Consider the following 144,179-nt stretch of genomic DNA (forward strand, 5'->3'; position numbering starts at 1 on the left):
GAGAGGACCAGGTAGGGGGTCTTGCCCTATCAGACACCAAAGTATATTAAAAAGGTAGAGTAAGACAGTATGGCACTGCCATAGGAAAGGCAAAGATATCAGTGGAACAGAGAAGGAGTTATGAGACAAATACTTAGGATCTGAGGGAAAGTAAATCTTGGAGATTAGAGGGGGAAGAATGAGCAATGAAGTAAGTGGATCTGGATTAATTGGTTATTACTGTGAGGAAAGAAAATTAACCATAATTGGTATCACATCTTGCTCCTAAACAAAAATCAAGGTTTCTTAAGGAACTGTGTGTGAAAAGCAAATTCTGAAAGTTTTCAAAAGAAATATAGAATAATTTTCTATGACTCTAAGGTGTGAAAACATTTCTTAAGATGCAAAAAGCACAAATAAACTGATAAATCTGACATTAAAACTAAGAACATTTTTTACTGACAATCCATAAATAACAGGAAATTTACAGTTTATATAAGCAACATAATAGACAATGGATACTAGAAGAAATGTTTAAGCTCATTATTATTAGGGAAAGGCATATGGAAAATGTGACATACAATTTCATATTCATCACATCAATAATCATCCACATATCTAATATTACTAAGTGCTGGCAAAGATATGACTGGATAACATTTCTAACACCAATGTATGAATATAAATGAATGCAAATTCTGTGACAAAGACATTGGAGACTTCTTAAAAATTGAACTATATTTGTACATTTCATCCAGCAGTGATTCTCCCAGGATTACATCCTAGAGAAAACCTCCTATGTGCATAAAAGCAGGTATGCACAAAAATGCTCCTTCCAAGATCACTCATGATTGTAAATTAGAAAACAATTTAAATACTCATGAACAAAAGACTTAATACATTATAGTATATTCATATACTGTATAATTATGAGTACTTCCAAATATTTTTCACAACATGGCACACATAAATATTAACATTTGTACAGTATTGCATTCTGGTATAATCTACAAGGATTTAGGGTCACTTGTGTATAGTACGACCATACATACTGGGTTGCCCAAGACAATATTGGTTTGTCTAGGATTCTGGTAATTTCAACCTATTGTGCCAGTGTGATTATTAACAGTGTGCTTTGCACAAAATATTCTAGTTGGAGCAACACAAAAATTATATGGTCAACTTTTTATCTGTGGAACACAGTGAAACCAACTGTTATATTTTAATTTTTTCTTACAAATATGGTAAGGATATAATATAAATAGTATGACTGCTTTTTAATTTTGAATACAGACAAAATAGTTTTTAAACTTTAATGAAAAACTGCAACTCATTTCCATTATTAAAAGCATTTTTTAAAATGTAAAATTGTTACTCATATACAATTCTAAAATGTAGATAAGTCAAAGATTATATCTAATTCATTAATGAGTGAACCAATAAGAAGTTAAGACAAGTAAAAGGAGAATCCATAGACTTATACAGATGGTGAAGGCTGAGTGAATTTACTAATAGATGCAAAATGGTCAATAACCAAAGGACAATAAAATGTAACACTTGGAATCATTTCTCCCACAAGGGAAAAATTCAGTTGTATACCTGTAGAACAAAGCTCATTTGCATCTCTCTGAACAGGACTGCTTACGTTATCATCAACCAAGAAGAACTTCATCGCCATCAGCCCTCTACAAGGCAACTTTCATCCTTACAGAGCTACAAAATAGGTCAAAGGCAATGAAAAGTACAGATACTGCAGTCAACCCAAGAGTCTGCCAGTCAACATTCAGCATTCTCGGAAGGACACCTTTCTACCAAATTTGTTTAACACAGAACTAGCATAGTATGAAATGTAGTATACTAATTTGTCAGATCGTCGATTTAATAGCATTGCTGTTTTACTCATAGAAACAGTCAGTGAATAACCATTGGTTCTCACTTTCTGAAGTATTTGGAAACAAAGCCTTTGTGTCTGTCTTTTCAGCTATACAATAAACACAAAATATGCACAATATTTATTCAATACCTTGTTTCCAAGTATTTATGTATTTATTTATTTATGTATTGCTTTCATTATTTAATACTCAGTGGTTTATTTTGGCATGCCTTTGCAGAACTAATAATGTTCTATAAAGCATTTCTCTTGAGGAACTCTAATTAGTGCTATTAACTGAGCACTTTTAATAATGTCTGCAGATTCATCCATCTGCAATAAACCCATTTTGCTTTTATAATTTTCTGGGTTAGTGTTGTCCCAAGTTATACAGTATCCTGACAATGCACCTACTAACAGTAATTTAATAGTGGCACTTTCCTCTGCTTTGTTTGTCCAAAACACAGCACTGATAATTTCCATTCAGGCTAGTAAAGACAGGAACATAAATTGTCCAGCATTTTGTGATCTTTAGCCATGAATTAATCTTGCAACTAGTTTCTCTGAATGGCCTTTTTCTGATTTGGGGGCATGAAAACACTTGGAAAAGTCTACTTACTCAGTTTATTCCAGAGGAATGTTTTCTAGTTCAATTTAATTACTTTCCTATTCTCTATGTTAGTAAGACATATAAGGCTGAGGAACAAAACAATTAGTGAAATACAGGATTCCAAATTTGAGAGTTTCACTTATATTAATTATTTTAAAAGTAGGCTTGTCTTTGTGAATCTGAGCCTTACAGCTTCTGTAAGAAATCCATCCTGCTCTTCTCTTCCCCTCTGAGGTGGCAGCTGGCCTTGCCTCCTCATCAGCTCCATTTTACCTCTCCTCTGGTGTTCCCTTTTCCCTCCGGTAGGAGAATGGCCTGAGCATCTTCCCGCCTCCCTTAGGGTGACAGCGGAGACCCGGCGCTTTCTCCTCTTTCGGATCTTCAGTCCTCGCCCTACCCAGTCATGAATGAGGAATACGAAGTGATTGTGCTGGGCACCCGCCTGACGGAATGTCTCCTGTCAGGTATAATGTCAGTGAATGGGAAGAAAGTTCTTCACATGGATCAAAATCCATATTATGGAGGAGAAAGTGCATCTATAACACCACTGGAAGATTTATACAAAAGATTTAAATTACCAGGAGTACCTCCAGCATCAATGGGAAGAGGAAGAGACTGGAATGTTGACTTAATTCCCAAGTTCCTGGTGGCTAATGGTCAGCTAGTTAAGATGCTGCTGTATACAGAAGTTACTCGATACATGGATTTCAAAGTGATCGAAGGGAGTTTTGTCTATAAGGGAGGAAAAATCTACAAAGTTCCTTCTACTGAAGCAGAAACCCTGGCATCTAGCTTAATGGGACTCTTTGAAAATGTCACTTCAGAAAGTTCCTAGTGTATGTTGCCGACTTTGATGAAAAAGACCCTAGAACTTTGGAGGGCGTTGATCCTAAGAAGACCACAGTGCGAGATCTGTATGAGAAATTTGACCTGGGCCAAGATGTTATAGATTTTACTGGTCATTCTCTTGCATTATACCGAACTGATGACTACTTAGATCAGCCATGTTGTGAGACCATTGATAGAATTACACTTTACAGCGAGTCTTTTGAAAAATATGGCAAAAGCCCATACCTTTGTCCATGTTATGGCCTTGGAGAACTGCCACAAGGATTTGCAAGGCTAAGTGCTATTCATGGTGGTACATAAATACCTACATGCTGAATAAACCAATTGAAGAAATAATTGTGCAGAATGGAAAAGTGCTTGGTGTAAAATCTGAAGGAGAGATTGCTTGCTGTAAGCAGCTCATCTGTGACCCAAGTTATGTAAAAGATCGGGTAGAAAAAGTGGGCCAGGTAATTAGAGTTATATGCATCCTCAGCCACCCCATCAAGAATACCAATGATGTCAATTCCTGTCAGATAATTATTCCACAGAACCAAGTCAATCGAAAATCAGATATCTATGTTTGCATGATCTCCTCTGCACACAACGTGGCAGCACAAGGGAAGTACATTGCTATTGTTAGTACAACTGTGGAAACCAAGGAACCTGAGAAAGAAGTCAGACCAGCTTTGGAGCTCTTGGAACCAATTGAAGAGAAATTTGTTAGCATCAGTGACCTCCTTGTACCAAAGGACTTGGGAACAGACAGCCAGATCTTTATTTCCCGTGCATATGATGCTACAATTTACTTTAAGACAACCTGTGATGACATTAAAGACATCTATAAAAGGATGACAGGATCTGAGTTTGACTTTGAGGAAATGAAGCTCAAGAAAAATGACATCTATGGAGAAGACTAACATCAGTACTTGTTAATATCTAATTGGGACAAATTAAAAATTTGGCAAATAATACATATTGTATGAAATCAATATTGTAAGGCCTGCTTTTGCAATCACAATGGAGATTGAAGAGTGCTGTACCAGTGAATATTCCCCTTCATCTTTCTAATCTTATGTATTAACTTTTCATGGATTGGCTATTCAGATTGATGGGTTACTGTTGCAATTTAACTGAGCTGGCTTTTTTCTAGTGAAGGAACAGTTTTAAAAAGGTTGTGATACCAATTCAGAGCACTTGATACAGTGTTTGTATCTTTTAATCAGTGTAGACTTTGCAGTTTTGTGTTTCTGCTGCTCAAGAGCTGGGTCCATACAATGTGTGCCATCTTGACATTAGTGAGATTCTAAATTGAATATTCCTTACTTTAGGACAGCATCCTTAAGTTTTCCCTGTATGTATTTTGTGTTATAATCAAATAATTATGGGCAGGGCCCAAATAGTATAGCCACAAGTTTGGTTCATGTGGACATGTATTTCTAACCAACTCTATACTAAGGGAGTGTTTGGAGAAAGCCAGTATGTGTTGTTTTAACCTAGGAAAATTGAGAGAAGGGGAAAGGAACTTATGTACAAGGCAGGTAAAATGTAGAAGCATCTTTTGTATCCCAGGTGTAGCTTCTTCAATGGACCAAGCTGCAATGCAGTATTGATTTGACAGAGCCTCTGCTTTAATGATGTCTGTCTCAAAATGCCTCCAAATGATTTCTGTACTGCAAAATAAAGCCAAATTCTGTAAACTAAAAAAGAAAAAGAAAAAGAAAAAGAAAAAGAAAAAGAAAAAGGAATTCATCCATCATGGAAAAAAATCTATTTGAAGATTTATTACTTGAAGGAAACCTAGGCTTTTTAAAACTTCAGGAAATTACATTTAAAAATATTTATTTGATATCATCTGTATTCCTAAGGATATTTTAAGAAATCTTATGAGGATATTTTAGAAAAAAGATGTGGTATCTAGAACAAAAGGAAGCATTTGCAGATGATTAAAATTTCTTTGAAATTGAGTTCTGAATCTGTGTGTGCTCATAATTATCTTTATTGTGTCAGTGAAAATGTCTTCTATTACTATTAATTTTTAGAAATAAGCATTATATTTTCAAGCTAAATTTCAAAATTATTATCAGTTTCTACCAGAAATCAGACTTTAACTCACTGGTAATATGAAAAGTTAAAAATAAATAAAGGACTATAAAATTCTCCATACTTTCATTATCATTTTCTAGAAGGCTGATGAGACCTTTTCAAATAAATCCCCTGAGCTTACTAATTTTCTAATTTTGTTTTCTTAATTATACTTTTCATTTCTAGAAGCTTGTTCTTATGTTTGTTTGATCTTTCTATACTCTTTTGCTCCTTAACATATTTGCAGTCTCCATTATTTTAATACATGAGACATATTCACTTTATGCTCTGCATCTGATAATTCCATTGTCTTACTTTTGTGTGTCTATCTGCCTCTGATGTCTTTTTCTTTCTGATTCTTTTTTATGACATCTTGCTTTATGTGTGTATTTGCTTTAGTTTTTGTTTCTTTTTATTTTTTACTTTGTGCCTATCATAGTCTGTTTTGTGCTGCTATAACAGAATAACTGAGACTGGGTAATTTATAAAAAGCAAAGACATTTTTCTTCATTCTGGAAGTGTCCAAGATCAAGACAATGGCACTTGGTAAGGGTCTTTTGCCACATCCTCATATTGGAAAAAATGGAAGGGCAAAAAGGGCCAACACTGCATCTTCATATGGCAGAAGAGAGGAAGACCCCTCCTACAAGCTCTTTCTCTAGGGGTAACAATCCTGCCAGGAGTCCCTCTGTCCTAATGACCTAAACCTCTCCTTTTAGGTCCCACCTCCAAGTACTATTATATTGGGGATTAAATTTCCAATACATGAATTTTGGAGTAGACAAAAACATTCAAACGGTAGCAGTGCCTGAATTTCTGGACCCTTTAAAAATGTAACTTCTTTGAGGTCTCTATTGAAGTAATTTCCTCCAAAATGATTTGTATTATTTTGCCAGGTATCCTGGTACTCTTGCTAGCCTGGAATCACTTTATACTACATTCTTAGCTTGTGGATTTCATTTAGATCATCCACGCATTATGAATTCAGGTTTCAAACTCCCACGAGGGCTGACTGTTTACACATTTTCAAGGCAGATAATTTTTCCCTTTGATTCTAAGTGCTAAGGTTTGAGGGAAATTCCCTGACAGTTCCTCTGGTGTGGAGGTCAGTTTATTTCTGATTTATATTGACACCGAGAATATAGATTTTTGGACCTCTGGATTTGTTTATGGGTCAGGGACCTCCTAGTAGACTCCTCATTTTGGGTAAGCCCTGCACTTTGTCTACTTTCTCCTGGGTCCAGAGGGACTATATAAACATAGCTTGATTTGGTGTCCTTCAACAAATGCCCTAAAACGATAAATGTATATGGTGTGTTACTTACCCTCCTGGGTTCTTGCTCTCATTTGGTATATGAGTCAGGATTCTCTGTAATTAAGAGGATATATGGATATATAAAAGATAGATAGATAGATAGATAAATAGATAGATAGATAGATAGACAGATAGATAGATAGATAGATAGACAGACAGAGATTTGTGGCAATTCTCACTGTTACGGTGGAGGCTTGCCAGATCCAAAATCTGCAGAGCAGTGTGGCAGGCTAGAGACCCAGGGAGGAAATACAGTTCAAGTTTAGAAGTGATCTGCGGGTAGATGTGCCTCTTCTTCCAGGGAAGTCAGTCTTTATCTATCAAGGCCTTTAACCTAATGAAGCCCACCCACATTATGAAAGATAATCTGATTTACTTGAAGTCTGTTGATTTAAAGGTTAATCTCATCCAAAAAAAAAAAAAAAAGAAAACCTTCATAGAAACTTGTGAAAAATGTTTCTTTAAATATTTGAGTATCATACCCTAGCTGAGTTGACACATAAAATTAAACTTCACACTTGATTTTCAGGTTTGTTTGTTTGGATATCTATAATTTGCTTTCCAGTTTTGCACTGTATTAAGAAAATATTTTTAAATAAGTCTTGAAGCATTCTTCTGTTTGGGTATAATTTACTATAATAAAAGTGCACAGAATTAAAAGGCACTGTTTAGGTTTGACAAATGTATAACTTCACAAAAACAAGATGCGTAACATTTACAAATATATAATATTCCTAAATGTACAGAAAATTGTCATTTGCCTTTTTCCAGTCAAACTCCATCCACCACCAAGAGGAAAATATTTCTGATTACTATCACCATAGACTAATATTAGCTGTTGTTGGATTGAAAGCAAATAAAATCAGAATGTTGTTTGTCTTTTGCTTTTGAGATTGAGTCATATTGTTTAGTATATTAGTAGTTCATTGCTTTCTTTGGTTAGAAGGATTCCATTGTATAGCTAAATCATAAATTATTTATCCATTTCAATTGATAGATATTTAGGTTATTTTCAGATTTTGACTATTATGGAATAATCAGCTATAAATCATCTTTTCAAGTATTTCTTATGAACATGTATTTCATTCTTATTGGATAATACCAAAGAGTGGAATTGATGTTTTGTAGGGCAAAAATATGTTCAACTTTAAAAGAAACTGTCAATTTTTCCATATCAGTTATATTATTGTACACAATCATAAGCAATATACCAAAATTCCAGTTGACCTACATTCTTAGCATATATGAAAACTAATTCAATCACTTTGTATTAGCCAAAAATGGAAAATAAAATTAAATAATAAAAATGATAACAATACCATTTGGGATAGCATAAAATATCAATTACCTAGGAATAAATCGAATGAAGGATTTGTAAACAACTACAGTGAAAATGACAAAGTATTTCTACAGAAGTTACAGACTTAACTAAATTAACAATATTGTATTCATGGATTAGAAGTAATGCTGATATACAGGTGGTTCAGATGGGCTCATGAGATCTAATTGAACATCTATCTCTATCCTGACTTCACATTCAATGACACCAAATTCATAGCTTGATATCAACAACAGTGAGCATACCTAAGCTTCAAAATTATCAAATACCATAAACAGTACCTTCCTCCTTCCCAGTTACCTCTTTGTTAATTTTTTATCAGTGGATCACTGATTGAAAGATTTGGTATTCAATATAAGTAACCTCCACAAATTGACCTAAAGGTGGGTTACAATCATAATCAAAGTCATCAGAATGTTTCAATTAAGAAATTGATAGGCTAACTCTAACATTTATATAAAAATTCAAGGGATCTATATCAACACGTTTTTGTAAAGAATAAGATTGAATAACATATTCCTTGACTTCAACAATTACTATTAATAGTATTTTCATAACCTGTTTTTTTTTTATATTGGTAGTAATGCCCTTTGTTTCTTTTGTTTGTTTGTTTGTTCTAGTGATTTGAGTCTTCACTTTTTTCCCCTTGGTCAATCTAGCTAAAGAGTTGTACATTTTGTTAATCACATTAAAGGCCCAGATATCAATTTCAATGATTTCCTTTATTTTTCTGTGATCTATTTCAATTTTTAAATCCATCAGAGAATTTAGGTCACAGTAAAAATAGATTGTCCAAAAGTCTGAGAAATAGAGAAATACAGAGACTCACAGTCCATTGCAGCAGAAGCCTGCTCCTGAAGCCAATGTGATATATTAGATATTTGACTAAAAATTGCAAGCATACTAATCCATAAAAACAGTGACAATAATAATAACAACAGAAATAAAAGCACCATAGCTTAAAGAAACAGAGTAACCATTAGAAACAGACTTAGACATGCAAGACATTGTGGCATTATCAGAACACGAATTTAAGATAAATCTGACTAATATGCTAAGAGGTTTCATTAACAAGTGAACGACATGCAAGAATTGATGAGTATCATGAGTATACAAAAAGAAATACTAAGGAAGGATCAAAAGAAATTTTAGATGTCAAAAATATTGTAATAGAAATGAAGAATGCCTTTAATGTGCTCATGAGTAGACTGAACACAGGACAAGAATGAATCAGTGAGGTTGAAGATGCCAATAAGCACTTCTAACACCCAAATGCAAAGAGAAAAATGAAAAAGATAACAGAAAATATTCAAAAATGTAATGATTATTGCAAACAATGTAATATCTGTATAATGGGATACCATAAGGAAAGAAGAAAAAAGGAACAGAAGAAAAAATATTTAAAGTAATAATGACTGATAGTTTTGACAGACACCAAACCATATATTCCAAAAGTTCAGTCCATACTAAATAAGATAAATGCCAAAAATTCTTCACCAAGGTATGTAATCAAATTACAAAAACACTTTTTGTTTTCAATCTGGAAAAAAATCAAATTCAAAATAAAATCTTGAAGGAAGTCAGAGTGCAAAACAAAAAGAACACCTTATCTATAAAGGATCAAAGACAAGAATTACTAGACTTCTCTTTAAAAATAATACAACCAAGTGAAAAACTAAAAGTGTAAATAAGAATCAAAATGTATAACTGATATTATGAAATAGGAAGAAAATGTCTAAAGCAATAGGGAAAGTGGGAGGGGATTGGGAAAGGAAAGTGGGAAAAGAAAAAATGTGAGAAAAGGAAAAACATGGAAACAAAGTCTTTGTAAACAGGGAAGGGTAGAGGGGGTGAAGGGAGGGCAGGGGAATGGGGAAAAACTAAGAACCAAGATACATCATATAAAGGTACAGGATCCCAATGATGAATGTAACTATTGTATACCTAAAATGTACCAATAAACTAAATGGGGAAAAAATACAACCAAGAAGAACAGGAAGTAAAATATTTAAACTGTAGAAAAAAATGTATCTTGAATTCATCACTCAAAGAAATTGTATTTAAAGCTGAAAGAGAAATAATGACTTTCGCAGATAAATATTGAGGAAACCTCAATAACAGTAAGCTTTCAGCACAAACAATGGAGACCAGGAAGAAGTGGCATGACATATTCAAATCTCAAAGAAAAAGTGTCAACAAAAAAATTCTGTATTCAGCAAAGACACTTTTCAAAAATGAAGCAAAATAAAAACTTTTCTAGGTACATAGAAACCAACAGAATTTATTGCTAGCAAATCTACCTTACAAGAAACACGAAAGTAAGTTTTTTCGGCTGAGTGCAAATGATCCCAGATAGCAATTTTAGACCAATAAAAGTAATTGTGTGATTATAAAAAAGTACAAATTAATATTTTTTCTTGATCTGTATATTTATTAGTACAAAAAGGTACTGAGGCAGGTATTTCTCCTTTTACAAGGGAAAGTTTATTTTTCTCACAATTTGGAAACCGGGATTTCATATACTAATAGCAGAGTCTTTGTAATGCACCCCTAGACTCTATCGCATCACAGAGGTAGCGCACCTGTATCTTTTATCTATGTTGTCTTTCTTCCTCTTCTTATGAAGCTTCTAGGATTCAACCACAGGGTTTACATTGTATTTTTAAAATAAATTTTATTTTATTTTATCTCATTTCTCCCCTCAAGCCTCCTCCCCTCCCTATGTACAGAAGCTTTGTTTCCACTGTTTTCCTTCTATTTTCACTTTTTCCTTGTCCCTTCCTTCCTTTCTTCCTCTCTCCTCCCTTGTTCTTCTTCCCATTTGAACACTTTCTTCCCATTTCCCAACATCCATTACACTCTAATGACCTCATCTAATCACTTCACAAAAGATGCTACTTTGTATCTACTAGCGTGGCTAAAATAAAACAGTCAAATAATAGCTAGTGTTGGCAAGACGTGGAGACATAGGAACTCATACATTATAGATGGGAAGGTGAAATATTATGACTCCTACGGAAAGCAGTGAGACAGTTTCTTAAATGACTAAACATGCAGTTACCATATGACCCAGAATTACTATTCAAGGGTATAGTCTCAAAAGAAATTAAAACATGTAAAAAAAACTTGTTCATTAATTTTTATGGCAAAAGTATTCTTACTATTCAAAAGGTACAAACAATCCAAATGTCCATCTAAAGCTAAATGAATAAAAATTGGTATATCTATACCATGAAATAGTTTGAGGCTTCAAATGGAATGAAGTATTGATCAAACTTACAAATATGCATGAATCCTAAAAATATGAAATGAAAGAAGCCAGTCATAAAATACTATATATTTTATATGTTATATATAAAATACCACAATAGGAAAATCTGTAATCTGAAACGAAAAGTAAAGTAGTGGTTGCTTAGGTCTTGGTTGAGAGCTAATGGAGCGATAGTCAATGAATACAGGACTCTTTTTTGAGTTAACAAAAAATTTTCTAAAATTGACCATGATGATGGCTATATCCATCTGTGAATAGATGAATGGTATATCTATGAATAGTATATCCAGGAATATACTAAAAACCTTAAGATCGCATCCTTCAAATGGCTGGACTTAATAGTATGTGTTGCATATTTCAATAAAACTTTTTAAAAATATAAAAAAATTCAAAAAGTATTAAAGGATACTCCTTTTTCTCTTTTTGTTGGAAGTATTTCCCTCATTCTTTCTTCCTCCTTTTTAATCCATTCTGCCTTTTAATGTAAATAAGTTTATTTCTATTTTATATTGTCCTGTTTCTTTAGAGATTTTTTTTCCTTTTCGAGTTCTGAAGTGAGGTTTTTCCTTGTTTTCTTCCTCTCACAAAGAAGAATGATATACTCCCTTTTCAAATTTAGTATGCCTAATTAACTTTAAAAAACTAAAGTAAAATCCATACCATATCCCCTTCTCTAACAATGAACAGGTCTTAGAATATTTATGCCCAGTCATGACCTCATGAAATTATTTTGTATTTAAATTCTGCCTTCTACCTGATATTTCACCCTCACACGTCCACCTCTATCATTTTGTGTGTGTGTGACATTCAATGCTTACAGTCCCAAGCATGTCTTCATATACTCACAGGGCCATCTGTATCTCTTATTTGCTCTCTGCTTTCATTTTGTCTCTTTGTGAAATATGACCTTTAAAAGTTCCTTGAGTAGAGATGTTTGGGGGATCAATTCTCTGGTCTTTATCTGAAAATGTCTCTCATGCTTGTTCTTAAAAGTTTTTCTGAATATACAGTTCAGTAACTATCATTTCTCCTCACTTTGAAAATACGGATCTACTCTACTGGTCACCAGTATTACCTGTGTTTCAGTCACCTGTGTTTCAGTTTAACTGTTGTACTTTTAAAAACTATTTTTAAAAGTCTAGCTGCTGAAATCCACACTGAAGATATTGTCTCTTTGTCTTTAATAGTCAATATTTGTACTGTCATCCATATATAGATAGCATTTATTTCTATTTGTCCTGATTGAAATTCATTGAGTTTCCTGAAATTCAGAATTTATCTTTAAATAATTTTTGAAAATCATCAGCCATTATATTTTTGAATATTGTCTTTCCCTGCCATTCTCTTGACATCTCTTTTTCTTTGGCATCCTCATTAGGAGGCTGCTGGACTTTTCTATCCATCAGGTCCCTTTAACTCTTTCATACCTTTGACCTTCTCCATTCTCTGCTGCACTTTGGACAATTTTTTCATGTACATAATACAACTATGTACAATCTGCTATTAAACCCTTCCTTTCTAATTTTTTAATGATTAAATTTTAATTTAATAGTTTCTTGGTATCCCTATCAATTTTAAAACCATCTATCCTATAGTGACTATTGTCACTACTAATACTCATCCAGTCACTTTTCCTCTAGCAGCAACACTCACAACTCACTTATCACAACCCCACAGAGCTTGCTTCTCAGTCTCTCTGGCTTTTCTTGGTTGTGCTGCCTGCAGAAAGTTGTCTCTGGAAACATTCATACTTTAACAAAGAGAGGCATAGGCACTTAGACAAAGTTAAGCCAGACAAAACTGTGGAACTTCTAGAGTCCCATGGGAAAGTCTGTAGACTTTAACAGATGCATGAGTAGACACAAAGAGGAACTTCTTTTTTCAGTCTGCATTGGGCTGAGGGATCTTTGCATAGCCCTTGTGGGAAGTGAGGGCAGCAGAAACACAGCTGGGTATCTAATAGGATCCCTCAGACCAAACCCTCATGCGGCCTGGTATGTTAAGTTATCTGGGAGCCAGGATCTCAGAGGTTCAATAGAATAAATTCTGTCATTCATATGCATTCTTCCTATAAATATCTTGCTGAGTATTTTTGAGAGCATTTCAGAATACCTATTCCATTGATTTTTCAAATATCACAATCCTAAACACATTTTCCACCATGATGTAGACACTAATTCACTATGTTCTCCAAGCCACAGTGATCAAAGTCTACTTCAAGTGAGAAGGAAGCATGTCCCATTTATTCCCCCAGGAAGGGAGGGAGAGGAAAATATTACTACCATTCAACAACTTTTTCAAGAGAAATTCTCTTTGTTCTTTCAGTTCAACCTTTTGATAACCTTGGCCCTAAAGACTGGATAGCCAGTTTGAAATTCTGCTCACAAGAATATGAAAGCACTTGTCTTTATTGTTTTCTTATTTGGGTTTTGGCTTCATTGTTTGTATCTCTGGAAATATTCACCCAAACTGAAGCAGAAAGAGTCTCATATTAAAAGATCCATGACAGGAGGCATGTGGACTCCTCCTCTGGGACCCTGCAAGGGTGTTTCCCTGCATCCCTGAGGATGACTCCCTGCATCCACCAAGGTGCCAGATGGATCTGGATCAGTGCAGCAGAGGCACCTGGGGCCAGAGTGCCATTGTTATGAGCTGGAGAAGATGGCGCAGTGGTGAGCAGCAGAGAGAGGCTTCTTGATTTAAGAATTAAAAGAATCATACCACAGCGATATATGTGCACTCATGTTTATAGCGGAATAGTTTGTAATAGCTAAAGCTTGGGAACAGCCCAAGTACCCATCAACTGGAAACTGGATAAAGAAGGAGTGGTTTGTTTTTTTTAATAAAATGGAGTATTACTCAGCCATAAAGAACTAGAGACATTTACAGCTAAAAGGATGCATATTGAGGCCACACTTTAAGTGAAATAAATAGGACACATATGTGTAAATACTGAATAGTTTCCCTAGTGTGAGAAACTGAAAGTGTAAATAATGATTTAAAATAAATAATTGATAATTTGAAATAGGAAAAGGTCCAATGGTGTAGGGGTGGTGGGAATGGAAGGGGAAAAGGAAGAAGGGAAAGGAAAAATTATGAGAAAAAAAAATGGAAACGAAATGTATGTAAATAGGGAAGGGTGGAGGGGGTGAAAGGCACACAGGTAATGGGGAAAAAAATAAGAACTAAGATACATCATGTACAGGTACAAGCACCCAACGATAAATGTAAACCTATTGTATACCTAAAATGTACCAATAAAAGAATAAAAATAAAAAACAGTGGAGACTACAGCATTTGGCAAGTTTCTGGGACCAGCACCTTCTCCTGAACCTGGACCTGCTGCGAAGGAAGGGTGGCTCCAATCTGCAGTAGAACATTGTAGAGTTCTAACCCGCAGGAGGTCAGGGAGCTCTGGCCTCGCAGCCAGAAATCAGCCTGAATCTCGGTGGACTACAGCTGGTTATCTGAGATTAATCTATTTGGCTCCGCGCACTGCTGCCAGAAATAGCTGTATACCAGAAATAGCAGTCACGCCTCAAAGGGGACCTTTTCTTTGTTTGTTTCTTTCTCTCTTTCTTTTTTTCTTCCCTCTTACTTCTCTTTTCTTCTTCATTTCTCGCCTTTCTTGTTACTGTTTTTGTCTTATTCTGTTATTTTCTTGATTGTTCTTATTGTTAAAATAGTGTGAATACAGTTCTAGTTTTTCTGTTGCTGTTAGTTTGTTCTCTTCTTGTTTCTGTTCCTTCCTTCTCTCTTTTCCTCCTGTCTTCACTGGTTTCCCAAAGTTTGCATGATCCTCCTGTATTCTCTAGCCCTCCTTCTAACCTCTTCTATCTCTCTACACCCACCCCCCATCTCCTAAGTCTTCTTCCTGGAGGGTAAAGCCACTATATTGAAGGGCTTACTCACTGTAAATATATTTCTGGTTGGTCTTTGATTTTGATATATAACTACAAGTCTAGTTTATGCAGTTAAAGGTGTCAGAATAATAGCTACTGCAGTTTGTCATTTTCTAAGCTGTGGTTTTTTGTGGGGTATTTTTGGTACCAGGGATAGAACTCGGGTCCTTGCGCTTGCGCAGCAGGTGGTGAAACCACTGAGCTAAATCCCCAGCCCCCTAAGCTGTGTTTGATGCTATTGTTTTTGCTGATTGTATTACTTTGGTCAAGGTGATATGATTGCTTTAGTCAGTTGTCTTTCCTGGTATACTAAGACTGAAATCACTTAAAGGCTGATACAGACTCAAAACCCAAAGGCCAACTATACTAGAAAGATAATCCAAGAAGTAGACATTTCTAAGGGCTCTAAATACTAGCAATAAAGATACTTGCAATAAGCAACTTACAAGTACCAAATTAAATCAAAAACTTCAACAATAACAAAAAATGGAAATGAGAAGAAATATAAACAAAATCCAAATCCAGACTTTTAAATCACCCAAGGGAAATCCCAGGGGTGAAATGGAACAATCCAAAACTCAACCACCTGGACTCCCTGAAATGGCTACAAAAGAGGATATGAAAAAAATGAAATCACAAATAATTTCTCAGATAACAACAGAGTTGGTGATCATAGTGAAAGACATTATTAATAACTTGAGCAGACACAGATTAAAAAAACAGAAAAGCTGAGGAACATGATGGAATCCCAGCATAGGAAAGAAATGGAATCCGTAAAACAGATTCAAACAGATATCCATGAAATTAAAAATTCCACTGAAAATTTATGCAGCAGAATGAGCTGATGTGAGGACAGAATATCAGATATAAAAAGACAGGATTGTGGTTCAAGACCAGGAAAGGAAAGATTCCTTAGAAATAGCAAGGGACCATGCGAAATCAATCCACCAGATGCTAGACAATGCAAAGAAGATTACCATAACACTGATCGAGTCAATAAAGAAACAGGAGATAGTGCAAATAACATAAAAAAAAATAAACTCTTCACAGAAGTAATGGCAGAAACCTTCCAAAGCAGAGGAAAAGAATTTGACATACAGATAAGTGAGGTGTGTAGGACTCCAAGTAGCCATGATTGAAAAAAATCTAGACCTAGGCATACAATAGTCAAGATTCCAGAAACCCAACAGAAGAACAAAATATTACGAGCAGTTAGAGAAAAGAAACAAATCACATACAAAGGAAAACCCAATAGAATCACAGCAGATTTCTCAACACAAACTCTGAAGTCAAGAAAAGGCTGTAGGGAACTATTTGAAGCCCTAAAAGAAAATAATCTCCAACCCAGATTGATGTACTCTGCAAAACTATCTTTCAAAATCAATGGAGAAATAAGATACTTACAACAAACAACACCTGAGGAACTTCATGAAAAACAAACCAGTACCCCAAAAACTTTTAAACAATATCATAGGAAAAGAGAGTGAGAGTCAACTCCATGAAGCCCATGAAGCCAAACAGAATGAATCCATCAGGCAAGACAAGAAATCAAATGCAAAGGGAGAAGTCAACAATAGGCAAAGATCATGACAAGGCTAAGTCAATACATATCAGTTATAACCATCACTGTTAATAGTCTCAATTCACCAATCAAAAGAAATAGACTGGTACAATGAATCAAGAAGCAAGATCCACCAATATGTTGCATAAAAGAAACATAACTAATTAAAAAAGAAATTTATAGACTGAAAGTTAAAAGGTGGAAAACAATATTCCATGAGACAGGAACCTGAAAAAGCCAGGAGTAACTATCCTATTTGCAGACAAAATTCATTTCAAACCAAGACTAATTAAGAGAGACAAAGAAGGCCATTACATCCTTGTAAAGGGAACAATCCAAGAGGAAGAAATGACAATCACAAATATATATATATATGCACCAAACATTAGTGTGCATAACTATATAAAACAAATATTAACGAACATGAAAAATCAAATAGGCACTAATACAATAGTAGTGGTGGAGCTCAATACCCCACTGTCAAAAATAGACAGATCAACTAGACAAAAAAATCAACAAAGAAATACTGGAACTAAACCAAACTCTTGAACAAATGGACTCAACAGATGTTTACAGAATGTTCCACCCCACAAAATCAGAATACACATTCTTTTCAGCTTCACATGGATCATTCTCCAAAATAGACCACATACTTGCTCATAGAACAGATTTAAGTAAATTCAAAGGAATTAAAGTTATCCCCGTATATTATCAGATCATAGTGCAATGAAATTGAAGATCAATAGCAAGAGAAACCACAAGAACTTCAAAAACACATGTAAATTGAAAAACACCCTCCTGAACAACCAATGGGTCACAGAGGTAATTAGACAGTTTGTACAATTAAATGACAATGTCAATACAACATATCTGAATTTATGGGACACAATGAAAGCAGTCTTATGAGGGAAATTCATAGTAGTGAATAACCATATGAGGAAAACAGAGAGAGCTCAAGTAACAAACCCAATGTGGAACCTCAAGCTTCTAGAAAAAGAGCAAGACAAAACAAAATCTCATACAAGGGATGAAATTATAAATATCAGAGCAGAAATCAATGCAATGGAGACTAAGAGAATGATACAAAAAATCAATGAAGCAAAGTGCTGGCTCTTTGAAAGAATCAACAAGATAGACAAACCCTTAGCAAAATTCATCATAAAAAGGAAAAAAAAAAGACCCAAATCCATACAATTAGGAATGAAAAGGGTGAAATTACAGCGGACCTGGCAGAAATTCTGAGGATCATCAATACCTACTTCAAGAACCTATACACCAATAAGATGGAAAATACATAAGAAATAGACAGATTCCTAGATACATAAGAACTACCAAAGTTGAATGAAGAAGACCTAAAAATTCTAAACAACCCAATATCAATCAATGAAATTAAAAATGTAATTAAAATCTTACCAACTAAGAAAAGCCCAGGTACTGATGGCTTCACTGCTTCATACTACAGGACATTTAGAAAATAACTACTGTGACTACTGTTTAAGCTCTTCAATGAAATTGAAAGGGAAGCAGTACTCCCAAATTCATTCCTGGAAGCAAGCATCATCTTTGATCCCAAAAGCAGAGAAAGACTAAATTGAGAAAGAGAACTATAGGCCAATCTCACTAATGAACATAGATGCAAAAATCCTCAGTAAGATACTGGCAAAGAGAATGCAGAAGATCATCAAGATCATACACCCTCACCAAGTGGGATTCATCCCAGGGACGCAGGGATGGTTCAACATATGCAAATCAATAAATGTAATACACTATATTAAGAGAACAAAGGACAAAAATCACATGATCATCTCAATCGATGCAACAAAAGCATTTGACAAAATCCAACATGCATTTATGATAAAAACCCTACAGAAAATTGGAATAGATGATCTATCTCAACCTGATAAAAGTCATCTGTAAAAAACCAACATCCAACATCATATTAATGGTCAAACACTGAAATCCTTCACATTAAAATCAGGAACAAGAAAAGAATTTCAACTATCACCACTCCTGTTCAGTATAGTTCTGGAAACATTAACCACAGCAATTAGACAAGAGAAAGAAATAAAAGGAATAAAGATAAAAAACATAGAAGTTAAATTGTCATTATTTGCAGATGACATGATACTCTATGTAGAAGACCCCAAGAACTCCATCAAAAGTCTTCTAGACTTAACCAAATTCACCAGAGTAGCTGGATACAAGGTCTACACACAAAAATCAATGGCCTTCCTATACACGAATAACAGACTCACTGAGAGAAGGACTGGAGAAACAACTCCTTTCACAATAACACCCCCAAAAAAGAAACACCTAGAAATCAACCTAAAGAAAGAAATTGAAGACCTCTACTCTGAAAACTACAGTACTCTGAAAAAAGATATAGAAGAAGATATCAGAAAATGGAAAGACATCCCTTGCTCCTGAATAGGAAGAACCAATATAGTGAAAATGGCCTTACTTCTAAAACTGCTATACAGAATCAACGCAATCCTGATTGAAATCCCAACAGTATATTTTATGGAACTAGAGAAAACAATCCAGAAATTCATTTGGAACCAGAAGAGATCTAGAATAGCAGAAGCAATTCTAGGCAACAAAGACATGACAGGGGGTATCACAATCCCCAACTTGAAACTATACTATAAAGCTACTGTGATAACAGCAGCATGGTACTGGCAAAGAAACAGAACAGAGGATCAGTGGAACAGATTAGAAGCCTCAGAAACAACTCCAGACATACTCAGACACCTCATCTTTGAAAAAGGAGCCAAACACTTTCAGTGGAGGAAGATAGCCTCTTTAATAAATGGTGCTGGAAAAATTTGGTTTCAACTTGCCAAAGATTAAAACTAGACCTATATCTCTCACCATGCACTAAAATAACATTGAAATGGATCAAAGATGTAAGTATTAAAACACAAACACTAAACTTGCTGGAAGGTAGATTAGGTAGATCTCTTGAAAACATTGGCATAGGAAAAGACTTCATGAGCAAAACCTCAATTGCATGTGAACTAGCAGAAAGAATCAACAACTGAGATCTCATCTTATTAAAAAGCTTCTGCATGGCAAGAGAAAACACCACAGAGCTGAGAACGCACAATGTTGAAAAAAAAATTTTCAAGCTGTTCCTCAGACAATGGTCTACTATATAGAATATATGAAGAACTTAAAAAAAACCAGACCTCCTAGATTTAAAGATCCAATCCAAAAATGAGTATCTGAAATGAACAGACATTTCTCAGACAAAGAAGTAGAAACAGCAAATAAACATATGAAAAATGTTCAACATCATTGGTCATCTGAGAGATGCAAAAGAAAACAAGGCTGAAATACCGCCTCACCCCAGAAAGAATGGCTGCTATAAAGAAATCAACCAATAACAAATGCTGGCGGGGATGTAGGGAAAAAGCAACCCTTCTGCACTACTTGCAGGAGTGTAGACTGGTGCAACCACTGTGGAAATCGGTATGGAAAGACCTCAAAAATGGATGCACATTGAGGTGATACTCTTAAGCGAAATAAATAGGATACGGGTGTAAATACCAAATAGTTTTTCTAGTGTGAGAAACTGGAAGTGTAAATAAGGACTAAAAGGTATAATAGATAATGTGAAATAGGAAGAAAGGTGCAAAGAGGAAGGGGAAATGGGAGGGGTAGGGGAAAAGAAAGAAGGGAATAGAATTAATATGAGAAAAAGAAAAAAAGGAAACAAAGTCTTTGTAGATAGAGAGGGGTGGAGGGGTTGAAGGGAGGGCAGGGGAATGGGAAAAAAATAAGAACCAAGATGGATTCTATAAAGCTGCAAATTTCCAGTGATGAATGTCATTATATTGTGTACCTTTAATGTACCAATATAATTAATAAGAGAGAAAAAAACTAGTATTAGCAGTCCCATTTGACCTAGCTATTCCCCTGCTGGGTATCTTCCCAAAAGAATTAAAAGAATGGTATCATAGAGCACAGAGGAGGTAAGCCACTTCCAGCGCACAAGAGGAGGCTTCCAGGATGCCTCCCCCAAACCCGCCAGCACAGAGGAGGTGAGCTGAGTGGACAACAGCAGCACCCCTCCCACTGAAATGAGAAGACACATAAACAAGTATCAAAACCAGACTTTCAGATCACCTAAAACAACCCCAAAGGGAAATGAGATGGAACACTGTGATACCCAACCACCTGGACTCCCTGAACTGGCAACAAAAGAGGATCTGGAAAAAATGAAATCAGCAATAATTTCTCAGATAACAACACAGACTGTGCCCAAAGTGCAAGACATGATTAATAAATCTAGAGAGGGCACAGATTAAAAAAATAGAGGATCTGAGGAACATGATGGAATCCCAACATAGCAAACAAGTGGAATCCATAAAGCAGATGCAAACAGTTTTCCAGGAGATTAAAAACTCCACTGAAAGTCTATGCAGCAGAATGAACCCAATGTGAGGATAGAATTTAGATACAGAAGATAAGATTGCAATTAGTGACCAGGAAAAGAAAAATCGTTTTAAAATTGCAAGGAACCATGAGAAATCAATCCAGCAGCTGCTAGATGATGCAAAGAAGAGTAACATAAGATTTATTGGAGTCAATGAAGAAACAGGAGAGAGTGCACATGGCATAAAAAAACTTCACAGAAGTGATGACAGAAAACTTTCCAAGCAGGGGAAAAGAACTTGACATACAGATAAATGAGGCATATAGGACTCTAAGTAGCTGTGATCAAAAAAAAAATCTACACATAGGCATATAATACTTAAGATTCCAGAAACACAAAAGAAGAACAAAATTCTATAAGCAGTTAGAGAAAAGAAAGAAATGATATACAAAGGCAAGCCCATGAGAATCACAGCAGACTTCTCAACGCAAACCCTCAAGGCAAGAAGAGCTTGGAGTGCGGTATTTCAAGCCCTAAAAGAAAACAGCCTCCAACCCAGATTGATGTACCCTGCAAAACTATCTTTCAAATTTGATGGAGAAATAAGATACTTTCATGACAAAGAGCACCTTAGGAACTTCATGAATACCAAACCAGCACTCCAAAAAATTGTAGACAATATCTTAGGAAAAGACAATGAGGATAACAACCCCAGGAAGCCCAGCAGAATGAATCCATCAGGCGCAACAAGAAATTAAACGCAAAGGGGGAGAATCCAACAAACAGAAAAAGTGATGACAATGATAAGTCAATATGTATGAGTTATAACCATCAATGTTCATGGTCTCAGTTCACCAATCAAGACAAATAGACTGGCAGAATGGGTCAAGAAGCAATATCCAACAATATGCTACATACAAGAAACACATTTCATTCAAAAAGAAACTCATAGTCTGAAAGATAAGAGGTGGAAAACAATACTCCATGTGACAGGAACCCAAAAACAAAAAACAAAAAACAGGAGTAGCTATCCTTTTTGCAGATCAAGTGGATTTCAAACGAAAATCTGAAACACTCTGCTGCCAAGAATTTCAAATAAGGGATAGTCAACTTGTATGTACAAATCTATTGTGAACATGTGTTTTTATTCCTCTCGAGTAAAAACATAACAGGACTGTTGGTTCTTAACAGTAATACAAGAAATTTCTATATTGTTTTCCAAAATGGTTTTATCATTTTACATTCACATTAGCAGTATTAGAAAGTTCTGCCTGGTTCACACCTAAGCTGACATTTGTTCTTTTAAAACTTTTAAGTTCATCTCCCTAATGAGTGTGTAATTCAATCTTGTTATTGTACTTATTAGTATTTTTCTGATTCTAGTGTTGCACACCTTTCCTTGTGCTGTACTGGCTATTGATCATCTTCTTGTGTCTACTTTTTCATTGGGCTGTCTATTAATCAGCTGTAAGATTTCTTTATATTTTCTGGTCATAGGTTTATATGCATTATAAATATGGTCTGTTTGTTTTTTTATTTTTATTTATTTTTTTTTGCTCAGAATTGTTTTGGAAATGGAATAGAACTGAGCCTAATGCTAATTTTATTTACTTGAATAAAAAGTTAATAATGACAATAATTTGTTAATAGATATCAAGTATGAGAAGTTATATTTAAAAGTAAAAAAAAATGAACATCATGCTAATTTCAATATTTAAAAGTAATTATATCAATGTCCTTTAATTCAATAATCTATACAATGAACCCTAATGAACTAATCACCAAAACAGGGTTTATATTTATGAATATCTCTTATACCATTATTCCTAGCAGAAAATCTGAGATGGCCTAAATGTTGAATGGAAAACTGCTTAAGTAAGTTCAAAGTGATGGAATATATAGCCATTATAATAGTTTTAAAATATTTAATAAGATATGGACAATTACTATTAGGACAACTTTGAACTTGAAAGACAAAATCACGTTGCATGTCAGTGTCCTTACTTAACACACACACATTTGTACAGAAATAAAAGGACCAATATGGTCTGTTTAAGGACTACTTTTCATTTTCTGAACGATGTCATTTCAAGTTCTAAATTTCGATGGAATCTCATTTATCAATTTTTTTCTTTTATACATCATGTTTTTTATATCCTAGGAAATTCTCGCCTACCCTAAATTCATTAACATTTTCCCTTACAATTTCTTTTTAAAGTTTTATACTTTCAGGCTTTCATATTTAGGTTCATAGATCCCTTCAAGTTATTTTTATGTATGGAAATAAGGGATTGAGGTTAATTTTTTATATATGGATACCAGGTGTTCTAGTGCCATTGGCTGAAAACACTATCTTTTCCTCTGCTCTTGAATTGAGTTTATGTTAAATAACCTTTCAAAAATCAGTGGACCATATATGTGTGGTTCTATTTCTAGATTCTCTGTTTTATTCCAATGATCTATATGTCTTTCCTTACATCAACACTGCCTTGATTACTATAGCTTTAGAGGAAGTTTTAAAATTGTGTAATAAATGTCTTCCAAAACTGCTTTTTTTTCCTTTTCTTTTTACTTTTCTAGGTCCTTTGTACTCCTACATAACTTTTAAATTTCAATATACAATTCTATTTATAGCAAGTATACATAGACCTGAATTTTTACATATACCTTGTGTTTTCTAATCCTGCTAAATTCAAATGCAAGTTCTAGGGGCTCCTAGAGATTTCTTAGTATTTTCTCTGTAGATGATCATTTCATCTACAGATAAAGATTTTGCTTCTACCTTGCCAGTCCTATCCTAATTGTGTCATTTTATTGCCAGACTATTTTGGTTTGGGCCTAGGTTTCAAAGTTTAATGGACAGATGAAGAGTACTCATATCTACCATTGTTCCCCACCTTAAGGAGAAAGCATTGTAACTTCTCCATTTGTATAAGGGGTTTTGGCTGGAAGTATGGAGTACATGTCTTTAATCTGTTGAGAAGGTTCTGTTCTACTTCTAGTCTCCTGACAGCTTTTCCATGAACACCTGTAGAATTTACCCAATACTTTTTCTCCAACTAGTGACAGGATTATATGGCTTTTTCCTTTCCTCTGTTAAAATGATGACTTTTGGAGGTGGGTCTTCCAGTGCTGAGCCAACCCTGCCATCCCTATACTAAAACCACTTTCTACATCCTGCCAGATCTGACTTCTAGTAGTTTGTTTTGTGAAACAAAAATTTCTATCTATGTTCATACTTTTTTCTTCTATTATCTTTATCCAGTTTTAGGATTAACACAATGTTGATTTCCTAAAATGAGGGGATAAGTGTTCCTTGTTTTTTCTGCTTTAAATGTTTGATATAATTTATCAGTTAAAATGTATACGAGCCTGTTGTTGTCGTCATATAGGTAGGTTTTCAAGCTAGGAATATACTTTCTTTAATAGGTGCTATTCAAATTTTATATTTCCTCCAGAGTTAGTTACATTAATTTGTTTTCCAAGGTACTTCTTAGACGTTGTCAAATTTATTTCAAAAAAGATTTTTGAAATATGCTTTCTATATCCTTTTAAATTCTGTAAAATCTGTGGTAATGTCTCCTAGATCTTGATATAGTAATTTTAAAAATGTATAATTGATATTGTGTTATAGGAAGTAAAGGTCTAAAGGAGCAGAGGGAAGTGGGGGTATGGTAAAGGAAAGAAGGGAAAAGAAAAAATATGAGATAAGGAAAAAAATGGAAACAAAGTCTCTGTAAATAGGGAAGGGTGGAGGGGGTGAAGGGAGGGCAGGGGAAGGGGAAAAAATAAAAACCAAATACATCATGTAAAGGTACAAGATCCTAATGATGAATGTAACTGTATTTTATACCTAAAATGTACCAATAAACTTAATTGGAAAAAAAAGAATCATACCACAGTGACATATGCACACCCATGCTTATAGTGTCAGAGTTTGTAATAGCTAAAGCTTGGAAACAGCCCAAATGCCCATTAACTGGTGACTGGATAAAGAAGATGTGTTTTTTTATAAAGTGGAGTACTACTCAGCCATAAAGGACAAGAAACTAGAGACATTTATAGCTAAATGGATGCATATTGAGGCCATACTCTTAAGTGAAATAAATAGGACACACGTGTAAATATTGAATAGTTTCTCAGGTGTGAGAAACTGAAAATGTAAATGAGTACCAAAATAGATAATAGATAATGTGAAATTGGAAGAAAAAGTCCAAGGGGAAGGGGAAGAGGATGAGGAGTGGGGCAGTAAGGGAAAGGAAAGAAAGCAAAGGAAAAAAAATGAGAAATGGAAACAAAGTCTTTGTAAATAGGGAGGGGTGGAGGGGGTGAAGGGAGGGCAGGGGAATGGGGAAAAAATAAGAACCAAGATACATCATGTAGAGGTACAAATTCCCAATGATGAATGTCATCATATTGTATACCTAAAATGTACCAATAAACTTAATTAATAAAAATCTATGACATGTGATTAAATTCCTATTATAGATCTGTAATTCTTAATATATTCCCTATATTAAATAACTTTATTTTGTTACATTCTAGACATCATATGCATACAAAATATGCAGTTTAAAAATAATATATAAAAGTACATATAAACAAGAAATTTCATTTTCCTTCCTATGCCAGTTTATTATTTTACAATTCTTCCTATGTTGGAGACCAGAGCTCCAAAACTAATAAGGATTTGACTTTATTTATATATTTCCAAAGCTACATGGAATTTGAAAGAACTTCAAAATGCCAGGAGCTTTTAAAATCTATAATTTGTAACAGGCATTAAGGCATCTTCATTGAAACTCTAAGGAATGGTTTACAGAAAAATTCCAGTAGCTATGCAGAAACAAGTAAATTTGGAGGATCACATAGGTTCCCTGTCTGGTTACTGCTCTTCCATAAATTTTCAAAGGAATTGTTAAATGTGCTTGTATTTCATGATTTGAGATTTTCAAAAAATGTGTCACAGCCTTGGGTGGTGGACCCCAACTTTGTACAGTGTTTGCCGCTGGCATATTTTTGAACTATGTGTTGTATATCAGAAGTTACATCAACTCTACTCAATGATTATATATGCGAACTACCAGCCATCATGTCTACCTAAAGTCTTCAAACAGCTCTTCTGGGGAAAGGATTTTAGCCCATAGAGAAATTTAATATAGATGGTGCAGTAGTTTTTATTTAAACATGTTATGTGGTTAGAGATATTATTAGAGTTGCTAATCTACAGAGCAGGAGAGATGATCTGTAATTGATCTACTTTCAAATGTCCTACTTCAAGTAAGTACCTCTTTTTTGGGAAAGCAGATTTTATTTTGTCTTAAAAACTCTAAAAAAGCATAAATTTCATAGGCTCTTCTTTTCATTTTCACATTCTCTTTTTGGAAGAGTAGCAGAGTAAAATATGTACAAATAACTGGTGAATACCTCAACAGCCAACATACTTCTGTTTCCTGATATTTTTAAATCACTTAAATTTTATGCATAAAACCCATTTCTGGAAATCAGTGAAACTCCCTCATTGGCCTCTAACTTGATCCAAAGTTTCTATTGTGTATCAGATTTTCATTTAGTCTTTTTTTTTGCTTAAATTCTTTTGTTGGTACATTTTAGGTATACAGTACGTTTACATTTATCATTGGGTGCTTGTACCTGTACATGATGTATCTTGATTTTTATTTTTTCCCCATTCCCTGTATTCCCTTCACCCCCTCCACCTTTCCCTATTTACAAAGACTTTGTTTCCATTTTTTCCTTTTCTCATAATTTTTCCTTTCCCTGTTCTTTCTCCTTCCCCTCCCATTTCTCCTACCCCTTCAGACCTTTTATTCCTATTTCAAATTATCAATTGTTCATTTTAGTCATTTTAATCCTTATTTACACTTTCAGTTTCTCTCACTAGAGAAACTACTGGATATTTATACATGTGTGCCCTATTTATTTCACTTAAGAGTATGGCCTCAATATGCATGCATTCAGCTATAAATGTCTCTAGTTTCTTGTTCTTTATGGCTGAGTAGTACTCCATTTTATAAAAAAAACACAACTCCTTCATCCAGTTTCCAGTTGATGGGCAATTGGGTTGTTTCTAAGTTTTAGCTATTCCAAACTATGCTGCTATGAACATGGGTGCACATATATCATTGTGGTATGATTCTTTAAATTCTTTTGGGAAGATACCCAGCAGGGGAATAGCTGGGTCAAATGGAACATCTAGTCCTAGTTCTTTGAGGTATCTCCATACATATTTCTACAGTGGTTGCACTGTAGATCTCTTGAAGACATTGGCATAGGAAAGGATTTTATGAACAAAACATAAGTAGCACAGGAACTAGCACAAAGAATCAACAACTGGGATCTCATCTGATTAAAAAGCATCTGCAGGGCAAGGGAAACCACCACCAGAGCTAAGGGGCAAACTACAATGTGGGAAAAATTTTTTAGCAGCTGTACCTTAGACAAAGGACTACTATCTAGAATATATAAAGAACTGAAAAATATCAGACCCCCAAAATTCAAAGACCCAATTCAAAAATGGGCATCTGAAATGAATAGACATTTCTCACACAAAGAAGTAGACATGGCAAATAAATATATGAAAAAATGTTCAACATCACTGGTAGTTGGAGAGATGTAGATGGAAACAACACTGAGATTCCACCTCAACTCAGAAAGAATGGCTGCTATCAAGGAATCAATCAATAACAAATGCTGGCAGGAGTGTGGGGAGAAAGGAACCCTTCATTTAGTCTTAAGGGAATTATTTTTACCATCTCTAGCAGGAATTAGGTGCTTTAAGTTACCCATTTTCTCTGTAGACATTAAATAATATTTTGTTAAATGCCTGTAGATTTTAGCAGTATATGCCAATGGATTTAAGCAATTCTGAACATATTCTACTGTTAAATAATAATGACTTTTTTGCCAAGAAGTGCTTCACTAATACTAGTTAAGACTAGATGGATCATCTACCAGCTTCTGGGAAAGATCATTATCCCCATGTTATTAAATGACAAAATCAAGGGAAAAAATTTAAGGAATTTGATGAAAACAGCATTATCAGTCAGGTAGAAATGGAATCTCAACATTTTCCAGTCCCTGATATTGAGACATTTTTACAGTTCTGTATATTGTTTCCTACCTCTCCTTTTCTTTGTAAGGAGAAAGAAATGTTTTTAAGGGACTATACTCATTAATATTCTTAAAATTGTCAGACATTTTGCATACATGGGTTATCTAGTTACTGAGAGTTAAAAGCTTTGGCATTTACCGAATTATTCTTGAAAAAGACTATAGTTGTCATTCAACCCAGATAGAGACAGTGGACATTGGACTTTAAAGCCATTCGCCTTTGCATTTACTTCTACATTTCTCCCTTTAGGGTAATTTGTGCAAAAAGGCAAAGAAAGTCATCATTATCATTACATTGTTTATGCCCTAATTCCTTTAGAGAAAACTTTCCTCATTGCCACCTACTTCCCCATGGGTCATTTGAGGCATTTCCAAATTGAAGGAATTGCACGCATTTTTCTGTAATGGATAATTTGGCTGAGCCCACCCAATGTTGCTCACTTTCTTTTTGCCTCCACTGAGTTCTGGGTGGGCATGTGCACCTCTCTGAGCATAAGGTGTTTCTTTATTGGTTTGAAGGAATGTGGTACAGTTCTGGTCAAAGCTCTGGAAGATAATGCTCATGGTTGCAGATTCAGGAGGTCAAAAAAGAGATCAAGAACAAAGACTGGATTAGAAAAATTGGGGGAAGGAAAGAATTTAAATTGAAACTGAAAAATAAATCTTATTATAGGGAATTAAGCAGAAATTTATTCCCTAGATCTTTTATCATCATCACAAATAGATATTTTTCACCTTATTTTTGTATGCTACTAAAGAATCTGGCCAAGTGAAAGCTTTTTTTATTATTATTATTATAAGGTACTGATTTTTAGGGAAAATGCAAAAAATAGAGCACAGAGATAGTGAATGTTTTCAATATCTATATGTTTGACACACTTCTATATGTAACTCTGAGTTAGATGTTTTGGGTGATATATAGAATTAATTATAGCCCAAGATTTCTGTTCTGAAACAATTGGAGGAGTAAAGTAGGAAACTATACAACAATTAAAGTCTTTGAATTATTATAATATAATCTAAAAGCCTTTTGAAAAATTTGATACTTGAAAGTTCATTTCAGAAGTGTTGTTATAACTATTGTCATTAGTCATACATATCAGTTTGTAAATTAATTCCAAATTAACTTCAAGTTCTTTACATTGCTAATAATAATAGTAGGAGCAAGATGAAATTGAATCAGCTATATTTTGCAAGCAACATGGTAATATTTTTTTAAAATACACTTAAGACAGACATCAGCCCCAGTAGCTAATCAGTTCTTTTTGACCTTCTCTCCTTGTTGCCTCTGAAGAGGTAATGAAAGATTCATCCATTCTTCACTAGTACTAGTCAAGCATTTCATAGTGCTCAAAAAAGTCCTTGTTATTTGATAATAAACCAGAACTAGCACATGTAACCCGGGGAAGCAAGGTCCTGCATTTCCAGTGAGAAGACCATCAATATGGGGAGCTAATGGAGGCAAAGAAGCTGGGTTCCCTTCAGTGGTTTTGACCAAGTAAAAAGGAAAGAAATGAAGAGAGAGGGGCAAATTCTCACAGGAAAAACTGCCAAGGATGGAAACTTGTAGGACAGAGCCTTGATAACAAAGAAACCCCATAGCAGAGAAAGAAAGTCTCAGGGGACTGTGCAACTGGCACAAGGACCGTAGTTCATCCTTTGGTGCCTTCTTGCAATAGGCACTTTCGTATGCTGCAGTGCAATCTGCCCCTTGGCTCATCATCATGCTCTCACCCCATCAGCCTCATATAGGCTGGGATGGCTTCATATCAGAATAGGACAGTTTGATACAAGATGCTACAGAAATGTAGTGCAAGTCAAGCAAGTCTCAAGAATTAAAACATAGAATGTTCCCAGGACACTGAAAAAGGAGGAAACTTTTTGCAGTAATAAGCAGGACTGTGTATATACCATTAGCACATGCCTATAGGCCTCTAGTCTTCCCTTTGAACATCAGGCTGGGCTTATCAGTTGGTTCTTATATCTCTCTCTGCTATAAGCCTTAGAATCTAACTATTATTCATATAGTCTTTTTATGTGCATTTTTGCTTCCTGTTTTAAAAATCATGTTTCCAAATCAGCTTATTGTTTCAGATCATATCCTGAATAAATTATGTGAACCAGTATAACATTTATAATACTGCTTTCTAAATCACAAGAAACCATTATTGAATATATACACCATGTAACATTCTATCAGAGGGCCAGGTCAAATTTGTTACTATATATTGGCCTTATTTCTTTCTTTGATCAATAGCATATCATTGAGCCACAACTCATGTGTAACTCAAATTTGGGCTAAGTCTACAAAGAAACAAAATGATATGTGAACTCTTCCTTCTATTGCAGCTTCAGGGCAGGAAATGAACTGCATCATGTACAGTTGTCTCCAGTGAGCCAAGGGGGAGGAAGGTTGGAGCCCTTTCCTTTTTTTCTCCCTACACCTCTTACCATTTATACTCACCTATCCCCGTTTTGAAAGATGAGTGTGCCTCTGTCTTAGTCAGCTCAACCTACCATATCAAATTACCATGAACTGGTGCTTACAGAGAAAAAAAATTTATTTCTTCTGGTTATAGAGGCTAGGAGGTCAAAGATTAAGGCATAAGCAAAGTAAATCTCTTTTCTTGGCTTACAGATGGCCACCGTGAATGTGTGCTCAGAGAGCCTCATCTTTGTGCTATCTGATATCTCTTCTTATAAGTCCACTAATTCCATTGGATCAGGGCCCCACTCACATGACTTGATCTAACTCTAGTGACCTGTCAAAGGCTCTGTACCCAAACATCATGTGGGAAGTTCCACTATCAACTTAGGAATTTAGGGGGACCCAAACATTCAGAGCATTAACAAGCACCCAAGAGAAGAACCACTGAACATTTGCTTCTCAATAGTTCAGGGATTTATTTTCTGAGTTTATGTCATTTAGTTCAATGCATCAAAATGACAAGTCCAGTGTTGTTTATTTATTTCTAGTAACCTAAGTTAAATGGATATCTAGTAGCTTCTCTATACTGACCTCATGGTCCATCACAAGTAGAACAGGAGTTAGTGTGTAGAAGACAGGGATAAAGCTATCAGACTCAGTAGGAGAATAATAAAGAAGTTAAAAGCATGTACATGTTCTAATATCAGAGAATAAGTAATGCTATTTTTGTGTCCCATTTTGTGCCATAAGGAGTTGGTATCAGGTACTTTTGTGTCTACAAGTTACAAAGTATTTCACAGTATGAAAAAGATGTCACAATGAGTTAATGGTATTCTTAGAATAGTCAAATTTTCCACATAGGATAGGAAATTCCCAAAATTATTTATTGCAGTTTTTTATACATGTAGTCTGAGTAGTTATAGAAATATTTGAAAACATAAATAAAACCAAAAACCAACCTACAAAAGATAACTACTGTGATTATATATGTATATATATATATATCTGTGTATATATTTATGATAAATATAATAATACTCTATGTACAATGCTGTAATTTGCTACCCTCACCAATATATCAAAAATAATTTTCCAAATTAAGAAATAATATTTGCATTATTATATAACTTACTATGAGCCATTTAAATTGTTTTAAAGTTTAACTCTACTTTAAACAAAATTGTGTTGAACATACTTCATGTATATTTGCACATTTGAGCCATTATATCCTTAGAATACCTATAAATTAACTTGATGGGTTAGAAGAAGTAAACATAAACTAGCTCAATAAATATTATAAAATTCCCTCTGAAAAAAGTCAAGGTCTGTTTGTCTAGTAATCAATACAAATGTGTATTTTCTACATGTGTAGTAGTACATCATTATGTAAAATTTATTTTGTCTTTGTCAATCAAGAGAAAAATTTTTTTAATTCACATGATTTTTATGACCAGGAGTCTTAATAATTTTGTATACTAAATGCCTATTATATTTTTTGTTTTATGGAATATCTTTTTATTTTTCTGATCACTATTTCTGTTAGGATAGTTGGGTTTATTCATTTCTGTCAAATATTTGTATAGCATTTATTTACTTCCTTTTTCATTTTAAAATTTATTTCATGGTAGAAATTTTCCAGCATGTACAAAATTGTAAGAAATAATGAGAAATGACATATTTGCAGAATTTTTTCTTTTCAATTTGTTAATTTGTAGAGTTCTTTTTAAATTAAATGTATTTAGTGTTTTTGTGATGGAAGTCCTATATTCTTTCTATATTTTATTTTCCTATGTTGTTTTGCAAGTTGATGTATTATCAGTGTGGAGAATTTTAGAATGTACATTTAGTTTTAAAAGGAAATCTGTTGATCAGTTTTTCACTAACAAATAATGGAAAAGACGTTTACCCACCTGAATTCTCTACTCTCACTTCACTCATTTCAGCATTTCTCAAAGCTATGAAGTTTCTTTCTTTCTTTCTTTCTTTCTTTCTTTTTTTTTTTTTTTTTTTTTGGTGCTGGGGATTGAACTTGGGACCTTGTGCTTGCACGGCAGGCACTGGAACCACTGAGCTAAACCCCCAGCCCCTTCTTTTTTTCTTTCTTTTTGGAAAATGTTTATTTCTCCAAGTATCAGTGCCCAATCACTATCTTTGGGTCTGATACATAAGAAGTAGTTAGAATTATACAACTCTATTTAGGGCATTCTAAAATATGCTGAGAAAAGAGATCTTTGTTATCAAAAGATATAAAAACAGTATCTAAGCAAAGTGAGGCTAATAGCTTCTCAGCCTTTTGGCTAAGATCAAGTGTAAGCAAAGTGAGGCTTACCCCAGATAGCTCAGCAGGCAATTAAAGAAACTGATGGCTAGAAAGAAATGCCTTAAATTGCATGTTTAAAAGACCAGGGAATCCTAACGTATACTTCCTGCCTTTCTCCCATCATAATGCTTTAACTGACCAGAGTTTTATAAAAAAGCTGATAAATACATGAACAGATGTGTTTGCTGAAATGTTTGAGGATATAGCTCTTATGGCTCTGGCACTGAGTTCTCCCCTTCACGCATTAATTCCCTTTTTCTAAATACATGAATTACTAGATTTTTTAAAGCATGGTTTGTTTTCTTTTTAGAAATGCCATTTCTGATTTATATTGATGCTAATGGGAGCTTAATTATAAAACTGTATTTGTTACAGTTTTGATTGACATACAGATTAGATTTTGCAAGTTGGCTTTTGCCATTTGTAGTCTTTTTATAAAAAATAGAGAATCAAGAACATTATGTTATGTAATAAAAGAAAAGTTATCAAATAAGAACAGTTTCCCCAAACTTTATTTACAAATCATTTCCAGAATTTTTTAGTTCCTCGCATTCTCCCCTAAAATACAAGAGAAAGGGAGGTGGATAAAATAGCTTTAATGACTCAGACTTTGTCCTTTATATGGCTTTTCCACCTAGCTAAATGGTGGGTAGACAGCTGGCAGGAACTGGTTCAATAAAAATGCATAAAACTCAGAGTTACAACCTGAAATGTTAAACCACTGGAAAGACCACAAATGCATCCACTATTCTACAAATGCATCCATTATTCTTCGTAATTTCACTTAGCAGAGTAATACATGTTCTCAGGTTTTCAACTTCCCCTTTTACAGAATAAGTGGGTCAGCTTTTCCAAGGCTCTGAGGCAGTCAAGTTGATCTGCAGAATCTGTCCGATTAGGTCAACCTGAAACTGCAAGAAGCAGATGAGATGATTTGGAAGCAAATATCATTTCAGTTCTGTATCACATTGACATCTGTTACAACACATTATCAAACATAAAACCCCACATGGTGGTTGAAATAATTCAAGGAAAGAAAAATGCTGCAAATTGCAAACCTTTTGGATTTTGTCACAAATGAATAATATTTTAAATCAACTAGCTGATGTCATATTTGTGGATAAAGAAAATAAATTTATCAGAATGTGATAATTTGACTAATAGTTTAATTGGATGGGTTTCTTCAATGGCTATTTTTAAACATAATTGGCAGGTGTGTTGACCTGTCTTCAACACGAAAAGTGCCCTGTACTGGGCTGTCTCCTCTATGAAATGATGCAATCGAAATAGATATATGAATACAAAATACATACAGTGGGAAAACATGACATTATTGGCAAAGAATATTTAATCACTAGAAAACTGATTTTATTCTCAGATCCTTTACTTTTCTTTCTCTTCCTTTTAGTTGCTTTTTAGCAATTTCACTGCTCAGTAATGATGGAAATAAGAAATCAAGACAGTATTTATTGGAATTTGCCGATGGGTTTTTATATTCCATCTTGCTACTCTACTTTCTTTAGAGTTGATTTACATGAATTTTGTTTGCATGGAAACTCAAGTCTAATACAGAATTAGAGGTGAGATAAAGACCAGACCCATCAGACAGATAACAGGAGTATCCATTGATAAGGAATGCTATATATGAAAATGTAACGGGGAGAGGCGGGATATATGTAGCTTAAATCTTCCCAAGGATGACTGGTTGGAAGAAGGACATTGTTAAGCCACTGATCATTGAGCAAGACTTCCCTACTGGTAGGCTGTGTGCCAGTAGTTGCATTTAAAGCAAAGGATGTAGTTAGATTAATTCCAAAAACATATAAAATTTAAATTTGTATTTTTTGCTGAGTAGGGTTTATAAGTTTAACCTAAGATCCAAGAAAACATTGTTGAGGTTTTTTCTCTTTAGTTTTCCCAAAGAGTTTTTTCTTCAAAAAACTGTTCAAAACCAACTAAAGAATATCACTTAGGAGTACTAAATTAATTGCTTGCCTACTATTCTTATGTGGCTCCTACTGGCCCTGGCTACAGAGATATGTGGGGTTTTTAAGTTCATTTTTATGCAAAATGTTAAATAAAATGCCACTGGAAAATATAAGTAAAATGTCAAGTAGGGAAGCTCAGAGCATTTTCTGGCCATGATATTTAAACAACATTGCATGTAGCAGACAGTTGAGTGCATGGTAAAAATAGGACAGAGTCTCTCTGTATGGATCCTCTTCATAGGGCAGCACTTTGACTAACATGAGAGTTGGAAATTAGGCATGAGTATAAAATGCTGTTTGCTTGCACTTTCCATAAGCATAGATAATTGAAGCAACATCCATGGTTCTATAATGTGCAAAAATAAACTCATTCCTTGTTTTAAATTAGAGAAACTCAGTTTGACCTGGCAAAAAGTCTGAGAAAAAGCATTTAGAAAAAGTCAGCTTTATTAACTACACAGTGGGAAAAGGGAGACAATTGTTTGTACAATTTGAGCTGAATACAAAGACTATGTTTACAATACTTTTTATTAAAAATAATGGAGGTTTCCACATGGTATATCACTTACTATTATAAGACAGTCTATTTTTCCAGCTTTATTGTAACATAACTACAATTTACCCTCTTTAGGTATACATTCAATGCTTTTTGGTAAATGTTAAAGTTGTGTACTATCACCATAATCCAATGTCGTAGCATTTTCATTGCCACCAGAAGATCCTATACTTTTACTCTCCATTCCCATCTAAAGCAACAAGGAACTACTTTCTGACTAGTAGTCACCTTTTCTGGATGTTATGCTAAAAGACTTCGCTTTCCTGTTCTTTCTGGGATCCTACTGAACTCTTTGGTTAGGGCATGCTTTCTATCTAGGATTACTGTGTGGAAAGCTTAGCGCTCCAAAAGACCTTTCCAAATCTCCTTAGGAAAACAGTATGGTAGAAGTCTTAGCTTTGGACTGAGGCATAGATAGGCTTAATTTCTAACTCTGAAATTTTCTAGATGAGTAACTACGGAAGAGTAATTTAATCTCTATAAGCATACTTTTCCTCATATGTAAAAATACGGTTACTGGCATATGGTGTGAGGTAATGTCAGTTCCAGACACCTAGTATACACTCACTATAAACTTTACTCGTGACCATACCTAAATTTTCTCATCAAGAAAAGTTACCCTAATTTTTGAACCTGTGTTTGATTTAGAATTTTTTCTGCAATCCACTGCAGCAGTCTTATTATCTATTTTCTTTGCATTTAATCTAGGTCTCCTGGGCTGCTCACTAAAGAATGGCTACAAGTCATCATCTATTTAAGATCACATTATTTTCTGAAAATATTTTGATTTCAGTAACAACACATATTTGAGTGCTTTAGATTGTTTTGTGGGTGATACAAAGAAGGCTTTGCCAGGGAACTGAGAAGTCTTTCGGAAACAATTCACTGAAAATTTAAAAAATGAATTAAATATGTATCTAGAGACTCAACCAGTAATGCCTTTTTTGAACCAGCTATTTTGCCTGAATATCCATTGGAAGAAATGAATCTTAAATGCAGAAAAGATTTTTGGACAGAGAGACTTGGCCAAATATGTTATTTATAGAAATAGCAGGAGGCAGAAATTAACCTATTTCTTGAAGGATGAATGGAATTTCAAGAGGCAGAAAATGGCAAAAAAAAAAAAAAGAGAGAGAGAGAGTGAGGACATTTAAGGTGAAATCAACTTCATCCATTCATTTAGCCTGTATTCATCCTATATGTAAATGGCTGCTTATATCAATTAGTGTTCCCTAGATTTTTCTGAAGTAACAAGTAATACCAAATTTTAGAGGTTATAAAATTAATCTCTTATTCATAATATTGTTTTCATTCTTTAGTTTTGCTTCTTTTGTTTTCCTGCAGTTTTGTACCTTGCTTGCTCTTCACTCAGAATCCATGATGACTGAGAACTCAGCAGCCTCATGCAGTGGGAAGCTGAAACCATGCAATGTCTATATATTCTCTCTCACATCACTTCTCACATCCCATTGGCCAAAGAAAGTTTTGTGGTCAGATATACTGTTCAGCAATGAGCTTAGTAGAAGAGGCAAATTGAATTTCTGAACAAAGAATGTAATCTATCTTACACATACATTTAGCCTACATTTTAAGCAGTGAGCTTGAGATAAAATCACTACTTTCAAGGAATGTACATTTCATAAAAGTGTGTAATTATAGAAGTACCTACTAAAGGCAGAAAAATGGTTAAGAATCTTGTTAAAGAAGGTATAGGAAGACAAAACTGAAAAGAACAGATCAAGAAAGGCCTTGCATGACATATTGTAAAGATTGGATTTATTTCTAAATTCAATGGAAGTAACTAAGCTGTCTGAGGTACAGGGTGATGGCATATTAGGTTTCACTGGAGGAAAAGAATCATTATAAAATGTATGTACAGATGATTTACTAGGTAGCTTACAGAATCAGAAGGGCAAAGAGTTCCAGTGGTCATCTGTGGAATCAGAGGTGGAAGAATCCACAGTGGTTGTCTGTATTGGAGTACTGGAGGATCCAGTACCACTAAAACATCAAGTCTGGAAGCTCACTGCAGAGTTATCACAGTGAATCTTTGTCGGAAAGCTGAAGAGTCTGCATTGGAAGGGTGAAGAGTCTATGCTTAAATCAAGTTGACATATCACAATTAATGATCACAGACAGTTAGCTTTATATGTCAAATTGGATAGGCTGTAGTATTTGGTTATTTTTTTTTTGAAAAGGAATAAACAAAACTTTATTTGTAGACAACTTGATCATCTAAGTAGAAAATCGTAACAAATTACAAAACAAAAATCTTCTAGAACTAATAAATGAGTTTAGTAAGCCATGAGCTGAAGCTCAATTAAAAATATTTCTATAGTATTAGCAATAAACAACAGGGATTAAAAATTAAAACCAAACAGGACTATTAATAATAGCAGCAAAAGAGAAGTATTTATTAGGTATAAATATAAGTTTACAGTATACCAAAAACTAGAAAACTTTGGTTTAAGAAATCAAAGAAGACCCAAATAAACAGAAAGATATAATGTTGTTGAGACAATTCTAATTGACAAACAGCTCAACACAATCTTGAATTTCAGCATAGCCACAAAGATCAATGGAATAGAACAGAGTACAGAAACAGAGCCATGGGAACATTGTCTATAACTGATTTTTTTTTTTTTTACAAAAATGTAAAATACAGAAAGGATATCCTTTGTCAACAAACAATGCTGGAACTGTATATTCAGACAAAACAATACATTTTGAGCAGTTCTTTATTCCTAATAAAAAATTAAGTCAAATAGATCACTAACCTTTATAAAATTCTAAAATTTCTACAAGAAAACATTAGAGCAAATCTTTGTGACTGAGGCAGAAATTTTTTAATTTTTTTTTTAAAGAAACATGCCAAATTAATATTTGTAAAGTGAACACTACAGGCAGCCAGCGTTTAGTCACTTCGCGAAGGGGCTCACGGGTCTCAGTCACCTCCTTAGTGGCCCCGCCTTGGGCTTCGGCAGGCTGGGGGAGAAAGTGGGGAGGGAAATCACAAACCGAACTCACAGCTGGCGGCATTCCGCGTGGGCGGTGCTCCCCTTTGACTCCTTGCTCCGTGCTACACATTCGGACCTCTGTTACTAGGGAGGGGAAGATGGAGGCAACGACTGTGGCCGTCCCCACTGAGTGGAAAAAGAACTGAAATCAGGGAGCGGTAAATTTTTGCATTTATGCCGGCTTCTCAGTGAAAATAAAAGCCATGATAGTGCAACTTACAGAGATTTACAGCAAGTTTTGTATGAATTGTCATATCATGTCATTAACGGAAATTTAAAGCATGAACAGGCATCAAATGTTCTTTTTTTTTGTATTAAATTCTTTTATTGGTACATTGTGGGTATACAACACAATTACATTTCTCATGGGGAATTGTACCTTTACATAATGCATCTTGGTTCTTATTTTTTCCCCATTCCTAGCCCTCCCTTCACGCCCTCCACCCCTCCCCATCTACAAAGACTCTACTTCCATTTTTTTCATTTCTCATCATTTTTCCTTTCCCTTCTTTCCTTTCCCCTGCCCCTCCCACTACCCCTACCCCTTTGGACCTTTTCTTCCTATTTTGCATTATTGATTATTCATTCGAATCATTGGTACATTTTAGGTATACAATATGATGACATTCATCATTGGAAATTTGCACCTTTACATAGTCTCTCTTGGTTCTTATTTTTCACCCTTGCCCAGCCCTCCCTTCAACCCCTCCAGTCCTCCCTATTTACAAAGATTTTGTTCCTATTTTTCCATTTTCTCATATTAATCCCATTCCCTTCTGTCCTTTCCCCTAGCCCTCCCACTTCCTTCCCATTTGCCCCTTTTCGTCCTATTTCACATGACCTATAAAACATTTTAGTCCTTATTTACGCTTTCAGTTTCTCACACCAGAGAAACTATCCAGTATTTACACGTGTGTCCTATTTATTTCGCTTAAGAGTATCACCTCAATGTGCATCCACTTAGCTATAAATGTCTCTAATTTCTCATTTTTTATGGCTGAGTAGTACTCCATTTTATAAAAAAACCCACGTTTTCTTTATCCAGTCTCCAGTTGATGGGCATTTGGGCTGTTTCCAAGTTTTAGCTGTTACAAACTGTGCTGCTATGAACATGGGTCCACATATATCACTGTGGTATGATTCTTTTAATTCTTTGGGGGAAGATTCCTAGTAGTGGAATAGCAGGGTCAAATGGGACTTCCAGTCCTAGTTCTTTGAGGTATCTCCATACTGATTTCCACAGTGCTTGCACTCCCACCATCAGTGGAGCAGAGTTCCTCTTTCCCCACAGCCCTGCCAGCATTTGTTATTGGTTGATTTCATGATAGCAGCCATGCATTCTGGAGTGAAGTGGAATCTCAGCGTTGTTTTCATTTGCATCTCTCGAATGACCAGTGATGTTGAACATTTTTTCATGTATTTATTTGCTATTTCTACTTCTTTATCTGAGAAATGTCTGTTCATTTCAGATGCCCATTTTTGGATTGGGTCTGTAAATTTGGGAGGTCTGATCTTTTTAAGTTCTTTGTAGATTCGAGATAGTAGACCTTTGTCTGAGGAAGAGCAGGTGAAGATTTTTTTCCCACATTGTGGGTTGTCTCTTCACACTGCTGGTGGTTTCTCTTGCTGTGCAGAAGACTTTTAATAAAAAGAGATCCCACTTGCTGATTGTTTGTGCTAGTTCACGGGCAACTGAGGTTTTGTTCATGAAATCTTTTCCTACACTGATGTCTTCAAGGGTTCTACCTAATCTCTGTTCCAACTGGTTCAGAGTTTCTATTTTAATATTTAGATCTTTAATCCATTTTGATTTTAGTTTAGTGCATGGTGAGACATACAGGTCTAGTTTTAATCTTTGGCAAGTTGAAGCCCAATTTTTCCAGCCCCATTTATTAAAGAGGCTATCTTTCGTCCAGTGAGGGTGTTTGGCTCCTTTGTCGAAGATGAGATGGCTGAGTGTGTCTGGCATTGTTTCTACATCGTCTAATCTGTTCCTCTCGTCCTCAGGTCTGTTTCTTTGCCAGTACCATGCTGTTTTTATCACAGTAGATTTGTAGTATAATTGCAGGTTGGGGATTGTGATACCCCCTGCCATGTCTCTGTTATCTAGAATTGCTTTTGCTATTCTGGGTCTCTTCTTGTTCCAAATGAATTTTTGGATTGTTTTGTCGAGGTCTATGAAGTATGCTGCTGGGATCTCAATTGGAATTGCATTCAATCTATATAGCAGTTTTGGAAGTATGGCCATTTTCACTATATTAATCCTTCCTACCTAGGAGCAGGGGATGTCTGTCCATTTTCTGATATCATCTTCAATCTCTCTTTTCAGAGTGCCATCGTTTTCAGAGAAGAGGCCTTTGATTTCTTTCGTTAAGATGATTCCTAGGTATTTCAGTTTTTTGGATGCTGTTGTGAAAGGAATTATTTGCCCTATTTCTCTCTCAGTGAATCTGTCATTGGTGTAGAGGAAAGCTATTGACTTTTGTGTGCTGACCTTGTAACCAGCTACTTGACTGAATTTGGTTATTAAGTCTAGAAGACTTTTGGTGGAGTTCTTGGGGTATTCTATATAGAGTATCATGTCATCTGCAAATAATGACAATTTGACTTCTTCATTACCTATCTTTATTCCTTTTATTTCTTTCTCTTGTCTAATTGCCGTGGCTAATATTTCCAGAACTATATTGAACAAGAGTGGTGATAGTGGGCATCCTTGTCTTGTTCCCGATTTGAGTGTGAAGGATTTCAGTTTTTGACCATTCATTTAGTATGATATTGGCGGTTGGTTTTTCATAGATGGCTTCTATCAGTTTGAGGTAGAGACCATCTAGTCCAATTTTTTGGAGGGTTTTTATCATAAATGCATGTTGGATTTTGTCAAATGCTTTTTCTGCGTCTATGGAGAGAATCATATGGTTTTTGTCCTTGGCTCTATTGATATAGTGTATTACATTGATTGATTTTTGTATATTGAACCATCCCTGCCTCCTTGGGATGAATCCCACTTGACTAGGATGTATGATGTTCTTGATGATCTTCTGCATTCTGTTTGCCAGTATCTTATTAAGAATTTTTGCATCTATGTTCATTAGTGGTATTGGCCTATAGTTCTCTTTTTCAGTTGGGTCTTTCTCTGCTTTGGGGATCAAGGTGATGCTTGCTTCCAGGAATGAATTTGGGAGTATTGCTTCCCTTTCAATTTCATTGAAGAGTTTAAACAGTAGTGGCAGCAGTTCCTCTCTAAATGTCTTGTAGAATTCAGCAGTGAAGCCATCATGGCCCGGGCTTTTCTTAGTTGATAAGTTTTTAATTACATTTTCAATTTCATTGGTTGATATTGGGTTGTTCAGAATTTTTAGGTCTTCTTCATTCAACTTTGGTAATTCATGTGTATCTAGGAATCTGTCCATTTCTTCTGTGTTGTCCGTCCTACTGGCATATAGGTTCTGGAAGTAGGTATTGATGATCCTCTGGATTTCTGCTGGGTCTGTTGTCATTTCACCCTTTTCATTCCTAATTGCATGGATTTGGGCCTTTTCTTTCCTTTTTCTGATAAGGTTGGCTAAAGGTTTGTCAATATTGTTGATTCTTTCCAAGAACCAACTCTTGGCTTCATTGATTTTTTTGTATCGTTCTCTTAGTCTCCATTGCATTGATTTCTCCTCTGATCTTTATACTTTCCTCCCTCGTATGAGCTTTGGGGTTGTCCTGCTCTTCTTTTTCTAGAAGCTTGAGGTTCAGCATCAGATTGTTTAATTGGGCTCGTTCTGTTTTCCTAATATGCATATTCACTGCTATGAATTTCCCTCATAAGACTGCTTTCATTGTGTCCCATAGATTTCGATATGTTGTATTGTCATTGTCATTTAATTGAAGGAAGTGTCTGATTTCTTCTTTAATTTCCTCTGTGACCCATTGGTTATTCAGAAGTGTGTTGTTCAATTTCCACATGTTTATGACATTTTTTGTGTTTCTTTTGTTATGGATCTCCAATGTCATCGCACTATGTTCTGAAAATATACAGGGGATAACTTCAATTCCTTTGCACTTACTTAAACATGTTCTATGGGTGAGTATGTGGTCTATTTTGGAGAATTACCTATGTGCAGCTGAGAAGAATGTGTATTCTGATTTTGTGGGGTGGAAGACTCTGTAAACATCTGTTCAGTTCATTTGTTCAAGAGTTGGATTGAGTTCTAGTATTTCATTAGTTATTTTTAGTCTAGTTGATCTATCTATTTGTGAGAGTGGGGTGTTGAGGTCCCCCACTACAATTGTATTAGTGCATATATGACTTTTCGTGTCTGTTAGTATTTGTTTTATATAGTTGGGTGCACTAGTGTTTGGTGCATAGATATTCATGATTGTCATCTCTTCCTCTTGGATTCTTCCCTTTACAAGGATGTAGTATCCTTCTTCATCTCTCTTAATCAGTGTTGGTTTGAAATCTTATTGATCTGCCAAGAGGATAGCTACTCCTGCTTTTTTGGGGGTTCCTGTCGCATGGAGTATTGTTTCCCACCCTTTAACTTTCAGTCTATGAGTTTCCTTTTGAATTAAGTGTGTTTCTTGTATGCAGCATATTGTTGGATTTTACTTCTTGACCCATTCTGCCAGTCTATTTCTTTTGATTGGTGAATTGAGACCATTAATGTTGATGGTTATAACTGAAACATATTGACTTGTCATTGCCATGACTTTTTCTTTTTGTTGGGTTCTCCCCCTTTACATTTAATTTCTTGTCATGCCCGATGGGTTCATTCTGCTGGGCTTCCTGGAGTTGTGATCCTCATTGTCTGTTCCTAGAATATTGTGTAAAATTCTTTGGAGTGCTGGTTTGGTATTCACGAATTTCCTAAGGTGCTCTTTGTCATGAAAGTATCTTATTTCTCCATCCATTTTGAAAGATAGTTTTGCAGGGTACATCAATCTGGGTTGGAGGCTGTTTTTCTTTAGGGCTTGAAATACATCACTCCAAGCTCTTCTTGCCTTCAGGGTTTGCATTGAGAAGTCTGTGATTCTGATGGGCTTTCCTTTGCATGTGATTTGTTTCTTTTCTCTAACTGCTTGTAGAATTTTGTTCTGGTGGATTTCTGGAATCCTAACCATTATATGCCTATGTGTAGATTTTTTTTGATCAAGGCTATTTGGAGTCCTATATGCCTCACTTATCTGTGTGTCAAGCTCTTTTCCCCTGCTTGGGAAATTTTGTGTCATCCCTTTTGTGAACAGTTTTTTTTTATCATCTGCACTCTCTCCTGTTTCTTCATTGAGCCCAATCAGTCTTACGTTATTCTTCTTTGTATCCTCTAGTAGCTGCTGGATTGATTTCTCATGTTTCTTTATAATTTTGAAGCAATTTTTCTTTTCCTGGTCACTAATTGCAATCTTATCTTCTATATCTGAAATTCTGTCCTCATATTGGCCCCTTCTGCTGCATAGACTTTCAATGGAGTTTTTAATCTCCTGGAAATCTGTTTGCATCTGTTTTATGGATTCCATTTGTTTCCTATGTTGGGATTCTATCATGTTCCTCAGATCCTCTATTTTTTTTAATCTGTGTCCTCTCTAGATTTATTAATCATGTCTTGCACCATGAGCAAAATCTTTGCTGTTATCTGAGAAATTATTTCTGATTTCATTTTTCCCAGATCCTCTTTTGTTGCTAGTTCAGAGATTCCAGGTGGTTGAGTATCAGATTGTTCCATCTCGTTTCCCTTTGGGGTTGCTGTAGGTGATCTGGTAGTCTGTTCTTGTGGCTTGTTTACATGTCTTCTCAGTTCCTTGGGGTGGAGGTGGGGTGCTTCTGGCACCTGCACGGCTCACCTTCTCTGCCCTAGCAGCATGGAATGGCAGCAGGGGCGCTCCCTTCCGGGTGCTGGGACTGGCTCCTTCTTTTAATATTTTTTGTGGTATGTAAGGGTGGAGATGAATTCTGAACTTTATCTGATTGAAAAAATATTTCTCTGGGTTTTGAAGACTACCTTAGCTAGACATGAGATTCTGTGTTGACAGCCCCAGTTCCACTCCAGTGTTTTAAAGATTTTGTTTCATTTTGTTCCTTTTTGATTCATTGGTTTTGCTTGTATTATTTCAGATGAGAAACCTGTCCATATCCTTTGTTCTTCTGCACATATTTCTTTTTAGTTGTTTCTTAAGGTTCTTTTTTTTCATCATGGTTTTGCGCTGTTTGATTATATCTTGGTATAGATTTCTTTGTGAATCCTGTACTTGGGGTTTATTGAGCATCTGCTATCTAGAGATTCACATGCCCATTTAAAATCCTCCCATTTTAAAAATGTTTGCCTATTACTTCTTCAACTCCTGTTTTTGAATCTCATTCTTCTCTCCTTCTAGGACTTCATTTACATGTAGACTGGTCTGCTTAAAGTTGCTTCATGACGCATGGATGCTCTACGTATTTATTTAAAATGTTTTTCTCTCTGTATTTTTATTTTGTTATTTCTACTATGTCTTCACATTTATTAATATTTTCTTCTGCAAATTCTGATTTAATATCAAGGCCATAAAATACATTTTCAGTATTAATATCAGACTCATTTTTTTTTTTTTGTAGTGTTAGCGATTGAACCCAGGACCATGCTCATCTTAGGATAGCTCTCTATCAACAAGTTACACCCAGCTCCAAATTCTGTCATTTTTATTCCAAAAGCTCAATCTTGTTCTTTGTTCATGTATTTTTATCTTTCATGAACTATTTAAACGTAGAGTAGAATAAAATTGAAATATATTTTTAAAAGTCTTTCATTACTAATTTTAACATCCACTCATTTCTGTGTATGTGTATATATATATATATATATATATATATATATATATATATATATTTTTTTTTTTTTTTTTTTTTTACCGGGGATTGAACTTGGGTCCTTGTGCTTGCACAGCAGGCAGTGAAACCACTGAGCCAAATCCCCCGGCCCATTTCTGTATATGTTTTGATTGCATTTTTGTCTGACAGACTTTATTTTCCTACTTTGCGTGTTTGGTAACATTTTATTACAGGCCATACATTGTGACTTTTACCTTTTTTGTTGCTTGATATCTTTGCCTTCTTCTCAATGTTCTTAGGTTTTCTTCTAGGATGGGGTTAAGTTACTTGGCAGCACTTTGATTCATTTGAGTCATGCTATTTCTATTATTTAGTAGAGTCAGAACAGTGGTTAGTTTAGAGCTAATTATTACCAACTATTAAGACAAAACCCTTCTGGGTACTCAAGTGTCCTGTGAATTACAAACTTCGGCAGGGTGGCTGGTGGGAGCACGGCCTAAGTGTGCACTGAGTACTCTTACCTCTAATCTTTTGGGACACCCCTTCCCAGGCCTTGCAAAGGATTTCAGTAGTATAGTAATCAGCTCTCTGTGGAATACTTGGAGAAGGAGCCTCTGTTCTTATCTAAAGTTCTCTCTGCAGCTCTTTCCTCTTTTGAACTCCACATTACAAACTAGAGCCATACTGGTGTTCCTGAATTCACAGCTCTTGTTCATCAATTTGGGGCATCTGTCACCTATATTAGGCACAAGTCTGTCCCTGAATTAGGATCCCCCCTCAATAAACTTAATCAATCACAGGTTCCACATCATTTGTTTTCTTTCTCTCAGGGATCAATGTCCCTTTAACACCTGATATCTAGTATCTTGTAAAGCATTCCTTTAATTATTTTATTCAATTTTTAGTAGCTTTAGAAGAGTAAATCCAGCTCTTGTTTCTCCAACTTGGCCTGAAGTAGAATTTCTCCATCATGTAGTTTAACATTCTAAAAATTAAATTCATAAGAAAAAAAAAGAGATCTCTGAAAATTGATAAAAGACTGAAATAAATTAACATAATTTTATATTAAGCTGTCATAACCACACAGAAAAATTATTTTAAGTCACTTTATAGCATACAATTTAGCTTACACATTTTTACTGGTGTACATTTTGAGCCCACATCAATACACAAGAAAATCTTAGACTTTATTTAGAAGCATAATTGTTGTTAATTGAAGTAATTATTTTAATCTAATTATTCATTATAATCAATAGAAATACAATTATGTTACTGTGATTAGGCATCAAAATTTTCAGCATAAAAGATATAATTATAAAAGAAGTAAATTCTTGTTAATATTTACTTAGAAATGAAAATATTAATAACTGAACTTATTTTCTTTCCAATATACTTATTTCTTATTTTTTGTCCATTAAACAGGGTAACTCAATAGTAGTTAACACACCAGGGCTCAGATTTTGGACTCTAAACACTATTTCCCATTAAAAGAAGGAGGACTTCTTGGTGGGATGGCTGATTGTACCAGGTTTGGGCTGGTAAATACAAGATAAGACTGGGACTTCTTAATGCGCCCCAAGCAGGAGACTTTTCATTATTACTGGGTAATATGACAAAGAAATCTGGGCCCTCCTGCTGACCAAGATGGGATAGTTTGGGCATCAATGAGGGTAATGAATATAATGGTTTGAAACATACCCGTACATAAAAACTTACTAGTTTATAATGAAAAGTAGACACAAAGAAATCAAAAACAAATTTAAAACCATAAGCACATCTTAATCATACACCAAGGAGAAGTAAATGGAGCACTACCTCTTCTCTGACAACTGACACTTAAATGGAAAAAGTGAAGCATTTATCTTACTTTCCTATATTAACTGTATTTCTAAACAGTTAATAGAGAACAATGTGGTCCTCAAAGAAATCTTCCAGCTAATTCTTAATCTTATACCTGCTGAAAGCATAAAGTAACATATAAAAATCAGAACTATGCTACACTTTACCATAGGCATAAATGTAAATGTGAACAAAATAAAACCACATGGAATTTTTCACTTGATTATTTTTATACAAACATCATGTACTAAGGTTGTGTTGAGAGGTGACTACAACTATGGCAAATAGGCAAGGCATTTTAGACCTAAGAATCTAATTTCTCTCTTTAGGCCAAAGTAATATGGAGAAGTATGCTAGCTACCTCTTTTATCAGTATTTCATTGGTGGAGAAAGATCATGGTATACTTCATCACATCCAAAAATAAAACTTATTTGGAGGTCTTGAGCAATTCTATGCTTTTCCCTGTGGACTCTGAAGCAATGGTGACCTCAGCCAGGGGTGGCAATCAAAGAGGATGATGTAAGTGTGCCTGGGGCCCTGGGAAGATTTTGAGAAATTCTAGTCTCATAGTTCTTGATGAAATTTAAATCAGACATGAAATAAATTAATAAAATAAATTTCTTAAGGAACTGGAAAGAGTAAAACATCAAGCATAAAATATTTCTCCTGAAAATTTATTTGAGATAAGGAAACATACTGTGTCAAGGACAGGAATTTTGGGGGTCAAGTGAGACCTAGCTTTTTGAGAATTTGGTCAGAGTTAACTTTTCTGGATGTCACTTTCCTCATTTATAGTGTAGGGCCCTCCATCCCACCTACAATATGAGTCAGTTCTGAGAAAAAAAAAATATATATATATATAAATATAAAAAAATATATATATAATTAGAATAAAGAGTATTTCATAATCTGCTTTTGAATATGTTAGCTGGGATTCTTACTTTGGCCTAAGGTTTTGCATAAGTCTAACAATTTGCAGGTATAACATATTCAGTAAAACAAACTAAGTCTCTAAAGGTGAGAAGAGCACTTGAGAGGGAAAACAGTGAGCAGAGGGTTACTGGAGTATGCAGGGGAAGAGGAAAATTGGGGATGCTGCAAAGATACATGGTATTGTATTGTTAAAGACAAAAATGGCCTTCATGGTAATACTGCTGTTGGCCAATGTAGTTTTCAGTTTTAAAAAAACTCTATTCAGTGGAGACCTCGATAGTGAAGGAGAAACAGCTCTTTGTTATGGCTGGATTATTGCCCAGATAATTGGAATAAAGAAAATCTCCCCTGTCTTACTCATCAGTGGGTCTTACAGTGCTTCATGTTCCAAAATCACTTTCCTGCACACCTCTCATTTTCTGAGAAAGAGCTCAAGTCACCTTTAATGCTGCATTTCCTATTTACTTTGCTGCTTATTGTCCTCTCCCCTTATTGGCTCTCTAGGGTATAATGGAATGCAAGGTTTTATTCTTTACATTTTCATGTTAAATAATTAGAATCATGAAATTTCCTCTAGAAAGGGATCCCGAAGCACAATGGGTTCATTGATCTCGTTGATTATCTTCATAGACAGCTTCTGTAGGAAAATGACAGCTCATAGAGAGAGGGGGCAGGAAACAATATTAGTCTGCATAAGAGCAGATGGTGATTAGGAAACACAATTTGTCCTACCTGTAGTCTCTGAGGCTTGCCATCAAAGAACTCTGAGGATTGGTGGAAGCCATCATAAGCCTTCTAGTCTCATTTTAAAGAATTTTTTTAGGTGTCTTATGCCAACAAAGCAATAATGTGCTGCTTTTTGTTTTCCTTAAACTGAAAGTAAAAGAATCCAAATAATTATTGGCTAATAATTTCTAGACGGAAAAGATTATCCAATAAATCATACAAAAATCAATTTTCAGACATCTACAGAAGAACAGGTCACTGGCATTGTTACAAATGGGTCTAAACTGATTTAATCTTCTATGACAGAATGACAACATTGCTGGATTGAGGAGAAATAAGGGATGTAATCTATCTTGTGTTCAGCAAGGTAGAGATCCTGGCTCTTATGACATACTCATTAATAATCTTCACAAGGTATTCTCTACCGATGTTCCCCTGGCTGTGCTCTGACAGTAATGTGTTGCTTTCTCTTGCTCTTCTGGGTGGTTTCTTCCCATGCTCATGAAGTCAGGCATTGATTGGGTCCTAAGAATGTCCTACATTGGATTAAGTTGTGTGCACTTTGGGGAGTTGTGCCCTACCTTACTTCCTTGGGTAAGGACAAGCTGGGTGTGATGGTCCACAATCTATAATCTCCGTACTCTGGGAAGCTGAGGCAGGAGCTCACAAGTTTCAGCCCAGGCTAGGGAATTTAGCAACTTAGTGAGAACTTGTCTCAAAATAAAAACAGAATAATAATAAAAGGGCTGGGACCTAAGTGCAAAGGTCCAAATTCAATTCAATCCTCAGTACTGCAAAAAAAAAAAAAAAAAAAAAGTCAATTAAGAGAAGGAATCGGCATCCAGAAATATAAAGGTCTTTCTCTTTCTTTCTTTCTTCTCTCTCTCTCTCTCTCTCTCTCTCTCTCTTGTTTATGTTTTGAGACAGAATCTTACTATGTAGCCCAGACTGGCCTTGAGCTTGCAATCTTCCTGCCTCATTCTCCCAAGGGCTGGGATTACAGGTTTAAACACCACCCCTGGACTTTTTCTTAATCTAAATTAAGCTTCTTCATTTCCAGCATTCTTTTAGGCACCTAGGAGTCCAGCCCCTTTTGAGGAGTCTCTCCATTGAGGATGCAGCCTGACAGCAGTTGACTATCTAGAAGACCAAAAGTTAATGGACCTTGCTAGAGCTTATGGGTTACCTAGATGGGTCAGAAGATGAGCGGGAGAGGAGAGAAGCAGTGTGAGCTGCAAGGAGCAAGGTTGAGACATAGTGTATCAGAACTAGAAGGAAAGGAAGTGTGAGGATTCTGTGGAAAAATCTCAGAACATCTTCCACTTACACACACACACACACACACACACACACACACACACCCCAGTGATTTCAACTTAAACCTGAGCCTCGAGGCACCTTCAATTCATAGCAGCATACTCAGCGAAGGAGGCTGGAAAAATTCTCATTGTGACAGCATTCCCCTTGGAATCAGGTCAAGCCCAGAAGGCTGGACACAAATAGAAGAATAATCTGGGGTCACAGCCAAGACCCCATATTAAAGCTTTCACTATCAATGACCAAAGAAAATGGCTGGCCAGATTTATATGATTCAGCATAGATTTTTATCCATTACCTCTTTTCATTCTCACAGGAGAAAGGGCATCATACAAAGCACAATAGCTCTTAAGAGGTTTGGATTCTTAAATTTCATCAAGACATAAACCATACACATGGTACTCCCCAGTCAGCTTGTATTATGTCTATATTATCTTCATTTGGGGTACTCTGTGAGTAGGAGATATCTTTGAGGCTGTGCTTTTAAAGCATAATGCATTAATAAAAGTAAGCAGGAGCCATGATTGGCTGGAGGCAATGGGATGAGAAACAGGGTGGTTAGTACGTTTCCTGACCCTTCTACCTTCAGAGGCCTTGCCAGGCATCGCTAATCAAGTGTGGGATTGTTTTCCATCGAGCCCAAATGATATTGTCATGCAACGTTTAGGGCTGCTGTGAATCAACTCATTAGACTTGGCATTAGGAACCTAAGATGGGGTTATTGGTCATAGATGAAAGATTCTCAGAGGAGTTGGTTTTGAAAGCACTCTGAAGGAATTGAAGAAGGGATATTGGGGAAAGAAGAGTCTGACATTCCACAGGCGGATTACATTAAATTAGTAATCTTGGAATGTTTGTTCATGGCTATGTCTTAGAATGGTATGTATCACAGAGTTCTTGCTCAGTGCTTTCTGCTGAATTCATGAATAAATAGGCTCATTTTTATCCTTTTCACTCAGGAAAGAGTAGTATCAGACAGAGAAGTCAGCTGGTTTTTTTGAAGCAAATTTTCCTAGGTAGACCTTTAAAAGAATAAAGTATAGTTTGGGTCTATATGAAACACAATTCTATAGCTCTCATTTTCTAACATCACCATGCTCCTGGTCATAAAACTTTAGAATCTGTTGGTTTGCCTTTATTCTCCATGTGGCCAAACATCTATAGGTTAGCCTTCACAATAAATCTTATTTTCATAGATTCAAGTTGCACTGAAATTGTACTACATTGCCTTCTACATTAACTTCTTTAATTTTCAAAGGACTTAATTTTTTTGTTCAGAACCATTTTTGTGTTATCAAAAGATAAATATTGCAAAAACATATTTGTTTTATTTTAACAAGAGAATTTTAGGTATTGTAGAAAAAATGGAATAATTATGAAAAAATGAAAATTATTCTTAATTCCTTCAACTCAAAGTGACCAGAGTTAGAATGAGCATTTTGAGGTATATCTTAATAGCATTTTTTTCTTTGCTAACATGCTATTTTTCCTTTCAAAAAATATGTTCTCATTATGGATATTCCTTTGTAACATGCTTTACATGCTTTATTCTACTTAAATATGTCAAATATTTTCCATAATATTTTGTTTAGTTACATTACTGTCTGAATGGTATTTACTTTATGGATAGTGAATTTTAATCATTTCCTTAACAATAAACATTTATAGGGGCCGGGGATTTAGCTCAGTGGTTTCGCCACCTGCTCTGCAAGCACAAGGACCCGAATTCAATCCCCAGTACCAAAAAGAACCAAAACAACCCATTTATATTTATACAATAAGGAACACTGAAATAGGTACTGCTACCATAATATAATGAGTAAATAAATGAGTTTCTAAGAGAAATTTCTAAAATATATTTGCGTAATTTAAAAAGATGAAAAATTTAAAGTATTTCAGTCTATATTGCCACACTGCCTGGCAGAATTGTCATCTCAACTTAAACTTTTTCAGTAAAAGGTAAACACTTGATTATTCAGCAGATAAATTAAACACTAAGTTAAATACAGCTGAAGCAAGAATTGATGAACTCGAAGATAAAACTGAGGTATTACCAAGAATACAGAACAAAGGAAAAAATATAGAAAGGATAGAAGAGGCTTTAAGGCAGGCATGTCCAACCTAAATTCAGGGGGCTAAGTGTAACCCTGGACACAGTAATGTGGCCCCACAGGACTGTAAAATTTTTAAACATTATTATGAGATTTTTAACAATATTTTTCATGACGCCTCTGCTCAGTGCCCCAACACAGACTGTGTAGGTGGCAACTGAAAACTGTGTAAAGAGGGCACAGCCCAGTGCTAACTCTGCCTCCCACACCTGCCATAGTCAGTCCAATTGCAGCTTGTGTGTATCAGATATTACACACACTTGTGCAACTTGGTAAGTAACATGAAGTGGCTACCAAAAATACTGTGTCAACATACCTGCACATGTATATGCTTGTGAAAATAGGAGTTTCTTGTTCTTAATCAGACATGAAAGTGTTCATATTTAATTGTTAAACTCAGGCTTGTTCTGTTATTTCATAAAATAATTTGATAAGTTAAAATATAAACAATAAAGGAAGTTTTGTTACTTGTATAAATTAACTATATTTTGTATTTTATATGTGGCTAAAGACAAAAAGTTAAAAGAAATCTATCATATGAGAGTTTTTGAGGAAGAGAAAGATAAAAATGTTAAATGTATAAAATTGAAAATTTTACAATATCAATGGAAGATGCAAATCATTAAAATGAAGAATCATAATGAGTTCTGAACTGCAAAAAATAATAAATATCTAAAGAGTAAAAAAACTAATAAAAATAAAAATTAAAAAAATTTTAAAGGAGAGATAAAATAATTCAATACCAATAGATTAAAAACTAGAGTGTCAGAAGACTTGTCAACAGAAACAAAATATCAAAATATAATGAAATCATATGTTCAAGTCTTTGAGGAAAGCTAGATTTTATGTTTAATGAAACTATTATGCAAGTGTGACATTAAGATGTTTTTACATAAAATGTCAGAGATTTTAATGCTTAAACTTTCACCAAAAGTAAAGAAATGAAGAATAAAGGTGTACTGTTCCAAAAAATTATTGAGCTTATGAAATTGATAAAGCGAATATAAGAAAATGTCTAGTGACTAAAATAATAGTGTTAGAAATAATAATTGCTTCTGGGGATTAAAAAAACACTACTAAAATACCAGACAATAACATTGGAAAAAGGAGAAAGGTATTTGGAATTAAAGCTTTCTAAAGTCTTCTTATTACTCAGAAATATGCAAAGATGTTGATTAAGTAAAACTTTGTTAATCCAAGTCAACTGATTAAAAAATTCAACATAATAGTACATTGAGTAAAAAGGAAGGCTGCTTAAAAGATACAGGGAGAAAGATTATAAATAAAACAAAATGAATCCCGTAAAGTTAGATATATGAATATTTTAGTACCAAGCAAGTCTGCCCAAGAAAACTTGTATGCAAACAAAAATAAATTAAACAAAGTATATAAGGTTTTTTTACAGCATTGTTAATAGTTGTAAAAAAGCTAAGTGGATAAATAAACTTTGACTTATTAATGAAGTTATATTACAGATAATTTTATATATATATATGTAAATACCATGGGTAAATACTCAAAATATTGAGTGAAAAAATAGGGGAAGGAAATGTAGAGTATGACATAATTTTTGTAAAATTTTCAGAAACAGTGGTATTGTATGGGCCCTACAGATGGTATTCAAAGGCAAAATACAAAATAGGAAAGGGATGTGATTCCAACTTCAAAATATTAGCACCCTCTGAGAATAAAGCAAAAGCACTGGGTAGAACATTAGCAATAAGAAACACTGTTTTTCTCAAAATGAAGAAAATGTGGTACTGTTAAATCTAACATGGCAGATACATGAATGTCTGAGATGTTATTTTCTCTATTTTGTTGTATATTTAAAACATTTCAGACTTAAAAATAAAGTTTAAAAGAAAACTTTTTTTCTTGCCCAAATTATGTAAGGTAGATAAATGTTTTTAAGCCAGTTGTTTCAAACAGTTTGCTACTCAAAAACTACTTAGCCAAACTTACAAATCCAAAGCAAATAACATCCTTCTAAAAGTAGTTTGGTGAAAGATTAGACATTTCTTTCAATGATGCTCCAACGGCTCAAAAGCAATTTTAGAACCCATCTTTCATAATCTCCTAAAGTATTCAGTTATGAGGAGTTCCTGTGAACAATATATTATTTTGTATTTAAATTTTGTGTGAGACTCCATGAGCTCTTCCTCCTCCCAGTGCTATTCTGTGGTCTGCATGTTGCCCTCCATGCAGAGTGTGCTGCGGGTGATCCCTGCCACAATAGAGCTTATGGTCCAGGAGTCCCCAAATAACTATGCAGGTCTGAACCTGAAATTCGCTGGAAGGGGGAACTTACAAGAGACAGGTGAAGAGATAACAGTTCCATGTGTGAGGAAAGAACAACAAAAAGGATATGAAATATAACATAGTTCAGACATCTGAAGAATATAAGGGGAAAATCAAGATTATAGGAAGATTACAAGAATAGAATGAGACTAAATAAAAGAAAACAAAAGCTATCATATAAAGGGCTCAGCATTCAGAAAGAGACCCAGAGAAAGGCAGGCAGAGGGAAAGTCATACCGACTGTCATACAGAAACACTAATTAGTACCTAAGGTTCAATGTTGAATGAAACAAAATGTAAAGTCCAACCCAGCATAGTGGCACAATGTAAAGCACACTGGGAGACTCAGTCAGGTGGATTGCACTTTGAGATGCTCTCTCAAAATAAAAATAAAGAAGTTGGGGATGTAGCTCAGTGCAGAGGCCTTGGTTCAATCGTCAGTATCACAAGATGAAAAACAAAAAGGGAAGTACTTTTAAAGAGAATCTGTAAGAAACGTAGTAATAAGAATGAGAAGGCCAGAAAGATCCTCAGCCCTGATAGTTTCCCAAGTCCACCTCAATGAAAGGGCAAGTGTACAACCCAGCCATTGTAAGTGTCATTCACTTTGCACTATATCCAGCATTTGAATTCCAATTAAGAATGCTGAATTATGTGTCATATATGAGCTCTAAAGGACACATTTGCAACACCCTCTTCAGAGAATTTCATTAGAACATTATCTCTCAGATCTGGCTGCAGGAAACTGGAAAGCCTCTGACATGATAGAGAATCTTTCATAAGCAAAGCAATCATTTCTAACTCAGTGTCCAGAGTTGGTTCCAAAACAAGATAGAAAATGCTTTCCAGAAGCTTTCCTTAAAATCTTATAACAAATGTTTCAACAGGTCTCAAATATTGTAATTTATCATGTTTATTCCCTAAAGAAATCTTCAGTCAAATCCCTGAGTGTGCAAGATAAATGTGCTGGAGTGCACAGGGCAGTGATGAAAATTGTGGGTTCCACCTCACCCAGGCCTGGGCTTAAATCTTGCCTTGCAGTTTATCTGGGCTGCAGCCTCACTTGCTTTCCTCTCTGAGACTCAATGTCCCCATCTGTTAAGTATGGCTAATGATAGGTACTTGGGGAGGTTGCCTGGTGGGAATAAATTAGACTGGGCAGGTATGACATTGGATGCTGTGTAGATGGATTATCCATGTATTCCACACAGTGGTGTTAATAATGGCAGCTGTGATGGTCTTGTTGGGCTACCAAGGTAGTGACCATCTCCAAATGTTATCCTCCAGGCTTTGCACTCCTGTGACAATCCTTCCCTGCAGAGACTTTTACAGAGAAAGCGTTCCTGTCCTGCAGACGACAGCTGGACCCTCTGCAATGAGCCCTCCTCTCAGATTTATTCTGGATTTGAATTTGGTTGATGTTGCCTTCTCATCATTTCTAAGTGCCAGGCACTTGGCACCTAGAGCTGAATGCATGGCAAATACATCACTCAGAAAGAACAGCTTTCAGGGAAATACTGAATTGTTCTTACAGAATGATGAGCAAACAATAATTAGTAACAGTGATTAAACTTATTATTGACTCAAAAAACCGGTGTGCTACTGCTTCTGGGGTGTGCCAGGCCATGGGAACAAGGCACCCTTTCCTTACATGGTGTTTGAATTAAATCATAGCTAAATTGTTTATTCTGCTCTTTATGATGAATATCTGGAATTTCTTCCAGCCTGTGTTTATCTCACACAAAGCAGCCTTATTTCCTTAATAAATAGAGAATTGGTGGGGAAAAAGAATTGTGGAGCATGTTGTTTGAGAAAGATGGAAAGAGGCATGGAACTCCTCATTCACCCTGATGCCAGTCATCGGCACACCTAGAAATAGATAAACTTTATCTTTGATATCACAATGGTATTCCTGGATAATGGTTAACTGTTACTACATTAACTGTGAGAGAGAATAGGGCTAGGATACGCTATGAAGGCAGAATATTTGATTATGAACATAGATCATACAGAGGGTAAATAACATCAATGAATCATTTAAGCAGAATAAAGATATACCCTCCTGGCCATCCATTCTCCACATTTTAGTTTCCTATATTTAATGAATTGGAGAGAAAATTTGAAGACTAAATTTGAAGACTACAATTTGAAGACTATACCATAAGAAAAATAAATCTCTCAATGCTAAATGAAAATACTGAAAAGCAGAAAGCCAAACATCCTGGATCTCAACCCTGACTGCCAAATAGAATTCTACAAGTTACGCTTCTGAAAAGCATTCTGTGCCTGGGGAGAAGTCCCCCCTTCCTGTAACTCCAGGTCAGTGATGCGAACCTTTATTTTCAGTGATACATACAGCCTGCTACAGTATGCGTGCCATAGGTTTACCACCACTGCTCTAGGATACAATGAAAGTTGAGAACAATGGTCTTAATCCTTTTATGAACAATTAATTTATATCAATGGATGCATTCATGAGAAAATATATACTTCGGTAAGATAGAGATTTTCCTGTATTAATTTATGTTATAAACAAGAATAGACAGTTTATGTATCTCTCATCAAGATAAAGAGATTTAAGGAACAAATTTCACATGCAAAGTCTTATGGATTAATGAATAAATGAGAGTTGGGAGGAGTGTTGGAGTTGCCTATTAAAATCTCCTACAGAATTTTGAAAAGTGCACAATTATGGCATTTCCTCTCCCTCACAGGTCAAATCAAAACTTTCTTGTTACCGAGAATGCATAGGATTGTAAGGCCCAGCTCCATCCCAACTTTAGATCTACTTAGGCTCCTGGCAGCTGAATGGAACTTGTGTAGATCTTCCCTGGTATCCTGCACCTGACATTAGATGAAAGAAACTAGATGGTATGGCCACCCTAGCAAATGGCTGGTGCACCATCCCATCTGCTTGCTCTCTGACTCAACTTATCCCACATCTGGCTGCAACTCTGGTGTTAGCAGCTACTCTTGGACATGTGACAATGTCACATTTAAAGGCCTCTGAGAGTCCAGAACTGTTGAGACTACAGCAAAGGAAAGACAATTTAATTTGTCTGAATTTGTCTTTGACCTTTATTTTCTGGGCTTCAGCATAATGTCCACTAGTAATTCCTCAAATGGATTATGAGGCAGTCTGATAGTATATCCTCTTCACTGTATGGAGCTTAAAACAACTCTTAAGATGTTCTTGTGGTAGGTTCATCTGCTGGAGGAGAAAAAGTCTATTTTTTTCTATATTTATTGCATGCCTCCTGAAAGCCTATTTCTGAAGGTTATGTTGGGCTTTTCCACAACTCTTTTGAAGGGAGTGTGGTGTCTTTCCTGTATTCAGAATAGATATGACAGTATGGTCTTTTGCCTAGGAAGATGAGAGTGTTTTCTTCATCATCAATAATAACAGTGGTGTTTTTCTAATTCCTGTTTGAGAGTTCACAGAGATAAAGTGAATAAGCCTATGCAGATCTTTAACAAAACTCACAAGTACCTTGTTGGCCAAGTCTTTCTGTAATCAACTGGGGAAGTGTAATGACTGTGTTGGGTTTTTAATCTATCAACATGCTATAGCTTTATTTGATGGAAGATGGCTCCATGCTGGGTGACCAATAACATGATTAGTAGGTAATTATCTCATCAGAGTTAAATCCTTCTTTACCTTTAAAAAATATGAATTCTACCTTAAGGACAGCTTCTATTTTCAAAGAGGAATCTTACCTGAATACTCTTGAAACTTCTGTTATTCACAAACACCCTAGAGAAAGAAAACAGCTGTTGAATTCTATACAGAACTAAGAGTTCAAAAATCAGTACTAAGACTCTCCATTTTAGCCCAGCAGGGCCACCCAAGTGACATTTCTGGGGAATAGAATTCAACTTCCAGTGAATTAGCAAACATACACCACCAATGGAAATATTCAATTGAATATTTATAAGAAATAAAAAATTGAAGGTATATTGAAAAGGGAATAGGTTTTTGTTGTTGAAATGCCCAATGTTTTAAGCTAATCATTTAAACTGAAAATCAGGATGTTATTGGGAAGGGAGAGTAATTAACATTTTATGAGTAACTGTGCAATAGTGCTTGTTATTATGAAAGGAAAAAGAAAAGGAAATACTTTCCAAGTTCACTTTGTTTATTTCAAGTTCCAGAAACATAGTTTAAGGGGATTTGGTGATACTGTAGAAGGACTTAAAGACAGGAAGCCTGCATGTGGTGAGTGATCTCTTGGCCTGGATTTCCCACTTGGTATGGTGAGAATGAGGGCTAGGCTATTCCTAAAGTGTTCTGATTCGGTAGTTCTGGTGTAAGACCGTGGGCCTTACCAAACGTTCCGAGGAGCTGACTGCAGTGAAGAATACCCAGGAGGGAACACACCGGACAAGTTGGAAAGTAAAACAGACCTTTATTAGTCTGGCCAGACGGCACTCCCAAAGCAAAGTTGCTTAGATAGGCAACTGGCTCAGAGTCCGAGGCTCTTTTATAGGGGTTTCAAGGGGAAGTTAGCAAGCAGAGATTACAAAAGCGAGATGCTGAAGGTTAGGGGATTTAAATAGCATGTTCCAATACATTTAGATAGTAGGTGGCATGTTCCAGTACATGTTCTGTTTATGGGGAGTTGGGTAATTTTAAAGAACACTGTGAATTCCGTGAACCTTTGTTTTTCTTTCCAGAAATGACATCACATGGTTTACTCAGAAGGGGGGGGGGGGAGTATCAAGTGAGGCAACATGGAGTAACCTTTGTTCAATTTCATATAGTCCCATACTGGGAGATCCACTTTTGGCATCTAATGATTAGTTTGCACAGATGTAACATTTAACTCAGGTTAAAACTGATATATGGGTCAAAATGTTAAAAGGCTAGCAGTGCTTAGTTCATGAAAGAAAGAAGAGACTTGTTGGGAACCATATCCAAATAGGCAATAGAAAGACAGGATTGAGCCCAAGTCATCTAAGGTGCAAGTATCTCTACTATGTATTTCTGAAAAAGAGATACTTCATAATTTAAAAGGTTCTAACATGTTCTATAGTCACCTACAAAGAGATGTGTAAAAGGCCCAGAAGTTTGGGTTCTGGCTTTTTTTTCAACCAAAGCATCTTTGCTTAGTCAATTTTAAATACCATAGTTCAGTGGCTAAAACTTATTTGAATTATATATTCAAAAACAGATGAATCTATCTGTATTCATTGACTTTACATTACAATGAAATACCTCAGGCAATGAATTTTACATAAAGAAAAGGTTTCCTTAGCTCACAGTTTTAAAGGCTCATAGTTCAAACAGCAAACCTAAAGCTCAGCGGCCACCCCTTGGCTGCATGATATCATAGTGTGGAAGGCAATGGTGGGAACATGTACAGGAGCAAGCAATAGATTACATCTAAAACCGGGGTGGCGGGGGGAGTTCAAACTTGAGTTTTTATAACAGTCTTCTTGAAAGAACTACCAAGAGGTACCAGAGGAAGTACCTTCTGAGAGCACATGCTCAGCAATTTAAGAGTACCATCCACTAAGCCCTATCTCCCATAGGATTCATCACCATTAAACAGCACCACTCAGAAAACCAAGCCTTTAATCTCAGTGGACCCTTGGAGAACACTAACTATATCTACAACATTGCATCTGTTCCCAATTTCTATATCTGTCATTGCCACTACCATTTTTCTGTATCCAGATTGAAAAGCCCATGTCCAGTCACGACCTAGCTTGTCAACTTCTTTATGTTTCAGCTCAGATTTATCTTAACTGTTCACTTTTCCTATCCACTTCCTCATTGCAATAATTTGAAATGCCCTTTTGTATGATCCGTAGCCTCCAGTTCACTTTATCTCAGCCTTCAGTGCAGTCCAAAGCAACCTTTCTGCTTCACAGTTCTCAACTTCTTATTCACTTTCACAAAATCATATTTTATCTGTACGTTTGTTAAAATTCCTTCCAGAGTGGAAAATCTCTCAATGATTTGAACCATTTATCACTAAAAATTTATTTTATTTTATTTTTCTGGTAATATCCTATAATTGAGCCAAAGAAAGAATGTTCCAATATCATGTAATCAGGCCTATACAATACTTCTACCTGATTTGCCTTATTTTTTCACATATACTACTGAATCTTTCAATTTCCATTTTTCAAAAGAATAATAGAAGAGATCAAACTACATAATCCTATTTTCTAACCCAGTTATTTTAATTTTATATGCTCATTTCTCCTTTCCTTTATAGATGCACATGAATTTTTGTAAATGTAGTCAATTTTGTTATTTTTGCATAATTATTATAAGCCCTTTCCATTTGACTATATAATCATCATAGTTTTCATTTAAATAGGTACGTAATTTTCCATCCAACAGATGTGCCATAATTCAGTTAAATTCTTTTCTATTGATGGCCATTCTGGTTGTTTCTAATTTTGAGCTATTACAAATAGTGCTGCAATTAATAGCTCCATGTATAAGTTCTCTTTTTGTTTTATTATGTTTGGGTAAATTTCCAAGAGTGAAATTACTGGGCTAAAGATATAAAAATTTTATGGCTTTTTGAAGTATATTGACAAATTGTTTTCCTAAAAGTTTATACAAATTATACATCCAACAATAATGATTTCAACTGTTCTATTTTTACGACAAATTTTCTGGTTCAAAACAAAACTGTATGTTACTAGTATATTCATTTTCATATTCTGGTACGTATTTTAGAAACTGAAAATTTTTCATACTTTTAAGTATTGCATTTTTTATGTAAATGGTTGACATTATTTGCTGGCTACAATTGTAAATTTCAAAAGGTTGTGGCCATATCATTCTTGCTTTCCCCTGTATAGTAAACCTTAGCACTATTTGTGCATAAACACCATTCAGTGTATATTTGTGCAATAAGTAAACACACATATCATTCAAGATTTTAATATTTTTATGAATCCATGTTAGCTCCTTATAAACTGTGGCTATTACCCATTTGTCATCATTGGAGTAAATGTTTTTTTCCTTTAGTTTAATATTGTTTTAAAAGAAAAAAAATAGTAGAAACTATTACTGTACTCAATACTTTCTTAAATTACCTTAAAACTTAAAAGTTGCACTTATAGAGATACTAATATATAGATTCATGTTTTCATTTATGACTCTACTTTTTTGCTGTTGTAAGTTTCCATTTGGGAATAAAGTTCAATTATCTTGAATCAAGGTCTATTCTGAGTGCTGGTCTATTTACTTGAAACCATAGCTACTAATGGCTCAGAACCAAAGGCTTTGGTTTAGCTCCCACCTGGAGCCTCAGCTTTGCTTCTATAGGTGGGACCTACATACATTTTTACCTAGGCAGGAGGGATTTAAATTAATACAGCTAACTCTTTGAGATTCAGGATTAAGTCAGCATTGCTGCTATTTTAGCCATAAATCTTTATGTCAGGTATAATAACAGAGCTTCTGCAATGGTCTCAAGCTGGGTCCCTGATATTTTAATGTGATTATTTTGATAGAGGGACATTTTGATGCAGATATTTTTATATGGCCTAGAAAAACAAATCATTAAATTTTGAGTATATTTCAATTTCAAAGAAGCAGTGTCCAACCAATGCTTTCAACCTATCCTTAAGCCCCAATCTACCTGTCTGTCATCTCAGTGATCCCCCATCTTCCTCATCCCTGGGTGTCACAGCAAAATCAAACTAAAGATTAGATTAAAAAAATCCATCTTTGTCAATGTCTGTCATAGACTCAGTAATTGAATTTCTATTTTGTGTTTCCATCTTTGAAATACTTTTAGTATCATAACCAACCTGTATTCACCAGGGATCGCCTGATAAATAGAATCAGTAGGGTACAAATAGATATATAAGAGACAATTTGTCAGGGAAATTGTCTCATGTAATTTTGGAAGCCAGGGATCCTCACAATCTGCAATGTATAAGCTGGAGAACTATGCCAGCCAGTGGTGTGATTCCAGATGGGCTCAAAATCAGAGAGGCCAGGGAAGCAGAAAGTGCAAATCCCAATCCCAGGAGGAAGATTTTAGAACTATGGAGTGGAGAGATATTTTACATCCTGGATTCCAAAGGCCCAAGAGCTAGAAGTTCTGAGGGCAGGATAATAGATGTCCCATTTTGAGAAGTGAGAAAAAAATTCACCTTCCTAATGTCTTTTTGTTCTATCCAGGGAGATCTATGATGAATTAGCTGATTCTTATCCAGGTGGGTGAAGGTGCATCTGATTTGCTCAATCTACTGATTCAAATGATAATCGCTTCTTGCAACAACCTCACAGACCCATCCAGAGTAGTGCTTTATCAGTTATGTGGGCATCCTTTTGCTCAGTCAAGATGTCACATAAAATTAACCATCACAGTTTAAAAGGGCTCTTGTGATGCTCCTCAGTGGCCCTCACCAGTAGGGTACCTGGTGCTGATGGCCTGCCTACAACTTTGACAAGCTCCCCATCCTGAGCTCCTGTCACTGTGATCTGACATATGAGATTTTCTGTCATTGTATCTTCAATATCTGTCTGATATTTTCAACCACTTTACTAGAATCTTCCCTGTTATTTTTTCCATTTAGGCAAATCCAACACTATATGGATGTGTAGCTGGCTCTTCCTTAAAGTCTTCCTTGTGATTGCTTCATTCTATGATTTCATCCCATCTTGCTCTCCAGGGAGCCTCAGAATTTCAGTTAATTCCCATTCTTCCAACACCAATGACACTCAACTTATACTATTTTAATGCCATTTTTATTATGCTTACCTCATCCCCAATACATTGAAAAGTCCTAGAAAGCAAGAGCCATATTATTTCACATTATATTTCCCCAAGTTACATTGCTACACACATCCTTTCATACAGAAAAAAATTAATACCACATTAATTTGTTCCACAACATTCTTTTCTGGCCTTTCCTCTCTGTTTCTCAGTATCCTTTATAGCAAAAAATGTATTCACTAAGTCCATTTGTATCTTAGTGTACATTGTCCATCCAGCGAAGAAAAAGAAAACATTGAAACAGCAAAAACAAAACAAAACAAAACAAAACAAAAACCCACCAACCTCTTTCCCTTGCAGGCCCTGTGCATATCTGATACCTCACTTCTCCTCCAGGCATTCTTCCACCTCCTTTTATAGCACTCTGCTGCCTCCTCATGTGTCATTTTTCTCTCTTCTCATAGTCATGCTCTATGTATCAAGCAGCCCTCCTGATATCCCTTTACTCTCCAACAAGAAGAGATGTAGATAGAAAAAAAAAGAAAAAAATTCACTATCATGCTGCTGAGGAGATGGGTTGGTTTTTTTCCCTGAATTTTGCATTTTGCTTTGTTTTTCATGGTGGTGATGAATTTGGATCTACCCTTTCACATTGCCTCATGCTGTTTCTCTAGTTAGGAAATTTGTAAAATATCTGGGTAGAAGTAGGGTTGCATGCTTTGCTCATGAGTAGGGAAAACTGACCCATAAGATAGGGCTAAGGGACAACAAATGATGTTGCTTTTTCATCCCAACTTAGGAAAATCACGTTTGTTCCTAAGAGATATTTTTATCCATTAATATCATGTGTTTCATGTGCTGCACAGAATCTCAATTTCAAACAATGGACAATCCATGTATAATTGTTTCTGTGCATTTGCTTACCAGGGATTCAGATATATAATAATCTTTTATTTATTGTACTGACATAATGAGCACATAAATATTAAATATTATTGTCTATCTTTCATGAATGTTAATGCATAAATATTAATGCTGCTAATTTGGTAACTATTGGGATTACCAATGTTGTATAGAACAAAATTTATATTACAGTGTTTTTCTTTGTGTTGTGTGCAACAGAGAGATAAGAAGATCTTACAAAGTTTAGGCATGTTGTTCTGTATCCTCTATCTCTGTTGGATAAATGTTTGTTGATATTCCTTATAATTGAGAAGGTTGCATTTGGCATTATCAAGATGAGACAATGCCTTCATAATGAAAGAACAATTTAGATAAATAGACAAAGCAAAAACTGAGTGATAGAGTTCAAATAGAGATCTTATTTTGACCAAAATATCTACCCTTGGTCTCAAGAGACATGTTGAATTGAAGGGAAACAACAATTCCTTATCATTCTACTCAAGAATTGCTGTGTGGTCCTGAACTGTGTATTTTAACATGCCAAGAAAGGGGGTTCAATGTTAATAGAAAGTTTAGAACTAATAGACCGCAGGCAGTGTGTGCCAGTTGCAAATGTCAACTTGAACAAATAACAGTCCAAAATACCCACATCAGATTCTTCCTTAAAAATAAAATTTTCATCCACTTGATAATTTACATTTTCAAATGCTCTACAGATTGTTTGCTTCTTACTATATCCTAGTGTGTGTCTGCTAAGCAGCTCAGATGGATTGTAAGGAAATTTAAAGTATTTTAATTTTGTTTTATTTCCCAAATACAGTATAAAATGGGCATTAACCTTACTAGAAAAGAGAAAAAATTGAGAATATGAGTGGTGGGACAACAAGGCCCCCTAAAAGGACAAGAGAAATAAGCAGAGCTAGACTACAAGTCCTCACCCTTCACTTTCTGGGCCCCTTCTTTTCAGGTTACACTGCACTGTTTTTTCCCCCCAGGTAAATGCTTGAAAAGTTTGAGTGAGTCTGCCTTAAAAAACTAAACTCAACATGGAAATTTTGACATATTTCCCTTCTTAGAGCAGTGATATCTTCTTTTGCTGAATGAATTTCTTTAGGAACTAACATTTATATCTTCCCCATAAGACACTCTAGGGTGTGTATTACAGACGAGCAATGATGTGCTTTGGCAGTTAATAGCACTCAGTCAAAACTGCCAGGGCATATCATTATTAGGTCATAATACCCACCCTGGAGTGTCTTACAGCTTAATTGTTCCCTCTTCCATTCCAGAAACCAGCAAAAGACATATTTTATTAATGTTTCTGCTTTGTTAATGAGTTCAAAATGGATGAACACATGTGTTCTGTTTCTTCTGCCTATCAAACATGTATCCAGAAATAAATGCAGGTCACAAAAACCCCAATTCCAGCTTGCATATTTTACTACAATAAATTTGGCATGAACTCTGGTACATATGAAAGTGAAGATTTAGTATGCAATGCTGTCTAAATATTCAGACACTTCAAACTCATGAGGCTTCCCCTTCTGCCAATGTCCTTAGCATTTATCTCCCTGTATCATCTGTTTTTCTGCTAAAACTTTCCGCTAAAAAGAGTGATGTAGGGGCTGGGGATTTAGCGCACTGGTTCCGCCGCCTGCCGCACAAGTGGGAAGGACCCAAGTTCGATCTCTGGTACAAAAAAAAAAAAAAAAGAGTTATGTTTTAATCTATACAAAAATCCACAACAGACTATCCCAACTTTTTGAAGACAGAGCTAGTTGTAGCCTTCATAAGTGTTTAAACTTAGGCAGTTTTCTGACTTTTGTTTACCAAATCTCTTCAGATGGAATGGAAAATTCATTATGCAACTTCAGAGTGATTCTTCTGTCATCAAATCAGTCACTTCTTAAAGTGGCACTAAATAATAAGCAAAGGACTGAGAAGTTACAAAAGAAATAGCTTACACAGGTGTGTATGGGTTCCCAGTAATAGAAAAAATTAGTCATTTAAACAAGTGTGAAATCAGACTCCAGGTCAATGAAACAAACATAGCAGGAGAGCGATTCAAAGTGAACATCTCTTAGAAAACTGGACATGGAAATTGGATTTGGATGAAGTTGTTCCATTTTAGTCCTTACCTCTGGGATAATTAATAACTCATAACAAATAAAGTGATTGACTTGTAATTTTAAAACTCCCCATAAATCTCAGTTCCCAGAAGACTTGAGTGGTGAATCCTATCACATTTTAAAAGAGGAGTTAAATTAAAATCATCATAAACTTATCCAAAATATGGAAACAAGGGAAGTACTTCTCAACTTATTCTGAGGCCAGCATTAATTATGCTGATACTAAAACCAGACAAAGCTAAGAATCAGATGAAATTTACTTAATCTGATAAAGGTTATCCACATAAACCCCACAGCTAATATCATATTTAATGGTGAAAGACTGAGTAATTTGCCCATAAGATCAGAAACAGATGAGGACATCTCACCTTTTCTATTCAATTGTCAGAGGTACTTAGAAAGTAAAAGTGCTAGTAACAATAATAAATTGAAATCTTTCAAAAATAAACTAGAAAATCTGAGGAATTATTTAAAAACAAACAGAAGCAAAACAGTCTTACTGGAAAATTCTGGTGAAATTCTCCATTTGTTGGCCACTCTTTTTATAGATTCAATTCTTATGCTCTCAGCTCTCACCAAGAATTCAAAGAAATTGTACTCTAGGTTGACTGAGGGCATTTACATAGGTTCTCCAGCATGGCCTTCTGTAGAGCAGAGCTTTGGGGAATCCTGCCACATCCACAAAACAACAGAAGCAGCAACACTCTGCATCCTGGGTTTACTCTGTATTCAGCCCACAGAGAATTCACCTGTCATTGAGATTCTCCCCTCATCAAGGTTATCAGTCCAGGAGTCAATAGGACTGAACCCTTTTATCAGCCCCACTTGGTAATTATAAAATATTTGCAATTATACAATATGCTGGTTTTTAGACATTTACAAACAGCTTAATCAATTGAGTGCATTTCATTATTTCTAGTCTAAACATTATGGACTCACATGAAGTCTCTGAGATCAGTAAATTATTCTAGATTGTTAAACTGCTGCCAAACCAATCAGAAGTTTTATTTGAACTTATTAAGCTTGCTACATTGTTTAGCCAGCAAGATTGAGAAAAACAACAGAAACAAAGAGGCATGCTGGAATCATACTGTGAAGCTTGATCAGATCTGGTGAATTACAAGGGAGCAAGCCATCTAAATTCAGGAGGAACAGGATTCACCTGAAGCTTTTGGTGTCTAGTTAAAATTAATGTTAAGCTCGATTCTTGAGACATCTGGACTTCACATTATTTTCTGTGTTATAATATGTTTGTAGTGTGTATGTGAGTGTGTGTGTGTGTTTGTGTGCAAATGGGAACACGTGTGTGTGTTGTAGTTGACTGGATGTCTATTTTGTAAAAGTGTGCATGTGCATATATGCTACATCTGTCTCCAGGTATGCTGCTAATAAATAAGTAAGTAAGGAAATAAATAAATAAATAAATAAATAAATAAATATTTTGTTGTTGTGCCCATCAGAACCTACCACATTTGAACATCCCAAAGCAAAGCAAGAGAAGAGTTTCTCTGCCAGTATTTACAATATATCTTAATACATTCAGTAGAAACCATATGTTCATGGTTTCATCAACCCTGGCATTTCTTTCCCTTGTTTTCAAATTTTTACAAACTTTTATATCAATCACTGAATATTGTCTCAGTGACTTCGGTTTCTGAACAACCTAGGTACTTTGGAGAAAACATGTTACCTAGATACTTCTTCAAATAATCCTTGCTTTGGATGCTTATAGAAATCACCTGAATAAATAGATTTAAAACACTAAAAGAAGATAAATTTAATGCAGATTTAGCCATTTTTGTGAATAAAATCTTCCTGTTGGAAAGACTGCGTGCTGTCTTAATACGTCAATTAAACTGCAGTTTACAAAGTGTTATAGTTAGTGGTTATGCTGTGCATGAAAATATTCATATAGTACAAATTTTTAATATTGTAATAAGGGTATTTGTAATCTGAGATGAACCTTTTAATGTTGGATTCATACTTCAGAGAATGCTTTATTTTAGAAGTTCCACTTAGAAGTAAAGAGGATGTGCCCTGCAGCATTGCTTCTCAAACTTGACTGTGCTCCTCATCCTCCAGAGATCTTGTTAAAAATGGAGATCCTGATCCAGTGTCTGGGACTTTTCATCGCCATGCTGAGGTGTTTTCATGCAAGGTGAAACTGGAAAAGGGCAATGTGTTCACACACGTAAACTACTGTGAGACTTTAAATCTGTGAATGTGATTAACTAGATAAATTAAGAAGTCAAGAAGGCATTTAACTGTTCCATCCACATTTCTAAATGTTTATATATATATATATATATATATATATATTAAAGTTGTCTGAAAATATTTTTGTGTGGGATACAGGCAGACTGCTTTCTATTCATGTTTATATGCATGGCATTTTTCCTAAAAATTTCCTGCTCTGTTTAGCAGTTCTGAGAAACACAGCCAAATTAAAATTTTTCTGAAGATCAGTTATTTGACCTGGAATAAAATGGGAATGCATACATTTCTTTTGGTCAATGATTAAATAGAATAGTATGGTGAATTGAGTCAACTCTGCTACATAATAAAAAATGTAGTATAATTTAAAAAGAAAATGAGATGCATAGTAAACACATGGTAGGCCAAATTTAAAATAATTATAGATAGAAGAGAAGAAAGAAATAACTCCTGCTGCTAAGCTGTATAACCTTAGGACCAGCACCCAAGTAAGAGATGGGTATGTGTCTCAGAAGGGAAGACTACTATAACAAAGGTATTTTATACAGAAGGCAAATAAACATGAAAATAATAGATCAGTTAAAGATAAGTAAAAATGAGGCTTTGCAAGCATAGTTTAAGTTAAATATAAAAGTTTTACAAACTGACCCAACTCTATACTTGTATAAGTATAGATGTAAATTTAGGCTGTCTTCAAAAATTTCTTTCACGTTGAGTCTCTATTTTGTTGAAAGGAGGTGTTTTCAGGGCAAATTCTTGCCATGTCTTCTAAAAATGTTCACAAGTTAGACTACAATAAGCTGCTGCTATAATAGCTATCCTAGAACTCAACTCTTCATTTACATGCAAAAGTAAGGAAGATACATAAATATAATGGATTAAAATTATAACCCTATAAATTTTATTTTGCATTTTTAACACTCAAAAATGATTTCTATAAAAAATTTAAGTGCCTAGCATGCTTAAGTTGGGGCAGAAGCAAAGAGCTGCCTGAAAGTGAACATTGCTGTACTATTTGAAAAAAGTGGAATGGCAATGAAGAGATTTAGTGGGGTTGAGCATGGGGAAGTCCTTGTGAAAGTTGTAAATGTATTTTTAAAATAATGTTCGTTGGTATTGTAAGACATTCTTAGTTAAAATCATTCTATTGGAATCCTTAATATGATTCCCCCAACTTTTAATCCTGGATATGTAATCAACTGATCTTAAATGACTATGTTAATGCAGCCCACAAATGAACTCAGAACAGTCAAACCACAGAACACTGGCTGAGCCTTTTCAGATTTTAACTTGGATTCTGCCACGTTCTCTTATGTGCGGTTAGTCATCTATGGAACCACATTTAATGATGTTGTTTTCACTCTATACTGTAGGATGAGAGCTAGATTTTTCCATTTTCATTTTAAATCCTAAATTTAAATATTCTTAAAGCATATGGACCCTATTGACCCCAAGAAACAATTACTATTAATATTCTGGTGCCTAAAAGAATATGAACAGATAATTATTAGAAGAAAGAACACAAAGAACTAATAAATATGAAAACATTCATCTTCACTATTAATAAAGCATACCATCAAACAGAAAAGCAAGAGCCAGGCCTGGTGGCCCACACCTGCAATCCTAGCACTGCCGAAGCAGGAAGAGCATGAAAAGTTCTAAGCCAACTTGGGGGAATTTAGTGAGATCCTGTCTCAAAATAAAAAACTGAATGGGTTGGGGATGTAGCTCAGAATGAAGGCCCTAGGTTTAATCCCCAATATCCCCAGTAATCATAACAATAATCCAAAAACAAAAGTAAAAAAGCTTGCAAATTTGGACTCCTCCATATAAAATTGGTAGCAGTATAAATTGGTTTAACTTTTCTAGGAGGATTTGACAACATGTATGAAAGGGTGGATGTACCCTTTAGCTTAGCAATGATGCTTCTAGGAATCTATTTTAATAAAATAAATCAAACAGAAGAAATTATCAACACATTTAACATGATTTAGGGCTTTGGGAGGTATTTAGAGACAGAGACAGAACCCTCATGAATGGGATTAATGCCTTCATAAAAGATAACTAAAGGCGCTCCAGGTCCAGCCCTGCCATAGGAGACATGAGAAGACATTTTCTCTGAACCAGCAAGCAGGCCCTTGCTAGACCCAAATCTGCTGGCATCTTGAGCTTAGACTTCCCTTCCACTAGAATGTAACAAAATGAATTTCTGTTGCTTATAAGCAATCTAAATCTATAGTAGCTTGTTATAGCACTGCGGGTCCACAAAAATAGGTTATTTTTATGTTGATCATGCTTTTGAAAAATTTTAATGACATAAGAATATGAGAAAAACACAGCATATGTATGTTAAATATTTAACTTAAAATATATATGTATTCATAATTGCACAGTTTATGTAGAATAAGAGTCTGGATGGACATACATCAAATGTTTTTCTTCTTTATTTCATCCTATTTTGTAATTTGCCAGTTTCCTTACTCGACCTCTCAGAAGGGATATTGTACTTTTAGAGTCAGGAGAAAACTCAACAGTTAAATTTATTTTGAGGTATAGATTATATAGATTATAGTTTCTAGGAAAGGAAAAATAATTAACATGCATCCCTTACAGAATGGATGCCAGCTTGGATATGCCACACCGTAAGTTAAAGTGCAAACATTCTTCAATAATAAGACTTTTTAGCGGGCTTTCATTCATAGTGAATTTCAGAACCTACTTCAAATTCTCTGCAGCTCTTCAGTAGCACATATTCAATGCATAGATGAAATGTTTGTATTATTCTGCCAACATTATCAAAATTACAGGTCAATCGTGGAGGGGGTGGTTATAAGAAAAAAATTGGCTTGAATATTCCTCCTGATGTTTTTGCATTCTGATTCCACAAAGCTCTTGCAATGCTGCCCGTGCATCATTACCTTCAGATCTGGCTCTGCTGTGGACTGCCTTCCTGAGTACCACAGCTGGAAAGAGACCCTAGAGAAACATTCTAGTCATGTAGACACCATAACTTAAAAGCACTTTTAAGGACTTGGCTTCAACTCTAACTTGCTGGTTTGACTTATAACAAGATGCTTGCAGTGTAAAGCCATTGCTTTCATGAAAGATGGCAAAGGGACTATTAATGACACTAATTAAGATGTGTGAATATCATTTAGATACTCCTCCTTGTTGCTTTCCAAGTACAAGCTATGTTACCTAACACATTAATTGGTAATGATACAAGTGCGTATCTTTCAACTACAAGGTCAGTTTTTAAAGCAGGACTTTTATTATTAATGCGCTTTAAGTTTCTACACAGTCCACGTAGAGATTCCATTAACAAACCTCACTGTGCTCCTCTTTAACCCCATTACAACCATACTCTCTCCCATCCACCCTGAATATTATGCTATTGTGGGCTGGAGCATTTTAAACCTTTATTTGGCCTTAAATACAAAAGCTAGAGCCTTATATATACACTCAGAACCTATTTGTTTAATAGGTTTTTGCCTTTTGCTATTATTTATTTATTTATTTATTTAGCTGTACCAGGGATTGAACCAAGTCTTTGCGCTGAGCTACATCTTAGTCATTTTAAATTTTGTGATAGGGCCTCACTACGTCATTAGATTTCCCAGGCTGGGCTCAAATTTTCAATCCTCACTCCTCAGCCTCCCAAAATGCTGGGATTATAGGAATGCACCACCATACCCAACTAGCCTTTTGCAATTTTAGATCTGTCCATTTCCTATTTATTTGAATTCCACTAGCTACCCCATGCGTCTACCTAAAGTAAATTGTGTGCTTGTAAATTAAAAATTAGTACAGAACAATTTTAAAAATTGAAGTATAGCCCCTTAATAAATCTGCTTATAGGTCCTCAGAATTCTCAGTGCCATGGCATAATAAAACCAGAAGAATATTTTAGCCCTAAATAGTTTATTTTGCAGAAGGGAAAATGGAGGCTCAGAACATTTAAGTCACTTAACCAGGATCACAGCACCAGAGGACAGATGGCTGTTCTCCGTGGGAGAGGCCTCTGGTTATAACCAGGAAACTCTCTTCAAAGTCCAGCAAAGATTAATGAAAGCCCATGGTGTGCTGGATCTGTCATATACTTAGTTCTTTTCTTATTTTAGTGACATGTCTAACTGTCTCTCAGGTAATAGAGAAGCCTACATTTATGGGCAACCTGGTGGCAGTCGTCTGTTCTCCCATTCATGACTCACTGTGGTCCTCAAGATGGTTATGCAAAAACTATTATTATCTTTACTTCATAACTACCTAAGAAGGTCCTTTGGTTGTGGTCACATATGAAAAGCTACTTGCATTGGTATAAAGATCTCAGGTATTTTTCTCTGCTTCCAAATTTCTATAATAAATTTCTCATTTTTCTTTGGCATATGTAATTGCTGAATAAGGTATGCCATATGATTTCCTTTAGAACTAAATTTTGTTTCCTACCATATGAGATAATTTTAGGATATTTTGTTTGGCTTCATATTTAAATATTGTCCTCATATGTTTTTAAGCAAACCTATTTTTATTCACTTTAAGACATAGGTCTTCAATCCAAGAAAAGCATAGTTACTTTAAGTTTATGATTGATTTGATTAAGTTTTATCTGTCTCTTTGAGCATGCTAGTTATATTAAGTAAGTTTTTTCCTATTAATTCTTTATCTGCCATATTTTCTTACTACTTTTTTATATTTATCTTTCTGCATTCTGGGAAAGCTCAAAATTATGGCCCACATTAGTGTTTCAATTTTCCACAACATCAATTCTATTCTTTACTGCTCCAAACACTAATTCTAGTTTAATGATTGAGCTCCCACCTAATTCATCCAGGCTCTTTCCCTCATAACACAACCTTTCCTTACTCTTGTGATTGCTGATTTATGGAACTTCTACATTTTTTCTATTATACTGAAGAAGCAAAAATATTTGCTACATTTTTAGATTTCTTGTGAAATCATTTCTAGAGATATTTTTCATGATGATAAAAAATTATTCTACATTGTATTCTTCTTTTTCCCTTTCCTAAAATGAGGGTCTCTGTCCACAGTTCTTGTGTTAGTTAATTGCCAGGGCATCTAGCCTCTCTTTCCTCCTCTTACTCATTGTCCAGTTGTAGGTATATAGGATCCTCCATGTGGCAGACCTAAACATATTGATAAGATCAGTGCATAACTCAGATTTTGATGTCTAGATCCGTGTTTCATATATACACAATAAGGATAGGGGTCAAGTACATATATTTTTTGACAAGGGATGTTAAAAAAACATATATCATATGATCACAACTAAGTTATGCAAAGCTTGACAAAAATCAAAGGTAGGTGGAAATATTTAGATTGAGTCAGGATACATTTAAGGTAGTACAGACTATAACATGTTGAAAACCACTGGATAACAGTCATTCAGTTAAGAGCATGGAAAAGCTGAACAAGTAACAGGTGTATTTCCATTTCCTCTGGTTTATTAAATTTGTTTCCCTAAGTCTAGTTACCACAACCCATCCTCTTAGATCCTCTCCTGTTTTTTTCCCCAAAGTCTAATAAATTGTTTAAAAGGAAATTGTTTGAGGATGGGCATGATAGGATTCAGGTGACCTTGAAAGTGGCAGCTGCGTGGCTCAGAGGGAACATCTAGTGTTTAGGTGAAGGCTCATACTGAGAATACTGGTCCAAGAAGTAGGCGGTGAGGAGAAATGAAGCTCCAGCCTGTCTTTCCAGGAGTATGTTTGCTCCTCCAAGCAGCAAAATCTGGCAGTGTATCTGATTGGATTTCTCTGTTATTCCTCTCCATAAATGTTGTGTTTAGTGGAATTTTCTCCAAAACTCTAACAGTTAATGCCATGTCAGTATTAGTTTCCCATTTTCTTAGAAATTTTTCATCTTTTCTGTATCTTCAAAAGCACCTTGGGAGGAGTGAGAAGAAGATGCCTCAGGAACTGCGAAGCACATGCCATGTAGGTTCTAATTTTAGCCCCAAATCACTCAATTCAGTTGCACAGATAAATGAATTGTCACAAAGTATTTACAGAACCAAATTAAGAACAATCTTCTCTCATCCACACCTTACCATCCTGAATCCAATCTGCTCAGGAACAAATCTGGTATTAGTTGTTTCTTCTTTGATGTGAAATCATGTCAATATGTTAACTTTTCACATATATTAATCTAAAGCTTACTTCTAATTAAGTGATAGCTACAAATTAAAGGAATTTGAAGCATCACTGCACAAGCAGCCTTGGTTTTCCTCTAGTCTAAAACCTTGTGGGAATCATAACCCAGACAATGTGATAGGCAGCTGGGAAAACTTCTCTGCCATTTTAATGAACTTAGATTTTTTATCCCCAAGTCCACATCCCAAACTCTGTTGTAACTTTATGGCAGGTAGCAAAATAAATATGAAACATTCAAAAACAACACTGGTAAAAATTGCATATTTCTGGATTTCAACAAAGCACGTGGACAGGTGTCTCATGTTGTGGGAGGGACAGACTGATCTAGGATAGGCAGTTAAAGGAGTTCATCCCAAGATCTTCAGACATAGGTTATCAGCCACACAGGCTGATGACACCTCCAGCAGGAGGGCCCCAGGGACAATGCACAGGAGGTATTTGGTTCCCCAGTTGATGAATATTATGTCATTGGGAGGAATGGGAAACAAATTGAATGACATGGTCACAATTTTCCCATCTTGAGGAGTGAAATCCAAACAGATAAATAGAAAGTATGCAAGGTGGGTGTAAAACAAACTCGACAGCGTACCATCACCTGGCCACATGGTTGATGGATTGTAGGCTCATTGTGTGCTATGTTATTATGTGATTGCCAATGCAAATGGACAAAGATTTCCGGAGTGTTGAAGATAAGGAAGACGATGCATCTATTCTGTGCGCAGCTCAGATCTCAACAAGAACCTGAGGCCTCACACTAGATGCTGTTCGAGCAACAGTGAGGAGTTAACATGCTTCCTGGTGAGGGTCATCCAAAGGGAGGGGCCTAGAAACTGCCACGGTGATGAAGTGGTGAAGGTCAAACTTGTTTGGACAGCCAGCCACACAGGATGTTACTGAGCAGATCCATGTGGCGAGAGTTGGACTAAAGCCCTTCTACGATGCCTTTAAACTTTAAAGTTCTAAGACTGTAGAATTATCTTATTGATTCAATAGTTTTCTTCATTCAGTTTCTATCAAACAAGTATCTCTGAGAAGAAAACATAGGAGTCCAAATAGTATTTTTCAAAATATAGTAATTCCCACAGAGTTGTCAAACTAGAGAGTAGGATGAGAAAAATCATAACAAGTGTTTCAGAATTTCCTGGTAAAAAAAAATTGTGAAGTGTGGAGGGCTCTCTTTGTTTTTATTTTTCTTCTAGAAAGAAAATTTTATGTTTTTAGGGCATTTCAAATACAAAAAATAATGTCATTCAATTTCTCTCTTCCTTTCTTCCATCACAACTAACTCAAATCTGAAGAATATTTTGTGGATTCTGCACATTTTCAACAGCCCACAACTGAAAGAAATGTTGGTATCAACTTTTCACATGCCAAAAAAAAAAAGAAACAAAAGTATTCTTCCTTGGCATCTTTGTATATAGTTTGGGAAATAGTTTGTATATCTATTATAAAAGAATTGCTAACAATATGCCACTCTGGTTGTAGTAAATGATTGTTTTATCCAGAGGTACAAATCATATTTTTATTTTTAATCATACACATCTCTGGCCAATGACAATTCCTGCTGATGTGGATCTTCAGGGGTATTCCATCAAACTCAAATGTCTAGAAAATAATAATGCATAGCCAGATCATTCATCCATGCTTTCATTTGAACTCATTTTCTTTTTCACTTTTTTTTCAAAGATGACAAAGTACAAATAAAGAAGCTCCATGGAAGCAGATCTTCATAGACTTTCCTAACTGAAGAAGACAGCTCCATATGGGAAATGCATGGAGCAGAAAAAACAGGTCCTCTGTTGGAGGTGCTCAAGTGTGAAGTTATTTTTAGGAATATCTAAGAGAATCTCACTTAATCCATGTAATAGACAGAATAATGCTCCCCTAAAGATATATGCTTACTAGTCCCAGGAGCTGTGAACCTTACATGACAAAAAGAATTTTCAGATGTGATTAAATATCTGTCCTTGAGAGGGGATAATTATTGTGATATTCTGGATGGCCTCACCTAATCACGATCTTTAAAAATAAAGAACTTTTCCAAGTTGCATCAGAAAGAGATGTGACAATGGACATAAGATTAGACAAAGTTTGTGCTTCTGGATTTGAACATGGAAGAAGAAATAAGCAAAGGAATTTGCCCCTGTTGACACCTTCACTGCAGTACAGCGAGGCCTGTGACAGACTTGTGACTTACATAATTGTAATAAGCTAAACTAGGATTATTTTAAACCACTTTGATAATTTGTTACAGCAGCATTAGAACTCAGCTGTAGAACTGTCAATTAAAATATGGAGCATAAGCAATTTGCCACATACTTCTGCCTAGAGCATGAACTTAGATCTTTGAACTCTCATTCCAGTTATATTTTCTGTTTAGGGATGCTGTACTTATTTTTGTGTTGGTGAAGAAAATAATTAGATCATATGTCTCTTTAGTGTTTCCAGGCATAATTCTATATAGACTTTCCTTCTGATGAAAGTATGGTTTAAAAGATAAAGTATTACTTAGGGTTATGTACTGCTTTCTTCACTCTGAAATACTATAGCTCAGTACTAGCCACTCTTCACAGTGCCCTACAATTTGCTCTTTAGTACTTTCTAAAATCTATTCTCCTCCAACTACTTTATTTTGGGTCTGTTTTTGCCACTTTGAATGAATCCTCAAAGAATCAGAACTAATGGTAATTTATCTGTGCATTCCCAGGTTGTAGAACAATGTGTTGACATATACAACTACTTAATAAATGTTAAGTAAATCATCAGTTGCAGTATTTACTTACTTATTTAGCAAATACTTATGTAATCATTTCTCTTTCCAGTATGCTGAAAATAGAGAACATAAAAATATTTAAGAAATACTATTTGTCAAAAGCACATAGGCTAGTGGTCAGACAGATACATTAGCAAATAATCAAAATACAAAGTGAGTAAGTTGTTGTGAGAATCAGAAAAGAACTCCAAAACACAGAGGTGGGAAACATACATTCTACTTGGGAATTTAGTCTCTTTAAATTAGGTATAACCCCAGAATAACCAGCTAACTTTTAAGTTTTGTTTCCTACTCAACAATTCTTTGTACCTTAAATGGTTTATCTGATTGCTGTTAGTTTGGTCAATCAGAGTTCTAATTACCATTGATCATGGGAAATTTCAAGTCGTCTGCCAGAGACTTCATAGTTATGGAAGAGAACCATCAAAGGGGCCGTAGAAATGCAGCTCTACTGCACTGAAATGCTTCTGCCTCTCATTTTCAACAGTTCCTGGGACATTTCATGGAACAAAATGCATCAGACTGTTTTTTATAAAACAGGACTTAGTTCTGCTCTGCATCTTGCAGCAAACTTACCTTCAGAGGCTATGGTTCTCAAACTAAGGGGCTTGAGGTTGGAAGAAAAGATATATTTTGTCCCCACATGGGACATTCAACAATGTTTGGAAATATTTTTTACTGTCAAAACCCAGGGCATTATGCTATCATCTATTGGATGGAGGCCAGAAATGCCACTCATTCTTCCTAGAGTGCACAAGACAGCCCCACAGGACAAAAAATTATCCACCCCAAATGCCAACAATGCTGAGGGTGAGAAGCCACTCCTAAGGTTTACACACTGCCATGGAAACAGAAAAATATAAGCATGTTTGTTAATATGCATGTGTATTTAATAATATTCATTTATGAAGCTAAATTGTGACTTAAAGGAAATTGACTTTTGGGTTAATCTTTGGAATTTTCAACAAATTACCCAGATATTAGAATGGTATGTGTTTTATGTTACCCTAATGCCACCTCCTTTGTGAGAGCCTATAGGAGCTTACTCTCTGGATGCTGAGTGCAGGGTAATTTAGTAAATATACTCTGCCAAGTGACTCTAGATGTCCCTCAGGCAAGAGGCTTATTGACTTTAAACATTAACTCCTTTTCACAATATTCAACTTGTGACATTTGTGACATCCAACTTCTGGATGTTCTGGAAAAATATTCAGCTAAAGTAAAAAATCTGTGTCCTTAGATCTGAATTAAGAACTCAGGTAATGAGAAGAAGGCATGGTACTAAGGGTCTCTATCTTTTTTTTATGACATACACTTAGTAACAAGTGAGCTTCATTCCAGAATAAAATGTCAAACCTGAAGTGAAATACTATCTATAATAAATGAGGCTCCTCATGATTATTATGTAGCACATTTTCTCAGGTAATAAAGCCATTGTGTTTTGCATGGCTTTATTCTTTGAGGAAGAGGAAAGGGGGGGGTTGTTGGTATTTTGTGCCTTTTTTTTTGGATGGGTTTCATTCCATTCTTCTTGAGCCAATTGTAATGTTTTATGATTATTCATGACTCAGACAATAGTGCTTTAGGCAGTCAATAGCAATTATACTTGTTGAGAAGAACATATAATTCAAATTAGGCCAATGTAGATTTTTCCCCTTTACTTTAATGTTTTGTTACCCAGTAAGATTTAAACTGAGTATACAACATTTAATAAATGATTTGCACTAAAACCCAAATGACATTTAAAAGTAGTGTGTGTTTGTTGTTAATACAAAAGAATAATACAAAATAACTCACTTAAAAATTGTTATACCATATCAGTTAAAATTAAATATTTCAAATTTATACATTATGTGATCTATTTCTACTTATGCCCTTAAAATGATAACCTTGCACATTAGCTAACAAGTATGCAAAAATCAGCAAGAAGTAGGCATCTAAGTAATTTGTCTTAATAAATAATAAATTCATGCATGGTTTAGGTTTGTAGCTCTTAAATTTAGCAATATTCAGAGTCCAATTGTGAATACATATTATCTACTATTCAGAAATTAAAAAGTGAAGTAATACCACAAAAGTCAAATGAATGATTATTAGTAGGTGTTATGGAATGAATTATGTCCTGACTCCCCTAATACCTATGTGGGAACCCTAGGCCCCAGTGTGACTGTATTTGGAGACAGAACATTTAAGGAGGTAATTAAAGTAAATGAGATCATAAAAGTGGAGGCCTAATCTGTTAGGAATGACATCCTGGAAGAAGAGGAACAACTGAGGAGCCTTCTGTACATGCACAGAGGAAAAGGAATGGGAAGAGAGCGTGGGCAGGTGAGGAAGAAAGGCCTCGCTGGAAACCATCTCCACCTCCACCTTGACTTTGGATTTGATCCAGCCTTCAGAAATGTGAGGAAATAAATTTCCTTTCTTTAAGGCATCTAGTTCATGATATTCTGTAACATCAGCCTGAACAGATTAGTCCAGCATGGTTTTGAAATACCTGTATATATCTTATCAGCAGGCCAATGCTAGTATCAACCAACTTGATCTTTTCACCCACATTCAGAATCTCTTAAATCTGCATGAGGGATCAGTGGCCTCTCATAAAGCCATCAGGGACATTTCTCCTGTAACAAGGACAGGAGTGGCCACCTGAAGCTCAAGGTTCTGCCTAGTGTTGCTCATTAAGAACAACTGTCTCTGTCTTCTCTAAAAGTCCATGAAGCATTTAGCCAAAAATCACCAAGAATTTTCTAGACTCATTTACCTGTAAATGAGCAGGGACCTTGCAATTATCCAGTTAAACTCCTCCTTCAGTGCCTGGGAACAGCTTAAACCAGTGGTGGCAAACCTGTGGCATGTATGCTGCAGCCGGATGTTTGTACCATTGAAAGCTCTAAAAGGTTCACTGTCACTGGAGCGTTGAACTATTGGTAAGATTGGCTTCCCTCCCAGACTGACTTGAATGGAAACCTGATTCTGTGGGGTAGGTGCCAAGTGTCACAGAGCAGAGACAACTTTCTTAAGTCTCACTATGCTTATCCATAGGAAAAAAAAAATAGAGCTGGCCATTAATGATAATGGTATGTCAATCACTGGGATCTGATAGGAAATAGAGATAATGACTAAGTACCTAGCGCAGTGCCTGGAAACCTAACAAATTAGTCAAGAAAAGTAGGGTTGTAACAGAATACCACAAACTCAACGGCTTAAAACAACAAAAATTTATTTTTTCACAGTTCTGGAGGCTGAGATGTCCAAGACCAAGATGCCAACTTTATTGGCTATTATTGTTACCACATGAAAGATGAGCCACAAACATCTCTAAACCTAACTAAAAAAGAGGATGGGAATTGCAAATTATTCATAGGTGACCACATACACACACCCTGAAGAAAAAAGTTATTTATACTAAATTTAGAGGATAATGACTAAAACCTTTGATAATTTAGAAGAATTTGAAGAGCTGAGAGGCTTGGTTATACAACAAACAGATACCCTTCAGCAGTTTATACTCCTCTGATCTGAATATACTGGTACAACTGTATGCTTTCCAGTTGAGAGGCTAATATTCTTGTTCATTTGAGGGGCTAAGATTCCTGTTCTTTGATTTTAGTCTCAGAATGTATTTTTTTCCTCCCAAATACATGGATCAGACAAGGATAGTCAGGATAACAACTGCTTAGATTCTGGATTTATTTTGAATGCAAATTCAATCAGATTTACAGGACATCTGTACATGGAATGGAGAAAAAAGGAGTATTCAAGGATGTCTGCACATTTTTGGTCACAGCAACTGGAAGGATGGAGTTAACATAAACTGGTCTAGGGAAGGTTTGGGGAGAAAGATCTGGGTCAGCTGTGGACATGGTTAGTTAAAATCGCGTGTTTGAAAATTTAAAAATAGTCTGATATTGTTGCGCCAAACTATCAACAGGATGGGGAGGAACTCTCTGAAGTAACAAGGAGGAGGCATGTCCACAGGTCATAATGAAAAACTTAGGTATGAACCTATATGTAGCAGTAAGGAAATGAGGTCTGTATAAGGCAGAACACTCTGCATAGGAGATTATGTTACACCAGGATTTTCTTTTAAACCAAATCTTTAGCTCTTGATAATGTATACATTTTTATATATTGCTGTTATTGCTTTGTATTGTTGTTGTTTCATAATACATTGGAAAGGGCTTTGTCCATGGTTGCCACTTAATAATCTTTATGAGAAAATAGATTTATTAACATATTTTTGCAGTTGTATTTATGAAATACTACATGATAGTTTGTTACATGTGCACAATGTGTAATGGTCAAATCAAGGCAATTATCAGTCCCGTCTCCTTAGGCCTATCTGCCTCTCTTTCTTTCTCCCTTTCTTTTCCCTTTCCTTCTCCCTTTCTTTCCTTCACTTTCTTTTCTTTCTTTCTTTTTCCTTCTTACTATTTCTTTTTTCTTTCTTTCTCTTTCTTTCTTTCTTTCCCATTCAAAGTACATGACTCTTTAAATTTCCTGTTTTACAGGACATAGCAGATTATCTCAGAGGGATATAACAAAAATTAAATCTATCAATTTTATAACTTCATGTACTGTTGTGAATGTACTCTTAAATACTAAATGATCCTAATTTCCCTACAATATCTGAGCTAGTTATAGATTGGAATTGTATAACATTGTAAGAGAAACTGAAGAGTTACAGAAATGGATAGGAATGAAAGCATAGGAATGAAAGAATTAAATTGATCAGAACAGACATAGTGTGCAGATACAGACATTTCTACTCTTACATTTCAGATATGTTTGAAGAGATCTCACCAGACTTGGGATAATGGTGGAGATCACTGAGAAATGCTGGTATTTTATCACTCATTTGGGGCAACTCTAATGTATTTTAAAGAAATCAAGGCATAGGTACTTATATTAAAATTTACTCTTTTGCAGGGACACTTGCTTAGATCTTGGTCCTGGATGATATCTGTTTTCCACCTGTTGGGAAAACTCAAGTTTTAGAGCAATTAGTGATGAATTGAGGAGCGGTATATTTTTTTAAGGGAAATAATTTATATTTGCAACTTTTAACCTAATTTCCATATGCACATCATAATGAATAATAACCAAATCGAGGATATTAGCAATATACTACCATTTTGTAAAAAAAAAAAAAGAAAAAATGTTAAGGAAGTTTGAAGAAAAATTTAAAACAGAATTAATTCTTACAAAACAAAAGGTGCCTGTGTTCATCTTTAGCTCTTCCCTCTCATTCTAATATCTGAGCAGTTAGCAAGTTCTTTACATTTTAATTTGAAATATCTCTTCTGTCTATAAAAAATTGAATCATGATATTCTGTGATGACTCAGGGTTCTCCAGAAAAACAGTACCAGTAGCTTACATATCTATAGTGGTATGTGCATAAATTTATATCTAAATAGAAATTGACTTTATGAAATTGACTCATGCAACCATGCAGAATGGCAAGTTCAAAACTTATAGGGCAGACCAACACTCTTGAAATCTGGCCATGATTTCTATGTTGCAGTCTTGAGATAGAATTTATTCTCCACCAAGACTTAACTTTTGCTCTTAAGGCCTTTAACTGATTGGAGGGGGCTCACCTACATCCTTTACTTAAGGATAGCTGAATGTGGATGTTAACCACATTTACAAAATACCTTCACTGCAATACCTAAATTTGTATTTATTAAATAACCGAGTACTGGCAAAGATGGTGAGCAGGTCCCAGCACCTGGAAGGAAGCTCCCCTGCCGCCATCCCAAGCTCCTAGGACAGAGAAGCTGAGCCAGTCCCAGCACCCAGAAGGAAGCTCTCCTGCCACCATCCCAAGCTCCTAGGGCCGAGAAGGTGAGCCACATGGGCACCAGAAGCACCCCCTCACCCATGGAAATGAGAAGACACATAAACAAGCCTCAAAAACAGACATCTGGATCACCTACAGCAACCCCAAAGGGAAATGAGATGGAACAATCTGATACTCAACCACCTGGACTCTCTGAACTGGCAACAAAAGATGATCGGGGAAAAATGAAATCAGAAATAATTACTCAGATAACAGCAAAGATTGTACTCATGGTGCAAGACATGATTAATAAATCTAGAGAGGACACAGATAAAAAATAGAGGATCTGAGGAGCATGATGGAATCCCAACATAGGAAACAAATGGAATCCATAAAACAGATGCAAACAGATTTCCAGGAGATTAAAATATCCATCGAAAGTCTGCGCAGCAGAATGAACCAATGTGAGGATAGAATTTCAGATATAGAAGAAAAGTTTGCAATTAGTGAGGAGGAAAAGAAATATTGCTTTAAAATTGTAAGAGAACACGAGAAATCAATCCAGAAGCTGGTAGATGATGGAAAGAACAATAACATAAGACTGATTGGAGTCAATGAAGAAAGAGGAGAGAGTGCAGATGACATAAAAAAAACTGTTCACAGAAGTGATGGCAGAAAACTTCCCAAGCAGGGGAAAAGAACTTGACATACAGATAAGTGAGGCATTTAGGACTCCAAATAGCCTTGATCAAAAAAAATCTACACATAGGCATATAATAGTTAGAATTCCAGAAATCCAACAGAAGAATAAAATTCTACAAGCAGTGAGAGAAAAGAAACAAATCACATACAAAGGAAAGCCCATCAGAATCACAGCAGACTTTTCAATGCAAACCCTCAAGGCAAGAAGAGCTTGGAGTGAGGTATTTCAAGCCCTAAAGGAAAACAGCCTCCAAACCAGATTGATGTACCCTGCAAAACTGTCTTTCAAAATTGATGGAGAAAGAAGATACTTTCATGATAAACAGCACCTCAGCAACTTCATAAATATCAAACTGGCACTCCAAAACATTTTAGACAATACCCTAGGAAAAGACAATGAGGATCACAACCCCAGGAAACCCAGCAGAATGAATCCATTGGGCGTGACAAATTAAATGCAAAGGGGGAGAATCCAACAAAAAAGAAAAATTCATGACAAGGCTTTTCAAACTTTTAACTTCATCTCCCTGAGTGTATAATTCAATCATATTATTGCACTGATTAGTATTTTTCTGATTCTAGAGTTGCACACCTTTCCTCGTGCTGTACTGGCTATTTATCATCTTCTTATGTCTACTTTTTAATTGGATTGTCTATTAATGAGCTCTAAGAATTCTTTATATATTCTGGCCATAGGTTACATGCATTGTAAATATGGTCTGTTTAAGGACTACTTTTCATTTTAATGATGTCATTTAAAGTTCTAAATTTGGATGGAATCTCATTTATCAATTTTTTTCTTTTATACATCATGTCTTTTGTATCCTAGGTAGTTCTTGCCTACCCTAAATTCATAAACATTTTCCCTTATAATTTCTTCTTATAGTTTTATACTTTTAGGCTTTCTTATTTAGGTTCATAGATCCTTTCAAGTATGGAAATAAAGGGTTGAGGTTAATTTTGTATATATGGATACCAGGTGTTCTAGTGCCATTGGCTGAAAACACTGTCTCTTCCTTGGCTCTTGAATTGAGTTTATATCCTATAAAATGCTAATGTTAAATAATCTTTCAAAACTCAGTGGACCATATATATGTGGTTCTATTTCTAGATTCTCTGTTTTATTCAAATGATCTATATGTCTTTCCTTACACCAACACTGCCTTGATTACTGTAGCTTTAGAAGAAGTCTTAAAATTAGGTACTAAATGTCTTCCAACACTATTTTTTTTAACTTTTCTAGGTCCTTTGTACTCCTACATAACTTTTAAATTTTAGTATCCAATTCTTCATTTATAGCAAGTATACACAGACCTGAAATTTTATATACACCTTGTGTTTTCTAATCCTGCTAAATTCAAATACAAGTTCTAGGGGTTCCTAGAGATTTCTTAGTATTTTCTCTGTAGATGATCATTTCATCTACATATAAAGATTTTGCTTCTACCTTGCCAATCCTATCCTAATTGTGTCATTTTATTGCCAGACTATTTTGGTTGGGCCTAGGTTTCAAAGCTTAATGGACAGATAAAGAGAGTAAGCATAACTGCCCTTGTTCCCCACCTTAAGGAGAAAGCATTGTATCTTCTCCATTCATATGAGGCATACTCACTGGAAGTATGGAATACATGTCTTTAATCTATTGAGAAGGTTCTGTTCTACTTCTAGTCTCCTGATAGCTTTTACCATGAACAGCTGTAGAATTTAGTCCAACACTTTTTCTCCAACTAGTGACAGGATCATATGGCTTTTTCCTTTCCTCTGTTAAAATGATGACTTTTGGGGGTGGGTCTTCCAATGCTGAACCAACACTGCCATCCCTATAACAAAACCACTTTTTACATCCTGCCAGATCTGACTTCTAATAGTTTGTTTTGTGAAACAAATTTCTATCTATGTTCATACTTTTTTCTTCTATTATCTTTATCCAGTTTTAGGATTAACACAATGTTGATTTCCTAAAATGAGGGAAGAAGTGTTCCTTCTTTTTTCTGCTTTAAATATTTGATATAATTTATCAGTTAAAATGTATATGAGCCTGCTGTTGTCATATAGGTAGGTTTTCAAGCTAGGAATATACTTTAATAGGTGCTATTCAAATTTTATATTTCCTCCAGAGTTAGTTTCATTAATTTGTCTCCCAAGGTACTTCTTAGAAGTTGTCAAATTTATTTCAAAAAAGATTTTTGTAGTATGCTTTCTATATCCTTTTAAATTCTGTAAAATCTGTAGTAATGTCTCCTAGATCTTAATATTGTAATTTTAAAAATGTATAATTGATATTGTGTAACAGAAAGAAAAGGTCTAAAGGTGCAGGGGAAGTGGGAGGGGTAGGGGAAAGGAAGAAAGGTAAAAGAAAAAATATGAGAAAAGGAAAAAAATGGAAACAAAGTCTTTGCAAATAGGGAAAGGTGGAGGGGGTGAAGGGAGGGCAAGGGAAGGGGAAAAGAAAAATAAGAACCAAGATGCTCATGTAATAGTACAAGATCCCAATGATGAATGTAACTATATTTTATACCTAAAACGTACCAATAAACTTAATGGAAAAAAAAGAAAAATAACCGAGTACTGAGGGCCCAGGTCCCTGGCCCAGGCGGCTGGTGGGCTGGGCCGCGATGTTGCTGGGCTGGGGTGGGGCTCGTTCGCATCACTTGCAGCAGTGGCGGTGTGCCCAGACCCGGGTCCAGCGTGGGGCTGCCCTCAGAGGGACTGCTGGATCCCTTCTACCCACACACCCAGGGGGCGCTTCTGAAATTGACGCAGATGCGCTTCTGTGACTTCTACTGGCTGTGGACTGCATGAGAAGGACGCTGGGAAACCCTCAAGCCTCACAGTGGAGGTAGTGGCTTTTAAAGATGTGGCTGTGAACTTCACTGTGGAGGAGTGGGCATTGCTGAGTCCATCCCAAAAGAAGTTCTACGGAGATGTGATGGGGAAACCTTTATGCACGTGGCTGCTATAGGAAGAACATGGGATAACCAGCAAATTGAAGAAGAATACAAAAATAACAGGACAAATCTAAAAAATGAAGAGGTAGAGAAATGCTGTCAATATAATGATTGGAAGCAACATGAAGAAATATTCCTTTGGACTGCAAATGCTAATGTGAACCTGAAACAAACTGGTTTAAACCACCTGAAAACCTAGCCTGCAGAAAATCCCTGATTGATCATTTATCACTAAATGGGCCTGTCACAGCTCACACCAGGCTGAAGCCATGTGAGTATTTGGGATTTGAAGAGACGCTGCATAAATGTAATGAAGATGGAAGAACTTGCGGTGATTTCCAGTTCTTTCAGAATCATGCAAGGACTACTGCGGGAGAAAAACCCTATCAATATGAGCAGTGTGGGAAAACCCACTCAGATTTTAGTGAAAGAACTCACCCTGGAGAGAAGACCATTGTATGCAAGAAAAGTGTGAAAGCCTCCACCAAACCCAGTGATGTTCAAATCCATGAAAGAAATCACAGTGGGGGGAATAAATATGTATGTAAGCAATGTGGGAAAGCTTTTGGTACACACACTAGTTGTCAAGAACATGAAAGAACTCACACTAGGGAGAAACCCTGTATGTGTAAACAATGCGGGAAAGCCTTCAGGAGACACAGTCATTGTCAAAGACATGAAAGAAATCACACTTGGGATAAACCTAATATACGTAAGCAATGTGGGAAAACCTTCACTACACACAGTTATTGTCAAATACATGAAAGAAATTCTGAAAGTAGACAGTGGTGATGGCTGCTCAGCATAGTGAATTATACTAAAAACCACTGAATTATACACTTTAAGAGTGAATTTATCTCAATTTTTTAAATTGAAAAAAGTGATGTTTTAGCAGCACAGTTTGTAACAGCTAAAACTTGGAAACAGCCCAAATGCCCATTAACTGGAGACTGGATAAAGGAAATGTGTTTTTTTAATAAAATGGAGTACTACTCAGCCATAAAAAATGAGAAATTAGAGACATTTAGAGCTAAGTGGATGCACATTGAGGCGATACTCTTAAGTGAAATAAATAGGACACACATGAATAAATTCCGAATAGTTTCTCTGGTGTGAGAAACAGAAAGTGTAAATAAGGACTAAATGTATAATAGGTAATGTTAAATAGGAAGAAAAGGGGCAAAGGGGAAGGAAGTGGGAGGGCTAGAGGAAAGGATAGAAGGGAATGGGATTAATATGAGAAAATGGAAAAATAGGAACAAAATCTTTGTAAATAGGGAGGACTGGAGGGGTTGAAGGGAGGGCTGGGCAAGGGTGAAAAATAAGAACCAAGAGAGACTATGTAAAGGTGCAAATTTCCAATGATGAATGTCATCATATTGTATACCTAAAATGTACCAATGATTCGAATGAATAATCAATAATGCAAAATAGGAAGAAAAGGTCCAAAGGGGTAGGGGTAGTGGGAGGGGCAGGGGAAAGGAAAGAAGGGAAAGGAAAAATGATGAGAAATGAAAAAAATGGAAGTAGAGTCTTTGTAGATGGGGAGGGGTGGAGGGCGTGAAGGGAGGGCTAGGAATGAGGGAAAAATAAGAACCAAGATGCATTATGTAAAGGTACAATTCCCCATGAGAAATGTAATTGTGTTGTATACCTACAATGTACCAATAAAAGAATTTAATTTAAAAAAAAAAAGAAATAAAGTGGTTCTAAATAAAGAACATCACAATATCTGTTTGACCATAACTAGAATAAGAAATACATTCTCAATAATCAAGATGTCACATTAGGGGATTTATTGGGCAAGGGAAATTTTGATGACAAAATTAAGGGGATATTAGGAATAAAACTATGTTGCTGTTAAAACAAGTTAAGATCTTTCCCCAGAACCGAAATCAAAATTTTTACAAGAAGCCAAAATCCTCAAGCAACGTAATTATCCCAATGTTGTAAAACTTATAGTTTGCACACAAAGACAGCCTATCTACATCATCAAGGAACTGGTTCCAGAGGGCGATTTCCTCTCCTTCCTGAGAAAGAAGGATGAACTAAAACTCAGTTAGTGAAATTTTCATTAGATGCTGTTTCTGCATGGAGTATCTTGAGTAAAAATTGTATGCACAGGGACCTTGCTACTAGAAACTACCTGGAGGTGAAAGTAATGTTCCGAAAATCTGTGACTTTGGAATGTCTTGTCAAGAGGATGGTGGTGTATATTCATCTTCTGACTTAAAGGAGATTCCCATTAACTGGACGGCACCAGAAGCTCCTAATGATGGGAGATACCATTCTGAGAATGACGCATGGAGCTTTGGCATCTTCCTCTGGGAGACCTTCAGCTTAGGGGTCTGTCCATACCCATATCTGTGCTTGTCCGAGGACTTATGATGTTTCTTCTCTTCCTTTCCTGAACAGTACCATTTCTCTTTCTTTTCTATCTTTTCTTTATCATGCCTGGACTCCTTTTTGCCACCAGAGGAGATTTTATCCATCTTCACGGATTTAAGTGAATCACTGCCTTTTTCTTTGCCTGAAGATTTTGACTTATTTTTTTCCTTGTCTTTCTCATTTGGATGAGGAGACTCACAAGGACTTTCACTTTGGTGTTTTGAAACCCCCATCCTTCCATTTTCCTCTTTCCTCCTCTTGATTAAGTCCGGTGGCGCTTCACGGTCATTGTTTGAATGATCCCTTTTCCTTTCTTTCCTATCCTTTTCATCTTTTCTCTCTCTTTCTCGGGATCTTTCCCTTGACTTGTCCAAATCTTTCTTGTCCATTTCTCTCTCCTTACTCTTGGACAGTGGTGGAGGAGTATGATTAATGTAGAGCTTTGCTGAAGACTCCTTGAGTTCGATGAGACTGTCCTTTACTGTGGAGGAATGTGATGGAGAAGGGTGGGTATCAATTTTGCGATGTTTTTGTTCCCTCTCAGGTTCTGCAACAGCTGATCGGGGAACACGTGACTTCAAGGACCCAGAAACTCGTGTTTTTTCTCCTCCTTTAACATTTTCCTTTCTTTTCATTTCCTTTGCTCTATCTCTTTCTCTCCACGGCTCTTTCTCTCTTTCCCTTTCTTGAGTCGGTTTTGCTTCTACGATGGGGACAGCAGTCTTGAATTTCTCATCTTTAGCTTTTTCTTCTTTTTTGAATTTTTCTTTCTCTTTGTCAGACTTAGGTGTTCTTTCCTTGGTCTCTCTTGCTTTTTCATCTTTCTTTGGCCGCTCTTCCTTTGGTTTTTCTTTACCATCTTTACCAAGTACCCTGGCCTCTGGAGTAGTAGCTGGAGTCTTTTCTTTTTTCTCTTTTTCTTTCTCTTTCCTTTTTGCTTTGTCATTTTCTTTAACAGCTTTGCTACTGTTAGAGCCACTATTTCCATTATTTAAATTTCCTTTAGGTGTGGCCCTAGATGCTTTATTAACAGCTCTCACACCACACTGAGATCTCTCCCTTGATTTATCATTCTTCTCATTACTGCTCTCATAGGACTTAGATGAACTTCCTGTTGATGATAAAGAAGAAGACCCACAACCAGGCCCATTTTGTAAACTCGCAACAGCATTCCTCGGAGAAGGGTCTTTGTGATGAAACTCATTTTCTGGTATCATGTATGACTTTCTACTTTTCAACTGCCCAGAGTAGCCCATAGCCAATGCATATAGATCTGGCCTCTTCTCTTTTTCTTCTTGGCAGATTTTATGCACTCTTCTTTCCAAAGCCTGACCCAAACTCAAAACTTTTGGATACCAAGGAAGTATTTTTGTTAGCACAATCAAGATATTCCTGTTGTGAGTATATTCGCCTGTTTCAAGGCAATGAACTGATGCCTTGGTTAGCTTGTAATGCCATTTAAGTACAACACGTCGAAAATTTTCATAATCTAATTGATCAGCTTTATTTCCACCATCAAATCCAGTTACCCGCAATATAGTAAGGAATCCTGGATGGTTTCTACATTCCTTTTCCTATGTGGCTCTATCACTATGCCACCTGGTTACAGTCTCTAACATACAGCAAAGAAATCTCCCGTATCGGCTAGCTTCATTTTCAGTACAGCTTGCAACTGTGTAAATTATATCAGAGAAAACTCGATCCTAGCAAAGAAGTGTGAAAAATTTTGGAGTTTTTTGTTGATGTAACAACTCAACAAAACGAGCACAGTAAACAGCATCAATTGCTGAAAAAATACATCGAGGAAATATACACAGCTGTAGAAATTTTGTGATGGTCTCATTTTTGGTAGTTTTTGCTAAAAGCCAGTTGTCCTTTTCTAATTTCAGTCTTTGTAGAACTCTCTGTACGTGTTCCATCTGTTTCTTTTCTTCTTCAAGAAGCTTGTCCTGAAGGGCAGTACAATGTTCCTTCTCTTTTTTCTTTTTATTAGGAGGCATTTCCTGATTGTCATCAATTGCTTTCATCTGGACTTCAAGTTTATTGACTTCTCGTTCATAGTTGGTATGTGGAACTGCAAGGTCATACATTGTCAGTGACCAGAATGTGGCATAGAATTGAGGGCTGATGTCATCCCAGATTTTGGAAACATGTAAGGAGACCACTGCTTCATGGACTGGAGCCATCACCATCTCACATGATGTAATGTATTTATGAACTTTATGTCACTGTTTACTTCCCTTTTCTGATTTTTTAAGTTCATCATACTTTGACGAAATGTGGTGGGCATACATTGGCCTAGATAGAAAAAATGCTGCATCATGGGGTGTATGAAATTCATTGCAGAGCACATCAATGGAAGGCACTCGCTTTATATAATCTTCTGTGCTTAGATTTGATGCTAAAAACCCACCAAACTGTACCAGGGTATCATGACACTGGTCATAGAGCTTTCCCACAAGTTTCAAATGTTTCTCTCCACCTTCCTGAAAGATTATCCCATTCCTCTGCTGAGCCATAAGTAAGCAGAGAGGAAGAGCAAGATCATGGTCCAACCATGCATCCTTTAATCTCTGAGAGGATCTTTTAGTGTTTCTGATCTGGCCAAAATAACCACCCTCAGCTTTCAACTGCTCACCACCTGTCATAGCCTCTAGTTGTTCCATTGTCATCTCCTCTGTAATTTCTATTCCTGCCATTTTTTGCACCACTTCTTTCAATAGAAGCAGGTCAAAACCTTTGCCTGCCTTTAGTTGATTGGCCACATACTGCAGAAGACCCTCAAGATCAATTGGATATTTACGAAAAACTGCACCACAGAAACTAGCCAAACTCTGAAGCCAGCTAGAGATAGTTGTGTCATCATGTTTCATTCTCTCCTTTTCTGGATTAGCTAAAGCTTCAATGATACAATAGGCCAAGACATCATAATTCAATGAAGTGAGGTATTTCAATGAATCTACTACAGGTGTTATTAAGTTATCATACTTCTGTATTTGTGACAGGATATAATCAAACAAAATGGTTGGATTGCTGTGGCTCAACTTCCCAATTTGTCTTCCTGAAGTTTTCACATTTTCCTTGGTTAGCCTCTTCATGATATATTTGGCTCTGTCTATTGTTTGAGCTTTAACTTTTACTAAAAGTGGGTGACTCTTATAAGTTTCATTTTTCCACTGGCCATACAGATGGTATCTATGCTGGTAAGGAAATGTTTTCAACATCCCCCATAGTTCCTCAGACATACAAGCATTGCAGTCCATCAAAGAAAGAGATGGAAGTAGTACCTGGTCAGTAATACTTAGCAAACAGCTAAGGATAACTTCTGTTTTCTGTTTATCCTCTTGTTTGCTTCCATCAGACTCCTTCATAAATGACTTGCCTATGTGCACCACTTTTGCAAATAAAATAGGATCATGAGAAAGGTGAGGACCAAGGTAACAGAACATACTGAATGCATCTCTTCTCAAATCTTCATAGCTCTCTGCTTGCTTTGGTGCTCTCTTGTTTTGCAAAGCATTAACAGGTGAGCCTTTAGCACCTTTAGGAATGCCAACTCTTCGGTAGAGAGGCTCAATAGTTATGTGAATGAGCTTGCAAATAGCAAGAGCTATTAGCTTATGTGATGCTGCATAGTATGGAGGCATCTGATCCATAATGTCTTGTGCATGCTGCCAATCACCAATCTTTAACAAAGCTTCCAACAAACCAAGTTTTTGGTTGTCAGGTGGCTTCTTTACTTTCTCCTCTTCTTTTTCCTTTTTTTTTTTCTCGCTCATCAAGTTTTGCAGAAGACAATACAACCATTGTAAGTTTTCTAACAATTTGCTTAGCTTCCACAATTTCTCGTTTGTGTTCATCCATAATGCAATTATCAGCTGGAAGAAGATGTACATAAAGATCATCTAAATTAATAAGATTACATTGCAGAAGTACTGCTGCGACTCTGTATAAAGACGATGGAGTCTTGCCATTTGGTTTCTGATAAAACTTGAATTTGAACCCAAGAATATGACACAGTGTTTGCGGTTCACACATACTCATGTAAGATTCTAATAAAGATATAAAGAAGTCATCGTGTTCTGGCCTGCATCCAAACACTTCTAAAATGACATCCAAAACTCTATTGGGATCCAGATTAAAGCATCCTATTAAAGATTTTATATTTTCTAAGATTAAATCACTAGTAATATTTCCAGACAAATCTTTCCCCAATTCAGCAATCAGCTTGGCATATCCTTCATTCTCTTCTCTTAACAAATTGAATTTTTGCTGCTTATAGAAGAGTTTTGTCTTGATTTTAACTGACTTTTGATTGAATTGCTGTGACTGTTTAATGAGTCCAAATGATTCCAATGTTTCTGGATCTAGGCGTTTCTTTAGAACTGTGTCTGAAACAAAATACAAACATGCTAATACCAACTGTATAAAATAGTCTCTCTTGCTTTTGTTTTCTAAACAATTTGTCTCAATATCTAAATGACAGAAAACATCAGCAAGAATGGAGGCCATATGCTCACGAAATTCACTAAGGTCCTTAAGAACATTTGATGCCTGTTCGTGCTTTAAATTTCCGCTAATGGGCTTTTGAGTCACCATCCCTACTGCTGCTCCCGGCCCCTGTCCCACCTCACCCAGCTCAGAGGAGGTAATCTGTGCAGGCGCTAACAACCTCCCACCCAAGTCAAAATGAGAAAACAAGTACATAAGTCTCAAAAACAGATTTCCAGATCACCTACAGCAACCCCAAAGGGAAATGAGATGGAACACTCTGATACTCAACCACCTGGACTCTCTGAATTCACAACAAAAGAGGATCTGGGAAAAATGAAATCAGAAATAATTTCTCAGATAACAGGAGAAATTGTGCCCCTAGTGCAAGACATGATTAATAAATTTAGAGAGGAGCTCAGGAACATGATGGAATCCCAACAAAAGAAACAAATGGAATCCATAAAACAGATGCAAATAGATTTCCAGGAGATGAAAAACTCCATTGAAAGCCTACACAGCAGAATGAGCCAATATGAGGACAGAATTTCAGATATAGAAGATAAGATTGCAATTAGTGACCAGGAAAAGAAAAATTGCTTCAAAATTATAAGGGAAGATGAGAAATCAATCCAGCAGCTGCTAGACGACGCAAAGAAGAATAACATAAGACTGATTGGGCTCAATGAAGAAACAGGAGAGAGTGGAGATGACATAAAAAATCTCTTAAGAGAAATAGTGGCAGAAAACTTCCCAAGCAGGGGAAAAGAGCTTGACATAGAGATAAGTGAGGCATATAGGACTCCAAATAGTCCTGATCAAAAAGAATCTACACATAGGCATATAATTGTTAAGATTCCAGAAACACAACAGAAGAACAAAGTTCTCCAAGCAGTCAGAGAAAAGAAACAAATCACATACAAAGGAAAGCCCATCAGAATCACAGCAGACTTCTCAACACAAACCATCAAGGCAAGAAGAGCTTGGAGTGACATATTCCAAGCCCTAAAAGAAAACAGCCTCCAACCCAGATTGATGGACCCTGCAAAACTATCTTTCAAAATGGATGGAGAAATAAGATACTTTCATGACAAAGAGCACCTTAGGAACTTCGTGAATACCAAACCAGCACTCCAAAGAATTTTACACAATATTCTAGGAACAGACATTGAGGATCACAACCCCAGGAAGCAAAGCAGAATGAACCCATCTGGCATGACAAGAAATTGAGTGTAAAGGGGGAGAACCCAACAAAAAGAAAAAGTCATGGCAATGACAAGTCAATATGTTTCAGTTATAACCATCAATGTTAATGGTCTCAATTCACCAATCAAAAGAAATAGACTAGCAGAATGGGTCAAGAAGCAAAATCCAACAATATGCTACATACAAGAAACACACTTAATTCAAAAGGAAACTCATAGACTGAAAGTTAAAGGGTGGAAAATAATACTCCATGAGACAGGAACCCCCAAAAAAGCAGGAGTAGCTATCCTCTTGGCAGATCAAGTAGATTTCAAACCAACACTGATTAAGAGAGTTGAAGAAGGACATTACATCCTTGTAAAGGGAAGAATCCAAGAGGAAGAGATGACAATCATGAATATCTATGCACCAAACACTAGTGCACCCAACTACATAAAAGAAATACTAACGGACATGAAAAGTCATATATGCACTAATACAATTGTAGTGGGGGACCTCAACACCCCACTGTCACAAATAGATAGATCAACTAGACTAAAAATAACTAATGAAATACTAGAACTCAATCCAACTCTTGAACAAATGAACTTAACAGATGTTTACAGAGTCTTCCACCCCACAAAATCAGAATACACATTCTTCTCAGCTGCACATGGGTCATTCTCAAAAATAGACCACATACTCACACATAGAACATGTTTAACTAAGTGCAAAGGAACTGAAGTTATCCCCTGTATATTATCAGAACATAGTGTGATGAAATTAGGGATCCATAGCAAAAGAAACTCAAAAAATTTCATAAACACGTGGAAATTGACCAACACACTTCTTAATAACCAATGGGTCACAGAGGAAATTAAAGAAGAAATCAGACACTTCCTTCAATTAAATGGCAATGACAATACAACATATTGGAATCTATGGGACACAATGAAAGCAGTCTTACAAGGGAAATTCATGGCAGTGAATACTCATACTAGGAAAACAGAGCAGGCCCAATTAAACAACTTGATGCTGAAACTCAAGCTTTTAGAAAAAGAAAAGCAGGACAAATCCAAGGCCCATAGAAAGGAGAAAATTATAAAGATCAGGGCAGAAATCAATGCAATTGATTCTAAGAGAACAATACAAAAAATCAATGAAGCCAAGAGTTGGTTCTTCGAAAGAATCAACAAAATTGACAAACCTTTAGCCAACCTTGTCAGAAAAGGAAAGAAAAGGCCCAAATTCATGCAATTAGGAATGAAAAGGGTGAAATGACAACAGACCCAGCAGAAATCCAGAGGATCATCAATACCTACTTCCAGAACCTATACGCCAATAAGATGGACAACACAGAAGAAATGGATAGATTCCTACATACACATGAATTACCGAAGTTGAACAAAGAAGCCCTAAAAATTCTGAACAACCCAATATCAACCAATGAAATAGAAAACGTAATTAAAAACTTATCAACTATGAAAAGCCCAGGCCCTGATGGCTTCACTGCTGAATTCTACAAGACATTTAGAGAGGAACTGCTGCCACTACTGTTTAAAATCTTAAATGAAATGGAAAGGGAAGAAATACTCCCAAATTCATTCCTGGAAGCAAGCGTCACCTAGATCCCCAAAGCAGAGAAAGACCCAACTGAAAAAGAGAACTATAGGCCAATACCACTAATGAACATAGATGCAAAAATTCTTAATAAGATACTGGCAAACAGAATGCAGAAGATCATCAAGAAGATCATACACCCTGATCAAGTGGGATTCATCCCAGGGATGCAGGGATGGTTCAATATACGCAAATCAATCAATGTAATACACTATATCAACAGAGCCAAGGACAAAAACCATATGATTCTCTCCATAGACGCAGAAAAAGCATTTGACAAAATGCAACATGCATTTATGATAAAAACCCTCCAAAAATTGGACTAGATGGTCTCTACCTCAAACTGATAGAAGCCATCTATGAAAAACAGCCAATATCATACTAAATGGTCAAAAACTGAAATCCTTCACACTCAAATCGGGAACAAGACAAGGATGCCCACTATCACCACTCTTGTTCAATATAGTTCTGGAAATATTAGCCACGGCAATTAGACAAGAGAAAGAAATAAAAGGAATAAAGATAGGTAATGAAGAAGTCAAATTGTCATTATTTGCAGATGACATGATACTCTATATAGAAGACCCCAAGAACTCCACCAAAAGTCTTCTAGACTTAATAACCAAATTCAGTCAAGTAGCTGGTTACAAGGTCAGCACACAAAAGTCAATAGCTTTCCTCTACACCAATGACAGATTCACTGAGAGAGAAATAGGGCAAATAATTCCTTTCACAACAGCATCCAAAAAACTGAAATACCTAGGAATCATCTTAACGAAAGAAATCAAAGGCCTCTTCTCTGAAAACGATGGCACTCTGAAAAGAGAGATTGAAGATGATATCAGAAAATGGACAGACATCCCCTGCTCCTAGGTAGGAAGGATTAATATAGTGAAAATGGCCATACTTCCAAAACTGCTATACAGATTGAATGCAATTCCAATTGAGATCCCAGCAGCATACTTCATAGACCTCGACAAAACAATCCAAAAATTCATTTGGAACAAGAAGAGACCCAGAATAGCAAAAGCAATTCTAGATAACAGAGACATGGCAGGGGGTATCACAATCCCCAACCTGCAATTATACTACAAATCTACTGTGATAAAAACAGCATGGTACTGGCAAAGAAACAGACCTGAGGACGAGAGGAACAGATTAGACGATGTAGAAACAATGCCAGACACACTCAGCCATCTCATCTTCGACAAAGGAGCCAAACACCCTCACTGGACGAAAGATAGCCTCTTTAATAAATGGGGCTGGAAAAATTGGGCTTCAACTTGCCAAAGATTAAAACTAGACCTGTATCTCTCAACATGCACTAAACTAAAATCAAAATGGATTAGAGATCTAAATATTAAAATAGAAACTCTGACCCAGTTGGAACAGGGGTTAGGTAGAACCCTTGAAGACATCAGTGTAGGAAAAGATTTTAAGAACAAAACGTCAGTTGCCCGTGAACTAGCACAAACAATCAGCAAGTGGGATCTCTTTTTATTAAAAGGCTTCTGCACAGCAAGAGAAACCACCAGCAGTGTGAACAGACAACCCACAATGTGGGAAAAAATCTTCACCTGCTCTTCCTCAGACAAAGGTCTACTATCTCGAATCTATAAAGAACTTAAAAAGATCAGACCTCCCAAATTTACAGACCCAATCCAAAAATGGGCATCTGAAATGAACAGACATTTCTCACACAAAGAAGTAGAAATAGCAAATAAATACATGAAAAAATGTTCAACATCACTGGTCATTCAAGAGGTGCAAATGGAAACAACGCTGAGATTCCACCTCACTCCAGAAAGAATGGCTGCTATCATGAAATCAACCAATAAGAAATGCTGGCGGGGCTGTGGGGAAAGAGGAAGCCTGCCCCACTGCTGGTGGGAGTGTAGACTGGTGCAAGCACTGTGGAAATCAGTATGGAGATACCTCAAAGTAACAGGACTGGAAGTCCCATTTGACCCTGCTATTCCACTGCTGGGAATCTTCCCTGAAGAATTAAAAGAATCATACCACAGTGATATATGTGCACCCATGTTCACAGCAGCACAGTTTGTAATAGCTAAAACTTGAAAACAGCCCAAATGCCCATCAACTGGAGACTGGATAAAGAAAATGTGGTTTTTTAATAAAATGGAGTACTACTCAGCCATAAAAAATGAGAAATTAGAGACATTTAGAGCTAAGTGGATGCACATTGAGGCGATACTCTTAAGTGAAATAAATAGGACACACATGTGTAAATACCAAATAATTTCTCTGGTGTGAGAAACTGAAAGTGTAAATAAGGACTAAAATGTTTTATAGGTCATGTGAAATAGGAAGAAAAGGGGCAAAGGGGAAGGAAGTGGGAGGGCTAGGGGAAAGGACAGAAGGGAATGGGATTAACATGAGAAAATGGAAAAATAGGAACAAAATCTTTGTAAATAGGGAGGACTGGAGGGGTTGAAGGGAGGGCTGGGCAAGGGTGAAAAGTAAGAACCAAGAGAGACTATGTAAAGGTGCAAATTTCCAATGATGAGTGTCATTATATTGTATACCTAAAATGTACCAATGATTAGAATGAATAATCGATAATGTAAAACAGGAAGAAAAGGTCCAAAGGGGTAAGCGTAATGGGAGGGGCAGGGGAAAGGAAAGAAGGGAAAGGAAAAATGATGAGAAATGGAAAAAATGGAAGTAAAGTCTTTGTAAATAAGGAAGGGTGGAGGGCGGGCAGGGAGGGCTGGAAATGGGAAAAAAATAAGAAACAAGATTCATTATGTAAAGGTACAATTCCCAATGAGATGTGTTGTATACCTACAATGTACCAATAAAAGAATTTAATAAAAAGAAAATGGAAAGACATCCTTTGCTCCTGGGTAGGAAGGATCAACATAGTGAAAATGGCCATACTTCCAAAACTACTGTATAGAGTCAGTTCAATCCCAATTAAAATCCCAGCAGCATACTTCATGGACCTTGAGAAAACAATCCAAAAATTCATTTGGGACAAGAAGAGATCCAGAATAGCAAAAGCAATTCTTGGCAACAGAGACACAGCAGGGAGTATCACAGCCCCCACTTTGCAACTCTACTACAAAGCTACTGTGATAAAAACAGCATGGTACTGGCAAAGAAACAAACTTGAGGACCAGTGGAACAGATTAGAAGATGCAGAAACAACGCCAGACACACTCAGCCATCTCATCTTCAACAAAGGAGCCAAATACCCTCACTGGAGGAAAGATAGCCTCTTTAATAAATGGTGCTGGAAAAAATTGGGTTTCAACTTGCCAAAGATTAAAACTAGACCTGTATCTCTCACCATGCACTAATCTAAAATCAAAGTGGATTAAAGATCTAAATACTAAAACAGAAACGCTGAACCAGCTGGAACAGAGGTTAGGTAGAACTCTTGAAGACATTGGTGTAGGAAAAGATTTTATGAACAAAACCTCAGTTGCCCGTGGGCTAGCACAATCAACAAATGGGATCTCTTCTTATTAAAAAGCTTCTGCACAGGAAGAGAAACCACCAGCAGTGTGAAGAGACAACGTACAGTGTGGGGAAAAATTTTCACCTAATGTCCCTCAGACAAAGGACTACTATCTAGAATCTATAAAGAACTTTAAAAAAATCAGACCTCCCCTGTGCACGCCCTACCGAGGTCCTGAGTCCTGCGGAAGACGCCGAATCGGCCCGCTGCAGACAGGCAGCCACCTAGTTCCACACTACAAAGACGCAGAGGACACCAGACCACCAGACCAAGGTACTGAGTCCCGCTGCTCCCGGCCCAGAGGTATGGGCTTCTGAGCCGTTGTCCTGCTGCTCCTGGTCCAGAGGAAGGGGCTTCCAGGCCACCATTCCTCCCACAGCCCCCGGCCCAGAGGGAGGGGCTTCTGAGCCACCATCCCACTGCTCCTGGTCCAGAGGAAGGGGTTTCCCGGCCACCACCCCTCCCGCTGCAATTCCCCATGAGAAATGTAATTGTGTTGTATACCTACAATGTACCAATAAAAGAATTTAATCCAAAAAAAAAGAACATTTGATGCCTGTTCGTGGTTTAAATTTCCGTTAATGACATGATAGGACAATTCATAGAGAGCTTGCTGTAAATCTCTGTAAGTTGAACTATCATGGCTTTTATTTTCACTGAGAAGCCGGCATAAATGCAAAAATTTACCTTTCCCGGATTTCTCCCTGTCCTTTATCCACTCAGCGGGGACGGCCACGGTCGCTGCCTCCATCTTCCCCTCCCTAGTAACACAGGTCCGAATGTGTAGCTCTCGAGCGCCGCCCACGCGGAATGCCGCGAGCTGCGAGTTCGGTTTGTGATTTCCCTCCCCACTTTCTCCCCCAGCCTGCGGAAGCCCAAGGCCCGGCCACTAAGGAGGTGACTGAGACCCGTGAGCCCCTTCGCGAAGTGACTAAACCCTGGCTGCCTGGAGTGTTCACTTTAAAAATATTAATTTGGCATGTTTCTTTAAAAAACATTTTTAAAAAATTCTGCCTCAGTCACAAAGATTTGCTCTAATGTTTTCTTGTAGAAATTTTAGAATTTTATAAAGGTTAGTGATCTATTTGACTTAATTTTTTATTAGGAATAAAGAATTGCTCAAAATGTATTGTTTTGTCTGAATATACAGTTCCAGCATTGTTTGTTGACAAAGGATATCCTTTCTGTATTTTACATTTTTGTAAAAAAAAAAAAAAAATCAGTTATAGACAATGTTCCCATGGCTCTGTTTCTGTACTCTGTTCTATTCCATTGATCTTTGTGGCTATGCTGAAATTCAAGATTGTGTTGAGCTGTTTGTCAATTAGAATTGTCTCAACAACATTATATCTTTCTGTTTATTTGGGTCTTCTTTGATTTCTTAAACCAGAGTTTTCCAGTTTTTGGTATACTGTAAACTTATATTTATACCTAATAAATACTTCTCTTTTGCTGCTATTATAAATAGTCCTGTTTGGTTTTAATTTTTAATCCCTGTTGTTTATTGCTAATACTATAGAAATATTTTTAATTGAGCTTCAGCTCATGGTTTACTAAACTCATTTATTAGTTCTAGAAGATTTTTGTTTTGTAATTTGTTAGGATTTTCTACTTAGATGATCATGTTGTCTACAAATAAAGTTTTGTTTATTCCTTTTCAAAAAAAAAAAAATAACCGAATACTACAGCCTATCCAATTTGACATATAAAGCCATGTTCTATAAAATGTTAATGTTAAATAACCTTTCAAAAATCAGTGGACCATATATGTGTGGTTCTATTTCTAGATTCTCTGTTTTAGTCCAATGATCTATATGTCTTTCCTTACACCAACACTGCCTTGATTACTATAGCTTTAGAGGAAGTCTTAAAATTATGTAATAAATGTCTCCAACACTGCTTTTTTTTTTTGGAGGGGTTGAAGGGAGGGCAGGGGAAGGAGAAAAAAAATAAGAACCAAGATACTCATGTAATGGTACAAGATCCCAATGATGTATGTAAATTTATTTTATACCTAAAATGTACCAATCAACTTAATGGGGAAAAAATATTAAAAGAAGGTCTTTATAAGGAAAGAAAATGGTATCAGATAAAAATATGAGCCTATAAAAAGGAACAGTGAAGACTGGAAATGATACCTGTATGGTTAATTACCTAATTTTAAAATGTATATTAAATAGTCGCTGTTAATAAAAATAACAATGTAAAAGAAGATTTCATATATATATATACATATATATATGTATATATATATGTGAAGTGTATGTCAATGATAGCATAAATGCAGGTTACAAATATTTTATATATCATATATCTAATGAATTACATCTGGAATATCTGAAGAGCTTTCAAAATTCAATTTTAAGAAATCAAATAACCCACTTACAAAGTGGACAAACGATTGAGAGAAACGCTTCATCAAAGAAGAAATACACACCTGAAAACATTATGAACATCGTGTTTTCGGAAATGCAAATTTGAGCCACAATGACATAACACTAAATGACTATTTGAATGATTAAAATTAATACTGACCTTCCAAATGTTAGTGGAATTTAGAGGAACTATAAATCTCACACATTGTTGCCATTAAGCAAAAAATACAATCACTTTGCAAAATATTTCCTGGTTTTTTAAAAAGTCCAACATAGACCTACAGTGATATGATCCTTGGTATTTATTCAAGAAGAATGAAAGCATATGTCCATATAAATCTCATACATGATTGGTCACAGTAGTTTTATTTTCATTAGCCAATGCCTGGGGTGGGGGAATGCAGTGAATGGGTAACCATTAGTCTACAAATGGATATGTTGTAGGACATTTATGGAATGGAATATACTACTCTGTAATAAAAAGAAATGAAATATTAACACATGCAACAATATGGATGAATCTCAATTATGCCAAAAAGAAGTAGCTCAATGAGACAAAGTTTATCTACCCATACTACAAGATTCCATTTGCATGCGATCTTTGAAAATGAAAGCAAATATATAGTTGCAGAATGAGATAGAGAAATGGTTGAAGAAGAAAAGATCAGGACTGGGGAGGAACTGAGGAGTATTATTACAAAGGGGAAGGATACGTTGTGGTGACAGATATGTTATTATTTTGTTTATAGTGGTGGTTTCAGGGGTGTATATCTTAGTCAAAACTGGCCCAACTATGTCTTTAAGTATGTGCTGTTATATGATCACTATTCTTCTTCAGTAAAGCCATTTTAAACCTAGAATAATTATATACTATTTCCAGAGAAGTCTCACTTCTTTCTAAGCCCTTGTACTCTGTAGCTTAACTCTTCCTACAAGTAATCATTTTGTGTTATTACAGTATTTTATGTGCCATTCCAATGGTCTTTTGTACAAGTAAGTAGATCTATGTATATATGTGTTTTCCTTATCTTACCCCAAAACGCCATCATACAGGCACGCGCACACACACACACACACACACACACACACACGTACACAATCATTTTTCTTTCTTCCATTGTTAACGTAACCCTGGAGATTATGCCACATTGGAATATAAAGATTTTCATCCTTTATTTCCATATCTGTATAGAATTCCTCTGTACAAATGTACCAGAACATAGTGAACTAGCTCCTTCCCGAGAAGAATTTGAGTTCTTTATTTTTCTATCACAAATAATACCAAAATGAATAACCTCATCTATAAATTTTTTATTATTGCATTTTATCTTTGAGATTGATTTTGAGAAGTAGGATTGATGACAGGTCAAAAGGTAAAAGCACTGGGCTGGGGATTTAGCTCAGTGGTTCTGGTGCCTGCCTCGCAAGCACAAGGTCCCGAGTTCAATCCCAGGTACCAAAAAAAAAAAAAACAGGTAAAGGCATTGATACATTTTCTAAATATTTATATTGCCTAATTTAACATTCTTGATTTCAGTTATTCTGAGGCACCCTGGAAAGAGAGGGATGTCATCGTTTGTTATTTTGATGAGGCCCAATTTGGAACAATGCAATCATTTAGGTTTATGTGCAGAAGCTAGTGACTTGGCAAGTAAATTAGCTCACTGTCCTGTTAGCATCTATTAACTCTGCTTCATCATTTGTTATTTGTTGTAGGAACCAAGAATGACTCACAAGGGTCCTGAATCTTGGGCCCCCTAGGAGGTACTTCACCAATGAAATTAAGCTTTGATTACTCTCAGGAAAATGCTGGAGCACTTTACCAGTTAATTGTACCTAGTAAACAAGCTTTAGCCAGAGCTTCCAAAAGTCATGCTCGTTACCAGCAAAATCCAAAGCTCCTGAGGATGGGCAATAGCCTGGAGCTTCTTAAAGGACCAGACATGGTCTTTGCCTTTGTGAGATCCTTTCAGAAACTTGAAGGTGAGAGGAGCTTGCTTTTGAACTGGACATTTTGCATCTGGTTGCCCTGCTTTCTGTAGCTGTTTGTGCCTAAATAGATCCTCTTCTCCTCTCCCTGTATGAAGGGAATGTATGTACTTTTGTGTGCTTCAGTTCATGACTTTCTATTGGCATTATGCAGTGGTCAGAAGGACAGGATCAGAGCTACAGTATCTGGATTTGAAATTAACATCACTAGCTGTTTGATCTTCGACAACTTACTGAACTTCTGTGTTTCAAATTCCTCTTTTATACAATGGAAGCAACTGCAGCGTCTACCACACAGGGTCATTGTGGGAATTAAAACACATAAGAAGTTCTTAGAATGATATCAGGCACACCGTAAGCTACCAATAAATGTAATCTATTGTGAGTATAATGACCATCATCTTGGTACATCTATCCACTGATTATGTATTATCTAAATTTAAGGGACATTTTCCATTGATATTTGAAATTTAGGGATTTTCTAAGCTGGCAAAGAGGCATCTTTTATAAGTAGGAGTCCTATTATACACACAATAATTATATACATTAAGTTATAAAAGCTATACAGTGGCTAAAATTAGATACCAATTCTTCCTCTTGAGAAACTTGGTCTACAGGAATCCTTGTTGTTGCCCAGAGTTGAAATCTTCTTCATGACCTCCCAAACTTTAAATCACTTTTAGCCCAGTCCTGGCTGTTACTAAGGTTTTGTTTCTTAAATTTGTGCCTGAATCACAACATTTAAATATTTAGTCATTGTTAGGTCCTTTCCCCCAGAAAGCTTCCTCCCCTCCATCATACTCTGAAGACCCCGGCTGTGTGTTGTTGCTTCTCTTTCTCTTTTTCTTTTCCCCTTCATAGCTGAGCTATTTTCCTTGGGGACCTGCATTGTGCTGAATTAGCGGTACCCTTCTCCAGCTGATGGCAGTATCAAGAACTTTGTATGGCTCCTATGGCTCGTGTTAGAAAGAGTAACTTCCTGCTTAGAGTCTTTTCTGAAAACAAACCCTGTACTTGTGTAACACGATGACATTTCCTGTTTAGCCCCATTAAATATCCCTGGTAGCTGTAGCTTGTCAGAGTTGCTGCTAAATACTTAATGTCCCTGTAGGTGACCCATTATTCTCAGAGAGGGGTGCCCTGTAGAGACTGAGAAGACCATGACTGATTTCATCAATATGGAAAGTGTGTGTGTGTGCACACACATCTGCACACATGCAAAATACCAATAAAGTCAATATATATTGACGACAGATAGAATAGCAATTCCTTTTAAAGAAGCTTTTTCTTTCCTATTAAATTCTTATTGAAAATGGTTATGTTGTTTTTACTTAAGCATTCCACTCATGTGGAGTCAGGGAGAACTTCTTGCAAGATGGAAATTTTAATACGTGTATGGTGCATTTTAATCAGTTCACTTTTAAATACCTGTGAAGTGCCTGGATAGAAGATTTAAATGAATGTAGACTGCAAATACTAAGAGATGCTCTTTCTACTAAGAATCTTGATTTTATTTTAAATGTGTTAGAAGTATCACTTGCTTAGAAGGATACCAAGCCTTTATCTCCCTGTAGAAAGATGCCAGACACACAGTAAGCACTAAATAAATGCAATGTATTGTTTCCATGGTGACCATCATGGGATAACTACCCTCTGAATATACATAATATGAATTAAAAGAACATTTTTCAGTGGTGTTTTGCAACTTGGGGGATTTTCTCTTTATACTTACTTATATTGATTGCAACTTTATAAGATTTCCCTATTAAAAACAAAATCATCAAACACCTGGGCTTGAGTTCCATTCCTACCACTCCACTCATAGAGTGAGCTTGGCTTCTGTGGCATCTTTCTTTTCTTATCTTAAAATGGTGAGTTTAGGAAAAGTTCTCTGTAGCTGTTTACCCCTGATATACTAATTATAATTTATAAATTGAAATTAACCTCCATTTGGAAGCTAAGACCCCTATGTGACTCATTTTAAATCCTTATGAGGAAAATGCTTGTTCACTTTTCTTTTAACTCACAGACATTATCCTCATTCTTATGAGTGGTCTTGGAGAATCTCATGTAGTCCTGTCAAGTGCAGTCTATCTTCTACAAGTTTGGGTATGTTTTTGCACTGGGTCACAGCTGCCTTACATAGAGCCGAGAGACAGCTGAAGTTCAAGAAGAGTAGGAGCTGCATACAGTCTATGCATACATGAACAGTGCACCTGGTTGCAGTTTGCCATCACCCCACGGGAAAAAATGCCTCTTTCATCCAAGTAAGCTAGTAGAAACCCTGTACCTTCCCTGAACACAACCCTAACCCTAGCTCAAGGAGCCATGAGGTTCAATATATTAGATGCTGCTGGTTCCCCTAGAACTACGAGACTTGAAGTGTGAAATTCAATGCTTACTATGCAAAACATGAACAGTTATGTGAAAGTTTTCCAGAATAGACTTGACTGTACTTAGATTAGTGGGTTTTCTGCCATTTCCTAGCCCCTCTTTCCCTCTTTCCTACTTCGCTTATGCAATGTGGACAACCAAACACCATAACCTCCACTGTAACTCCCAATCCATTGCCTATTGACTTAACATAAGATCCACCAGGAAAAGGAAAGGGGTGGGTGTAATGGAGAAAGAGAAAGAGAGAGAGAGAGAGAGAGAGAGGGAGAGAGAGAGAGCAATAAGAACATTCAGTCCCTAGGTAGGAAGGTAATTTATGTGGCGGGGTAGGAGTAATGCTTTTGGCTCTACCATAACCTGGATGATTTATACTAAACACTTTTGAATATCAAGGGAACTTTAGAATACTGAAAGATTTTCCAAGTAATCTGTTATCATGAAAGAGCTCATTGTCGATCTGGGAATTTGGTCCTCTTGTCCCTAAAAGGTATATTAGATTCTTCATTGTGGATATATAAATGCAGATTTTGTGATTATATTTTTATGAATTGTGCATTTAATTGGTATCTTTTGGTTAATTTGTATCTAAGTAACCCTGGAACTCTGACAAGCTTAAGCCTTTGGACCTGAAAAGCTGAAGAGTGGGCCCTGGGTCGTAGTGAATTTACCCAGGTAACTCTACATAGGAGATAGGTGGACAGCTGGTTCCCTTTGCCAGTGTCTGTGTCTGGAGAAAACCACAAGACATAGTAAGTCAAGTCTGCCAGGACAAGGGTTTGGTTGTTGCTGCTTGGAGTATTTCTGTGTAGTGTCCCAAGCCATTATATTTTCTAGTATTGTGGTAGAAAAGTACGTATTGTTCAGGGGGCTGAAGTATTATTATTATTATTATTAAAGTAATGAAATAATGCCTCTTTACCAACTCTCTGACAATGCCCTTTATATTAACAAAACATGCATTATTCCATCTCAGCCTAATTAATATAGTGTTTAACAGGTATCTCACTTCATGCTAGATTCCAGCACTCTTTTCAAAAGCAGCATGCTTAAAAATTTCTACTAATTTAATTGAGAGCAGTCTTAAATTAATTGTATAATTAATCTTGTCAAATTAAGTAACATTTCATACAGTACCTTATTAAAGAAACGAATATTTTAAATTGCCATGCTGTTAGGTATTAATAAAGAAGTTCTTCTTCTGTATTGTTCTGCTTTATAACACAAAGAAGGTAATTGCAATATAAATTGCAATATAAAAGCTAATTTCTATAGTACATTAATAATTAGATACACATTATTTCCCATTATATCTTTTTTTAATTCAATGGATGATCTTTTTTAAAAGGAAGATTATTCTCCAATGTCTAGATTTAGCTATTGTATTGATGATTGATTTTAAAGGTGGACCCTGAAACATTTTTAAGAGTGATCTAATTAACCTAAAAACACATAGCTGTCAACAGCAAACCTGTCAGTTAAGGAGAACTTCAACCTCTTGGCCAATCAGTTGCTGTGATGTTTGTGAATAAGCAGCCTGTCTATTTCTGAGATGTAAGTGAAGAGCTCTGATCTTTGATAAGTCCTTGGGGATTACAAAACAGCCCCCTCACATCTGCAACCAGGGCTCTTTTCTCCAGAGAGAAAGTTGGAGGTGACCATAAAGACAGTGCCTACAAACAGAGATTGTAAATTGCTGATGAGCTCTGGGATGGGCAGGCAAGAAGGGAATACTTTTCTAATCAATATTTTATGAATAGATAGAACTAACTCTCAAGGTCAAAAAATCACAGTTTCTTAAATTCTGTGAACACATTCATTTTTATAAACATTTGTCTTGAATTTTAAGTTTCTGGCTAAGTGCCAATGTTAACTTCCGAGAACCATGCTCAAGCAGACATAAAATCTATGCTAAAAATAATCCAGAAATATTTCCAGAAAATTAAGATTATACCTTATTTATTTGTGATGCTTAAATAGTAATAGCATTCATGAAAAATTGGAAAGAAGTCCACAACTTTTAACAGGCATTTAAAAATTCTTTGGCAAAGTGAATAACTACAAAGCTAGATAAAGAAGTCAAATAAATAAAACTACAGTATTTCTGGTTAGCATAATGAAAATCTTTTTTCTAATATTTTTTCTAGATTTCCTTGGTAGTGTTATTTTAAAATGGCCAATTGGCTTAAGAGTAATTTTTCTTCAGAGAAAAGTGAAACAATATCTGTCAAATTCCTTTTTAAAGAAGAATTCCAGAGCAATAGAAAAAGTATAAACATTTTTTTATCATGAAATTTAAAACAAATTTGTTGTGTGAATAATGCATCTAATGAGGTAAATGCATTGTGTTTTTACTGATATGGATTGTTACTTATATGATTCTGACTGTGGTCACCATTGGTCCTATTCACAAAAGTTTTTGTTCCTTCTCCTTCTGAGCAAATGGTAGGATTCATTTTTCCACCTTTTGGTGGTTAGGTGTGATCATTTCACATCCTTTGGCTTATGAAATATAAGCGGGGGTAATTCATCAATCTGAGAGTAATTTTTATAACCCAATAATATGACATCTTACATTCCTTTTTCCCTGCCTCAGCAAGTGTGGAAACACAGTGCAGGGCCCCTCAGCCTGGATTCCTGAAGGAAAATAATTCAGAGCAGAGTATTAGGAAACCACTGATGGGCATGTGACACAAACTCATAGCAAGAGCAAGACGGCCAAGTGCTCTTCCAAGCTACTGAGACTGCAAAATGGTTGCTATAAAACCACATACAGTGTATCTTGACTGTGATCACATCACTGGACTACCGTGACCATGTACCACAAATAACCTTGAATATTGGGAAGGAGGAGAGGATTTATATTATAGGGTAGTAGGATGGAAAAGCTGATTTTAAATGTTGGAAAGGCACTGTTTCTCCATTCTTAAGTTTGAAACTCACCACGAACATTTCTATAAATTCTTTTGATAGTTTAGAAAGCTAGGTTTACCTAATTTAAAAAAATTAGGGGAATGAAGGGTGTGTTGGATAGAACTTGAAAAAAATATATTTAATCCTTAATTATAGTGAAAGTGTTCTGTAAAAGGGTAGGTAGATAGGATTTTTGTTCTATTCAATGATAATTTAATAATGTCTTACTGTTCTCAAGAGTTGTACTTGTTTATTGTAGAAATTTTGGTAACAGAAAAACACAGAAGATAAAATAAATAAAGTCTACATTTCATTTTTTCAGACTGAAGCAATATATATCCCTTTGTCTATCATTTAAAAGAAATTATAAATGTGCACATTAAATTTGGGAGTAGGAAGCATTTTCTTAATTATAAAGCAAGAAAGCCTTTATTTTCATTATGTAATTTTCTCCTACAGGCCAGCCCACCTCTGAGATAATCCCATTAACATTTCCTGCTTTCTTATGCTTACACTCACAAATCTGCCTCCAAATTGTCTATCATCATTATTATATATTATGTATTAATTCACACAAATTTTTTAACAAAACTTATTTGCTCAGAACATATTCTTCATGCAGTATGCAACTCTTAGATAAAATCATGCTGGTTCCCAAAGAGCTGCTTCATTGCTTTAATGATTGTATAATACATATTTTATATACAAAAAGTGAGTGTACCTCCCTTTATTTAAAAATGTACTTCTATTATTTGCCTTTTTTAACCAAACTAGCCTTCTGGGTATGGATATTCTATCCATGTATTTGGAATCTTCTTTTTGTTTATCCTTCACTGACTAATGTCATTTAGACTTTCTTGCCATTATGAGCTATTTTTAAAATGCACATGGTTCTATAGAACAACTTTACACTGTCCTTTGGTCCCTTTACACCTTCCCCTTCTCCATGAATAGGTTAGGTAAGTGTGACAGTGTCCACAGTTGCTTTCTAATTCCAAAGCCAACAGCCATAAGCCTGTAGATTTTGTCAGATCTGCCTGAGCAGAGCAGAGGCTGTATGCCCCTGCCATGGTCGGTGGAGCCCTGTAGAGGAGCCCTCTGGGGCAGGAAGCCTATCTCCTCATCAGCTGCCTTGTCAGACGCCTGCACAGCCTTGCTTAAGACTTGACTCCCATCCTGTGAGATGAATGACTCACTGGTCACTGCCCTCCTGCCAGCAAAAAAAACACTGGAAACCCTCAGTTAAAGGTAAGTGCCAGAAATAAAAAGCAAGATTTAACAAATTTGGATCTCTGAAGAGTCTTACATGTGTCTAATTCTCTCAATTTTCAACAAGGATTTATATTCAGTGTTTGAAAACATCATTATACTTACAGCTGATACCTATCATTTTTTAAAGATGCATGTTATTTTACTATTTATAGCTCTTTATTTTAAAAATAAAATTACAGTAAAAATAATTTTTGCCTGTACAGATAAGACAGGTATACACTACAGTAACTACCATCACAATCATGATACAGAACTGTTTAGTCACCTTCAAATTCCCTACCTGTCCCTTTGCTAGCCTTTTGTCATCGTATCTTCTTACAGCACCTACACTTTGGCTAGTGGTCTCTTCTCCATCCCTAGAGTTTCGTCTTCTTGTGCATGTCATGAAACGGAATCATGTAGCATGGAATGTTTTGGGTCTGCTGCTTTCACCACTCAACAAGTGCCTTTGATATTAACTCAGGATGTTTATTCCAACAGTATTCCATTCTGATGATGTGTCATAGCTGACCCATTCATCCCTTGAATAATTTAATTTTTTGTTTTAGGCAATTATGAATGCAGCTGCTATAAGCATTGTTGATGTGAACGTTACTTTCACTTCTTGAGGATATGTTATGGTGTAGATAAAAAAGGACCCACAAAACTCTCATGTGCTCAGAGGTTGGGATTTTGAAAAGTGCTTGGATCATGGAGAGCATTATAGCTAAATGTGCTGCTAGGAGGTGGGGTTTGCTCAATAGAGGCAGGCCCACTGGGGTCATGACCTGGAAGGGTCCCTCCCTCCCGAGCTCTTCACTTCTCTTTCTGCTTCCCGACTGCTATGACATAAGGAGCTTTTCCTCAGCTTTGCCCTTCTGCCTTGTTGCTTCCACCTTAGAGCCAGATAACTATGAACTGTAAGTGTGAACCAAAATAAGGCCTTCCTACTTTAAGCTGTGGGTGTCAGGTATTGTGTCTCAGTGGCAAGAAAGTGATTAAGACAGGGTAAATACCCAGGAGTGGCATCCTGACTTTTATAGTAAAGTATGTTCAACTTTATGAAAACCTGCCAGTGAGTCCCCTGCTTAGGCGTGCTTTTCCACATTCCCACCATCAATGAGGGAGCATTCCAGTTGCTCTGCTTCATTGTCACCATTTAGCATTGTCACTATTTTTTCACTTTAGCCATTCTGATAGGTGTGTAATGATATTTAGAGTTAACTTTGATTTCTCTGATAGCTAATTATGTTGAGCATCTTTTCATTTTTTTTTTTTGTCTTCCTGATAATCTTTTGCCTATTTTTTTTTAAGTTTGGTTGTTTGCTTCCTCTTGAGTTTTGAGCATTCTTTATTTATTCTGGATACAAGGATTTGTTGGATACATGATTTGCAAATATCCAAATTTGTGGATTTTCCTAATTTTCTCAACAGTTGCTTTGGCAACACAAAAATATTTGGTTTTGGTGAGGTCCAATGTGTCTATTACATGATGGCTTGTGTTTTTATTTAATGTCAAAGAACATTTTATCTAACTCTAGGCCACAAGAGTTTTCCCTTGTCTTCTTCTACATATTTCAGAATTTTATGTTTTTTATGTAAATTAAAGATAATTAAGTTAATTTTTACAAGGTGGAAGTTTAAATGGAAGTTCATTGTTTTGCACATTATTTGCATACCAATTTTGATGTCAAATTTTCCAACTTAGTTTATGGAAATACTATCCTTCTCCATTGAACAATCTTTGATCATGTATTAAAATTCAATTGTCCATAATTGTATGGGTCTATGTCTGGGCTATTCATTCTGTAATTGACTTATAGGTTTATCTCTTTGTCAATATCCCACTGTCTTATTTTCTTTGCTATATAGTAAGTCTTAAAAGTAATTAAATTCCTTCAATTTTATCTTTTTTTTTAAATTGTTTTGGCCATTCTATTTCCTTCACTTTACTCATAAATTTCACAAAAACTTTTCCGTATTACAAAACATTCCCACAGGGATTTTAATAGAAATTACATTAAATTATAGATCAATTTGGAAATAATAAAAATTTTAATATGTTGTCTTGCAGTCCATAAAAAAGTTGTATTTCTTCATTTACATAGATCTTTTCTAATTGCTTTCATCAGCATTATGTTTTCAGCCTATTACTCCTATGCATGTGTTATTAGAGACATAAACATAAGTATTTCATTCATTTTGTAGTTATGGTAAATGCATTTAAGAATTTGGTTGCCAATTGTCCATTGCTCATGCTATATATGGAAATACTGACTTTTGGGTGTTGATCTTTGAGCCTGAGTTCTTACTGAGTTAACTTGTAGATGCTTCTATACAGAAATTCCCATGGGAATTTCAATATAGGAGGTCATGGTATCTGATAATTAGAATAGTTTTATTTACCGCTCTTCGGTCTAGATCCTTTTTCTTTGTTCTCATCTATTGTACTAGTTAGGGTATTTACAAAAGTGTTGACTAACAGTGGTGTGAGAGTTTGCCTTTGCCTTATTTCTGACTTAAGGAGGAAAATACTTTGTCTTTTATCAGTAAGTATTGTTTGCTATGGATTTTGGTAAATAAATACCCATTTTCTAGTAAGGAAGTTCCCTTCTATTCCTGTCTTCTGAGTCTATATTTGTGGTAATTTGGTTTTTATTTTTTTAAATCATAATGGATATTGAATTTCATCAAATGATTCTCCATATCAATTGATATGTTTGTGAATCATGAGATTTTACTTCTTTAGGCTGTTAATATGGTGGATAACAATGATTGATTCTCAAATATTAAACCATTTCTATGTTCCTGTTATAAACACTGATTCATTGTAATACGTAATTTGCTACACTCGCTTTGTTAAAATTTCATTCTTTTCAATCAATACCCATTGGAGGTTCTGGTTTGTAATTTTTTTCTTGTAATGTCTTTGCCTGAATTTTTATCAAAATAATTCTGCCTCTGAAATGAATTATTATTTCCTTCTATTATTTAAAATTAGTACAGAAATAGTTTTATTTATTTGTTAATTTTTTTAGTAGAGTTAACCTATATATGGATCTGAAAAAATGTCCTTTGTGGAAGAGTTTTAAATTGCAAATTAAATTTCTTTAATAGTTCTATGATTATTCAAGTTATTTCATTCAACTTAGGCAAATTTTGGTAATGGTTTTCAAGGAATTAATCTATTTCACCAAAATTTGTGAATTTATAGCTTATATAAATTATATTTTTATAGCTGTTGTAGAGTATAGGGATATGCTTTCTTTTATTCATGATATTGGTAATCTATGTCTTCTTTATCAACGTTGCTAGAATTTGTTCATTTTACTGATCTTTTAAAAGAATCAACACTTTTTTCATTCATTTTTCCTATCAGTTTTGTTTCCAATTCATTAATTTCTATTCTAATCTTTTAAAAAAAATTCTTCTTTTAGTTTGATTTAAGTTTATTTACTTTTTTCTATTTTTTTAAGGTGAAAATTTAGATGATTTATTAAGGACTTTTTTCTTTGCTAACACAAACATTTAATGCTAGAAACTTTCCCTCTAAGTACTGCTATAGCTTCATCATGCAAATTTTGATGTTTTCTTTTCATTTAAAACACTTTCTAATTCCTACTAAGACTTTCTGCTTGATCTATGGATTATTTACAAGGGTATCTTCAATTTCAAGTATTTAGAGATTTTCTTGTTATTTCTCTGTTACCTATTCTATTTTACTTTCATTATATTCAGATAACTTAATGATTAATTTTAATTATTTCATGAGTGTTAAATGCCCTCCTAACTCCCACTCCCCAGAATGAGACCTACTTTGGTGAATATTCCATGTACACTTGAGAAAAGTCTATCTGCTGCTGTTGTTGGGTGGAATATTCTGTAAAGTTCAGTTAGAACCCATTGATTGATGATGATGTCTGTTCATTCTGCATTTTCATTTATTTTTCTACTTTTATAGATTACTGTGAGAGTAGCATTGCAACCTATAAACTATAATTTTATAGTTTACTATAAAAAGTTTACTATAGTAAAGTATAAAAATTTTACTTTACTATAAATTTACTATAGTAACAATGGGTTTATCTATTTCTCCTTTAAAATTTTTTGCTTCATGTGTTCTGATGTCTGTTGTTAGGTGTATGCATGTATAGGAATGTTATTTTGTTGGTAAATAAAGATTTTCATCATTACATAGTGTTCATCTCTGTCTCTGCTGTTCTTCTTTGTTCTGAGGTCTACTTTTTCTGATGTTAATACAACCACCCAAACTTTGTTTTGATTAGTCATTGCTTATATACTTTTTTATATTCTTTTACTTTTTAACCTATCTATACCCTTATATTTCAAATGAGTTTATTATGAGCAACACGCTGTTGGGTCATTGTTTTGATTAATTCTGAAAATCTGTAGTTTAATTACTGCTTTTAAACCACTCACATTAAATACACGTATTTATCTGCTTAGATTTAATTATATTATTAATTTTGTTTATTTTTTTCTGCTCTTTCACTTTCCCTTTCTTTTTTACCTATTTTGAAGATTTTATGGTATGTTCCATTTTAATTTGTATTACATTTTAACCATATCCTTTTATATAGATATTTTAGTGGTTGTTCTAGCATTATGATATACATACTTAAATTTGCTCAGTCTACTTAGAGTCAATACTTTCCACCTTAGGAGATTATTCTGACTCAGAAACTTTCCTGGGGTTACAGTCATCCCATGATTCAATTAAGCTCAAAAGAGCTGCTTCCAAGTTATGTCTATGGTTGTGGGTGGGCTTTGGTTCACTACAGATTGGTAGAGAGAGGGCCTGTTTGTCATGCTCACAATATGTTAGTTTGCTTTGCCCAGGGTAAATGGTGTATGGTGGGAGGACAGAACAGGAATGTTTGAGGAGACTACAGGGGTCACTCAGGGATTTTGTAATTATCACACACTGCTAGGTACCTAATACAATGGTACCTAATACAATTAGGCTGATTTGAATATTCCCATTCTACAGTAAGTGAGTTTATGAGTAGCCTATTATTTGTGGCTCTAGTCCTGGTACTCATGCTAGTAGTAAGAACCATTTTAATTTTTGTATTTGTCTAAAGGCTCTTCATAGCTAAGAAAAGTTCAACCTATTTCCTTGAAATTTACAGAAGAATGAATAAAAAGAGAATCCTCCAAATTGTGGTATATTTCACATGCCGGTGTTTAATTAGTTAATGTTTTTACAAAATACACATAAGTGTAACAATGATATTTATAACCTCCTTTGAAAATACCTTAACTATTTTAATGTGAAATTTTTCATGTTATCTTCTATGTAGGACAAATAGCTTTGGGGACTGCCTCTCTAATAAGCCAGACAAAGTAACTGGGATGCCACTTGATTTTTCAAAACCTACTAGTAAGACTCACAAATCCATGTTTTTGTAAGTCATCAGTATTTCTGCTTTGGTGTTCTGATGGAGCCCACGATGTGAGAGCTAGTTGCTTAGCAACACAGCTCCTCTAGTATGCATGAAAACCAAAGGTGCTTCTCTGCCCCTCTTGGTCACTCATGACATTTGAGTTGAAGCTCAGTAATGAATTGGGACCTATCAACTGACCAGTCACTCAGTGGCATTTATTGATTGGTCCATTCTACACTGGACCTACAGATAGAAGAGAAGGGGCAGCTGTTGAGGCTAGAGGTCTCAGATGGTGCCATTCATGATTCTGTGACAACCCATTTTGCTTCCTCTCCCATTTCATTTGAGCATATATAATAAGCTCTAGTAGCTGTTTTAAGGTGATGTTTATGAGTGAAATTTTGGCATTTAGTATTTATATTTTTCTGGCAAATTGTTTGTGCATACAGTGCACTTTGAATCAAATATTTGATCACAGTTTCCTGTTAGTTTTGGGAAAACAGAAGCTCAGAGCCTAGTAGCTTCCCTGTAGCAACTGTGCAAAATTATGCCATGCAAAACTCTTCCTGACTTGACCACAGGCTTCATCTTATTTTCCTTCCTTCTGTTTTTTTTTCTGCCTTATTTAGTCACCTAATTGTCCTTAGTTATTTTTTAAACCAATTGAAATTATTTTTTGAATAAAAACAGGTGACATTTTAAGAAGGAAAGGAAAAAAAGGAGGGAATAAATTTGTAATCCTTGTAGAAAGTCTTTTAGTAGTAAGAATGTGTCTGGGAAAACTAGAGATATTCATGCTGGAAACGTTTGGTCTTCACAGGGCATCCATTACTGCAATGGGGGCCACATGGCCAATATTCGAATGAGCTTTAAATAAGGTTCAAACACATGTCCATTCGTCCATCACTTAAGGCCCAGACTCACTTTCAAAGAGTGTAAACACAAATAAAATTAACTCTCTTCTCTTTTTTTTGGTACCGGGGATCAAATTCGGAACCTTGCACTTGAGAGGCATGCAGTGGAACCACTGAGCTAAATCCCCAGCCCTTAACTCTCTTCTTTTCCCAGTGATTTCCTCTGCTGAGAAATACTATCCATAAGTGATATTTAATTTTTTATAATTAAGTTTTTCTGATCCTTACATGGCTCCCTTCATATACTTCTATATATAATCATGTCCATAGAAAGCACTAAAAGAATCTGATGTACCTTTGAATTACAATGCTCCCCCAAAACTCTACAAATAAAACAGAGTGTAGTTTTGAATAAGTTTTAATAATCTATTAATTAAAAATTAGGGATACAGTAAATGACTAGTACTCTATCCTCCCTCAACTACTATGGTAGATAATGTAGACTTTATAGATTCCATGACAAAGTTAAGACTTCCTCCATCTTTACGATCCTGGATGCCATTTGGTTTTGTTTATGAAGAGCAGATGCTTTTCTCCATTTTGTTTTTTTCTAAATATCAGACTGCCTATCAAAGTGGCCCTTGTATCAGTCCCCTCTTTTCTGGGATCAATAGTGAACAGCTTTTAGGGAATGTCTCTAGGATGAAACATTGACCTTGAAAAGTCCACACATATTTTGTTATGCCAGACAAACATTAGGAGAGTGCTCATAGAGAGTCTAATGTTCTCATTCTGTGACATCTGTACTTGGATTTCTTCTACTTAGTTTTGAAAAGAAGGGAGTTCACAGTAATTAGAAATTTTATTATCTTCTTTTTCAATGCCAACCACAACTACTATGTATACTTGATATGTTTTCATTATAAACAGTTTCATTAGTTCCTAAGGATCACAGTTCACTGACAACTGCTACTCTTATCTTCTATTTAGTATGTCACCAGCAATTAAAGAAAAAAACAATCTACCTGTCATTAGACATCACAGAGTAAACACATTTGAAAACTCAAGGAGGGGCAAACTAATATTAGGGTAGAAACAGATCCAGGGGAAACATCACCATGACAAATGAATTTAATTTCGGTACCCACCTAACAATAATACAGACACCATGTTTTTTCCAAACTGCAGGGCAAGTTTTAGACTATTTTGAAACCAACTTGTTTATTTTTGTTGTTGTTACTAGAGCATGTATTCTTAGTAAGAAGTCAGTAACTCACATATTTTGTATTTGATTTTAATAGGCTTCAAGCAATGAAGGTAAGATTTTCCAGTGCAGACTTTTCTTGCTCTACCAAATAAGCTCTAGACTAATGGGACAAAAGGAGAAATTAATTACCAATTTGTCTTTCATAGAAAACCACAGAGAAAACATGAAATTACTTCATATATGCTCAGGATTTCTGGATGATTCATTAACAGCCATAAAAACCTTCTGATTGAATAATTCTGGTCCCCATATCTTTAACAGGGGAGTTTTGAGGGTGCATATTATAGCTGAAAAATTAGATTGAAGTGAAATTGGAGACTTGCTCCATAAACATTTTGGGCAGATTTGTATAATCATTCTTCACACCCCCTTTATGCATGGCACCGGGGCATTCAGCAGAGACAACGGAAAAACTTCCAGCCTCCGGATTTAGTTTTCTCTGAAAACTTCTGGAGAAGGAATGCCACTACTGTGAGAAATTTAATAACTACATAATTATATCTCATGAGCTTCTGCAGCAAAAGAGTTTGGCAGCAAACATGATTTAACCATGTGACTCAAGCTATACTACTATTTAGATTAGGACTAAAAAAATGTAAGGAGACTTACAGGAACAACTGTATTTAAATGTTAGTAGTGGGAAGAGGAAATTGCAAGTTCTGTGATAATTTCATGGACTTTTTACTTTTTTATTTCTACAGGTTTGATTAGTAATAATAAATTACATATTCAAAGGAATTTATAGTTCCTCATACAGTACCTAATTTGATACTCATAATTCTGTGAGAGCAGGTATTATTATTGCAATTTTACAGACCAAGTGAAACAGAGTAATTTAAGAGACTTAATAATGATAAAATTGTAGAGCTAGAAAGAAGCTTAAAGATCATCATTTAGTTTCCGAAAGATTTTTTTTCCTTTCTCTTTCTGTCTGTAGTTGGCCAAGAAAGACTTTTTTTTTTTAACAGAATGTTCATGTTAAAAGCTCACCTAATAAGACAGGTTAAAGTACTATTTTATTTACTTTTATATTTAAATTTATAGCATTTTTAAATAGAAAACAAATATGAGATGCTTTGACAAACTCAAAATTTAAAATCTGTTATGAATATCAGTTAGGTATATTATGTCTTCATAAAACTCTCCTTTATTTCTTTTATTTATATCTAAATTGCATATATTTCCTATTCCCTGTTCATTTCTGTAATTTTTAGTTGTATGTTAGAGATAATATACAGATATTAGAATTGCCATTTGTGCTAATTAAATGTGTAGATAGTAACCTATTTTTTTCTTTTAAATAGACTGTCTTGTGATTTCAGAGTATCCTGAAATTAAAATAATCCCAAATTCCAAATACACACAATTGAAAAACTTTATTTTAAAGTTGAATTGGTAATGTTCTTCAACTCTCAGTCTTTATCATAAATATAAAAATCAGATGGAAAACATCTCAAACTTCCCATACAATTTAATAATCTTGCATAATTTGATATTATCACAACACCGAAATTCATCTATTTCTATCACAGAAATTACTATGACGCTGTGAAAAGATCATGCAATAAACAAATTTGACTCCAGTCTCTCAGCAATTAAATATCCATATTGTGACTGACAAGAAAAAATGGCCAATTGAGCATGTCTCCATATATCCTCTTGCTTGGAATTCCACTAAAAGAATAAGTGAATAATTTTTAAAAATTACCTCCAGATCAAAGAGGAGTGAGAAGACAAAGGCTGTTAAGAAATATCACCAAGTTTTGAGGAAACAGAAGGCTGAGGATTAGTAATTGATGCAGCAGAACAACAACAACAACAAAACATGAACCATTCATTTCTGCAGATAAAAATAGCTCTGCAATCCAACCTACACCGCCACAGAGAGGCCCGAGTAGAGGAGAAACAGGTGAACTGGAAAGTAGCAGGAGACTTAAGGTTGAATACAGAAAGACTGACAGAACATCTGTGTAAGGAATGGTCATATTGCCAGACACTCTTTCCTCCACAGGCCAGTGGCAAACACACCTTGAGCTCTGCAACAAGTCATAACTTTATGCTCCGGAAGAACTAATTTAGTAGCAAGTTGGATGTGAATATATTCAGTCCTATAGGCATTTTTATACTGGGCAGTAAAGATTGTTCTTTGGAAAAACTAAATCTTTCCAGTACAGACCCACAGAAACTGACATTTACATATCTCCATGAAAATGCAAGCCTCTGTTTTTAATCACTCTAGACCACAGTTCCCTAACAACCAGCTCTGTCCATTCAAGCAAGCTCTTCCAGTTATCCTCCTAGTGCCTTATTTCTTAATCTGAATGGCAGCCAAGATTGTCACAGATTATAGGAAAGATTTCAACATGGAAGACAGAAATCAAAATAAACAAACACTGCAAAAGACTAAAGAAACAGAAACAAAGCTGGCAGGAGAGCATGCTCATAATCTTAGGACTCTGGGAGACTGAGGCAGGAAGATTATTAAATTCAAGCCCAGTCTGGGAAATTTGGTGACTTAGCAAGTCCCTGACTCAGAGTTTAAAAAATGAAAAAAGAGCTGGGGATCCAGCTCAGTACATAGGTCCTGGATTCAATTCCAAGTGGGAAGATAAACAACAAACACAGGCAATTCAGAGAGCAAAAGAAAGCTCCAGCTACACTAATATCAGAATAGAAAAAAAAGAAAATATTCCTCCATTTCATGATAAACAAGGCTGTCAAAAGAAATACTCAGAGAAAAATAACAATAATCATTTGTTAGATACACTGAGAAAACAGTCCAGTAGGTATATAGAAAAGTAAGCAATAAAGGCCAAAGCAATTGCTAAGATTAACTTGGAGGAAGAGAAAAAGGAAGGTAAGAAGAATAGGGACAAGGAGATGGATCCAAAGGACCAGGGTTAGAGGATGAAGAGCAATATGGGAAGGGGAAGCAGTACACTTCCACAGAAAACAATGTTTACAAGTCATAACAAATCACATTCTTTAACCAAGTTTCAAACAAAATTGATAATATAACTTCTTAGTGGAAGAAGATAGGTAATTGGAGAGAAAGGATTTTTTTCCCACTTCTTCCCAAGAAGTCAGTAAGTGATGTCTAAAATATAAGATGGTAAACTATAGTAGAAACAGGTATCTGCAGAGTGAGATTAGGACAGAGTGGAACAGGAAATACTCTACATTTCCTACACAGTTTTAGTAGTATTTGTTTTCTTTCTTTCTAAACTACATACCTGTATTACTTTGCTATACAAGAAATAAAGAAGTAAATAAACAAGCTTCAGAGATAAGAGCCAGCCTGGAACTGGCAGATGGATGCCAAAATTGTTCTCTACTTTGGGGAGATTTATAAAGATTGTGAAACAAAGTATTTGAAAATGTTTGGAAAGAATAGAAAATAGAGTTCATGGAGACTCATGAATTTAGTCTAATAGGACTTGATAATTTTTTTTTTGGCTTATTTGGAGAAGGTCTTGCTAAATTCTGGGCAGACCTTGAACTTGCTATATATCTCAGGCTGGCCTCACACTTGTAATTCTTCTGCCTCAGCCTCCTGAGTGCTAGGATTACAAGCATGCACCACCACATCTGGCTAGAACTTGACCCCTTGTGGTTCTGATAACATTCTTCCATTATTTGTGGTCATTGAGTTGCTTCTATGGTGGAATGGAAAATTTCAAATTGTTCCATGCCCCACTGTGCTTGTGCTTATAGACTGACACTGTGCCATCTGCAATAAAGTACTTCTAAAGGAAATGTACTGGTCCCTGAAAGTCATCTTGCAGAGAAATACTTTGTACTTGACAGTGATCAATATTCCTGTTTTAGCTCCAGGGTCTCAAACCTAAAATACACATACTCTGGTTAAAGTGCAGCTATTATGTAGAAAAGCATGCCTGTTAGTAGGTGTTATGCTATTATCACTGATAAATTTATTTAATTAGTAGCTAGCAGGGAATCAGGACTCTAAGAGAAGGAGACAAAGGATGTCTAAACATTGTCATGAAGGAAGGTCTTGCTTAAAATAGTAGGAGACTGGATTAATCACAGAATGAATGCAGCAATTGGGTATTTGATAGAAATCAGTTTACTAAAACGCAAAGACAAAGGGGATGCAAAACATAAAGTAGAGGCAAATGGAACCCAAAGTTTTCTTCAACTACCTCATAATTTTTACTAAGAGTTGCTCTTAGCATCTGATTCAAAACAATTTTTTCTATAAATCTTTTTATAAATCTATATTTTAACATTGAATATGCAAATACAGTGTTCCAAAGCCAGAACTGTGCTCAACCCAGCCTGATGTCAGATACTTTCTCCCCAAGAGGCAAAGTGCTGCTCCAAGGCTGTCCTCTAAAGCATTATCCATCATTATGGGTTTTCTGAACGTGCAGTAAATTGTGTCATTCCCAAAAGCAAATTGAACATTTTCCTGGAGAAGGGGAAAAGTTGACACTGATAATGAGCTATAATGTTCCAAGAAAATGCATTTAAACTTTTTGTTGAGAGGACAGTTTTTTTGGTAAATAATAGAAAATAATAGAAGAGATTTAAAGTGAGGCCAAAAGTGATAAATTATTAACATGTATTCTTGATTATCCAAGAAGTACAAAGAGAGCAAATGTACAAGTTTCTGACATATTCCACATTTTTGCATGTGGACAAAATTGAGATGCATTTCCAGATCCCAAATTGATATCCTAAACAAAATTACTGGAGCTGGGATCAGGAGTTTCACCTTTACCTTCACCCATACCAAGAACACTATGCATATAATTTATTGTAAATGCTTGTATTCTTCTCTGTCAAATGTGCTTGTCCTTGGGGAGCAGAGAAAGGAAACTAGGCTAGATTATGGATGATAATCTGTACTCTACAGTTAATGAAGAAGATTCGCGTATAAGTTTATGCCATGCTTTAACCTTCAGATATATTTTTAAAATCTATGATTAATATTTTATTATGGCTGATACAACTGGTGATTTTGACCTTTTGAAACCTCCTCATTTTGACAAACTAATGAACCATTTATTTGCTACTGCTTCTGATTTTTCAGTGGCAAAGCCATAGATCTAAACTTCAAAACTTACCCCAGAGTGAATGTGTTAGGTCTCAGAGAAAGCAACCATGGAAGCACTGCTTTGTTAAATGGTCCCATTCTCTAGGTCAGAGGACTAATATTTAATCCATTACCTCTTAACTGTGCCTTTGTAAATGCCAGGTAACTGAGTACATCTGGGGCTGTCTGTCCTGTGTCTCTGTCTGAATTTAGGTTTGGAAGAACAGAGATAGCAGGGGGCTAGTACATCTTTCAAGCATCCAAACACTTGTTCATTTATGAACCCAATGAAGGATGCATTGGTAAAATTCTGAAGCCAATCATTTATGTGGGAAAGATTTAGTATTATTAGATAATACTGAGACTTGACAAATTTGGAAGGGAAGTGTAAATTATTCAGTGGTACCAACTACTATGATGGTTTCTCAAGTAGCTGCTCTCACCACTTAGTAGAGTGGCATTGAAAAATTGAACACTAGTCCCATTTTCTAACCCAGTTTATTATGTCATTGTATTCCAAGGTTTTCTGTGGCCAGGTAGTTCTGTAAGTTAACACAGCCCGTGGAGGCTAATGCTGAGTGCAACAAGTGGAACTATTGTCTTCAATGCTAACTTTAACATAGACCCATTGTCTTTAATACTAATTAATTTGTCCATGGTTTTAACCAGCAAGAGAGAAGGTAAGGTAGAACCAGGGCATATGTGTCATTAACACCATATTTCATTAAATCTAAGAAATCACTGCATATCAGAGGTGCTAAATTGTGAAGAAAACAAAAGCTTCTCCAGTTTGCTGGAACATAGTATTTAAAAACTCAAAATTTAAAAAAAATAGAGGATTGGGAATGTGGCTCATTGTGAAGGCCCTGGGTGTTCTCCAAAAATAAGAGTAAAGATCAATATATGGCTATTGGGTTGTTTCAAATTCCTTGGGATTAAGCACTCCCTTCTGAATTACTTTAGTGATGGCCCAAACTGATACCATTTTAAGATTTCTCTGCTGTGACAAATCTCATTTCAATTTTAAAATGCCTAGTGATTACACAGTACTATTTACATGGTGCCCCTTTTAGCTTTTAGGTCACTTATATTTTGTCAATCAGTCCTACAGTGTTATTTATTTATCTGTCACTTAATAGCCATGCAGCAGAGAATAATTTCTCTGGCCTAGCATGATAATTTGTACTATAATTTCACCCCTGCTGCTGCAAACTTGAATTCAGCCACAGCTATGATGGCTAAAATTAAGATTTCTAGGTCATTTTTCAGCCTCTCTGGTTCCTGTCTTTCATCATTTCATCCCGCTTCATCTTCTTCAGGGAACTATGGTTCATCAAACACATGAGCAAAGGAACATACCAGTAGTTTCTTTCAAGATGCAGCGCATATTTGACAAAGCAGAAAACATTTAAGTACTTATATAAACTTGAGTTTAATGCTGCAGTCTTATATAATCCTGTGATTAAATTCAGGCAAAAGTGAGAGGGGATATTTTTAGAATTGTAGGTTACTTCTAGAAATGTCTGCATTAAGAAAAACCAAATGTGGTTGGTGTTGCGGCACATGCTTGTAACCCCAGCACTGAGGGAGCCCAAAGCAGAGGTGGGAAGCTTGCAAGTTTGAATCCATCTGGGCAGCTTAGTGAGGCCTTGTCTCAAAATACATATGAATGAATGAATGAATGAATGAATGATCAAATGTTGGCAGGCTAGGGATGTAGCTCAGCAGTAGTAGACCATCACTGTCTTCAAACCCTAATACCGCCAAAAAAAGGGGAGGAGAAAGAAAAAACAATCAATATAATTAGCTGAAAAAACTAAATGCATCCCAGAAAGAAAATAAGCAATTGTTAGTGGTAGGATTTCTCCAAGATGTAATGGCATAGTCTTTTGAAAAGAGATATTTTTCTTTTCTTTTTCTTTAGTTGTTGTACAAGAAACAGTCTTTGAATTACACAAAATTAAGTAAAATATAGTTAATGGTTGGGCTAGTGGTTAGAATCATCTCAAAGTTCTTTGCAATTAATATTTGGAGTATGAGCTGCAGTGTATGTGAAAGAATTCATCACCAAGATGGGAGGCACAATTCCTAAAATATCAAAAGTGTGGTTCTTTATTTTTCTAGACTTATTAGTTTTTGGTTGTTATTTTTAAAATGTTACCAGGTAACTTTTTTCTAAAAAAGTGGCTCGCCAACTAAACATTACCGGATTTGGGTTGCTCACCTCTCCTTCTGGAATGAGCTTCCAGGTTCTTCTCGTCTCGAACAAAGAACTGGAAGAAAGAGCAAAAAGCAGTGGCAAAGTTTTTTTAAGAAAGTAAAAGTGAAGAATGGGAGAGAAACTGGCTCTCAGAGTGTGCTTGGGCTGAGTAAAGAGAAAAAGAGGGTAAGACTGAAGGTAAAAGTACATGCTGCATCTGAGAAACACAGCATGGGCTATCATAGAAAGCTACAATAGCAAAGTCTTCATGGTGTTGATGTGTCCTATTGTGCTATATGCTGTCTAAATCTCAAGGAAACCTAGGATAACTTCTATGTATGGGTCCCAAGAGGCAGTGCTTGGATCCCATGTCTCAGGCTGAAGTCAGGTCTAGGCCTCCTATTGAAAACCTGCTCACATGGGGCTTTGGGAACTGTTCTGGGAATGTGTCTGGGATCTTGTAGTTAACAGGTCACACCTACTCTGGCTTTTGCCAGCTTTTGCCACGCCCTAATCTCCTATCTCAAAAGAAACTTTGAATTCCATTTCTGTCAAATTATTCAATATTTCAGAGACAGTCTGTGATCATAGGTTTCTCATTGTGGGTTTCTACTTTTGAATCTAAGCCTCTGAGATCTCTGCTTCTACAATTTTGAGCTTTTAGCTAGTCAGAAAAGATTTATTATAAGTGAGTTTCACTGCCCAAAGATACAGGAATCTTATCTGCAAAATAATTGAAAATAGGGAGTATTTCTTTCATTCAAATCACAATTGCAATTTCAATGAATGCCTTTATTGCAGGCTCTCATAGCTCAGAGTGAATCAAGGTTTTTGGATCTTTCTGATGTCAAACACAGAGGAGTGGACAACAAAACTCTGAAGAATTGCCCTTTTATAAGATGCATATGTTAGGTATCATAATAGCTACCTCATAGCTTAGCCACAGCCCACATAGAGGAGATCCAGCAGAGTGAAATATTCTGAATTTGAAACCTACTTTTAACATCTCCTGGTTGGATTTGGAACAATCCATTCACATTTTCTACCATCTCTGTTTTCTCATTTAAAGCAGAGGAAAAATAATATCCCTTTCTTAAATATATCATGAATACACTTTTAATGCATAAAACCTTCATGTTCCTGAACTACACATAGTCAGCATACAATAAATGTTAGTTTTCTTCTCCCTAGGTAAGAAGGACTGCTTAACAAATTATAAAGCTTTATATGAATGCAAGACATTTTTATTAATATTATGTTGCTTTGAGATTCATATTTTTACAAAAGAGTTTTAGAAATCAGAAAATAAATTTAGTCATTGTCTTACAGTACCTGCCATAATATAAGTACACAATAAAAGTAATCTTTCTCACCGTGTTCCAAACTTTTTGTCACTTATTAGAACATATATGACATGTCAAACAAAGGAGTTTGTAACCTCAAAGTAATTCTATCTTTTTTTCTTTCTTTTTTAACATCAAAACTATCCCTTTGAAAGTTTGTAATCATGGTAGAAAAAGAAATACCAAATCCAAAGCTCCTCTTTTGCTTGAACAAAAATGAAGATTTTTGTCTTGTAGAATTCAAAGTTGTTTTAATACATGTTGTGGAGTCTTTAGTCATGGGTGAACCCTTCTGGACATGGAACTCTATGCTTGCAAATACTAGTCATGTTTTTATTATCCATCCTTACAGAACTTAGGACAAGGTCTGCACTAACTACCTAACTACCTTGTCCAGGATCAAGGTAGGATATCTTTTCTTTCCAGTATCTTTCCTAGCTACATCATACTGTCTTTTACAATCACAAATCCAGTATTTACAATTCATATGAATCCTGTGCTGAATCATTTTAAACTTATTATTCTTACCAAATCAAAGAAGTTATCTTGACAAATACTAAAGCTGTATCTCTTTTTTATGCATATTTTATCTTATTATAAGACACATACTCCAAACAGGTATTTTTATTTTATTAGCTTGTTCAATGGCTTTTTATAGCTGGCTATAGCATTTTGGAAGGAGATAACACACACCATTTTTCTTTTACGTCATGCCTATCCTCTCCGCATAATACCCTTGTAACTTCAGTAATCTGCTTTTGGATACTGGATTTGGTTTCATTTTCATATAGAATTGCAGATCTAAAAACTGATTTAAACTTAGAAAGTTAGACCACTCTTTTCATTTAATGTGTCTCAATAATTATAACCTTAACAAAATAACAGAGGTTTTAAAAATATATATTGAAAGTATATAAATATTTATTTTAACACCGTTAAGTAGGAAAAGAAAATTCAATGACAAGATGCATATTTCAAGTATAAGTCATTTTGCTCTGCATGACTTTTAGTAATATTCACAGCACATAATGTCTCATCCCTTACCACTGTGAAATTTCTGTGCATTCCAGGCATGACAAAGATAAGTTAGGATCATATGAGACTAAGTATTATACAAAATCAAAATGTATTATAACTTGTTTGGACATATTATCACTTATTAGAACATCTATGGGGTATGTCAGCTATCAGTCTAAGGAGTGTCAGTCATCATATTGAGCTCTAATCAAAGAAACCTAGGAAGACAGTGGACATGTTTAGAGAAGACTTTCCCTCTAAAATAGTTTTCACAATACTTACAGATTTTGCAATATGTAAAACAGGAACTGGAAAACCATGAAAATATATAAAACTATAGGGTATAATGATCATATCTCTTAACTAATTAATGTATTTCAGCATATGATACTACATAATTTCCACAAAATAAAAAATGCAATTTAATAAATGTTTTTACTGTATCTGAGATAGGTGTTACTTATTTTTTCCATTTGTATTAATACACATATGATCCAGGTAGCATAATCTTTAAACAAACACCCATGAACCTACTACTTAACATCAGAAACACAAACACTTTGTAGGTTTTATGGGCTCTTCTCACAGCAGTCCCTTCCTCCATCTCAGAGGAGGATCTACATGTTATTTATGTTATTTACATTTAATTATACGTATTTATAAATGGTTGCTGGTATATCATTCAGTTTCTTTATTTTTGAATTTAACAAAAATTCTGTATGTGTTCTTAGCATCTTATTCCACCCAACACTGTTTCTAAAATTTATTGAAGTCAATTAATATGCCTGTAGATCACTAATTTTTGCTCATATACAACATTTCATTAAATGACTGTATCACAATCTATCCATTCTTCCACTAATGGGCATTTAGTTGTTAATAGACTTTTCTTATTGCATGCTGCTATAAACAATGTCATAATTGTGTTCTGGTGCAGGCTTGCAAGACTTTCTCAAGGGTATTCATTTAGGAGTGGGTCCACTAGGGTGATAGTGTCTTAGCTTGGATTCTTCATTAACCCAGATCCTAAGCCAAAGATTTGGGGGCATGAGTTTATTTAGGAGGTTATTCTAGGAAGCTCAGTAACAGCATGACAGGGGTGGGGAGGAGTCAGAGAAAGAAGAAATGCCAATAAATGATGGATCAGTGAGTGGTTACTGCTGTGGGAAACTGGAACCAATTCCACTGGGAACTTTCCAGGACTGTTTAACACATCTCAAGGCTCCTGCTTCTTCCAAGGGGGCAAGAGAGTTTTGATATTTATCAACCACTTCCTACTCCTCAGTGTTCTGGGGGGAATTAGTGCTCCGATATTTCCAGCCTGCCTCAAATCCAGGCTGCACATGTCCCGGCAGATGCATAGGAAGCCTTAGGCACTTGTGGGGCCTGTTCATCTAACCTCTATCTTCCAGAGTTGGTCAAGGGGTTAAAGGGCGAGCACTGACAGGCCTAAGTGCATGAGGTAGACATACCTTTAATGTTGCAAGATAATGATAAGTTGCCATTTATTGATTGATTGATTCATTCATTCATTCATTCATTTATTGAGACAGGGGCTTTCTATGTGGTTCGGACTGCCTTTGAGCTCACTCACTATGTGAACCAGGCTGGCCCCAAACATGCCATGATCCTCCTGCCTTAGCCTTCTGAATGCCAGGATTACAGCTATTGACCACCACACCCAGCTAAATTGGCTGTTAAAATAGTTGGGTCAGTTTAAATTCCTATTAATAGTGGAGAAGGGATCTTCTTGCCTGACATCCCCATTTTATTGTTAAAGTTTTAATATTTTTCCAGTCTGATTGGTATTACACTGTATTTTTAAAAAGTACTTTATTATACATTTTTGACTGCAAGTAAGATAGAACATCTTTATATAAGCTTACTAAACATTTGCCTTTTCTATCCCCCAAAGCACTTCTTTAGGGGAAAGAAATTGCTAGCTGTTCCTCAGACAGAGGACTAATATCTAGAATGTATAAAGAACTCAAAGAATATTACTCCCCCAATAAAAGACTCCATCAAAAAATGGGCAAGAGAAATGAATAGACACTTCTCAGAAATACAATAGACACAGGAGAAATGTTCAACATCACTGGCTATTAGAGAAATGCAAGTTAAACCAACACAGATTCTATCTTGTTCCAGAATGAATGGTCATCATCAGGAAATCTATTGATAACAAATGCTGATGAGGCTGTGGGGAGAAAGGAACTCTTCTACATTGTTGCTGAGAACTAGTACAACCACCATGAAAACCAGTATGAAGATTCCTCAAAGAATTAAAAATAGAAATTCAATTTAACTCAACTATTTCCCCTCTAGGCATCTTCCCACAAGACTTAAAGGCATCGTATTACAGTGACACATGCATACCCATGTTTATAGCAGCACAATTCATAATAGCTAAATCTTGGAAGCAGCCTATATGTCCATCAACAGATGAATGGATAAAGAATGTGGTATTTACACACAATGGAGTACTACTCTGCCATGAACTTTAGTCGTTTGTGGGAAAATGAATGCACCTTGAGACCATAATATTAAGGGAAATTAATCAGACATACAAGCTTGAATATTACATGGTTTCTTTTATATGAGAAACCCAAATTATAAACAAAGAATAAAATAAAAGATAGATAATATGAAGTAGGGAGGTACACATTTCTGGAATAGGAAGGGGGTCAAGACATGGGGCAAGGGATTGGAGGAAGGAGAGAGAAAGGGAATTCAGAAAGAAATTAAAATGTGTTATGTGTGTGTACCAGAGCCACACAAGAGAGTGTAAACATTATGTACTGCGAACATGTACTAATAAAAATAAATAAACTTTGATTCATAAAAAGCCTCTTTATATCGTTGAAACATTTTATAAATCATTTTATATATTTGAAGTAATTTTTAGAAATTACATATTTTGAATATTAATTCGATCATAAGTACATTTGAAAAGAACTTCTTAAATTTAACAAAGTTGCATTTATCAGTCTTTTATGGAATATGCTCTTTATATTTTAAGAAATATCTATCCAATATAAAAATATTTTTATATTTTAAACTTTTAATATTTTGCTTTTCAAATATAGATATTTCATCTTTCTGGAATTTAACTCTATGCATGTGGTGATGAATGATGCAATTTTATTTTGTTTTCTTATGAATAATCAATTCTCTCAGGGCCACTGATCCATAATTCCCCATTCATCTACAACACCATATCTGTACTAAGGTTTTTGATGTATGTTGTTCTCTTTCACCTGCATAAAGACCTCACTATCTTAATTGCCATAATCTTATATATAGTTTTGGTATATGTAAAGCCAAATTTCCTTACTTTTTTCTTTCTTATAGAGAGCTTTTGCTAGTATTGGTGCCTTTGCTCTTCCCTATAAACTTCAGAGTCTGTTATTGAAGCATGAAAATCTTTGCTGGGATTTTGACTGTAATTACATTGAATCTAGACATCAATTGAAAGCAATTGACATGCTAAAAATACCAAATTCCTCCCTGTTTATAAAAAGATTATCTTGATGTTTGTGTTTCATTAATTGTCTTTAGGTAAAGTTTTATATTATTTGCTGTTTCATTTTATTTTTAGGTTTCCTATGTCAGGTTAAGAAGATTTCTGTCTCCTCTTGCTTTGCAGGGCTTAAGTCTTCTATTATGAGTGGATGTTATTTTTACCTAATGTTCTTTCTGCATCTAATGAGATAATGCACCTAATAAGATGTTTTTTCCTTTCTTCTTTAATACAGTAGATTACATTAATAGATTTTCCATTGCAAAACAACTATTATTATGTTACAATAAACATGACTTGTTCATGATATTCTGCTTTTCTGAATAATAAGTTTATAGTAGGAAATTAAACAGTCAATGTCTTTGCATTCATGAAGTTACATTCTAGTATAGATTGGGGGGGTGATAAACGATTAAAGAGCAAGTAACATTATGCAACCACAGGTACTATTACTCTGAAGAAGAGATACATATTAACCACTTCCCTTTACACAAAACCAAGAAGATACCTGCTAATTAACTGAGATAAAATTTATTTTGTATATATATGTGAATACGATATGATGATTAACCTTGATTGAACTTGATCAGATGGAGAAACAATTAGTAAACCACTTTTCGTGGTGTCTGTGTGTGTTTTTGGCATGTGAGACAGCAAATTAATGGGAAAGACCCACCCTGAATGTCAGCAGCACCATGCAATAGGTTGGGAACTCCATAGAACCAGTGTAGAAGAAAGACTGCAAACACAGGGACATTTCCACCTTGCCCCAACCTAACACCAGTGGACCCAGCTGACCAGCTACCGAAACCTCTGCAATTGTGAGCCTTTCTTCCTTTAAGTTGTTACTCTCAGGTATTTTGTCAGAGCCACAAAAAGTTTACTGATGTTATGACATTGTGCAGAAATTATTGCATATATCATGGCTCATCCCAAGGGCCGATAGAAATTGGACAAGTTTAAAGAACATAGAGAAAGAATGCTGTAAATCAGTCAAGGAAATAAGAGTAGGAAGAGCGGCACATTATATACCATAAACTGATGGCCAAACTGAATTAAGTTATTATTTAAGTTATTTTTCTGGCTTCATGCTTCTTAAAGGCCTGCTTTGAACATTTTCTTCTTTAGAGATTACAGTATAAGTATAAGCAGTGGTAAAGGGAATCTGTTTCATTAATTTCATGAAATCTCTATAAAATAAAAAACCTAGAGGGTAGTTATGCAGCCTATTTTAAAGTACCCAGCAACAGGACATCAGTATCCATCAATATTTATAAACAAGTTTATCCTCCTCACATTACTTATGAAACAAATATCCCCCAGGCCCTTCTGGCTGCAGTAGATAAAGCAAGCATATCTTTCCATGTTGTGCCCCACAATTCTGGAACTGCATACAGAATAAAGGAAATGGCACAAGTTCACATCAGAAAAAAGCCAAAGGGTCCAACTGAAGATGTAAGATCAGATGAACACGTAGCATGGCACAGGTGAAAACTGAGAACATTTCCAGCCAGCAGTGCAATATTCTATGCACTTGTGAGAATGAGAAAGTAAGAGTGGATATGATGTGTATTGCTGGGAAATAACCACAAGAATTATGGATTCCACTCATAGCTTCTTTCTTATCAAAAGAAAGTGAAATACCATAGCATGCACTGTGTGAAGGGTTTCCACCTCAGGAGCATCGAGATGACTTCAAAGACCTGGAGGGGCTCTCTGTGGAAGAATGTGCAGCCGAAGGTCAGTTTTGTCTGAGGTGCTCTGGGAAAAGGGACAAAGGCACCTGGTCAGCATTCTCCATAGAAACAGAACCAAGAAAACGTGTTGAAATTATGAGAGATTTATTGTGGAATTTGGCTTACAAAATTATGGAGTCCAAAAGCCCTCAAATCTTCCCTCTTCAAGCTTTAGAGTGAGGAAAGCAAGCAGTGTAATTCAGTCTGAGTCAAAAGGCCTGCAAATCAGGGCTATTTCAGTTCAAAAAAAGATCCAAGTTCTATAGGCAAGAATGAGCTGAAGAATGTGGTATTTCAGAGAGAGAGAGAAAGAGAGAGAGAATTTCTCTTCCCTACAGATCCTCATCTCTTCCAGAACCACCTTATAGACACACTCATAAATAATGTCTTACCAGCTGCCTGGGCATCACTTAGCTGAGTCAAATTGATACATAAAATTAATCATCATGCTGGTCAGTAGCCCATGAGTCTGATCTTCAAGTGCTTCTCAGAGAGACCCTATGCTTTGTATAATTGTGTGTGCTTCTGGTGGCTTGGCATTAGAAGAGACAGGGACTTGGAGTCCAATGCACACTGGAGATGGAGAGTGTCAACGCAGCAAAAAGGAGAATCGGTGCTGGCTGGGTTCTGAGGAGGTAGGAAGAGTTTGGATAGAGCAGAGAAGCAGGTCTAGGTGTGGTCTATAGGTCAGCTTCCAAAAGCCCTGCTTCCTGTCTGTGAAAACCCTGACAGCATTTCATGGCCACATGCCATACTATTACATTCAGTACTTTGAAGTCAGACCCACCTGGGTTTAAATTCTGTCTGCTTGTGCTCGTTGCATGGTATAGGGGCCTTATTGAAACTTTGTCTCAGTTTTCTTCTTGTTTATACAAAACTACCTCATTGTGTTGTTTTAGGAGTATAAGGCAAAGTAATTTTACATCAAGTGCTCCCCAGAATGCTTAGCATGGTCCTTTGGAAGGAGTTCCTGGGTCTGGAATTCAGGGGTAAGCTCTGTACAACACTGAGCCATAAAAATCCATCTGCGCATTTTACTTTCCCCCTGGCCTTTGCTTTCTCCCTGGCCTTTGCTTTCTCCCTGGCCTTTGCTTTCTCCCTGGCCTTTGCTTTCTTACGAAAAATAAGGTACATTTAGATTTGCAAAAATGATCAAAGGTCACCCAGTCAAATCTCAGACTGCACTGCTGTTTTCTATTTTCAGCTTAAGTAATCTTAATGAAAGGAGGTTTATAAACTTGTTATACAACCATCTCCTCTTGATGTCCATCTTTAATAAATAGAAGTTCTTCTTGGATGAGCCAAATTCACTTTCCTGTTACTGAGTTCACCCACCATGAAGCAACATAAAATAAATATATCCCCACTTCTCACATGTGCTGCAATTGTGCCAGGCTCTTCTCCCCTAGTGTCAGGGATTGTGAGGAATTGGCTTACAATGAAGAGGGAAAAGGGAAACCTTGGGGGATACTCTTATTACTAGAACTGTTTAAATTGATTTATAGGGGACATTTAATGAGAGGAGAAATTGAAATTGCACTTGACTGAATTGAGGGCAGTGAATTCTTATTAAGCAGCCAGAAGGGGTGCAAGATACTTTAAAGAATAAAGAAAAGATATAAACCCTGCCCTTAAGGAGCTTAAAATCTGATTAATTTAGCCATGCTAATGACAAGACAGGAAAGCCTAGGTGAGAAAAGAAAACACAAATACCACCAAAAGAGAAGTCCTCCTACAAGTCTACATGTGTTGAAGCTAAATGGTAAATTTTTAAAATTAAAATGTTTATTATTTCATTGTAAAGCAATTTATAGCCATTGTAAAAAAAGAAAAAATGAGAAAAATATAGAAACCTATAACTCCATTACCCAGATACAGCCAAAGTTAATTTGTAGTGTATATGCCATAGGAACCTTTTCTATAGATCTAATATGGATTTTTTGTGGAATTACATTATCCATATTGTCTTGTAAAATGCCTTTTTACTACACTCCTTGTGATTATTCTTTAAAATTGATATTCTTTTGTGATGCGTTTAAATTGCTAATTGGTATTTCTTTAAAATACTCTTTTTTTATTTACTCAGTTTCCTAGAATTGAATATTTTGAACTTTGTTTCAGAATTTTGCAAGTATAAATAGCATTCTTGTAGCTAAATCTATGCGTAGACTTAATTCTTCCCTTAAAATGTGTTTCTCAATGTGTAGACCCAGTATGCTGGGTCAAAGCATGTTCACACTGTTAATCTTTTTTGACAAATACACTTTTTGATAAATAAGCTTTTTGATAAATTCAGTGCCACACTGAATTTCAGGATAAAAGTGACAATTTAGCCATCATTTAAGATGCTATGATTATTGTTATTTTTAAAATATATTACAGTTTAACAGGTGACGTATGTCATTGTTTTAACAAAATTTAGCTTAATGTTAAAAGTAGCCTTTGAAAATGATGTTTAGTCACTTTCTTTCATGAAATGCTTGTTTTTATAGAAGTGATTAATATTTTCCACTCAACAAATATTTTTTAAAGATCTACCCTATACCACACGCTGAAATTCTTATGAATACATTAATGAAATAAAAGTCCCTGCCCTCAAGGAGCTCATGTTCTAGTATGCATCTGTATTTCATGTTTTTATATGCAAAGGATATTGATACTTCCATCATATTATGGAACTTTTTAGACTTTGGGGACCATATAGAAAAAACCGTTTGGTATATGAGAAACCAGAGGAGGCCCATGGAGAGAAAAATATGTCTCCAGGATCATGATATGTTAGTGACACAGAGCAATGTCACCTGGGAGGGCAGTGTCTAGTCAGATAACTGAAAAATGAAGTCTTTTCCCACTGAGTAGTTTTATTTTTATTTTTTTAAATTTCAGCATTATACAAAGAAGTGCTAATGTTTACAGGATCTTTCTACACTCCAAGCATGAGTGGAGCCCTGTATGTGCCCCAGTTCTTCCAACTCCTCTTAAGATAGGCCAAGTATCATCCACTAAACCCATGACCAAACCAAGTCCTGGAGGACAAAGCACAATTACAAGCAATCATTTTCAAAGACTTTTTATATTTAGAAATCAAAGAAATCCAGTTAAAACAATGGCACACGACTTGTCACCTGTTAAATTGGCAAGGGTTAAATAAAGTAATTATACTTACATCATAACTAGTAATTGACAAAGCTTTTACTCTTTTCCAGGTCTGTTGTCTCCAAAAGCACCACTGCACTGCTCTCATCTCCAGCCTGCTGTAGGTGCATCTGTTGTTGTAAGAGGTGTGTAGGAAAAGAGGAGGCACAAGCACAGGAACAGCAAAGCAGTTACAAGTAAAAGCTGCAGACAGGCTATGTCATGCACAGGGGAGTCAGCCTGGAGGTGACTCAGGAGGAGTATGGGGAAGGGGAGTGAATTTTGGAGAACTTGACCTGCTTATTCGTTCATTTTATTTGTCCTTCTTTCATCTTTTCACTGGCCAGTACCCCAACTTTGTCTCCATCCTTCAACAATACCCTCTTTCTGATTCCTCTGCCACATTAAATCCAAATGACATGCCCACAAAGTGAAGAATTATTCAACCAACTGGTGACATTTCATTCTTAAACAAGTCAGGATCTGAGACTGAAGGGATTAAGCACTAACTGCAATTCCAGGCATCTGCTTTCATTCCTGGTAAGGGACTTGTTCTTTCTTTGTTTATTTGTCTCCTCCCTCTCCTGCTTCCTCCCTTCCTTCCTCTCCTCTTACCTTTGCTTTTCTTCATATCCCTCCCTCCCCTCCCCTGCCACCCTGCTCCTTACTTCCTTGCCCTCCCTCTCCTATTCCTTTTCCTCCTCCCTCTCCCTCCCTGTTTGTAGTACAGCATGTAATGGGGACCCAGTCATCATGGCCACCCCCAAGCAGACCTATTTCTAGAATCATCCTTTTGCCAGATTGTTAATGTTACATGAAAGTGTAGGTCATATTCTGATGGAGATTCCATCAGGAGAGTGGGATGGATCTGGGAAAACAGCAACACTATACTCACCTGCTCCTTTCTTGGGGGCTCCTCTGCCACCCTTCTCCCCTCAGATCTCTTCTCCTGCCATGCAGCCAATAGCAGCTCCTCAACTCTATTAGCCACTCAGTCTCTTTGGCCTAGTCACTTGTCACCTCCAAAGGTAGAATCCAGAGCAGGCAATGACACTTGGGTAGAATGACCTGACAGTTTCATGTCAACTGAATTCTGCAGTGGAATGGTCTTACTGTGAGACAGAAAACTCACAAAGGCCTTCACTTACAGGAATGGTGTGGCAGATAACATTGATGGTGTTTGTCATCAAAGGGACAAAAGAAGGAAAAAGGGGATTAGAGATATTCAGGCAGGTGGAAAGCATGCATGTAGATTTGTTAGTTTTGCCACACCACAGTCTTATAAAAGGGTAATATTTGTTTAGACCTAATTATTGGTTTTATTTTATTCATGGTGCATTAAGATTTTTCAAACCTGTGAAAGCTAATGCTGATAAATATTTTAGTGCATTTTCATCACTATCTAGAAGCATTTCTTATTTGTTTAATTGCCTTAGTGCTTTCCTCAAATAATGTGTGTGAGTTGAGACAAACTCAAACAACTCAGCCAAACACTAAGAGAAAATCCAGAAGTGAATTGATGCAAAGGACATTTAAGCAGCAGCATAAGTATATACAGAACCAAGGGCAAACGATGCAAGCTGAAATGTAACTCACAAGCAGTGAGGCAGGAAGGAGCTAAATGATGTAAAAGTGCTGAAAAGCACATTTTGTCTAGGAAGCAGCAGTTTAGTATGAGATAGCTTTTGCTTATGATGTTCAACTATGTTGTTTTCTGTGAGAAGGACAGTTTTCTTTATTTCCAAGGATCATCATTTTTTAAAGTTACGAAAAAAATGCTCTGTTTCTTCCCAGAAGAACAATGCTTCAGGGAATAATTATCATAGAATTTATTCTGTTTCAAAATCTTTAAGCAGCCATCCATCCTCTCTTACAGTTCTGGGCACCTTTCTCAGTACAGCTTGGGAGCCAGGGAAATGCAAAGAATATTTCAACTGTCTGAGACCATGACAGTTAACAGAACCCATGGACCAAAGAAAGAAGTAACAAGAGAGAAGCCTATCCAATGAACTACCATGAAGTCAGTGGTGGAATCTGTAGGATGGTAGGTAGGTTGAGGCCGTCCCTTGATAGGCAGCTAATAAAAACCATGGCCTTCAGAAGAAGAAGGAGGAGGAGGAGGAGGAGGCAGAGGAGAAGAAGGGGAAGAAGGGGGAGAAGAGGAAGAAGCGGAAGAAGAGGAAGAAGAGGAAGAGGAAGAACAACAACAACAACAGCAAAAACAACAATGGTAAGACCAAAGTCACAATGAACACAGGACCACACAACACCATGCAATGATAAGCACAAGAATGTGGGACAAGCCAGCAACCAGGAGAAGATGATCTCCAACACAAATAGTCAAGAGCTTGGGCCGGAGATTTAGCTCAGTGGCATCACATCTGCCTTGCAAGTGCAAGATCCTCAGTTCGATCCCCAGTACCAAAAAAAAGAGCTTGGGCCCAAAATATGTATACCACCAAAAAAATTATCCACTTGAAAAAATTGGCAAATTATATGATAAAGAATTTCATAGAACAAATCATTTTTACTACAGAAAGAAAAAAATTAAATTGTGTTAAAAATACCAAGCTTTAGCAGGGAAGTGGCACACTTGGAATGCTTACGTGCAGCTGGTATATGTGTCCACTGTTACAGCTCTTTGGAAAACAATTTGTTATTGTATTTCAAATTTTTATAAATATACAATGTTTGATCCAATAATTTAATTTCTAGGTATATATCTGGAAAATTATTTGCACATGTAACTCAAACAGATATGTCAGAATATTCCAGAGCATCATGCTTCATAGCAAAGATGAAAGGTGGACCTTAGCAGAGAAAAGGAAAATTAGCTTGCAGAATATTCTTGCAATGGAATATTAAATAGTAGTGAAAATTAATGAATGATATTTGTATTACTCAGCTTTCCCATCACTGGGATACAATGTTCCATATGCACAATTTTTAGGCCTAATTGGCTTGTGGTTTCAGGGTATTCAGTTCATGGTTGGCTGGCTCCAAGGCAGATATATCATGGTTGGTTGAGCAAAGCTGGTTATTTCATGGCAGAAAGCAAACAAAGCAGGACACCAAAGGGACCAGGACCAGATAATGTTACCCAAGGTCATGACTTCATGAACCACCCAGACACACCCAGGAGTGTAATGTACTAATCTTCTAGTTGGCTCCCAAGACAAACAAGTTGACAATTAAGCTTAACCCTAACAATAGTTATATGCAGCAGCCTAGACAAATCTTAGAAACATAATACCAAGTGAAATAAAGTATGTTGCTTAAGATTTGAAACTGTATAGCACTGTTTTATAAAACCTCAAAATTTAGCAATGTATATGCATGTTATAAAATAATTTTTAGAAAACATAACACTATCCCAAAACATTTCTTTTAGTGTAGGTATAAAAGAGATACAACACTGATTTAAAAACCTAATATGGAACATATATATTTGTCAGCAAGTCTTTCCGCCCACTGAGCATCTATTTGCTCATAATGTACCTTAGCATAGCGTAACATACCCCAACAACATAAGGCAGATACGTTGCTAAACTCATTAAAAAGCATATAATCTATTTGGGAGTCATTACTGTGCCATAGAAAATGACTGTTCTAGTAACATCATCCAAGGAAATAATAAAAACTGGAAACAGGACAAACTTTGCTGCTAGATGTTGAGGTGAAGTGTGCTTACCAACTCTTTCAAGAGTGGTTATCAAATTGAACTTCACTGAGTAAATATGATGTAATGACAGGTATGAGTGAATTAATTGGGCAGAAATCCCCAAGTTTTCCTGTAGCATTATATGAGTTCTCAATGTGTTATCTACAGGCTCCATGTTAAAGATTTCCACTCCACATTAAGGTAAAAACACTGAGTAGGTTGGATGGAAACCTGCCAACTCACAACTGTGGTGCCAAGGCATAGAGAACTTGTCTGAGTCTGCTGGTTGTGGGGTTTCACAGCCAGTATTCAAATGGGATATATTTCTTCTTTTTGTGTTGCCGAGTAATGCATAATTATATAATCAAAGAGAAGAGTCTGATATAATATAACTCACATTGATCTTTTTCTTTTGCTATCCTATAAAATCTTGATGTTAATGTCCAGGAAAGAAATTCTCAATATCCCCTAAGTACTTTGTTCTAATAAATGTTTCTCTGTGTTTGAAATTATCTAGTTGTTCTCATGGGTCTTAAAGTTTTTAAGTTTTTTTAAGTTTTTATCATTCTATTAAGAATTATGAGGGCCGGGTATTTAGCTCAGTGGTTTTGCCGCCTGCTGCGCAAGCGCAAGGACCTGAGTTTGATCCCCAGTACAGAAAAAAAAAAATTATGAGTTAGGCTCCTAGTAGATAGTTTTGTAAGCATACTAACTTTACTATAATTATTACTACATAATTCAAACTAAGTAGAGAAAGTGAATCGCTCTGTAATCTCCTCCATACAGACTTAGAATCATTCAGGTTTTACTGTGTTCTAATTATAGGTTTTGTTTGTTTTTTAAAGGTGCATAATCAAAACTTAATCCCTACAGAAATCTAATAGAACTGTGTTTCATTGGCCACAGAAATGGACAGGTTTTTAAAAAGTACCATGGAGTTAATGGGTGCCAATCCATGTATCTTTGCACGTAAGAAGGTGTTCTCTTCACAGTAAGGAAATGCAGTCTCATAGATGTAGTAGAAGTTACATGCAGAGAGGATTTGAATACTAGCTAGTTTGTTGGAAATGTATGGAAAACAAATATTTCGGATAAATGAAGAAGGAGGAGGAGAAGGAGGAGGAGGAGGAAGAAGAAGGAGAAGAAGAAGAAGAAGAAGAAGAAGAAGAAGAAGAAGAAGAAGAAGAAGAAGAAGAAGAAGAAGAAGAAGAAGAAGAAGAAGAAGAAGAAGAAGAAGAAATAGTTATTACCTTGTAACACCAAAAAATATCAGTGCTGGAATTAAGCAGTCCTGGGACCCTAAAAAGCTGTTCTTCCTATAACAATGTACTTGGAACCATGCTGTGTAACTAAGCTATCCTGGAAGATAAGGCATAAAGATAATGGAGCACATTGGCTGTACGTAGTTTGAACCTGGGTGTGATTTCTAGTTCTATCTAATTGATATTGAAGAATTTATTTCAGTTCTTTCTGATTAAATCTCTGAATTTTCCAGGGTTATAAAGTGTTTGTATAAGAATATTTATACCTAAATGGATGCACATTGAGGCAATACTCTTAAGTAAAATAAATAGGACACACATGTGTAAATACTGAATAGTTTCTCTAGTGTGAGAAACTGAAAGTGTAAATAAGGACTATAAGGTATACTAGATAATGTGAAATAGGAAGAAAGGGGGCAAAGGGGAAGGGGAAGGGGGGGTAGGGGAAAGGAAAGAAGAGAATAGAATTAATATGAGAAAATGAAAAAATGGAAACAAAATCTTTGTAAATAGGGAGGGATGAAGGGTTTGAAGGGAGGGCAGGGGAAGGGGGAAAAATAAACCAAGAAAGAGTATGTAAAGGTGCAAATTTCCAATGATTAATCTCATTATATTGTATACCTAAAATGTACCAATAAAATTAATTTAAAAAAAGAATATTTATCAAACTTAATACTGTTGATAAAACAGCAGTATTGCTATATTTAAGAGAAGAGAGGGCTCTACTTAACAGGATACACTTCATGTATTTACCCCTCAAAAGGAAGGAGCAGGGTTGCTTTGAGTCCTTGTATTTCGCAGGAGTAATATCTATGTTATTGTACCACTTCTTAAAATTTTCAGTGTCTTTCATTTCCCTTTACCGTGTTGGCCTAGGTCTTATTTTTCTTTTTTAAACATAAATGAAATCAGCTCAAAGAAATCAGTGCATACGCATTGGCCCGATTTCATAGTTGTAGTCAACTGTTTGTCATTTTTGTATCTACTTTCTGATCTTAAATGCCTGATCAGGAATGGCATCTCGCAGGGTTTGTCATCCTCCCTTTCTCTTCCCTGACAGGCATATTTGGATGTGAGCCAACATATCATTCTTTATACTGTCATTTATCCCACATTTTCCTTCAAAGGTACCGTCCTGAGGTTTATCTTATGGTATTAATCATGGTAAATATCAACAATAATAACCTTTATTCTAACAATTAGCTCTGTTATCCTTTAGACAAAATAACTTCCTTCCGGATCAATCTTTGGGGTGTTAAGTGAGTAAACAAAATTGTAGAAAAAATAAAAATATATATATCCTCAAAATTCTGGGAAAAAAGACACTAGGAAGGGATTGCTCTCTCCTCAGCAGGGGTAGAGTGAAGCTACTTATTTCTAACATAAATCCTTTGAACCAGCTATTGTTTTACATAATTCATAGTCTTGCTCTTTAGCCTCAGATGTGTGGCCATGTACAAAGGTCACAGCTAGAAGAGTACGAAATGTGTAAATCTGAGGGTGGAAATTCTTTTTCCCATTACTTATTTATCAAACAGGTTAATATCAGATAGAAAGCTTGGGCGTTGTTTTGCCTTTCTTCCTCCAGTGCAAATAATCATCTCTATGTCCTACCTTGTTAACCTTTTCTGTGTATTTCTATTTCCCTGCGACTTCTTATTATAGTTGCCAGTTAATCACAACTATATTAAAATTTTCGTTTTAATCTAGCAGTCTTCATTGCTTTTGGTGTCTAGGAGAACAGTTGTGCTGCCACTAAGAGAGTGTCCAATTACACTCTCGGCAGGGAAAACCAAGACATCAGCAGTTGACTCTGCTTTTGTCTTAGGTATCAAATGTGAAAGCAAATTAGGTATCTAAAAATAAAAACTAAAATTAAGATTACCAAATGGAGCTTTGACTTTTCTCATCACAGATTCATTTCTATTAACGACACAGACTGACTAGACAGGTAATTGTTGTAATCTCTCTTGAAATGCATTGGAAAAATGACTGATCCATTATTTCATTCAGGATGAGTAAAATGGGAGCCAGGACAACAGGGAAATATGATACTTTTTTGTCCAGCTATACATTAATTGCTTTTGTTTTTTGCAATATTGGTTTGCAAATAGAAGGCCAGGGAAAGGTGAGCTAGCCAGTGTTGGGGATGTCAACATATAAATTCAATCATATTATTTTGCTCAGAGTTGGACATTTCGGATCAATTACGTGAAGGTCAGAAGAATAACACCAAATGTTTCTTTCCAAAAACTCAATCCATTTTGCCTTAATTAGAAAAATAGTATACTTTAGTGATAAAATTTATAGAACCCTTTTTTCTCCTTACATGTTTTACATGTTTCCTCTTTGTGTTTATAGATACTCCACCAAGTTTCAGGAACATCAGTTATTAATATCTTGTACCAGCTGCACATTTCCTATCTCTCTTTCCTTGCTCTATCCACACCTGTTACTTCTCACACTCCTCTCCAGCGCACAGCTACCCTAATTGAATAGGCACTATCTCTTAAGGGATAATAGCGCCCCCTGAAGGCTTTCACAAGAAACTGTTTTATCCACTGTCTTCCTCATCTGATCTCCTCCCCTAAAGTTACTTGCTCTTAACATATCTTAGCACTTTTTCTGAAACCTTCCTTAGACACAGTTGATGTCCTTCCACCAACCCAGTGTCAGGAATAAATATTAACAATAACAATAATAACACAGTTGTGTTTAT

At 35.7% G+C, this 144,179-nt stretch overlaps 1 protein-coding gene, 1 long non-coding RNA gene and 1 pseudogene across 2 annotated transcripts; 1 reads left to right on the forward strand and 2 right to left on the reverse strand.

The window, feature by feature from the left end:
• Positions 1–2,819: 2,819 nt before the first annotated feature.
• Positions 2,820–4,259, forward strand: LOC147823318 (rab GDP dissociation inhibitor beta pseudogene; annotated as a pseudogene).
• A 41,214-nt stretch (positions 4,260–45,473) lies between these two features.
• LOC110344354 (uncharacterized) lies at positions 45,474–80,395 on the reverse strand. The gene is made up of 6 exons (XR_015444018.1): positions 80,240–80,395; positions 77,486–77,528; positions 58,311–58,347; positions 49,449–49,658; positions 48,874–49,014; positions 45,474–46,353 (listed from the first exon to the last, which is right to left on the reverse strand). It is a non-coding gene; the product is annotated as an uncharacterized LOC110344354 (long non-coding RNA).
• Positions 80,396–88,697: 8,302 nt separating this feature from the next.
• On the reverse strand, positions 88,698–100,908 carry LOC147823319 (THO complex subunit 2-like). The gene is given in 3 exon segments (XM_087193430.1): positions 88,698–93,066; positions 93,068–93,883; positions 100,666–100,908. Coding segments are annotated over 3 exon segments (4,941 nt in total). The 5' UTR covers positions 100,831–100,908; the 3' UTR covers positions 88,698–89,106.
• Positions 100,909–144,179: the final 43,271 nt, after the last annotated feature.

The sequence above is a fragment of the Heterocephalus glaber genome, unplaced genomic scaffold, assembly GCF_053883595.1.
Source record: "Heterocephalus glaber isolate CG9 unplaced genomic scaffold, H.glaber_assembly_v1.0 deba00001593, whole genome shotgun sequence".
Classification (NCBI taxonomy): domain Eukaryota; kingdom Metazoa; phylum Chordata; class Mammalia; order Rodentia; family Bathyergidae; genus Heterocephalus; species Heterocephalus glaber.